At 33.4% G+C, this 136,319-nt stretch overlaps 24 protein-coding genes and 1 long non-coding RNA gene across 36 annotated transcripts in view; 9 read left to right on the top strand and 16 right to left on the bottom strand.

The window, feature by feature from the left end:
• The window catches only part of LOC105650000 (protein FANTASTIC FOUR 3), a 1,342-nt gene extending 241 nt beyond the window's left edge, over positions 1-1,101 (bottom strand). The window contains exon 1 of the mRNA XM_089721005.1: positions 1-1,101. This exon is cut by the window's left edge and continues 241 nt beyond it. Coding sequence (XP_089577131.1) covers positions 1-767 — 767 coding nt within the window. The 5' untranslated portion in view covers positions 768-1,101.
• Positions 1,102-5,956: 4,855 nt separating this feature from the next.
• Positions 5,957-13,154, bottom strand: FZL (FZO-like protein). Its single transcript, XM_012236860.4, has 11 exons — positions 12,421-13,154; positions 11,585-12,141; positions 11,400-11,468; positions 10,514-10,711; positions 9,648-9,779; positions 9,090-9,176; positions 8,495-8,935; positions 8,206-8,373; positions 7,729-7,959; positions 6,562-6,677; positions 5,957-6,430 (listed from the first exon to the last, which is right to left on the bottom strand). Exons 1-11 carry the CDS (start codon positions 12,899-12,901, stop codon positions 6,148-6,150), a joined length of 2,763 nt encoding a protein of 920 aa, XP_012092250.1. The 5' UTR covers positions 12,902-13,154; the 3' UTR covers positions 5,957-6,147.
• Positions 13,155-15,563: 2,409 nt separating this feature from the next.
• On the top strand, positions 15,564-18,315 carry LOC105649998 (uncharacterized). Its single transcript, XM_012236859.4, has 5 exons — positions 15,564-15,724; positions 16,635-17,036; positions 17,139-17,222; positions 17,322-17,393; positions 17,890-18,315. The coding sequence occupies exons 1-5, from the start codon at positions 15,677-15,679 to the stop codon at positions 18,061-18,063; spliced, it is 780 nt and encodes a 259-aa protein (XP_012092249.1). The 5' UTR covers positions 15,564-15,676; the 3' UTR covers positions 18,064-18,315.
• Positions 18,316-18,353: 38 nt separating this feature from the next.
• LOC105649997 (GRIP/coiled-coil protein) lies at positions 18,354-20,169 on the bottom strand. 2 transcript variants are annotated; one of them, XM_012236857.3, is made up of 6 exons: positions 20,033-20,169; positions 19,795-19,962; positions 19,563-19,685; positions 19,171-19,404; positions 18,912-19,076; positions 18,354-18,810 (listed from the first exon to the last, which is right to left on the bottom strand). In XM_012236857.3, the coding sequence occupies exons 1-6, from the start codon at positions 20,075-20,077 to the stop codon at positions 18,505-18,507; spliced, it is 1,041 nt and encodes a 346-aa protein (XP_012092247.1). In that variant the 5' UTR covers positions 20,078-20,169; the 3' UTR covers positions 18,354-18,504. The 2 variants fall into 2 exon arrangements, with proteins under 2 accessions (XP_012092247.1, XP_012092248.1); XM_012236858.3 differs by having other exon boundaries at positions 19,180-19,404.
• Positions 20,170-21,057: 888 nt separating this feature from the next.
• CSP41A (chloroplast stem-loop binding protein of 41 kDa) lies at positions 21,058-23,023 on the top strand. The gene is made up of 6 exons (XM_012236856.4): positions 21,058-21,516; positions 21,706-21,827; positions 21,910-22,012; positions 22,086-22,224; positions 22,319-22,596; positions 22,680-23,023. Exons 1-6 carry the CDS (start codon positions 21,127-21,129, stop codon positions 22,860-22,862), a joined length of 1,215 nt encoding a protein of 404 aa, XP_012092246.1. The 5' UTR covers positions 21,058-21,126; the 3' UTR covers positions 22,863-23,023.
• Positions 23,024-23,373: 350 nt separating this feature from the next.
• On the bottom strand, positions 23,374-27,895 carry RANGAP1 (RAN GTPase activating protein 1). The gene is made up of 2 exons (XM_012236855.4): positions 27,630-27,895; positions 23,374-25,422 (listed from the first exon to the last, which is right to left on the bottom strand). The coding sequence occupies exon 2, from the start codon at positions 25,409-25,411 to the stop codon at positions 23,786-23,788; it is 1,626 nt and encodes a 541-aa protein (XP_012092245.1). The 5' UTR covers positions 25,412-25,422; positions 27,630-27,895; the 3' UTR covers positions 23,374-23,785.
• A 2,406-nt stretch (positions 27,896-30,301) lies between these two features.
• Positions 30,302-32,908, top strand: CYCP1;1 (cyclin p1;1). Of its 2 annotated transcripts, none has more exons than XM_012236853.4 (3): positions 30,302-30,641; positions 31,580-32,008; positions 32,314-32,908. In XM_012236853.4, exons 2-3 carry the CDS (start codon positions 31,590-31,592, stop codon positions 32,570-32,572), a joined length of 678 nt encoding a protein of 225 aa, XP_012092243.1. In that variant the 5' UTR covers positions 30,302-30,641; positions 31,580-31,589; the 3' UTR covers positions 32,573-32,908. The 2 variants fall into 2 exon arrangements, with proteins under 2 accessions (XP_012092243.1, XP_012092244.1); XM_012236854.4 differs by having other exon boundaries at positions 30,306-30,641; positions 31,596-32,008.
• Positions 32,909-33,239: 331 nt separating this feature from the next.
• On the bottom strand, positions 33,240-36,234 carry EMB3129 (GTP-binding family protein). Of its 2 annotated transcripts, XM_012236851.4 has the most exons (9): positions 35,959-36,234; positions 35,665-35,808; positions 35,404-35,520; positions 34,926-35,069; positions 34,755-34,841; positions 34,553-34,668; positions 34,264-34,445; positions 34,128-34,185; positions 33,240-33,827 (listed from the first exon to the last, which is right to left on the bottom strand). In XM_012236851.4, the coding sequence occupies exons 1-9, from the start codon at positions 36,103-36,105 to the stop codon at positions 33,704-33,706; spliced, it is 1,119 nt and encodes a 372-aa protein (XP_012092241.1). In that variant the 5' UTR covers positions 36,106-36,234; the 3' UTR covers positions 33,240-33,703. The 2 variants fall into 2 exon arrangements, with proteins under 2 accessions (XP_012092241.1, XP_020541195.1); XM_020685536.3 differs by lacking the exon at positions 34,926-35,069.
• A 712-nt stretch (positions 36,235-36,946) lies between these two features.
• LOC105649992 (ARM REPEAT PROTEIN INTERACTING WITH ABF2) lies at positions 36,947-43,624 on the bottom strand. Its single transcript, XM_012236849.4, has 19 exons — positions 43,268-43,624; positions 42,844-43,001; positions 41,711-41,883; positions 41,507-41,627; positions 41,305-41,379; positions 41,125-41,219; positions 40,897-40,972; positions 40,572-40,679; positions 39,966-40,094; positions 39,795-39,863; positions 39,568-39,627; positions 39,296-39,419; positions 39,074-39,213; positions 38,713-38,776; positions 38,517-38,596; positions 37,986-38,050; positions 37,780-37,897; positions 37,572-37,696; positions 36,947-37,466 (listed from the first exon to the last, which is right to left on the bottom strand). The coding sequence occupies exons 1-19, from the start codon at positions 43,503-43,505 to the stop codon at positions 37,376-37,378; spliced, it is 2,109 nt and encodes a 702-aa protein (XP_012092239.1). The 5' UTR covers positions 43,506-43,624; the 3' UTR covers positions 36,947-37,375.
• Positions 43,625-53,067: 9,443 nt separating this feature from the next.
• Positions 53,068-55,070, bottom strand: PLP9 (PATATIN-like protein 9). The gene is made up of 2 exons (XM_012236848.4): positions 53,806-55,070; positions 53,068-53,513 (listed from the first exon to the last, which is right to left on the bottom strand). The coding sequence occupies exons 1-2, from the start codon at positions 54,739-54,741 to the stop codon at positions 53,286-53,288; spliced, it is 1,164 nt and encodes a 387-aa protein (XP_012092238.1). The 5' UTR covers positions 54,742-55,070; the 3' UTR covers positions 53,068-53,285.
• A 2,578-nt stretch (positions 55,071-57,648) lies between these two features.
• On the top strand, positions 57,649-61,940 carry RRF (ribosome recycling factor, chloroplast precursor). The gene is made up of 11 exons (XM_012236847.4): positions 57,649-57,895; positions 58,003-58,135; positions 58,223-58,292; positions 58,420-58,515; positions 59,128-59,225; positions 59,597-59,708; positions 60,071-60,112; positions 60,397-60,453; positions 60,649-60,699; positions 61,176-61,232; positions 61,668-61,940. The coding sequence occupies exons 1-11, from the start codon at positions 57,808-57,810 to the stop codon at positions 61,683-61,685; spliced, it is 822 nt and encodes a 273-aa protein (XP_012092237.1). The 5' UTR covers positions 57,649-57,807; the 3' UTR covers positions 61,686-61,940.
• A 68-nt stretch (positions 61,941-62,008) lies between these two features.
• Positions 62,009-65,025, bottom strand: FAP1 (Chalcone-flavanone isomerase family protein). Its single transcript, XM_012236845.3, has 4 exons — positions 64,597-65,025; positions 63,331-63,580; positions 62,775-62,866; positions 62,009-62,462 (listed from the first exon to the last, which is right to left on the bottom strand). The coding sequence occupies exons 1-4, from the start codon at positions 64,985-64,987 to the stop codon at positions 62,323-62,325; spliced, it is 873 nt and encodes a 290-aa protein (XP_012092235.1). The 5' UTR covers positions 64,988-65,025; the 3' UTR covers positions 62,009-62,322.
• Positions 65,026-69,345: 4,320 nt separating this feature from the next.
• GA1 (Terpenoid cyclases/Protein prenyltransferases superfamily protein) lies at positions 69,346-74,883 on the top strand. The gene is made up of 15 exons (XM_012236844.4): positions 69,346-69,646; positions 69,999-70,094; positions 70,204-70,295; positions 70,461-70,764; positions 70,866-71,049; positions 71,257-71,471; positions 71,594-71,714; positions 71,807-71,919; positions 72,014-72,240; positions 72,327-72,442; positions 72,719-72,817; positions 73,020-73,277; positions 73,664-73,784; positions 73,868-74,065; positions 74,445-74,883. The coding sequence occupies exons 1-15, from the start codon at positions 69,553-69,555 to the stop codon at positions 74,655-74,657; spliced, it is 2,451 nt and encodes an 816-aa protein (XP_012092234.1). The 5' UTR covers positions 69,346-69,552; the 3' UTR covers positions 74,658-74,883.
• A 2,525-nt stretch (positions 74,884-77,408) lies between these two features.
• On the bottom strand, positions 77,409-79,867 carry WDR5B (Transducin/WD40 repeat-like superfamily protein). Of its 3 annotated transcripts, none has more exons than XM_089721487.1 (3): positions 78,498-79,566; positions 78,111-78,403; positions 77,409-77,722 (listed from the first exon to the last, which is right to left on the bottom strand). In XM_089721487.1, the coding sequence occupies exons 1-2, from the start codon at positions 79,158-79,160 to the stop codon at positions 78,113-78,115; spliced, it is 954 nt and encodes a 317-aa protein (XP_089577613.1). In that variant the 5' UTR covers positions 79,161-79,566; the 3' UTR covers positions 77,409-77,722; positions 78,111-78,112. The 3 variants fall into 3 exon arrangements, with proteins under 3 accessions (XP_089577613.1, XP_089577612.1, XP_089577614.1); XM_089721486.1 differs by having other exon boundaries at positions 77,409-77,738; positions 78,498-79,565; XM_089721488.1 differs by having other exon boundaries at positions 77,409-78,400; positions 78,498-79,867.
• Positions 79,868-80,015: 148 nt separating this feature from the next.
• LOC105649986 (F-box protein At4g02733) lies at positions 80,016-86,629 on the bottom strand. 6 transcript variants are annotated; one of them, XR_016320897.1, is made up of 13 exons: positions 86,153-86,619; positions 85,072-85,247; positions 84,071-84,265; positions 83,875-83,985; positions 82,760-82,845; positions 82,559-82,680; positions 81,925-81,989; positions 81,757-81,829; positions 81,608-81,670; positions 81,449-81,513; positions 81,288-81,362; positions 80,901-81,160; positions 80,016-80,423 (listed from the first exon to the last, which is right to left on the bottom strand). XR_016320897.1 is itself a non-coding variant. In XM_089721483.1 (12 exons), exons 1-12 carry the CDS (start codon positions 86,573-86,575, stop codon positions 80,953-80,955), a joined length of 1,662 nt encoding a protein of 553 aa, XP_089577609.1. In that variant the 5' UTR covers positions 86,576-86,619; the 3' UTR covers positions 80,016-80,952. The 6 variants fall into 6 exon arrangements, 2 of the variants coding, with proteins under 2 accessions (XP_089577609.1, XP_089577610.1); XR_016320896.1 differs by having other exon boundaries at positions 80,016-80,426; positions 86,153-86,618; XM_089721483.1 differs by having other exon boundaries at positions 80,016-81,160.
• Positions 86,630-87,220: 591 nt separating this feature from the next.
• On the bottom strand, positions 87,221-88,064 carry PSAD-1 (photosystem I subunit D-1). The gene has a single exon (XM_012236836.4). The coding sequence runs from the start codon at positions 87,970-87,972 to the stop codon at positions 87,355-87,357; it is 618 nt and encodes a 205-aa protein (XP_012092226.1). The 5' UTR covers positions 87,973-88,064; the 3' UTR covers positions 87,221-87,354.
• Positions 88,065-88,436: 372 nt separating this feature from the next.
• Positions 88,437-91,623, bottom strand: LOC105649984 (splicing factor Prp18 family protein). The gene is made up of 2 exons (XM_012236835.4): positions 90,519-91,623; positions 88,437-89,250 (listed from the first exon to the last, which is right to left on the bottom strand). The coding sequence occupies exons 1-2, from the start codon at positions 91,350-91,352 to the stop codon at positions 88,837-88,839; spliced, it is 1,248 nt and encodes a 415-aa protein (XP_012092225.1). The 5' UTR covers positions 91,353-91,623; the 3' UTR covers positions 88,437-88,836.
• A 428-nt stretch (positions 91,624-92,051) lies between these two features.
• On the bottom strand, positions 92,052-94,753 carry LOC105649982 (spindle pole body-associated protein). Its single transcript, XM_012236834.4, has 3 exons — positions 94,396-94,753; positions 93,413-93,554; positions 92,052-92,336 (listed from the first exon to the last, which is right to left on the bottom strand). Exons 1-3 carry the CDS (start codon positions 94,689-94,691, stop codon positions 92,256-92,258), a joined length of 519 nt encoding a protein of 172 aa, XP_012092224.1. The 5' UTR covers positions 94,692-94,753; the 3' UTR covers positions 92,052-92,255.
• Positions 94,754-95,322: 569 nt separating this feature from the next.
• LOC110011091 (NAC transcription factor 29) lies at positions 95,323-96,803 on the top strand. The gene is made up of 4 exons (XM_020685659.3): positions 95,323-95,527; positions 95,675-95,810; positions 95,914-96,212; positions 96,454-96,803. The coding sequence occupies exons 2-4, from the start codon at positions 95,690-95,692 to the stop codon at positions 96,535-96,537; spliced, it is 504 nt and encodes a 167-aa protein (XP_020541318.1). The 5' UTR covers positions 95,323-95,527; positions 95,675-95,689; the 3' UTR covers positions 96,538-96,803.
• A 659-nt stretch (positions 96,804-97,462) lies between these two features.
• Positions 97,463-98,997, bottom strand: LOC105649981 (uncharacterized). The gene has a single exon (XM_012236833.4). It carries the CDS (start codon positions 98,463-98,465, stop codon positions 97,566-97,568), a length of 900 nt encoding a protein of 299 aa, XP_012092223.1. The 5' UTR covers positions 98,466-98,997; the 3' UTR covers positions 97,463-97,565.
• Positions 98,998-104,170: 5,173 nt separating this feature from the next.
• On the bottom strand, positions 104,171-108,219 carry LOC105649980 (Ras-induced vulval development antagonist protein). 2 transcript variants are annotated; one of them, XR_001047658.4, is made up of 3 exons: positions 106,256-108,219; positions 105,661-106,013; positions 104,171-104,669 (listed from the first exon to the last, which is right to left on the bottom strand). XR_001047658.4 is itself a non-coding variant. In XM_012236832.4 (2 exons), exon 1 carries the CDS (start codon positions 107,795-107,797, stop codon positions 106,262-106,264), a length of 1,536 nt encoding a protein of 511 aa, XP_012092222.1. In that variant the 5' UTR covers positions 107,798-108,218; the 3' UTR covers positions 104,171-104,669; positions 106,256-106,261. The 2 variants fall into 2 exon arrangements, 1 of the variants encoding a protein (XP_012092222.1); XM_012236832.4 differs by lacking the exon at positions 105,661-106,013 and having other exon boundaries at positions 106,256-108,218.
• A 1,792-nt stretch (positions 108,220-110,011) lies between these two features.
• On the top strand, positions 110,012-110,636 carry LOC110011085 (uncharacterized). Its single transcript, XR_002286179.2, has 2 exons — positions 110,012-110,221; positions 110,306-110,636. It is a non-coding gene; the product is annotated as an uncharacterized LOC110011085 (long non-coding RNA).
• Positions 110,637-113,190: 2,554 nt separating this feature from the next.
• LOC105649979 (uncharacterized) lies at positions 113,191-123,199 on the top strand. The gene is made up of 10 exons (XM_012236830.4): positions 113,191-113,420; positions 113,507-113,567; positions 113,660-116,223; positions 117,268-117,409; positions 117,530-117,612; positions 118,193-118,431; positions 119,185-119,271; positions 120,145-120,244; positions 120,784-120,997; positions 121,074-123,199. The coding sequence occupies exons 3-10, from the start codon at positions 113,674-113,676 to the stop codon at positions 122,789-122,791; spliced, it is 5,133 nt and encodes a 1,710-aa protein (XP_012092220.1). The 5' UTR covers positions 113,191-113,420; positions 113,507-113,567; positions 113,660-113,673; the 3' UTR covers positions 122,792-123,199.
• Positions 123,200-123,959: 760 nt separating this feature from the next.
• On the top strand, positions 123,960-125,591 carry LOC105649978 (small ribosomal subunit protein uS13z/uS13y/uS13x). The gene is made up of 4 exons (XM_012236828.4): positions 123,960-124,101; positions 124,193-124,353; positions 124,974-125,162; positions 125,257-125,591. The coding sequence occupies exons 1-4, from the start codon at positions 124,099-124,101 to the stop codon at positions 125,360-125,362; spliced, it is 459 nt and encodes a 152-aa protein (XP_012092218.1). The 5' UTR covers positions 123,960-124,098; the 3' UTR covers positions 125,363-125,591.
• A 2,559-nt stretch (positions 125,592-128,150) lies between these two features.
• Positions 128,151-129,140, bottom strand: LOC105649977 (transcription repressor OFP16). Its single transcript, XM_012236827.4, has one exon. The coding sequence runs from the start codon at positions 129,008-129,010 to the stop codon at positions 128,273-128,275; it is 738 nt and encodes a 245-aa protein (XP_012092217.1). The 5' UTR covers positions 129,011-129,140; the 3' UTR covers positions 128,151-128,272.
• Between the last annotated feature and the right edge of the window lie 7,179 nt (positions 129,141-136,319).

The raw sequence follows: 136,319 nt of genomic DNA, 5'->3' as shown, positions 1-136,319 counted from the left end.
ATTTCACCCCCACCATTTCCATTATTTTCCTCTAAACCCTCTTCTTCTTCTTCTTCTTCTTCTTCTTCTTCTTCATCTTCATTTTCCTCATCAACTAATGTTTCCTCAGTTTCTTCTTCTTCTTCGTCTTCTCCATTGGTGTCATAGTTCATTAAATGAAGCTTAAGCCTGCCGTTAATGCGCTCTGCATGGAAATAAGCCTTAGAAGAAGAAACGCTTACTGCTTTCAAAACTAGCCTACCGTCTTCTCTGTGCGGCCTCACTTGAACATTAGTGGAGCCACTAATTGAGGTCAAAGGAGGTGGAAAGCTAGCGCTACGTCTCATTCTTCTCGTTTCTTTCAATTTTGATGATTTGTTTTCATTATTATCATTTGAATAACTACAGAGTAAAGCCATTTCATCGCTACTTTCCCCGCCATCACTGCCGGTCTCACTGCCTAAGCTTTCAGTGCACATTTCTAAGCTCTTTTCACTTAGCTTACAAGCAGAGCGCTTACAATTTGGTGGAATATAAATTTTTTCAGTCCCTTTATTGCTTTCAGACGTGTTTTTGGCAAGATTTTGAAGGAAACTCCAGCCACCCATGTCCACCGTATTATTGGTGGTGTTTTTGGAGTCATAATCAAAAGAATTGCCCACTGGGGATGAACTAGTACGCGAAACAATGGATTTCGGTGGAGCCAATTTTAGCCTCAAAACACATGGTTCAACTAGGCGAGCTGGCTCCAAGCATGATTGTAGGCCTTGGAAACTTGAGCATGACATTTTGAAAAGTGACAGGAAAAAAAAAAAAAAAAACAGAGTAAATGAACAGAAAAACAGGGGAGCAACAGAGGACTTTTTGTTTGGTTTGAGACGGTTGAGTTTTTGGAGGTTTATTAGATCAAAAGGACAAAAGTAAGATCAAACAAAACCCATATTTTGGTTTTGGGTAGAATTTTTGATATTTGATGAATGGATTGTGGAAGAGGGATTTAAGAGATAGGAATCAAGGAAAGGAGGAGTGAACATGAAAGAGAATTGGAAGGGGGTGTGGATGAATTTATACTAGAGCTTTAGGCAGTAGTAGTGAGTAGGAAAGCAACTTTTAATGCCACTAGAGTCTTAGAATTTTTACTCTGCCACACATTATAAAGTGAAAAGGAAATACCAAAAAAGTGAAACTTGCAAATAAGATAAAGAGTACCGCTTTAATACTTGTAATAGTATGGTTGAATATTTATTTTATACAAGTACATTAGAACTTAAATTATTTTTATTTCTCCTTTTTTAAAAAAATTTTTGATATTTTTTAAGGTAAAAACTCATAATTGCAGTACTGGCCAGTTTAGGTTTGTAATATGTTCTTATATACAATTTCTCATAGGAAAAAAAAAAAAAAAATCCTATATTGATACAAAACATCAACCTTTTCTACCCATTTTCAATATTCTACTAAAAACAGACCAAACAGGAGCCTAAGATTACAATACAATGTGCTACCTCATATTTATCATTCACTTCACATAACTCATGTTCTCATTTCAATGAAAGTTGATATCTTAGGGTCAAAACCTAAATTGAGACTGAGATTACCTATATAATATAAAATTAAAGCAATGAATCAAACACCATTTCCAACTTAACTTTTGAAGAGCACAAAGTCATTTCTTCGGACTAATTCCTTTTAAGATATTTTTCTTTATTAAAACCATTAAATTAATAAATTGCTGCCGATTCGTTAAGGGGTGATATGAAATGTCAAGAAATATTTTTCACTTAAATTTAATTAGACATTTTTGTTTCGAAATCTAAATATGGAGTACTTTTAAAATTTAGTATTGACCATTTTACCCTCTGTGTGATGTAAATTCAGATTAGAAACACAAAAAAAAACTGCTACTGTAATTTAGTCTCACATAAGAAAAGGTTGAGAAAAAAGATTCTTCTTTCACTATCAACACTAGTCACTAGCCTAGCAGACACGATATTGGAGAGTCCATAGTTTAATTTAAGAAGGCGAAGAACAATGATCTGGCTCAACTGTGATTAACTGAAAATTAATCAAGTCATGATTAATTAATTAATTAATTATAACCGACCAAAATTAGAAGAACATTGGCTGATACCGATATAATTAAAAAGAATAAACGAGGTGCCCTTTTTAATGTCTTCCAAGCAAAGGCAAGGTAGGGCTTCAAACTTTAATTTTCAGAAATGATCGAAAAGCTAACTTAGAATCCACACCTCACCTCCAATTTCAAGAATTCATTTGCCTTTTATTTTTATTTTCCATTTATGGAGTGAAAGAAAGCAGTAGTAGCATTTTCTTCTTGTTTTTTTCTTTTTTTATCCTTATGTTCTCATTCCATTTGTCAATGCTTCATTGGTTCTTGTATAGTTCAAGAGACACTAAAACTGTACGGACATGCATGTTTTTTTTTTTTGCGTTAAAAGTTTCAAGTGACATGCTCCATCTCTCTTCCAAAAATAATACCTACATCCTCCTTATCAAAATATATGTTGTTTTACCATCAAGCTCTTGGTAAGGGATCTCAATCTTCATAAGATAGAGAACACAAGTTTGATTATTCTCGGGGAGTTCATTTTGCTGAAAAAACTAAAAATTTTTACGTTCTATGGTCAAAGGGGATTACACCTCCTGATTAAGCAAAATATATATATATATATATATATATATATATATAAAAGTCATTTTAAAGTAATTATTTTATTTCAAAATATAATGTATTTTAAAAAATAATAAATAATTTTTTTCAATTTTATTTTTATTTATATTAGATACAATAATTATCTTCACAAATTACTTGGTAATTTGATCAAATTATCCTTAATTTTATTACTATAATTTAGAAAAATTAATTATTTCCTTAATTTCTATTTACAATTTGAAACGGAGGGAATAATTTAGAGGATGTTAAGTTTTGTTCGTTCTTAATTTACTAATTCTCTAATGTATTACTATTAAATATGCTTTAGTTATCAATACTTTTTTCATTTAATTGTTTATTGAAGGTGATATGTAATATATTTTTCTTTTTTTGGGTAATAGGGGAAAGAGCAAAGCTCTACGGAACGAAAAGAGAACTAATATATTAATATAGAGGGTAATAATAGAAAAAAATAAGCAAAATAAATTCATTATTATTCAAAAAATATTAATTAATTTTTCTTAATAGTGTGAATAAAAATAAGTCTATTTTTGTGGTAATATTCCATTAATTCAGTATTATTAATTATAATTATTTACTTCCCAATAGGCTGGATATTGCAAAATGAGATTTCCCCGATCCTGTGAAGCTTGTGAAGCAGTCTACAAAGTACAAAATTGGATTGTTAAACACTACTGTTTTCACCAAAATGAAAATGCAACTATACGACACAAACAAGACCCATATACAAAATTCTTTCTTTATCAATTTGGTAGAATAGCCATAATTAGAATAAGTAAAGCATAATACAGATTCACATGCAGTAACTATTTTTGGAGTAATAGCCAGTGTAGGATCCCACTTGCACAACCAAGCCTCATTCACAGAAAAATGAAGAAGCTACTAGGGTTCATAAGTCCCACAGTTCTTCTTGCTACTGAGAATCTGAGATACAGTTAAACAAGAATGGATATTTATCATGTCATTAGCTATCTATTGTAATTAAGAAAACAAAAAGTCAAAGATTCAGATACAAGTCTTCACAATTGCATTAGCAATAGCCTGTAACTTTAAGTTTAAACAAACCGCATGGTAATAATCATTCAAAGACAAAAAGAAAATACATGGCGATTCTGTGTTGAGAAAATGAGCCTACTCTTGATTTTATATATTAAAATTCAATTTTTGGGATCAATATTTAATTTTAAAAAAAATTAAATATTCAATATTCAACTTTACTTATAAAATCAATATTCAGAATTTGAAGTCATCATTATTGAAAGAATTATATTTATATATCACCCTTAGTCTAAACATAAAAACACCTGTGGTAAAAAAAAAAAAAAAAAAAAATGAACAGAGAGAAAATGAAAATGAAAAAAATATATATAAGTAATTACTATATTGATGAGATATCGCGACATGCTTTTTCTAGCTTTAGGATTTGAAAGGGCAGAGTTACTTTTGTGTTTGGTCTTTTTAAATTTTGTCCATGAAAAGCCAAGAGTAGCTCTGTACTGTTGCAGCATTACTCATCATGCAAACAAGCCCATTGGAAGCATTCAACCACTCAGGTCTTATTGCTTACTCAAATTAAGACATCATATGAATCTATTGTATTTCTAAATGAAACGCCATTTAAGTTTGTCCATCACATGCAAATGATGCCTTAACTTAATATCCTTTAGGTCGTTCTTAAGTCCTCTATTACTTCAATTTGTATTTTTTTTTTACTTCATCAATTTAGCATGTACGTTCAGCTTTCACTTTTGCACAACGTATAATCTTATTGTGTGAAATATTAGATATGCAACCCAAGATAGATATCAAATTTTCAAATAATGAATTAAAGATATTTCGTAGAGGCAGCAAATGAAAGAGAAGCATTAACAGTTGCTGGTTTCAAAACAGTAAACTTTTTTAAGCCCTCTGAATCCAAGAAATGAAATCTTTGATTGTGCTATATAGGTATACCAACGCTAGCAAGAATCAAGAATATGTGCCTTTGGACACTCTCACTTAGCCCTAACCATCAAATCTGCTTTCATTTGCTTGCTTTTCTTTTATATTGGCCAAAGGAAAAGGAAGACTCTGATAAGCCAAGGGAAGGAAAAAAGGCTCTCTTCTTGTGTGTCACCATTGTCTCCCTTGGCCCCCAGAAAGTAAGGTCTAAACATTTATTTTTATGTGTTTATTTGTCAATTTCTGCTTTAAGAGTCTTTAAAAACAAAGACCGTGGAATCAAATTCATGGCTTAAACAAACATGCCAATATGGCGCACTCAATGCCTTTTGACCATTATAATCTATTTTGTAATTGTAGCATTTTGTCTTCCACTCATCATTCTCCTTTCACTATAAAATTATTTTCATTAACTAAAACAGAAAAAGAGAACACGTAAACATTGTAGTCATGTCACTTCCCTATTGGTTCACATTTAAAGGTTTTTCTCCCATACATAGTGTCTTCGAGACTGAACCAGAATTGGTATTAAAATAAAGACAAGAACACAAGTAAGATGTTGATTACAGTAGTAAGCAATTTCAATATCTATGAAGGTGAAAATATGAATTCGATTTCGAGAAATGTCTTTATCGATATAAGATTTTTTAGTTTAACGGCTGAATGCTAAGCTTATATATGGTCTTGCAATAAAGTAATATCACAAACTAAAAATTGAATATATTGTTATATTTTTCAATATTTTTAGATATATGGGAAGTCTAATAAATCAAAATAACGTCGACTAAAATAAATAACACTCATTAAATTAGATTATCAATTAAAAATATATTGTTGATACCGAATAAAAAATATAAAATAATATCCATCTACAAGACTACAAAATTCCAATTTATGACTAAAATAAATAGAACGAGCTAATCACTAGGATTGATTAACTTTCATTATTGGATATAAAAATTAATTATAAGAGGCCAACGACAAACTTTATGGACGGTACCAATGGATATAATTGTTGAAATGATGATAGTGGTTCCATATATTCTTTTGTTCTGAGCAGGTTGGCACTCACTCGTCATAATCGATATTTATTTAACAATTCCCAAATTAAGAAAATATGTGATCCTTAATTAACTTTTTATCAGCGGCAGATGCTGAGACTTCGCGATCTAGGCATGCAGCTATACCTTTCTGCTCGTGCACTAACCAGGTATATGATAAGAGTAAATTGATTTTAATATAAGAGGTCAAAACCTTATGTTAATTGGCCACTCAAAAGAGGTAAAATGACGTCCACTGATCAAAATAAACAAGACAAAGGGCACAAACTTAGATTTCCCATTTCGAACTTATGGATAATTAGGTAAAAATAAGGCACTATCACTGATTATCTGTTCTCCAAAATCAGGTGAAGGATAAAAATTTTACAAGCACATTGTTTGTTAATGGATGTTAACATCAATGCATTATAACGGTTCTTGTGTTACTAACACTGAGAACCAAATTGCATCCATTAACAATTTTAAAATATCTTATGATACATGAAGATTCTGTATTTCAACTTGCAGAGTTATAAGTTTTTCTGCGATATCTGATAATTCATTTTGAACAGCTAAAAGGTTGTTGAGTCTTTGTTGTGCTGCATCTTGGTAAGGCTTGCCAATGGTTATTACAAAGTTTTCCAAATTAGCAGCTGTTTCCAGGAGATCCTTCTGCATTGCTTTTTCAATTTCACGTGCCAAGCCATCTGCTATTTTGCTTACCTTATCTATCATCCCTCGCTTGCGGGATGGGAAATTTGAAACTGCTATGAACCTATTAGAGAAATAAAGAATAAATTAGATATTAAGATATACTCGTAATGCAAAACTTCTATTTTGTGGATGATACTAAAATCTCAATCCTGCAACTGACTAATGTATAGAGAAAAATGGAGGATACATTACCCTCCAGCAGAACAAAGGCCAAGAGCAAGAAGATCTTCTAAAGTGGTAGGTAGCACAGATGTCAAAAGAGAGGCAGATAAACCAGCAGCTCCTAGTCCACCAAATGTTCCCAAGTACTAGGATCAAAAAGAAAACATTCCATATCAGGATTACTGAATCATAAATCAACAAAAATGACAAATAAACTTACTGTATGATAAGACCTAATCCATCTGAAATAAAATAAACTTCTAGTACAATAAAAGTGCAGAAATTGCCAGAATATATTTGAAGAATCAGTTCCAAAACCTTTTGGGTTGATGTTATTTCTGCTGAAGTAGATAGTGTCAGCTACCGAAAAGCGGTTAACAGATTTCATCTTAAGAGTTTGAAAGTTAAATAATTTTTTCTTTTAGGAAATTTTGCTTACCTTAGCTTTATTTATTTATTTATTTGGTAGTTTATTTTATAACACCTACAGAACGCCATAAAACAATACTTGGGATATAGGTTTTTAACCATTTAAGTCACTTCCAGCTAATTCTATTTATGTCCAAAGGGTCCATCTCTGAGCAAGAAAGAAACACAGCCTTACTACACACCACATCTTGAGCTTTCAAAAAATTGAATGTTACCAGAAGACTATCCAGTTTCCAAGGCCACCAATAAAATAGAGAATCACAAGTTCAAGAAAAATAAATAATACTATGAAATGCAAATAAGCCTCTAAACAAATCCAAGAAAATTAATACTCAAAGCATAAATGGGGTAAAGCTGCATAAAACTACTTATCTACAAATTTATGCCACCATTCTACTGCAAAAATGTTACTCAAATCTTAGAGCATTTTAAAACACATTCCTACACAAGAAGCAAGTTGTCGGTAGTAACATAAGGTACAACTTTTTGCTACTAGAGATATCATCTTATACTGATAAAGACATATAGAATATGTGTGTGTGCGTGTGTGTGTGTGTGATTGCCGACCTCCATAAGCACTCAACTTTACAACACATACTTTCAGATGCTATTATTAAACTAGTTAATTGAGACATCCCATCTTTTGCTCAAGAATGTTTAAAAGTCAATTTTTACTATTCGTTCGGGTTTGATTGTGTCATAGTTCTATTTTACTTTTCCGGGCTTATCTAGTTTGAGAAATAATTAATGAGACAAATCCAGACTAACCACTTCACGTATTTCCTGTTCAAAAAGCTTTGAAGCTGCACCAGTACTGAAGTTCTGTATCACTTTCAAGCTGACATCATCAACTTTTCCCAGCAACTCATTGATCTGAAAATGCATCTGTGTGTTTGGATTGGTAAGCAAAGACCACCTTTTTTCAAAGGATTCTTTGTACAGCTTCCCTTCATGAGCACTATTTGATTTTAACCATAATGCATATTCTTCAAGTAGTTTCTGCATGCCCAGATAACATAAAAAAGAAATGGTAAATAAATTATAACCAACCAAACCAAATGAATCTAAAGATAAGTGGAACAGAAAATACTAAAGAAACACGTCAGAAGAAAATAAAGTGCAATAACTGATTTAGAAAATGAGGAAAACTGAAAGATGAGTTAAATGAATCAACCACACAATATAAAAACCAAGATTGAACATGCTTGAGTCAGTTCCTAAACAGGTCAAGAATGGTCAACTCACTTGTGCATCTGAAACTGCAGGACCAATTATATCATTTTGAACCCTGAACGCAGCAGCCGTCGTCGCAGATTTTTCCCCTTTAAATATATATGAGGCAGCAAGATCAAGATTTGATATCTGTAGAGTGGATTCTATAAGCTCCAGAAGACGGGATTTTGTTCTTTCGATCTGCAATGTCATTTCCAAATACATTTCACAACCAACTCATTGTAATTTACTTTATTTCAAAAGATTCTCAGTGTGATTGAAGGGAAGATAAGAGGGAAATGCATATTCTATGAGAACTTACCAGAGACAAAGTCTTTGTTCTCCAAGAGACGCTCTCCTTTTCTGTCCTCATTGTATACTCTTTCACACTATCAACAATTTCATTTAAAGTGATCAGATCCTGCTCGGCATTTCGGCATTCTTGTTTCACAAGAGTTTCACAAGTAGAAAGTATACGCTCAGCAATAGCAATTGGAGTTTCCAGTTTGAGCTTCATTCTTTCCATTCCTGTTTCTGTTGAGCCATCCAAAAAACTATACAGAAACTTCTCAAGTTCATAGAAGCTATTGATATGCGAATAAGATTCTAAAACTGATGATCGTTTATTATCTTGTTTTAATTCAGAAGAAGCTGAAAGTTTTGCTTCAAGAGCAGACCGAGCAGAGACTGGATACAACATCACGTTTTCAGTGTTTAGTAACTTCCCTGTATTCTCCATGATGAATGACATAGCCTCCTCAAGCTACAAAATCATGAAGAATAATTTAAAACACTTGTAACTTGCTTGACAGCTCTGGCAAATATAAATACTAACAGGCTTGATACCTTTACTACATGCCAAAAAAAAATTTTTTGAAAAAAAAAAAAGAAAAAGAAAAAGAGGTTTCAAAACAAACCTCACTGGTATTCTGATAGAGGTCAGATTTATTTAACACAAACACAACTTTCTTCTTCCACTGTTGAGTGTATTGCAGAAAAGAAACCTGAATCAGAAATGAAAACAAAAGCATCTTCAGAAATAGCAAATGCTGGACAAAATATTTCCCAATGCTTAGTGCTTATATTGTCCTTCAAACATATAAGTTAAGAGTTACCAAGAAAATATGGATAGATCATAGATTATAATCTCAATTTTCCACATAGCTACTTAAGTGCTTTTCTAGATTATACAACACTATTGCATGCACAGGAAGCCTAAGCAACTGGATTGCAAATACATAATCGTCCATGTCAAAAGTTCATATTTTTATCTTTTTGAACTGACGTACTCAGATAGCAAATACAGGAGTCCTAAAATCTTCATGTTTAAAATCAATGAAGATATCATCATAGATTCCCAATGGAATCTAATATGTGATATAAAGGAGTCATAAACAGAGTGCCTTAGCAATGAGTTATCTGAATAATATTTTCCTACAATGGTAAGCTATATGTATAAGAGTACTGATTTATACCTCACTTTCAGTTAATGGGCGATCAGCAGAAATAACAAAAAGAAGCAAATCAGCACGAGGCACAAATTCCTCAGTGAGGCGTTGCTGCCTTTGGAGAATGACATTAGTCCCTGGCGTATCAACAATGTTCATCTGTTTGAAACGTAGATAATTAAATAAATCAGTCACATCGAACAAAATGTAATGCAGGAAATCATAGAATGAGCTTAAAAGCCTCAATAAGCTTAAACCATTGGTTGCAGAAAATGTTCATGTGAAGAAGAGTCCAGGAGGCTTTGTTGCTAGGTTTCAAATGCTAAAATATTTTTGCTTTATGCTTAATTGCGTACAAATACTTTAACTGTTCTCTTTTTTTGATGCATTATTCCATTCACTTTTTGGCCTATTAAATGGTGATACAGAAGTGAATGATTAGTGTCTTTGGTTAAGATGGCATATACAGTAGGATTGAGGATGTTAAATTTTATTGCACTATCCAAGAAATAAGGGCCGGGCAGCTCAATAATCCATTTTGAAACAGAAAGAAACTTGCGGTGCTAAGAGACAACACTGACATGAGCACATTTAAAGTTTACAGCACAAACTTGCTAAAGTTGCAGCTATTACCAGTAACTTTGATCAAACAACAGCAAAGATGCAAAGAGAAAAAGGTCACACTGAACAGGATTATTGAGTTTGAGAGCTGATTAAGCTGACTAGCAACGGATATATCACGCTTTGCAACTGAAAAGAATTGTGCACATGTATCTGTGTGCATATACATACATATATAATAGCAGAGTTCATTGGACTTAGTTATTCAAAGGATTAGAATATCTCAAAACTGAATTCAGACGTATACATGGATCAAACCATAAAATACTCACCTCCTTAAGAATTGGAGCAGGAAGATAGCATATGTATTGGCCATCTGGATGTCTTTCACAACGCTCTGGCTCTTCAGAATTATACTCAGAATATCGTAAGAAAGTGATCTCATTGGTTGTAGGAACAACACCTTCTTTAAGGTATCTTTTTCCAAGAAGCGCATTAATTACGCTAGATTTACCAGAATTAAATTCACCCTGGTGCAAAGATAAGTAAGGGGGTAAGTATCTTAGAACAGCATAATGACACAAATTACTAACTAATCTCTGTCAATTTTTTTTTTTTTTCGGTCTGATAAATTAACATTAATATCTCGCAGATGAAGTTATCTTCAAAGAGACATAGAAAAATAAGAAATCAAGGGAAGAAAAAGCGAGAAAAATAGATGATCACGTCTCTCCATATTTACAGCACAATAGCACCTATTAACACTTGGCTCAACTCAATGCTAAGAACATTAAGAAAATAGTAAAAAGAATATCCTTAAAAAGCGTAAGTCAAGGACAAGACAACTAATGAATTGAATGAACATGCATAGCAAAATAAACATAGGCCAACAGAAGACTGTTAATGCAACTTGTTTATGAAATTTCTAACCACATTGGAATTTTATATAAATACATGTTCTAATTTAAGACATTAGTATGAGAGAACAAAAAAGTCGTTGGGGACATAAGCATCAGCATATGCAACAGAAAGCGGAGGAAGACAAACTCACAATCTTTTTAATTCAAAAGTTGTTAAATGAAAAATAATGAGACTTGTTAAACACCACTTTAATTCTAGGTCTTCCAATGAAAACAAAAGGGGTTTATTGGAAATTTAGAGCTAATACCAATGAATATCCCTGGACCCAGAATTTGTTGAAGTTCAGCACACAATTACCACTATAGCCAGTAAAAATGGCTCATCAATTTGAGAAACAGCATCAATTAGAAGTGTCACCTCCTCCATCTGTCACTCAAAACAATTACCCTGATTCAGGCATAAAAAGGCAACAAAAGAATTGATATAATGTGGACTTATCGAATAAAAATGGTTCACAACTACTAAATTTCTATAATGAGCACCTGAGGAGCAGCTTTCTGAATAACGTTAATAGCTTCAAGCAATACTGATCTTTCTGTTTCTATGAGCTGTTTTTCTCTGTCCTGCAACTTAACAAAGCCTCCTATCTGCTTTTTCCCATGAAAATCATTTTCTACCTCCAATGATTTAACATTATTGAGGCTTTCAAGCTCATTCTCTAAGCTTTCCTCCGTTGCACTTACAGTGTTGAACAATTGACTCAAAGACTCGTCATTAAACGACCTCAAATCCTCCAATGACATAACTAAACCAGCAAGACCAGATTTTAGCAATTTTGATGCCTCTATAACTGACATTGGCACACTACGTGACGCGTAGATGAAAAAAATTGGTATTTTCACATCCGCAAATCCAGAGCACATTTTTAGATCAAAATGTCTCTCTTGACCAATCCCGTATATAAGAAAATCAGCACCTTCAGAATTAGATGCGTTTAAGGCAGCGCTAGAAGTCTGCACATTTCTGGCTACTAAAGGGAGAACTACAGATTCAGATTTCGAATCCATCATCATATTTCTTGCCACAATGGCAGGAAGACCTGTAAGAGAAGGAGGAATCCATTATTCTTCGTGTCCAAGGATTAATGACAGAAAACAAAACCTCATTGAAACCAAATAAAGCACCATCTACTAACTAATCCAAATACGATATACGTACACACCAAATTTTGATAAAATACTATCTCCATGCACGTGTATATACCAACTAGACTTCAGGCTAACGATTCTCATTGCATAATAATATTTCTCCATAACACTCAATATCAGATAAAACTAAATCTAATTTATAGAACTTAATTGGAATGAATTAAGCAAACCTTGATCAGAGAGAACAACCCCACTAGCATTAACAGCAGCAGCGACATCAACGCGTTCTCCAATCAACAAATAAGCACGATCCCTTATAACAGACTTCAACAAACATGCAGCTTCGTAGAGAGCCTTCCCGCTACCATCACCGCAATTAAGAACGACAATTCCTACCCACTTAACAACGGCCTTATCAATAAAATCCAAAACATCCCCGCGAGGCAAAACGTCGTCGGATTCAAGCTGGAGAACAATGTTGGGGACCTTGATTTCAGGGCGCTTATAGCCGCCAGGAAAAAGCGTTCTCGGCTGAGTTGGCGAGTCCTGATTGATTGATCGTTGAAAGGGGTCGTTAGAGAGTGAAAGAATAGGGAAACGATGGGTTCGGTGTGGTGGGGATTTGAAGCGAGGGAGAGGCGTGAAGAAGGGAAACAATGGAGATAAGTAGAGAGAAGGAGTGGAGGTACGGAAGCAGAGCAAAGGTGTCATGGAAATGAAGATTACAGAGAGAGATTATACTAGTGTGAGAAGAAGAGGAAATACAGTGTATGCAGTGAAGAAGAAGAAGAAGAAGAAGAAGAGGAAGAGGAAGAAGTGGCTTATCTGCAACTGTCTATGAGTGGGTGTTCTGTGTAAGGAAATGTTATCATCTTATCCTTTGTGGGGAAGGGAAAAAGAAAGGAGTGAATACGCAGCAGCTACAGCACCACCGATCAGACAACGGATTTTATCAAAACCTTGTCTTTAATTGAAATTAAGTTTAATTGTTGCAGTTGCAAAGTCATTAAATTGAAAGCAAAAATAGAAATTCTTCTCAGAGAAAAAAAAGAAAATAAAAATAGAAATATTCCATTATTATTCAACCCCAAATTATGGAAATGGCAGTTTGACAAAACATACTATAATTTACCACTGAAAAATAAATTTTCATTTTTATTTTTCCAAAAAAAAAAGCTTAAAATACAGTAATTTATAGGTTTGTCTTTTTCTCATGAGATCTTTTAAAGGATATGTTCAACAAAATTAGCTGTTTGAGTAGCCTTTCGTGAAAAGCTAAAAGCTAAATATTACATAAGTTAACTTTTTCACAAAATGCTACCTTAATTTTTAAAAATTAATGCGAATTCTATGTTACCGAATAACTCTTTAAGTAACATTTAGAGTTTTGAATGGTCAAAATTCTAAAAGTTACTCAAAAAAACTATTACCGAACACAGCCAAAATATTTTATCTTTATAAATAAAATCCCAAATAAAAAATATTAATTTAATTATTTTCAAAGGTTGTGTATAATTATTTTTTTGAGAATAATAGTCAATTTGTTTTTTATTGATGCAGTATTGAATCACCAAATTTTCGAAGAGAATTATATTGATAATTTAGTAAATTTGATGAATTGACCAATTAGTTCTTAAGTTTGATAATAAAATTTCTAATTCGATTTTAATTTTGATATATGGGATTTTGAATCTCTTATTTTACCTTAATAATTTATGCGTGGAAATTTTGGTATGTTTTATATTTTTTATAACCGTGTTTTTAATTTTTATACTTATTGTCACGAAAAGAAATATAATAAAAATAAATTGTAAGGGTTTATTTTGAACTTTTTTTTCTCATAAAGGGGAAAGGAAAAGGGAAAATAATTGTTTTTAAATAATTATCTAATTTATTTTGAAGTTTCTTCTTATACTTAACAATAATTAAAAAGATATTACCTTATTTGCAACATAGTTAAAATTTTAATCTATTTGCTTCAAGGATTAAGGTTATCTTAATATAAATTAAATGTATTATTTTTAGTTAAATATAATAATTGCCATATTTAGCCAAAGGTTGTTTGATCATTGAGTCAATTTTAGCATAATATATGTTCTACAAACATGGATTAATATAGATGAAAAAAAAATAATTTGCATTCCTTTTTTTTCTCAACAATAAAATTAAACGTGTATTTATTTAATTATTCAATTTTACAAAATTTTCACATTTTAATTATTCGTTAGATTATTAATTAACAATTTATTGATAAAAAAACTCAAATATTGATTTTTGTATTACTAAAAAATTATAGAAAACTATACTTTAACTGATGTATAACTTGTACATTATGTATTTTAATATTTTTCACGAACAATCTTAAAATTTAGACTTTTCATAAAATAATTATATAATTTACTCAATTAGTTCGGAATTATAATTTAATTACTATCCAATTTATACAAATCAATGCAAAAGAATTTTTAATTACTAAATTGCATTGAATTTTTTATTATTTTAAAGTTTAAGATTTGGATTTTAAAACCATAAACCAAATCAATAATTCGATTTTTATGAAAGAAAACATCCATTTTTTTTAAACTGCAGTTTTAATGAGAAAGAAAAATATGCAAAAATAAAAAAATACATAAGGCTCAGTATATGTTAATGATAGAATGTACAAAAGGTCTGCTGCTTGTAAAGCCATTAGGAACGAATAATTCATATAATTAATCCTAATTAATACAAAATCAAGACTTACGACTCATTTGGTATAAACTCAAAATGTGAAATTTATTTATAATGTATTAAAAAGATAAAATTCATTTATAAATGATTTTTCATGTTTATAATAAAGTTAAAAATTGAAAATTTATTTACTTTTATTTATAAAATATCCTTAGCGTAGTAATTTAGAGGATTGGAAGAATGAAAACTTTAATCATAAAGTTACAAATTGTTTAAATTTGTGGAATTCATTTTGAAATTTCACATTTTTGATAGAATTCAATTTACTGTATTTAAATCTATAGAATGCATTTATAGAATTTAATTATTTATTTTCTTTTCATACCAAACACAAAAATTTAAATTCATAAATGAATTTCACGAAATTTTATCTTCTCCATGATTATAAGACAAAACTTTATCGATCCAAATTACTTTTAAGTAAACCAAATTAGAAGTTGAAGGTAAAAATCAAAATTGTGAAAAAATTATACATTATATATTTTATTTATTTATTTATTTTGATGAAAAAAAAATTATACTCTATTATTTTAAGTGTGAAAAATAAAAATATATTTCAAAGGTGAAAAATTGAAATATTAGGATACTAGTTGACCAATAAAGGACCTACACGTTGTCTACAAAGGACGCAATTACCTCGTGAAACTCCACCAACTAAGATTAGTCGTCTTATTTTCACTCCACTCCCATGAATTCTCACGCTCCCCTCCCCACAACTCACTCTGTTCGGTGAACAGTTTTTGTATATTGGAAAAGATGGCCAGGAAACCTAGCGCTTCTAAGGTTGCAGAAAAGTCACAGAAGGTGAGCAACAATAAGCCTTCCTTTCTTTCTTTTCTTAATTTCTTCATTCTAATATGTTATGATGGTTTATTTTTATTACTTGTTTAATCTATGTACAAAGATCGTGGCTTTAGATGTTTTTTAATCGTTTATTTTACTTCAAGCTTTGCTTTTTTTTTTTTTTTTTCTTAATATCCGTTTGGTTGTCTCTCTTGGATTTCCTTTCATGCATGTTTAGTTGGATGGTTATGGTTTGCATGCATGTTTGATTTTATTTTAATAAGGGATTTTTTTTGCAAGAAATAACTTTTACTTGTTATTTCTACTGTGTCTGTTTATTTGGGGATTAGGGTTTTAGCCTTTAATGATAGGTGAATCATTTATCTTTGTAATCCATGTCCAATGTCCATTCTTTTAAGTTTCAATCGCTTCATATCTGTTGGTGGTCTTTTGAATTTGTTTGATCATTAATGCGAAGGGTCAGCTTTTGGGTATTACTTTCTAATGTTTAAACATTCAGTGGGTTTGCTTTGTTTTAGCTTATGAAGTATAGAAGGCATATTTTTAATGTGAAACTAAAACTACTGAAGAATGTTCTCTGTTCTGATCATCCAAGGATCAAATTCTATTTTCTTGTGAGGTAGCCTTTTACTTTTGAATGAGAAACATTATTCATTGTGGCTAACTGGTTTGAAGACTCACAAGCAGAAATGGAAGGCATTGATTGCCAAGATATGGTGAATTGGGAATAATTATCCTGTTTTCTGTTTGAATTGGTTATGGTGCTAGTTTTTCCAATTGTGAACCATAGCGATATATATACATATAATTGTTAATTGTATTATTTGATACACAAAAATATTTATAGTTTCTATAAAAGATCTTTGATAGTTTTTGAAATTAAATTTGAACTATTTTATTCTAATTGAAGCATGGCAGCACAAATCCACATGTGGAGCCTGAAAACAATAGCCCTTCTTTAGAAAAAGTAGACAAACAGCCTGAAAACACAACTCCTATCCTCGAATCACAAGAAGCAAACTCTTCCAGAACGTCTTCTAGAAAGAAAGTGAAGAACACCCCTACTAAAGTTAGGCGATCAGAGCGTCTTTCAAATGCAGTTATGGCTAGGGAAAGCCACGACATCCAGTGTATCATTCAAGAGGTAACTGTCAGTGAAAGTGATAAAGAAGATGAACCGGCAGAAGAGGAATTGCCAGAGCCTACTTTGGATGAGAAAACCTCAGATGAGAGAACCTCAGATGAAAAAGTTGACTATATAATACAACTTTTGGAGGCACAACAAAAGACTATGGATGAATTGAATTCTAAGGTATCAAAGTCTTCCATATGAATGAGCCTCTTTTCTGTAGCTTTATTGTTTAAATAACCCTGTGTAAATGAAACATCTATTGAAATTCATAGCAATTTGCAGGGAACTGGCAGAACCTTCTTTAGTGAAAGCTTTAGTACAGGGGATGTCACATACAAAACTTTGTACATCGATTCCCAAAAGAAGGTTACATGTTGTTTATCTGGTGGCATATTTAGCATTGCATATTTTGTTATTATTCATAATCAACAGCGACGCAATTTGTTCTTGGACTTGCTTTTGTAGGTTGAAGCTTTGACAGAGGAAAATGATCAGCTTTTTAAGAAGTTGGAATATGCTCTTGGAAAAATTGAAGTGGTATGTTTTCTGTTCTCATAGATCCAACATATTTGACTTTTCTAGTTTTTGTGGAACTTATTTTGCAATTGGGATTGTGTTATTATGTCCCTTAGATTGTAACAGGAGAGCATATCTGAGTATAATTTCTTGTATTAACAGCATTTTCATCTGGCGGTGACCTATTTGTTTGAACCAGCAATTTAAAAAAAAAAAACTTCAATTTTAGTCTAATGGCTAAAACCGTTATCAATAACAGGGTTATAGAATTGATAAGATTAAACGGGTGGACTAAAATTAATTTGACAAGTTTAAAATGATATGGAAGCCATCAATATCTATAAATGAATGTAACCACCATAAAGAATATAGATGTGTCACTCTATTATTGTATTCATTTTTCTTTTCATAAGGGACACAAAAATTATTGCTTTTGTTGTAACTTCTGAATGCAACAACTTTTGCAATTCTTAATGTGACAAGTTGATGTTTCTTTTCTAAATTTGCATTTTTTTAGTATGAGAAGGGGAATCATATGGTTACTGAAGTGTTGGAGAAGTTGAAAGATGTGTTAAGAGATGCATTCTGGTTCTCAATGACGAAAGCTCCTGAAGCAACTGTTGAAAGATGTCTTGAATGCAAGACTTCTGCTAAGAGAAAAAGACTCGATAAAGAAATTGAAAAGAACTAGGTGTATGATTTGCTATATCACAACTTAGTTGTGTTCTTTGCTTGTGGCTATGCCAAAATGACTTCTGTGGTGATTTATTTTTAGCTCTGCCTGGTGGGTTTTTGTCATGTCTCTTTTTGATGGAGATGAACTACTAAGGTGTATGATTTGCTATGTTAGAACTTAGTTGTGTTATTTGCTCGTCTCTATGCCTGGTGGGTATTTGTCATGTCTCCTTTGACAGAAGTTAATGGTCATATGCGTATTGGTGTCTATGCAAGAGAATACATACGGTGAATGCACGAAAGAGCTAGCAAAAATGAATTTCTTTATTTGCATAATTTCCTTGGAAGAACAATATTACATCATTCTATCGTAGGCAATTGAAAAACTTTATGGACAATATTACAGTCTGAAATCCAAAGTCATATGGACAAAACTTCCATTATTCTAGGCAAATGCCTACTGCTGTTCTTGGAAGCACTCGTCAAGGGAAGTTGAGAAACTAAAAAAAGTAGCCCCTGGTGTTTTTGGAACTTCATTATTATCTGCTGCATTTTCTGGCTCTTCCTTCGTGGATGATGATGGAGAAGAAAAGTCTAAGCACATTCCTTGAACAAGTTGCTCATAAGAAGCAGAAAGATCTAAGGAGGTGAGTTGGTGATACTCAACAAGTTGGTGAAGGCATTGGTTTTCCCTTATCAGATTGGCGTTTTCATTGGCTAATCTGGATTTTTCTGAAAGCAGGGCCTCCATTTGAAGCCTCATCTGTTAAATTTAATCAATGCAATTTCATTTTCAGCAAAATCTTCAAAGAGAAAAATAATAAATATATGTATACATATAGCCCTAAAAAACCGATGGCTTACCAAGTCATCTTCCTCTGGTCTGATCCCCTTAGAGACTCCATCTCTGAGCCTCCTGTTCTCTTCTTCAAGCAGAGTGCATCTCTCTTGCACAAAACATAAATCTGATTTTATTGACTTTATTTCTCTTGCAAGTGAAGCTGCTTTTGTAGCCATGGAAATTGCAAGCTGCAATTTTTAAAAATGAAAAATTGCCAATTAATACAACCTTAGTTGAATGCTATAAAATCAGAATTGTATTGAAAAGAAGGGAGCAACCAACATTTTTTACTTTCTTTAGCTTCTTGTCCTTCGGGCTCTGTTCATTTTCCTTGAGTGACTCATTTCTATGATCCTCTGAGCTGTCAGTTTGATCGAACTTCCTTTTTGATCCTTTACTTTCTCCTCCTTTTTCATTTTGTTCCTTTTCTAAACCCTCTTGCTTATTATCTGAATTTTTGAGATTACTGTGTAATATTTCACTCAACGTAGGTGGTTCAGATAAATATCTAGCTCCCTAAAAACAGACAAGAGTGGTTCCAAAATCGTTAAAACCCCAAAGTGTTTTAGTATATAAATCACAGATCTTTAGACAAAAAATGTCAGTCAGAAAATAAATTAATGAACTTTTGAACCTTAATTAATTAGGTTTTATCAAAAAAAAAAAACTTTTACCTGAAGAGCATTGTCCAGATTGTTGGAGAGCTGAGAGAGTGTTTGAGCAATTGAGTCAAACCCTCTTAGCAAAAGCAACGAGTCTTCCTTCGTTATCTTTGCTCGATTTGATTCTCCTGCACTCTACAACAAAAAAACAGAACCAATATACTCTGTTCAAGTTCCAACGTATAAAAAAAATTTTGAAATTCAAATCAATTAATAAAAAGTTACAACTGAAAAACTCGCTCACCAATTGGGTAGCTGAAGGTGGGTCAAGATTGAGCTGATCTTGGGCTTTTGAAACCTTGCATTGGCGATTCTCCAGAAGCGTATCAATCCGGTTACGAAGAGTGCTCCAGAAACGCTTATCAGAACTAGGGCTGAACAGAGGAGAAGAAACCATCAAGTTTGTGCTCTCCTGAAACCAACAAATTTCAAAAACAATTATAAACAATCCAACAAATTAGTGAAGAAGGAGGAGGAGGTACCTTATTGAGATGGGCAGGGGATGGCGAGTCCACTGAAGCTGCCATGGAGAGAAACAGAGAGAAAGAGATATGTAACGGCTAGTTCCTAAGGAAGTGAAGTATAATGATGGCGATTTTAAAAGAAGGGCCGACTTGGCTAACGTTCTAAAATTAATCTGACTTGACTTGTAGTACTATTTTTATTCTTTTTTATTTTTGTTTTGTCCATTCAAAAGCGGGGTTGGGTCCCACTCTTTGCCGATCATCAAAGCGACAGTGCTTTTCTCGGCGCCTAGCCTAGGTGGGGCCGTTCATGGATCCAATGGCTATGATTTATTTCACTGTAGATTGCTACCCTAGGTTTGGCCATTGCCTTTCTCTCTAATCCTTATAAGTAATTAATAAAGTTGAAAATCTAATTATGGCAAATGGACTTGTCGACTTAAATTAATTATGATCATTAACAAGAATCCATGTTTGCTAAGTTGTTAAATACACGTTAGATCCATCAAATATATTAGGCTCTATGATTTGTTTTAATTGCTGAGATTTCCTTCCATGTATTGTTTTTACTTCACTCAATGGATATTTCAATTAAAAATATTATAATATAATATAAAAATTCATATTTTTATTTATTTGAAATAGTTATTTATTCAAATAAAACCTAATACAGTAAGATATTTTAAATTTTACATAAAATAATATTCAAACTTTTTACTTAAAATTCATATTTGAAAATACACTTGAGAAATAAAACTATAGTCCATATCTTCATATAGTCCAAAGTCCAGATCAGCTATATTTCCCAACATATATATATATATATATATATATATATATATATATATATATTATTAAAAAAAAAAAAAAAGGAAATTCAAGTTCATTCTGAAGTAAATTTACTCATATCTAATCTCTACCGAGAAAACTAACGCATGGCAAATAATTAATTCACATATTATTTCTTCCCAAAAAAAAAAAATGACCAACCATCTCAACTGTAACATTTAAATTAGCCGCGAAATTATCTTTAACCGTTACCATTATCTAATAGCCAAAAGAACTGCTGGTTCTCAAAGAATCAAAGCCCAGCTCCAACAAAGTAACAGTCAATGGCTACTCTTTCTCCTTCGTCATCTTCTCTCCTCTTCTCTTCTCCACCTTACAAGCTTTCTCCACTTTCTCTTTTATCTTCTTCACGCCTCTCCTTCTCTTCCTCCTCCCAATCCTCTCATCTTTCTTCTTTTCTCTCTATCTCTCCAAATTCTTTAACATGCCCTATTTCATGTTCAATGCCCTTCTCTGCCTCTGCCTTCACTGTAAAGGCCAGTACAGCAGAGAAGAAGAAGGTCCTTATAGTTAACACAAACAGCGGTGGCCATGCAGTTATTGGATTTTACTTTGCAAAAGAGCTTCTGGGTTCTGGTCATGACGTCACTATCTTGACTGTTGGCGAGCAGAATTCTGATAAAATGAAGAAACCTCCATTCAGCAGATTCTCAGTAAGTTCAATTTGGGATTTTCTGATTCTTTTTTTAATTATTTTTAAAGGGAAACAGCTGCCGGAATCTGAATACTAATCTGGAGCATTGTGAGACATGCAATTGACAGAAGAAAAATTTATAATTTGTTTGTAATTTGAATTCAATCAATCTAGTTATTGTCATTTCTTTTCTTTGGTTTTAATGAAGGAAATTGTGAGTGCTGGAGGGAAAACAGTGTGGGGAGACCCAGCAGAAGTAGGGAAAGCTGTGGAAGGCGCAACTTTTGATGTGGTGTTAGATAACAATGGCAAGGATCTTGATACTGTCAGGTTAATTTTTTCACTCTATCATTCACCAAAAAATCAACATTTATAATTAAACTGTTACTAATTAAGGGAATTGAACACACAGGCCTGTGGTGGACTGGGCAAAGAGTAGTGGTGTGAAGCAGTTCATGTACATCAGCAGTGCCGGAATTTATGTACCTACTGATGAACCTCCTCATGTTGAAGGGGTAAGTTGTCTAATAAAGCATTAAAATAGATTGAAATTTATTTCGCTTAACCAAAGTTTCTTTACCATTAAAGGATGATGTTAAAGCTAGTGCTGGCCATGTTGGAGTAGAGAAATACATTGCAGAGATTTTTAGTAGCTGGGCTATATTCCGCCCCCAATACATGATTGGTTCAGGCAACAACAAAGATTGTGAGGAGTGGTTTTTCGATCGTAAGTAGAAAATGGTTGTATTCTTCAATTTTCTTGTCCTTTCATTCTGTCTATGAATAGTTTAGATGACGATGATGATCTCTTCTGTAAACAGGGATCGTCCGAAAAAGGCCAGTGCCAATTCCTGGCTCTGGAATGCAACTAACTAATATCGCCCATGTTAGGGACTTGTCTTCCATGCTTACTCTAGCTGTTGAGAACCCAGAAGCTGCAAATAGCAACATATTCAACTGTGTAAGTGACCGAGCTGTGACTTTGGATGGAATGGCAAAACTATGTGCTCAAGCTGCAGGTTTACCGGTCGAAATTGTGCATTATGACCCAAAAGCTGTTGGAATTGATGCAAAGAAAGCTTTTCCTTTCCGAAACATGGTAATTTAACCAGTGCAGTATCCTATACTAATTCTTTTTTCAACAGTTTGAACCAGAAAATATATAATCCATGTGCTTTGCAGCATTTCTATGCAGAACCCAGAGCTGCCAAGGACATCCTCGGATGGAATGCTACCACAAACCTTCCCGAGGACTTGAAAGAACGATTTGATGAGTATGTAAAGATCGGAAGAGACAAGAAGCCTATGCAGTTTGACATAGACGATAAAATACTTGAATCTCTTAAAGTTCCAGTAGCAGTCTGATCAAGTGCATCAGAACTGTTACGTTTCCAGATCTACCCTGGTCGCTGGGACTTACAGTTTTGTCATCCTTCCTCGTCTGTTTTAGTTTGTTAAGAATCATTGTACTTTTTTTCCACTTAATTCACAAGAAAATTAATGAATAAATAAAGCTATTGGTAACATTTTCAGACAATAGAAACAGAAATCAATTAGTTATTGGAGCCACAACAATTGTTTTATTCACTATCACTAAGTCTTATTCTAACTAAACATAAAATATGGTATTGTCATAAATCAGGAAATATAGCATTGTCATAAATCATGAAATATGGCATTTTCTATCTGCTTATTCCTAATCCTATCTATGCTAGAACAGAATCATGCATCTCTATATCTGATGGCAACTGTTGACTGGACTTAAACAGTTTGATCATTGAACACCTGTTCAAAATAAGAGGACAAACCTCTGCACATGCATTATCACTACAGCGTCTTCATCGAAATTATATTAAACAACTGCAGTAAACAAATATTTTGAGTCTCAAAAGGCCAGAACGACCAAACTCAATTTAAAAATATTGAGCATTCATATGCTACAAAAGAAAACTACGCTCTAAGAACCGAGAGCAGCTAATAAATTAAAAACAACATACTGCCTAAAGCAATACAATATTTGCCTAGCAAATCCTAGAACTAAACCCAGTTCCCAGGCAGGTTTAAGCTACATCTGCTAAACTCGGTAGTCTGATATATCAAGGCAAAAAGAAAGAAAAAAAAAACACTTTTCTCAGTTTAACCTACAGTGGACGAGTCTACTAGTACCTGGTTAATGCAACTAGACTAGATTGCATAGAAACAAGCTTTATATCCAAATAACCAGTAGTCTATGCATAAGTTTTAATTCCTGAAAAAGCTATAACAGCAAATCACTTATAATGTCATTCCTACTGATCATGTTTGATTTCAAGCCCCTTAAGTTTGAATTCCAATTCATCCTCATTATCCTCATCCTCTTCGTTTGTCTCTTCATCAAGATCTTCACCTTCTGGATCATTCTCATCCAAAAGCCCAATCACACCAGGCAAATTTTTTAATATATCCTTCACTTCATCAATCCCTTCGTCAGATATGTAATTACCATTAATATTTAGCATCTTAAACCCTGGCTTAAGCACAACAGCCTGTGCCAAGAGCCTTGCCCCAGCCCTTCTTATTGAGTTTGTGCTCAAATCAACTTCATTTAACTGGCCATGACCTTCCTCTATTGCCTTCGCAATCAAAATAGCACCTTCATCCTTCAATTCATTCTCAGAAAGGTTTAACTTGCTGAGAAATTGTTTTGCTGCAATACAAGCTGCCAAACGAGAAGCTCCTTTCACAGTAATATCATTCCCAGCCATTTCAAGAACTTCAAGTGAAGGTGCAGAATCCTTTAGAGCATTGGCAAGTGCTTCAGCCCCTTCATCCTCCAAGTTTAGATAACTAAGATAAACCTCAGTAAGATCAGCAAATGAAAATAAAGACTTACTCAAAGCAACTCCAGCTTCCACTCCAAACATATTGTCACGCAGATCAAGCTTCCGCAAATGGCTACACGTTCCAAGAGCTTCAGCCAGTATAACACCACCATCTGAACCTATCCTTGTTGAAGAACATCGAAAATCCTCCAACATGGTAGATCGTTTTACAATTTCAGCAATAGCAACTGCACCTTCATCTCCAGTCATGTTATTGTGAAACTGAAGGACCTTGAGCTTCTCAGTGGAAGGGATTAGCTCACAAACTGCACGTGCAGCTTCCTCTGAGATACCATCATTAATCAGATAAAGCTCCTCCAGATTCTTCTGTGTTTTGAGAAGTGCCCCAAAAGCCCTCAAACCCTTTTCGCCCAAGGCATTGTTTGAAAGGTTCAAATATCTCAAATTACAACCCTCCAGGGCTGTAGAAAATATATTCATGACGTCAAGAGCTTCTGATTCTGGCCTCCCTGCAACAAAGTCTGATAAGTCTACTTCTGTTAATTGATCCCTTATGGATGACAAGATAGGCGCTGCAACACCAGCTGCATCCAAACCAAAACTTCTGTTACTGAAACAGATCCTAGTATACAGGTGCCCAGGCTCCTTAAGTGGTTTTAAAAGATCTTCAGCCTCGTCTGCACTGATAAATGCCCTTCGACCACCAGATATATCAAATATATCTGTACGCACAGCAGTAGCTTTGTCAGTTGTTATCACTTCTCCATCTTCCTTCATTCTAGGTCCTCTTCTAAGAACTTCCAGCATGAGCTTACTGGATTCTTTGGCATAAACCTGCACTGCAAAACTTCCATCACCATCAGGCTCTTTCTGGTAGTGTTGGTTTGCAGCAATAAATGCTAACTCTTCAATTTGCTTGGCATCCTCCTCAGCTTCTTCTTTGCTCAACAAGCCATACTTTCTGGAAATAATGGAAGGAGTCGTAAGATTCTTGGTCATCCGCTCTACAAGCATTAGCCTGGTACTCTGACTAGGAGGCCACAATTTGACAGAAAGTGTTCGGTGCTGGAAACTTTGTGTTGTAGGATCCATGTCAAAATAACCTGAGAAGCAGGCCATAACTGCACTATAAAAGCATATCTAGAAACAAGGTCATATATATAAATCTCTGTCTGTGTGTGTGTGTGTGAAGAAGGATAAAGAAATTTGCAAGTAGCAAACAACTTAAATTGATCCAGCCAAACACGCATTTACCATAAGCCTCCTTCATCCACCATCAGAAAGTCTAAAGAAGTTGTGGCATTTTAAACAGTTAGGAGAAAGAGACCAGAAAGTTGATAAAGGAAATTGTTTATACTTTAATTGAAAGTTTGAAGAGGAAAACAAATGAGAGAAAGGAAGAAAAGATTTTAATTATTTTTTGCAATCTTGTATAAAATAAGTATTATCAGAACAAAACTGTAAGGAACCCTGATATTAAGAAATTAAGATTCAAATTGAACAAACATAGAAATTTTATCAAAGGTGCCAAGTACCATCAAGTTTCTATCATGAGGTGATATGCCTTCTCAAGCGTTAATGAGGTTCAATTTTCACTAAAATTTACTGCAATATGTCTGTAACTTTCAAATCTCTCATTTTGGAATGAAGGAGAATAGTATCCCTTCTTCAATGTTATTTGCTGAGATTCATAAACATTATCATGGAGCTGGACAATAATACTGGAAGTGGTGACAGTGGGAAGAAGAGATGAATGTTAAAGGAGGTGATCATGGATTGCAATTGTTCCAAGTCATGAATGAGAACAGCTATTAAGAGACACAAATCCAGAATCAGAAAAAAGAAAATAATCATGTCTGTGGTTGTGAGTAGTACAAAACAAAGGCAGTGGTGGCCATACAACCATCAGCAGCATATCAATTTGGCAATTAATAGGTCATCAAGCTTCCTAATGTCCATATATATTGCATGTTTAAAAATGTAAATATGGAAAAACAAGAGGTGGTTCTTCGTTCAAAACTATTCGGAGTATCAACAGTGCATTTTCAGGAACACAGCATTACTAAAACTGAAAGAGAATTTTTTAACATGTAAATTTAGATGGGCAAATTCACCCATCATGATAGCACAGAGTGACTCCCAAACAAACCAAACCAACTTCAACATACATGAAATAGAATAACTAATAAGTATTTTTACAACTCAAGACATTAAATATAATAATTGGGAGAAAAAAAATAGGTTTTTATAAGAGATCAACACCAGTGAAAAAGAGGCATCAGCACAAATTAAATGGCAAGAAATCTGGAAAAGGGTCTCCTAAATAAGAAAACAATTAACAAGTCAATCAATTCCTTACAATCATGTGCAACAAAAAAAATGCCCAAATAATTATAAATTCTGTCCAAAGCATGTAACAGTCAATTCATTACACCAAAATTACAACGTCAACCCACAAAATAACACCTAAAATTACGATTATTACTCATTATAGTTCAGCCACTAGCCCACTAGGTGAGTACAATGAAATTTCAAATAATACATGGCCCGATTGCTTTGTCTTGAATATGAAACTTCATTCCTCATGGCCCACAACATAAAACACTAAAGACTACATTTGATGAGCCATAATGGAACCAAATGTAATGTAACCACACTATGAATGGATTTGATTAAATTACATCAGATTTCATTAGACCAAACATAGCCTAAGTACAACCGCACCGCGAACTAAAATTCCAATTTAATTCCTCCCAAACAATTCACCGTAAGACTGATTGAAATATACGAGTTTGCAAAAGTCACACAGAAGGCACAAAGACACAGAGAAAACTAAAACCTTTTATTTTTAGATGCTCGGAATTTTAATCACCCAACAAAAAAAAAAAAAGAAAAAAAAAAGAGTTTTATTAGCGGTTAAGGCACAAGAAAATGTTCACCAAGAATTTAAGACACTAGAAATGAAATGTAACCCAATAAGAAGAAGAAGAAGAGGAATAAATAGAATTCGAAATAATAATAAATAAATAAACATAAATATACTACTGCAAATCCTACTAAAGGGGAAATAAATAATAATAATAATAAATAATAATAGAAAAAAAAAAAAAGATAGGGAAAGAAGAATAAGGCCAAAATGAAAAAAAAAAAAAAATCTTTGGCTTAGTAACTGAGAAACCTAAATAAATGGGAAGAGAAAGTGGCGTCTTATTACCCTGCAAATCAAATCTAATCGGCAAAGAAATTTTGAAATTTAAAATCTATTTCGTAAAATTTATTCCATAAATGAATGAGAAAGGAAAGTAAATACCTGAGAAGAAGCGAGCACTGTAGAAACCCTAGACAATCTGGAGAAACAAACAGGAATATGCAAACCCTAGAAGCAGAGTCTCCAAAAAGGAAAAATGGAGGCTATGGAAATAGAGACTTTTAAAATTGGTGGTGCAAATATCTAATCATTCAATTTGCAGATAGGGAAGCGTGCCTGCGGGAATTGGAGGGAAATCAATTTTGCTTCTTTTGCTTTAAAATAATGGAAGCAATCGCGTAGGTTTTCCGTTCCGCTTCCCTTTGAATTGACGACATTAACCCTCCATCGTCGTAATAGTTACATTATGTGCGTGTCAAGCGGACAATGTGTCGGGCCTTTATTTTGGATGCGCCTAGTCCTGGGCCTGATCCTGGGCTTTCCGAGTTCATAGATCATGCTCCTATTGTTTGCTTCTACTTGTCGGAACCGACATTTCGCCAGCTATAAACTGTATGGCATTGGTTGTGCAGGATACATGTGTGTCATAACGTTGGCATGTATGTGGCATTGACATAGACATACCAACAATTTTTATTTTATTAAATTAATTAACAATTTTGATTATCTATAATTAAGGTCTAATTATCCTTGTCAATTCAAGAACCTTATAAAGATAAGCCATTAACACATTTAGTATGCCACATTGATTACGAATTAGGAAATGATTAAGCGTTGCAGCTCATGATATAGATAGAAAATAACTATTGGTTTTTTTTTTTTTATTGTTAGATTGAAAAATGGAGGATTTGAACTTGAACTATTATCAGATTATATATGTATTTATTATTAGATCATTTGCGGAAATAATTATTATTGAAAAGCAATTTTTCAGAAAATTAACTATCATTATCCATTAACTAGAAAGTTGCATTTGTTGTTGGTTCGGACCCAATTTTCATTAGTTACAACTAGAAAAATATATATGTCAACTCACACCGAACAAGAGTCTCCTTCTTGTAACTACTCTCTGCCCTATTAGGTGCAAGAAACCTTTTGTTTAATTTTTTTTTTTCTTTTAAGATTAGCAATTATATAAATCAACTTTTTTTTGTTGAAAAATTTATTGAAGAGGAAATTATACATCGATGAGATTTGAGTTACCAAATTCAATCAAGTTGATTCTTTATTTTTTTTAGATATATAAATTTAAGCTCTGTTTTGATGATTTATGTTTTTACTAAAAGCGAAACACTAGTATTTATATTATTATTAAAGTTTGAAAAGAATATATTATAAAACGTTATTTTTTTAATATTTAATGAAATTAATAATTAAATTATTAGTAAACAATTAATTTTACTCTACACACACTTAATAGCTGTAGTTAATTTATCTTAATTGGAATATCAAAATTTATTTACAATATGAAATTATGCTGGTGGAGCTTGGAGTTTCATAATTTAGATTACATTTATAGTCATATGAGTTTTGCTCTTCTTTTTCGTCAAAAAAAAAAAAAAAAATCAAATATTACAAATCTGCGATTAATGATTTAAGAGTGAATGTCAAAATTTAAATATACTAAGATTAAAAAATTATTTCTAATAGTAAAAAAGTAAAAATAGTAATAAAGTTGCGGTTGAGTTTTTAGGGGGAGAAAGTTTTATTTTAATTTTATAAACTGTATGTGTGAAAATAATAATTAAGAAACAGAAAATGCATCTGACTATCTGAGTTTTGAGCTGTGACCGCACACGAGTGTTATAGTGCAGTCCAATCAACATCCAGAAAAGAAAGCCAACTAACATACATGACGTACGATTTGATTAATGGTGGGATTAGTAGATTCCCAACTTAAAAAAAAAATAATAATAAATGAAAAGGTTAAAAGCAAAATAGGTAACGATTAGATAAAACTGCTTGACTTCCAATGATTGTTAATGTATGTGACGCACTAGCGGTGGCGGTGGCCTCTCTCGCGCCGTGATTTATTAAATTATTTATCTCTAAATTTAACAGTGACGCGGTGGCGGTGGGACGCACACGTATCCAATCTTAAGATATATGCACTGTTCCTTCAAATAATTTTAAAAATAAATGATTAAATATTTCAATGTAATAGTAAATTTTAAATATCTTAAACATTTTTTTTAAATGCAAAGGAGGAAGTCCCTTAAAAAATAACACGAGATAAAATAAAATATTTAATTTATACGACTTAATTAATTATTTAATCATTTATAAAAATCTAAAATGCAAATAAAAATAAATAAATAGAATAAGCACTTAATGCTATCTTAATTTTAATTTGTTAAAATTACAAAAAATATATTAATTAAATAAATAAAAAGTCTACGGGATTAATAAAAACGACAAGGGTAGTTATTTTCTTAAATTGGATAGTTTAAATATTTAACTAACTTCCTAAAAAGTTAAAATTTCGTAACAAAAATTTGATTCCCTAGTCTAGAGTTTAAACAGACAAAGCATGCAAGAATAAGTCTCCAATATTAACGTATTGTTAAATTTTGAAAAATTAAAAAAAAGTAATTAAATAATATAGATAAAGCATTATATAAAAGCAAAGAAAATAAGAAAATAACCATTTAACAAAGGTGGGTCCCATTATTCACCATAGACAAGGCAGGAATCCAAGAAAAGCTTTCCCGTCCCACCCAGCAATGGTGACTTATAGCAGCACTACCGACACTATGCTCCATTTAAAGTTTATAAAGAGAGAAACTTCCCTTCTTTCCATGTGAAGAAAGAGAGAGAGTCATTTGTTTTGTATAGAATAATAACTATTATAAATAAATAGATTAGCAATTAAAAAAAGAAAAGGAAAAAAGAAAAAAGAAAAAAAAGCAAGCTCTCTGCCTCTCCCTCTGTCTGGCTTAAAGTAATGTAGAGAGGAAAAGAGACATCGCCTGAGAGAGGAGAGAAAGAGAATTTCGAGCCGTATGAAAGAATCAAAGAACTGTCTCTTTCTCTCTGTATTCAGCGTATCTTCTTCGTCTCTGATGCTGTTTTAGCAACCAAGAACAATAGTGATAAACACATATCAAGAATTATGTGAGTACTTGTGCCCTTTTGTTTCATTTTGTTTCTTTTTCTTTTTTATCTCTACTTTTACTTGGATTGGATATTCTGTTTATTGAATTGGGGATTTCATTAATGTTTGTATTTTCCCTTTTTGCTAGCTCAACTGGATTTGGGGTGCTTGGTTTAATTTGTTGATTTTGTCTGTTTATGCTTATGGGTCAGCTTGATTAACTACCGAAATGGTATATATGGTTAAAAGTTCTTATCTTTACTGCTTAAAATACAGTTAATCTTCCGTTTACTGGGAAGCAATGAAGTGGGTTTGTATGGGATCTTTGTTTATATAAAGAAGTAAGGGCAAAAGTTTATTAATTTCGCTGGAATCTATATCACTAATTGAGTTCTCAATGTGTAAGCAGGATCTTATTTTCATGAGTTTTATTATTATTATTATTTTAATTATTGAATCAAGTGTTTTTCCCCCTGTTAATACCCTTATAAAATTATGCTAACATATTAATTACTAAAAGCTTTACAGCGTCAACTATTAGTAAATAGCTAGAATTGTCATTTTTGCCTCATTCATTGAATTTTGTTTGATATTCTCATGAATTGAATAAATCTTTTGTATTTCTCATGGTTACATTCTGTATTACCCCTTTGATTTTGTTTCTCTACATTTGAGTCCTGAAGTATTTATATTGAACCGCCCTTTGTTTCCCCAAGCCGCAACCTGCTTGATAAGTTGATGGAAGGCTAATAATTATCATTTTTTTTATTTCCAAGGATGAATTTATTTCATTAATCTTCTTTGGTGGGTTTTATCATTCATTCATTCATCTGAAAACATTTCACATGAGCACCCCTGCACCACACTTGGTATCTTTCTCATTATTCTCTCCTTCAATGTCTCCTTGAAGTATAATCTAGAATGCCATTGGTGTGTTCTAATAATGATGAGCTTATAGGTGTTAATTAATGCAGTGTAGCTTAGATATGGGAACATTGACACTTGATACTGGGAATGTAGACTCGGATGTGTACCTAACTTTGGGGCTTAAGGAACTGCGGAAAGGAGTTTTGGGAACTCCCCGGGTTTTAACCCTTCTTTCTTCATTTCTTGAGAGATTGGTTCACAAAAATGAGATGCTAATGGAGACATCACAGATCAAAGATTCTATTACAGTATTTCATGGCTTAAGAGCACCAGCTGTAAGTATTCAGCAGTATATTGATCGCATCTTCAAGTACTCTGCCTGCAGCCCATCGTGCTTCGTTGTGGCACACATTTATGTGGATAGATTTATACAAAGTACACATGTTCATGTAACTTCCCTTAATGTCCACCGGCTCCTAATGACAAGTTTAATGATCGCTGCAAAGTTCATTGATGATGCGTAAGTACCAATTTTCAAATATTGATTTGTATTTATATAAGCAAATTCATGTACACTGAGTGCAACTAGCTTGATTAAAATGAGCCAATAAGCATGAAACTTACGTTGTTTTTGCAAACTTTATGCTTTAAGGGTGGTCTCACAAATGAAGTTCTTAAGGATAGGTGGATAACTCCATTATACTAGATAATGATCATGAAGCTTGATATGTCCTAATATTTTTCTGTAATCTGGTAGAAAAACCATTAGACAACCTGCAAATGTATATTTAGCTCTATAATTCTTGAAAATCTGTTATGTTTCAGATTCTTCAACAATGCATACTATGCCAAAGTGGGAGGAGTAAGCACAGCGGAGTTGAATCGGTTGGAGATGAAGTTCTTATTTAGTATAGATTTTAGACTTCATGTAAATCTCAACACATTTGGGAGATACTGTTGTCAGTTGGAAAAAGAAGCTGCTGAAGGGCTGCAGATTGAACGGCCAATCCAAGCATGCAGAATTAAAGAAAGTTGGTCAAACAAAGATGATTCAACCACTTGTGCTCCCACAATTGCGAGATGAAGACCCCAAATCAGGTCACTGTATCATTTGTAATCCTGCGTCCCTTCGCATGTTGTAGAGTTAGAAATTCTGGGTATTGGAATTATATTCCATTCACGTTAGTTTGAATATTGGACACAAGGCAAACTTACTTGTTTGCACTGCGATTGTCATTCATTGGTAAATGTTGTCCCATTTTTTCAATATTTAGCTTTAAAATTTTCTTTTAGGTCCTTTTCTCTTACAGCTTTGCCCCTCAGAGGTTTGTTTTTCCTTCACGATTCATGAAAACATTCGTATATGTATAGTAAAAAGCATTATGACTATATGATTGATTGCTTTAGTTCCTGTATTTCAGTTAAAGCTTCATTGCCTTTCCTTTAGCCCTCACTTCTTCTGCTACACACACACACACACACACACCCTCTGCAATTTTTGAAGTGTGATGGTAAAAGGGATTGTATGGTCTCAATTGAATCGTCTTGATGAGGAAATATGTTGTAATTGGGATACTTAACATCTAGCTTGAATCAAAGCCAGATGCAGCTCAACCTCGGTCGCAGGAGCCGAATTAACTTAAAAAAGGTGTGATTAAGATGCTGTGAGTACTATTCATGTAAATTTTCTTCAGTCTAATAAATTGTGATTAAAACATAATCTAAACTTGCACATTTCTGAGATATAGCCATGCTCAAATCATTGGCTTCTTTGAATTGATGTCTAAAAACAGGAAAAAAAATACATGTTTCATTGTGATGCAAGAAATAGTTGACAAGCCTTTTCATGAGGGGTAAGATTTACAACCATTTGATATACTACTTGATAATTACAAAATATTTTAACAATTTTTGCGGCAACTTCACAGGGGATAAGGAACAGAGGACCTAATATACTACCAAAACGTGGTACAAAGCTTCAATCTCATATTCACCTGATGTGTTTTCGTCCATCCAGATTTTACAGTTTTATCTCCCACGTTTCCTTCAAAAGATTACAATAGCCAACAGGCAGAAGCTTTCTCCCTCCTCTTATGGCACTGCAACATGCCAAGATCAACATATTTTGCATGAGACACCACCAGGCAATCTCGCGGCATCAGGATCCAAGGGGGGAACCTTAGAAATACAGACATTCACTTCAAAGCTATCAATATCACCTGGGAGGCCTCTCCAGTGCCACCCAACCGAACTTCCCTTTCCGAAAATCAGTCAAAATGCGGAAAGCTGCTTGATGGGTGTCCCCATTGAATAAGTGAACTGCGAGTTTCTGTACAAATCTGCATCAAAAGATTAACAGCAATGAAATCAATTAGGGATTTTTGTGAAATTGAATGTTTGATTATGCGCATAAAACATTATTGCTTATGGCAATAAAAGATAGAGGTCAATGTTTACGCCAAAACAAAACCCAAAACTTAGTTTTCCCAATAATACTACTTTCTAGAAACAATAGGGGCATTCCTGATTGTACTCCTCTATGCCTTAAAAAAAGTGGCAGAAACTTGATTTCACTTTTTGAGCGTTTGATACTGTTTTTAGTCAGTCAGTCCATATTCCAAGTAGATAGTAATACATACATTCTACCATTATGCCCATCTACATCAATCTTGTAGCGATTCTGAAGAGCTTTCACACCTGGCAAGGGTCCAAAGTTAAAATTAAATAAGCTCATGTCTGATAGGCAATGAATTGCAGAATAAACAATAGACATACCAACTGATGGGATCCTTGTCAAAATCTGTACAAGAATTGCTGCTACATCAACCACATCATAGGATCTCTCCCCAATATCATCACAGATAGCAAGCTTTATAGCTGCTGATTGATCACTAATCCGCATTGGAAGCATGCCAGGAGAGTCTAGCAACTCTAGTTCTTTCCCAAATTGAACCCATCTTGCAAACAAAGACACCCAATAAATATGCATCACTTAAATTACTGTAATTTCACTTCCCAATTTCACATCTTCCAAGACAGTGGAGAAAATTAAGTAAATGCATACTTCAGTTCTCTAGTAACTCCAGGCCTGGAGGCTGCTTCACACATTCGACGCTTCAGCAAACGGTTGATTAGAGATGATTTCCCAACATTTGGGTATCCAACTATTCCAGCTCGAACCTACGCAAAAAAGGAGATTTTATCAAACAAAGTTGTCTAAAGGTGACTTTGATGGCTTCAATTTCTGTACAGATTTTGAAACCCACTGGACGAGGAAGGAGTCCTTTGGCTCTTCTTTTGACATTTACACTTGCAGCCAATGCCTTTGCCAACCGGCTTAGCTTCATAGTACCCTGTATTTTTTCCACGTTAAAAATTATTTTACATAATGATGTTCAATATAAAGGAAGTAACAAGAGAGTCACTCCTTTAGTTACCATTCCAAGTTGTCCATTGGAAAAGACAGGCTTTATGCCCTGCCTTGCAAAATAATTTGCCCACGCATTCCTGTCTGCCTTGGATATCATATCTTCTCTATTCAAAACTAAAATTCTTTTCCTATTTCCAAGCCAGGAATCCATCTGTGTATCGATAAAGGAAGAACAAAGCAATGCCAAAAAAGGACTCTCAATCTCAAGGGTAACAGTAGCAAGTAAAATTTTAAATATCAAGAGCAAAGGAGGGAGATAAACTATCTGGCATTGCATCAGACAACATGATTTCTGCTATGAGGATTTGGTTTTTTTGGCAAGTATACGTAGAGACTGAAATTAAGAGAAAAGGGGGGGGGGGGGGGGGGGAGGGGGAGGAGGAATTGCACAATGGAAGCAGAAGCAATCACCCAGGCATGCATAAAAACACACATAAAATCTAATGGCATTTGATTTGTAAGCATTCATATAATTGGAAATTAACCTGTGGATGGGTTGTAGACAGAGGAATTCTAGCATCTCGCACTTCTATCACAACATCCATTAACTTAAGCTGCTCTTTAAGTTCTTTTTCTGTCTTTGCAATATGACCAGGATACCACTGCATGGTTTCCACCACCCAACGAGAATTTAAAGTCACTCAAATTGCAAATAATAATAATAATAATAATAATAATAATAATAAATCATCTAACGAACACCTTCAAAAAAACCAATGGAAGTGAAAAAGAAACGCAATTGAAACCTGAACAGGACGCAGTGATTTGGTCCAATAACAAAGCTCGCTATCAAGATCAATCCAATCAGTCTCGTCAGCAAAACCATCAAGGGTAGTGTTGGAATTGGCATTTCCATTTCCGTACCAAGTCGGATTTTTTCCACCAACAACCTGAAATATTTTCTTTCCGATTACAAGCTTAAATTTTATTTTTGCAGGCAATTTCCAATCAAGAATTGAAATACTAAGCAAAAGCATATAGAAGGAAAAACAGAGGAATAACTAAACATATTAGCATATTGTTTCCTCTTGTATTCTTGCCTGAATGGTGGGAGGTGAGGACGAGAGAGAAGCAGTAGTTGGAAGAGCTGTAGTTGGTAGTAAGTGAACAGGCTTGCTTCGCGTTTCAGGTAAGTGAACCCACAAGCTAGGAGTGCGCGACCAAAGCCCAAGAATCTGCACCCCCATCTTTCCTTTTCCAGCGGAGCATGCAAACAAACTGGGAGTAGAAGATGAAGAAAAAATGACTAGTTAATCTTCGATTCTTCGGTTTCTTTCGCCTTGGACACAAATGCATTCTTGACCGTATGATAACATAAAGCGTACCGGCCCGTTATATTCTATCCGGTTAGCCCAACTTAAGAGAACATGATAAAACTATTTTTCCGGCCCATTGTGTCGGTTGGGACGTGGGAGCGGGATTAGGGTAACGTTACAACTAATCTGCTTCGAGACTTCGACCTTTCTCTCACTGTAGCTTACCTTGGAAGACCGGATTAGACTTGCATGCAGTGATTTATAGTACCGTTTGAGAATCAAACTAATAAAAATATTTATTTTTTTAAAAAAATTATTACTACTTTATTTTTTTTTAGTGTCTAATTAAAAATATTATTATTTCAATAAAAATTTATTTTTCATTATTTGATTTACAAAATCGAATTATAGACGGAATGTAAATAATAAATGAGCCCCCAAAAACCTGCTTCAATCTTAGTTTGCTAGTCAAAACAACTCAACCGGCAAACTTAGTAATAATAATAAAAATTGATACAAACAAGAGCATTAATTTCTTTTCATTAAAAAAATAAAACAATAATAAAAAGTGATAATTGTCATTTAATAGGTAAATATTTTACTAATATCAAAATCCTTATTTGTTTTATTGTAATGCGCTATATTAAAAAAAAAAATTAAAAGAAAAATTAAAAGTCACTTCATCCAAATGGGTAAACAAATTTCAATTTTGCGGCAAGCTCACTTCACAGTTCACACATAAACCAGCCATCTATATAGATTTTTCACAAAATAGGCTAAATTCTTAAATATATAAATATTGCGTAATGGGTAATGTTAATCATAATTACAGATTGAATCATGGTCCTTCCATCAAATGAAAACAATTGCAACCATAATAAGAAAAAGAGTGCTTTCTAGAATTTACAGCAAGTACGTCTATTAATCCCAATATCATATCAAAATGAGACACAGGCCCAATGTGGTGATCAAGCGTCGGTCGGTTGTAAGAAAAAATTGTGCCTTTTGAATTATCTTGGCATGGCTACTCTAGCTATTTGAATTATCTTGGCATAGTTATTCTTGCCTTTTGAATTAGCTTGGCATGGTTACTCTTGCCAGTTGGATTAGCTGCCCTAGCTCAAGTCTACAATTTCTGTACATCTTTTGCTACCATCTTAGCAGTTAGTTGAAGATCAAAACCCAGGTGAATCATCTACAGCTACCTCATGTTAGCTTCATTGTTTCTGGTAAGTGCTTTTGTAAAGTAATTTGGTATCTCAGGCATAATGTGTTGGATCAATTGACAACACCTGCAAATTCTCAGTAGTAAATTTACAGTCACCGAAATCAAATTCAAGAGAAAATTAAACGGAAGGTGATAAAAGATAATTAAGAGAACTAAGGAAATAACATACCACGGCTTGGAGCTCAATTTATCGAATTGCTCAAATATAAACAGTATGCAAGCTTCCCTCAGTGATGTAGCATTAAAGCCTTCTGACAACTCGTACATAAGCGAAACATTTTCCACAGAAATATCCTTGACATGAGACAAGAATTCATCAGAGTTACTTTAATTTGTTGAAAGTGTAATTAAAAAAGAAATTATCAACCGTAGCAAACCTGTGCAATGGTATATTCGCATCGACGCTTAAGGCCCTCCAAAAGATATTGATCAGCAGCTCTAAGAAGATCCTGTGCAATATCAATATCAACGTCTACAGATCCTGTATAAATGAACCTAAAGGCACAGCACAAACCAATAGATTATCAGAAAGCAGATTGCAAATTATCTTTTATACCTAAGAAAGAAAGTCAACAGTTCGCACCTCATCATTAACTCGAAGACATCCCATCTAATATTTGGAATCTCTACATCTTTTGCATCCCTCTCCTGCAATTTCATTTTCCTTTTTTCATGAGTAATAAATCAGAGATTCTAAACCATTTTCACTTACAACAGCTAATTCCTTTTATCTGGTGTTCAAGAAAACATTAAACAAGGGTGCGAGAATTGCACCAGATCAGCTAAAGCAACATCTGTTAATAGCAATTGAGTAACTCTGATTAGAGCTCCTACTCCTCTCTATTCATTTCTTAGGGATCAGATTGCCAAAGAGCAATGATGGAAAAACCACAATGCTCCATAAAAGCTTGAATAGCTTGGCTCAAAAGTCCCATATTAGCGGGGGGAATAGAGAGAGTTACAAATATAAGTAACTTAGGCTAGCAATTTTGAGGCAAGTTTTTTGCGAAGATACTCAGGGCACTTAGGCCGAGGCTGTTACAAGAATAAACTTACAAATTCATAACAAAGCATACACCAAAAGTGAGCTTTTAAAATAATAATAAATTCTCACCCTGTAACCCCCATCAAACATTGCTCGGAAAGCATCTGAAGAAGCAAGCAGACAAATTCTATGTGCATAAAACCGTTGACCTGGCAAAAAAGCATTATGATCAAGCACTTTATAACAATGATTTCATCAATAAAAGTAACAGAACATGTCATGACATAAAGTATTACAAAATTATATATGCAACATTATTTCTTACCTTCAACTAAGAATGTAACATCTGACAGTGTAGGATTGTTAACATACTGCTCACCCAAATATACCTGCAATGAAAATAATAACTCTTTCAATTGCTGTCTTTGCCCTCACTAAATGCTTAAACACAATAGATGAATTGATGGCTGCCAAACCAAGACTATCATCATGATTAATATTCAACACTCCTTGACCAAGAGACTAATAGTTGGCCTCAATAACAATCACCTAGCAGACACTTTAATTTAGTGCACCACCATCTGACTAGAAAGGTATAACATCAAAATTCTATGGCCCAAAGATTTCTAAGAAAAAGAAAATGAAGGATTACATATGCACAAAAGGAAAAAATAAAAGGAATTCACCTGCGGGGTTGGTGATAGAGGAGCAGAATCTACAGGAGAAAATGAAGTGGTTTTGGTAGCCAACTTGTACAAAGCCACTGCGCTGTAATGTTGCTGCTTCTGATTTCCAGATTCAAGAAGCCCCAACAGCAAATCTAATCCTGCAGGAAAATCCCATATGAATGTATCTGCTGAAGAAACAAACGCAATAACAATAAGAATCAGCAGATGCAAAACTTCTACCATTATTATCAAGAAAAATGGCCTTTCGATCATCAGGAGCACATAGATGAGCAAGAGTCAAAGCAATTCGTCTCTGAATAGCTTTCTCTGCAACCCGCATCAAATATAAGAGATGGTTCAATACCTGTAGAAAAACGGTATAAGGGAATCATTATATCTTTACACCCAATAACCAATTTCTCAATCAATAATCCTAACTGACAATTCAGAAAGATACACAAAATTGATAATCAAGATACAGGATGGGCAAAGATGCCAGTTAAACAACTCACTCGCCCATGAATCTTCTCTTCTAGTCTTTTCAGTGTTTTTGCAATGCAATCCTTTGTTGGCTGCAAGTACCACATTATAACAATAAAATAAGTTATCAATTTTTACCAGAATGAACATAATCAGAGACAGGAAGACAGCAACAATCTTCCAAATCATCAATCAATTGAACAATCAGATAAGTCAGTCAAGCACCAAAAAGTAGCCACTGCAAGTCAAATAAACATACTTGAGCAATGAATTCTCCATCCTGGAGTTTCTGAACACCTCCAACCTTGACAAGCTCAGCAACATTGTCCTGTTGATAAATCCAGGAAAAATTTCGGTACATTGCATTTGAGTAAATTACTAACTGGAATACAAAAGAAAATAGGCAATGAAGCAACAAAATAAGCCATACCTCATTATCTGCAATGCCATACAGAGCAAAAGCAGCATTATGTTGCAAAGTTCCATTCTTTGACTCAAGAAGCTTAAGTAAAGGCACTATGCCACCACTATGGGCAATGCCAGCTTGGTTGTGTGTCTCCTAAATTTAGAAAGAAGCAAGGATTTAGAAAAAAAATTGTAAAGATAAAAAAGTTAATAAACAGGAGCAAAATTTTTTAAAATTTCAGAAGATGGAACCAATAATTGTGGGTGAGAAAAGGTATAGAAAACCATTTCCGTAAATGATAAATATTATGAACTTAGATGTTATAATAGTAATACCAATACAGTAGAATGGTGCACTTATTTTGTTTGTTACATGCTACATTAAATTTATGCAAGTAAAACATGTTAACATTAACCTTTTTCTTGAAACATTAAAAAATAAAAACCATGTATATGATATGCCCAACAATTTCTTTAGAATATAGAAGAACAGATAAATGCCTAGACCATATGATTCAGCTACCGATTCTATTCCAATCACTGCCCTCTCTGTCTCACAAAAGGAGAAACTCATGCACATGCGTGTGTCATGGTAAAACATGGCCAGGCAATAGGTCAAAGATATAATAACCTGTGCCAACCTCCCAAGTGCAAAGGCTGACATCTCTTTAAGCTGCACATCTTCAGACTCGAGCATATCAATTAAGGGTCGGACAGCTCCTCTTTGAACTATATGCACCTACATCATGAACCTCATTGTTGTGACAATTAAAAAGAAAAACACTGGCACAATCCGACTCCCTTCCCATCCCCAAAAAAAATAACAAGATAAATAATGCATGTTTGAATGCAATGCATTTCTAGAAGCAAGCACCAGTAACTATGTTGCACCCCTTCTGTACAAATGAGAGTTTCATGGTTTAAGCCTTAAAATCATAAATGAGGTTCGGGTTTACCTTGCAATCTGAATCAGCAGCAGCAAATTGACCCAATAGCAAAGCTGCTTCTCTTTGGCTCTCTGAACAGCAGGAGCTGTCAAACTAATTTGATTAGTGGCACATCACTACTATAAGGAAGGAAGAGATCAAAATGCTTATAATGGGCAATTACAGCATATTGAAAGGGAGAATTGTAAAACATGATTCTCTAAACATAATGGACAAGGATGAAGGGTTCGTTCCTACCTAAGCAATCCAATTACAGGTTGTAAAGCTCCAGCAAGAAGAACTTCTTTCTTTATATTTGGAGACGAGTGAACAAGATTTCCAATCACACCAACCTGAAAACCTCTTGCAAAGTCAGCTAATGGCTAATTCCACAATGCAAACAAAAGAATATCTACCAAAAATTTTAATTGAACCAACCGCTTCATAATGTATGGTAGTATCCTCTGATTGGAGCATCAGAATAAGAGTGGGTAAAGCATTGCATTCTACAATCTGCAAATTATTAATTAGCTTTTCATAACAACAGAATTGCTGACATAAGGCACAACACCCCACCCCAACCTTTCCTTTATCCCAATAGACATTTGTGAAAAAAAAAAGCCTGAAAAAACTCATCTACCTGACTTTTGTTTTCATCATTTTTGAATGCAAGGGTCCGTAAGGCCCCAGCAGCTGCTCTCTGTACCTTTACATCAACAAACTCAAGCAATTCAACAAGAGGTGGTATGCCACCTTCAATCCTGGATATATTATCCACAATATTATAAAGGAGATTATAACAGCATAAGATTAATGACAAAAAAAAAAAAAAAAGGAAGCAAACCTGACACATGTTTTAATGGCATTATTCTCATGAGCAAGGTTAGTGATTGCATCAGCTGCTCTCCTGATGACACCATTGACTGCTCGAGAATTACCACTAGTTTTATGCCTCTTCAACAAGTCCGCAAGATGGGGTAAAGCCCCTTCATCTACTATGAGTTGTTGATGCTCGGGCTATTAGAAAGAATAGAAAAGAGAGAGAGACCATAAAATTAGGGGCTAAGTAGAAAAAATTTAACGTATGCATAGCTGTAGGTTAAGTTACTATCATTAATAAGGTTCAACCATAAAATAAGTTAGTATTATTAATAAGGTTCAACCATGAAAAGTTGGAGATAGAATAGAAACTTAAGAAAGAACCAAGGCAAATTTGTGAACTAGGTCATGAGGTTAAACAAAAGAGGTGAGCCAACAAATCAGAAAAGCATGGAAACCAATTGTTGTGATAGTTACTCATGAGAGATCTAACCAATAAAATATGAAAATAGACTAAAAATGATTGGAATAATCAATCATGGAAAGATCTGACGGCAGATGCAGAGAAACAAATGGAACAAATTGCGATGAGAAACTATATTAAGTCAAAATTAAATGTGCAACAACCAAATTTCCCAGTCAACAAGCCTTAGCGTCTACCTCATCTTGCCTCTAATTCAGCCAAAGCAATCAATGCCCAAATTCAACATAAGAGTTGAAACTATTGATTGACCAGCACACTCTCAGGTATTACATATTTATCCAAGTCCAGCCATAAATATCACAGACAATTTACAAGACACCTAAAGTCCAACCCCCTGATGTCCATAACAAGCATAGAATCCCAATTATAACGTAGATATCAATACAATTCCATCCTTTTATAAATTTTGTTAAAACCACTCTAGCAATTCAAAGGATAAACTCCACAACAATTGTGGGTACAACTTTAAATAATTGATGAATTTATTAAACTAAGTTGTAAACATTTTATATTAAGCTTTATAATGCAATTAACCAACAGGATAGATGACAAGATACTCGAAAGAACCAAAAATCAACTATAGGCAAAGGTATAACAACAATTGTACAGATTATGCCGCAACCAATCAAAAGAATTAAAAGGAAATAAACGCAAAATGCAATATGTTCAATTACTTTCACTGCAAGAAGTCCAAGAGCGAAAGCACTGCCTCTTTCCACCTCATGCTCGTACGCTTTTGAACTACTTTCACCTCTTAAAGGCGGTGGCGCCTGAAGATGCATCACCAGCGCAGGCACAGCACCACAGTCCACGATCAAATTCACTATTTCCTCTGCAGAAAGGCAAGTTAAGAAGAACCTATTAAACCCTAAATCATTAAAAGAAACACAAAGACCAAAAACATAATAATCATTTAATTAAACCACTGCATAATCAATCAGGCACAACGAAAATAAATAGAAAGCAACAAGTAACACTAAGACCTTTCTTTATAGATCTCAACAGAGAATTCACACACAAATTACACGTGCAGGCATAAGCTAGTAATTAAGAATGAATTACTACATCGCAGGAACATATAAGAAACAGAACTTTTACCGTTCTTTGCGAGCTGAGAGAGGAAGTTAGCAGCGCGCTTGGCAGCTGCACGATCGGCTTCGAGAGAAGAGAAGCTTGAGTTAAGTATGTCAACTTGGGCTTGAATATCACATGCCAGATCTTGACGAGTCTCCTCAGCGTCGGTTGCTGGAACTTTGCGATGATCGCTATCTTCGTGGAATTCTGGCTCGAGCTTCCGCTTCAAGCTCCTTCTTGCGGTGATTGTTTGGTGATCCATGGAGAGAGGTGTGGATGGAGATGGAGGTAGATGGAGAGAGAGAGGGTAATTTAGGAAAGATGTCCTGTGTGAATGGAGGAAGGAGGAATGTGGGTTAATTAAATCGATAAAAATGGGGTTTTTATTTTTGTTTTTTATTTGGTTTTATGTAGGAAAGACCCGCCATTCAGTTTCCTTCCAATTTTACTATTTGTGTGCTCCCGCCTTCTCCAGTTACAAAATTCAAAAGCGTACGCGCCATTTACTCTGTGGGAAATGGAATAACATAGGGAAAATTACGGAACGAGCCCATATTATGTCAAAATTGATTATTCTGCCCCTATAGTTTTAAAATATATTATTTTATTCCTATATTTTAATTTTGTTTAATTATTCTGTTCATCTGTTAATATTTTCAATTTTTTCTGCTAAATTAATAAAAAGACTGAAATACCCTTGTCTTTTTCCTTTGTCACCAAATAATTCTCAGATTGTGGATATAACGGTGGTGAAATTGACGGCTACTGATGGAGTTTTATTTGGGTTTTTGGCAAGATAACTCTGTGTCTATAACTGTGCAAATAAAATCATTTTTTGACTCAATTGGACAATTGTGGCAAGAGCAGAAACTTACCGTACGATGAAATATATTGAAAAAAATATTTTTTAGTGATAGGAACAGATTGTTAATTTGTTTAAAACAAACCTAAGGACCGAGCAATATTAAAGTCGGAGCAATCAATTAAGTTTGAACAGTGTTTGTATCCGTTTGAATAAAATAAAGCCTAGTCAAGAGAATCATCAAGAGTCCTTAATTACCAAAATCCACATTCATAACTAAAATTCTTACCACAAATGTATATATAATCTGTTATAATTTGAAATGTATTATAAATATTCTTAAAAGTTTTATTAATTCATCCCTATCACTTAGTATGTTTTTTTCGTTAAAACGTTTATTCTGAAAAAAATATTATACATAACTCGCTGCTCTAGGTAATTAATTAATTGCAGTTTTGTTAAGATCTCTATCAGACTACTTATCAAACTATACCAGGAATTAAACAATAGTTTCTTTTTAATTTTATTCATTATATATCACGAGTGATACATATAAATTTAGTTATATTCTTATGTTTTTAAAAGCATGTTTTGGTTAATGATTTTTTTTAACTTTATTAATTTTTAGCGCTTCACTTTGAAATTTTCAACAATTTAACAATGCACCTTTCGAAAAAAAAAATTAACAATACAAATTTTTTTTTTTAAGAAAATCTTTTAAATTTATTATATATATATATATATATTGAAACAAAAATAAGACATTAAGAACGAACCAACATTACCTTGTAAAATAATATATATATGTAAAATGCTTGATAAGAAAATACATTAACAATTAAAATCAATATTTAGACTATATTAATAACAGTTAGTTTTAAGTGTTAGAACTGTTAGAATCTTGAAAACGAACCAACTACAACAGGGTCCAAAGGCCCATGAGAAGCTTTGGGCTTTGGGCCAGAATTCCTATAAAGCTGGCAAAAGAATGGATGAGCTATTTACATGGGTTAAAAACCGATTATCAAGTCTAATCCTCTACTTTAGAATTTTTGGGTACAAAACACTATCAAGTCTCATTACAAACTTCACCTGTTCAGAAATGGTATTTTATTAATTTTTTTTTATTTTTTCACTAGAGACTCAGGTGGACTACAACACCATTGTAGACTATACATTAGAGAATAACTCTCTCTTCTATTCAATATTATATCTTAAATTTCTAATACTCTAAAAGATTGTTAAATAATAGCTAATTATGTGATAATCTGGTTAGTTTTTTCACTTATCTGAAGAGTTGAAATTTTGAGTTCGACTTCTCTCGATCATATAGTTGTTTTTATTAATTTAATACCTTAAAAAAAAGGTTATTTTTACTGTATAGCCCGTTATGTTATTAAGTTGGATACAAAATTCAATGAATTTAAAAACAAAGCCCATGGGCCCAAGAAGAAAGGTAAATCTCCAAAAGTAGACTAAAAGTATTAATAATATAAATACAGTATTTGTACAAAGTAATAGTACGGGGGTTGGCTCAGTTGTCGGCGGTGAGACAAGTTGAAAAGGCAAAAGAAGGTTCCCTTGGCATTTCTTTTAGATAGATTCCTTTACCAGCGCATTTGCAGCCATTTTTAACTGCTCAAGAGTCTTGTCTTCCTCAGTCTTCACTATTCTCAGTCCAGTTTCTTGGCTGCATCTTCTTTTGTCTTTTTATTTTTTATTTTTTATTTCCTTTTTATCACACAAACACATAAACGACAAAAAAGTCAATCAAATCTACTAAAGCCAGCCAGGTGCTTGTTTGTCTTTAAATAATAATAAAGGTATCTTTTCTCAGTTTTCACGAGCTTTAAAAAATTTAACTCCCATGCAAATATATTATTTAGTAGAGCTAGCTAGCCACGTGACATTGTACTCTTGAGTGACTCACACCAGTGGTGCACTTGGATGGACACTGTGTTATGTTAGCTTGTAGGTTGTTTCCTTCGTCGTAGCCAATAAATAAAAATATCCATGTGACCCACGAGAAAGCAAATGCAAGAAATCCAATTTTATAATTTGTTTTCATTAAAACGTGATTTGATTCTTTATATGAGCAAGCTTAGCTTAATCCTAATAATTAGTTATTTTAATACAAATGTTAGGTATGTGTATCTTGTTTCAAGATGCTTTCCTATGATAAATAATAATCCTTAATTTGTTTTCTTTATATTTTGTTATGTATTGTAAAATAAAGATTTTTTTTATTTCCTTTTGTCAAGTCTAGAACAATAGTTCTCATAAAACTTGTTTTGTTATCAATGTTTTGCTAAAGTGATATTTATCTACTGATGTTAGGATGAGTAGTTTAGTACTATTCTCTTTTAGGTGAAGTGGACATATCTGAGATCAATAGACCGATGATACTTTTTTGTTTAGTAAAAAAAAAAAAGTGATATTCCATAATAAAATATTTTTTTAATAGAGATTTTTATTTTATTTTCAATTAGATATTAAATATTTCATTATAATAGTTTTTTTCTGAAAAAAAAGAAATATAATCGAATATTTTATGTGTCCAGTTTAATTACATGATAAGACAACATGAAACATGAGCATCCTAGCTAATTATTAAAATTAATGTTGAAGAAAAATAGAGAACCTTGAAAAGAAAAATTAAAGAATGTTACAAGGGCAACATTAAAAAAAAGGAAAAAAGAAAAAAATATAAAGGAAATCAGTGAATTGTTCAATTATAAAATCTGGTCATTCCATAAAGAAAAGCATTATATGTATTAAAGTTTAATTACGTGTGACATGCAAAACAATTTATAACTGGACAAATTTTGATATTTATCTTGGATAAAATTAATTAACTTATATTAATACTAATTAATACGAAATTCACTTCTTAATCTTATGATTTCTTAAAATAAATGAAAAATATCTTAAAGAAAAGGAAACAGAAATAGAAAATCATATATCTGTGATATTGCACGTGAGAAGCATAGAATTCCATATTGGCTCGCCTTGCATGTATGCCAAGTGTGTGTCTGTCTGCGATAATCTTAGGACACAGCACATACAACGTAAAACCCAAAACATGGTATTCAACACCTTAACCATCTTCTTCCTATAAATCTTCTCTTTCAGCAATTTCAAGATCCGATGAATAGAATAACATGTTGAAATGCTATTTTCGAGATAAAAATATTTTTAAATTACACACACGTAAAAATTATTTACCAATTTCTAATGGAAATTTCTACTGTATGTTATATTATCTCATAGCTTTTGCAACCTTATGTGAATGCATAGGAATTGAAAATTCGTATATCTCATTTATTTTAGCTTAAGCTTAATGCCAATATTTTAATAATTACAAATTGAATTTCTTGTTATTACTTTTACTTTACCATAATTAAAAGTTAATATTATTTCGGGATTATAACCATTTTTTGCCGTAAATATTTTCTTATGAATTAAATTTATGACTTGTACAAATAATCTATTGAATTCAAACATGTCTTAGTAAAATGTGTAATAATATTATATATGTATAGTTTGAAGAATTAAGGAAAAATAAAATCTGGCCTTCATTTGTTTTTCTTCTCGTTTTTTATACAGTACTTATCTTATTCTTATGGAATCTCGTGACCTTGCAAATTAATGCCCTCCTGCAAACTTTTATATTTAAAAAAAAAAAAAAAAAAAAAAAAAAGCATTCTGTCCCTCCCTTTCAGTGCATTAATAAGAAGAAAACAAAATACTTACTATATATTGAAATTTTTTTAATAACATTTTATATGGATTTTAGCTAGCAAGAGATTCCCCAACATAAAAAAAGGCAAAGGTCCTCTTGCTTCTTGCCAATCAATTCACCTCTTTTCTTTTTCTGGTAATTGCTTCTTTTTCAGTGCTGCTATCTTCAACTGGGTAAAACAACGAACTCTCCTACATTTTTCCTTTTAAATCACAGCTGACATGCATCTTATCTGCAATTTGCATTGCAAAAGGAACAAAAAATAGTTATCATACCATATGGTATATTCATATGTCGGTCTTAATTTTATAATTCTAAAAACGACTATTTATTAAATATATTGCCAAATAATATATTTTTCTCATGCTATTAAATAAAACATGAAATTAATACTTACTTAAATGCGTATTATAATATAAAAAAAAAAAACGGGGGGCAAAAATGAAAAAATAAGTCAAGTTGGGGAAAAGGAATCATCAGGAGACAAGATCTTATCAGAAATCTTAATGTATAAGGTGCGAGTTGCTGTTAATGCACACATAATTAAGAGAGAGAGAGAGAGAGAGAGAGAGGGAGAGGCACACGTGTGCATGGATCTGGGGACATGGCGAAATGGATGGTGTGTGAATTGGCGTTGATTTGCAGTTGGTATAGTATAGAGAGATGAACTAAGTACAAAGCGTTGACTAAATGAGTCAAGCATCCACGACTTGCACATTGCATTGGAGAAAGGCCAACAATTATTTATTAAATAAAATAATAATGATAATATTTTCTAGTAGCTAGTAGGAAATTAAAAATATTTTAGAAACCACTAAGAAATTTCGCATATGAACCTGTTGTTGCTGTAAGAATTAATTAAGCAAATAGAAAGATTATGCACTTCTAATTGATTTAATCGTGAGAAATAGACATATGGATTTGATGGACTAATGGATGATTAACTAAATATTTATCAAATAATATAAAAGATCATAAAATTATAATAATACATATAAAAATAAATTGGTCGATTAAATATTGCAAGGAGTTCAGTTACTACTACAAAACTTTTTTTTTTGTTGGTTTTAACCGTCCGATGTTTGAAACTCGTTGTCTAATTAATTCAGATTCGTGCCGGGCAAATCCACAAGGAGGCAAAGCGCTTCCTTTTGAGCGTTTAAAATGACTTCATACTCATACTCAAACTCAAGACTTCTGGTTAAGGGAGAAGGGATCATTGTTATCCCCTCTCACCTCTCGGGGTACTATAAAATTAATTTTAATTGTAAACAAAATCATATTTTCCCACAATTGGATAGATAAAAAAAAAGCTAATATTCTCTGCAAAATAAAAATAAAAAAATAGAAAAGATGATTATTTAAAAATTCAGAATTAAATTTGTGACAGTAATGTATTTATAGCAATAGATAAATCATAAATGAGTCCCACACCTATACTATATTACGATATTAATTGAAAAATGATAATAATAATAATAAGTATCGAAGAAAATTTAAATAAAACCTATTTACAACAACCCAATTCAGTGTCCTTTTTAGAGGATAACAGAGAAAGGATAGCGTAAATCTTTTATTACTGACTGTCCTCTTTGCCCATTTCGTCAGAAAGTTAAAACCCACCTCTTAATGACGTTTCCTAAACTTGTGGTTGGAAGTTTCGTAGGGTGGAGCCCTTATTCTTACGGTACTTTTGGACATATAACTAGAGGACACCCCTAGTACTTTGGGTTTGGGGTAAAAACTAGTACGTCTCGTATATAATCACAAATATCAAAATCCGTATATGCTTTTATTGATCCTAAGGTTTATTATTATTTTTAAATATGATTTATTTAGAAAATCTTAATTAATTTGTTTTGGAAATTATAAAAAAAGGTTTAAAGAAGGCTCAATGGTTGGTTTGATGGTAACGGTGACGACTGTTAAATCTTAATTAGGAGCATAACTTGGGTCTTAATCCAATGGCGGGTTATTGACTACCCCACCAAATATATGACTTCAAACTTACACCACTCCTTAAAATTCTGATGCTAACTTTAGTCCTAATCAAGAAATTTATTGTATCCTAATTAATTAGATTACGTGGTCGTTATCAAACTGCATAGTTACCTACCCGGCTTGCCCACCAGCCGCTAGGGCTCACACCCACTCAGCTCCTCTTTCTCCCCTTACTTCGTTTTTAATTTGTACTCTGTATCTTTACTAGGAAATCAATGTCTATCCATAAAAATAAGAAAAGAGAAAATTTGAAATACGGAAAATATATAGTATTGTTTAATCATATGATGTGGTAGAGGAAAACCCTAATCCTGAGGGCAAAGACAGATTCTGATGTTTGATCTTTGATGAAACCGAGAGCAAGGACCAGAGAATCTGCTTTAGGAAAAGAAACAAACAAAACTCCTAAAAATAAGAATCGATAAGAAAGCAATATGGGAGAAGAAAAGCCTAAGAAGACATTAAAAGAGATCGTAAGGCTAATAAAACAATCTGTATAATCCTTGTTAACTGCTTATTAGACATGTTAAAGATGGTAAAGCAGTAAAATACAAGAGCTTGAATAATAAAATTTGGCATCAGTTATTAATTAGTAGCATTTTATAATCTCAACTCCATGAGGTTAAATTTAACAATTCTTTGAGAAGATGAAATTTTATCAACCGTTAGATTCAAAATTACATTTATTTTTCTTTTATAAGATAAGTTTGTTTATATTTTTGCACTAAATAATATATTTTTCTTAAATTTTTTATTAATATTAGTTGTATACTTTAAATTGATTATTAAATGGAAAAGCTATTGAAAACAAAGGATATTAAACAGGGTTAATTATTTTAAATAAAAAATAAAAAATTGCGCCTAGCATAGGACAAAAAAAAAAAAAAGGTTTCTGTTTATAGGAAGAGTGGAGTAAAATAATTGCGCACGCAGAAAACTAAATAAGGAAAAGCTATATTAGTAGTGGTAACAATATTGATGGATTGGAGTGGAGACTTGACTCACCTCCCAATCTTGTCGGACTCAGGTGGTTTTGCATTGACAAAATGCACACTCTAGTCTACAGTCATCCACAACACTAGCCGGCTTCGAGGTGGAGCTGCCAAGCTCTAATATTAGGAGATCCCCACGGTCGGGTCGGTTTACGTTTACCCGTTTTAAAACTTTTTGCTGCTTTAAAAAAAAAAAAAAAGATTTATTTTCATTTATTTATACATTTACCATACCAATTTTATGTATACAACATATATCAATATTCACGCATGGTTTTAACAATATTAACTGTTTTAGTAATCGTGACTTGATAGTTCAATGTTATTAGTGATGAAAAGACCCATAAATTATATAAGTTACAGAGAGAAATCTTTTTTTTTTTTCATCATTCAAATCCGATTTGAATTAAAATTTAAAATGATTTAATAAATCAATCAAATATATAAAAAACATGCAAAATATCAATTCCAATATCAATTATTGAATGGAACAACTATATAAGGACCATATCTTATTTAATACATAATTGTAAATAAAACCCAAATTAACAAGGATTAACATCATTCAATAGCCAAGCTCAGTGTACAGGGAACATAAGGGGACATTGAAGATATCCAAATGTAAGAAAAGAATTCCACCGTTACAAAAACAATTTAAAGAGAACAACAACTACATAGTTAAAAAAGAACATGTAATTAATGGCAAGTTAAATAATGATATTATGATTGAACTACCCAGATAAATTATCGTACTGTCTTATGTATCATATAACTAAAAACACTAGATTAAACCCTTTTCATTTCTCGGATTCTCCTAATTACTGTAGCAAACAAATTGAGGAATATATAATTAACTGTATGGGAATCGGTTTGTCTCTTGTGACGTACATATGATTATGTCTAGTATCTTACCAACATGAACAAAAATGCTTTGCATTATCACTGTCCGATGCTCCCATGGGAAATAATTAAATTACACAAAGGGGAGGAATAAAGAAAAAAAGGAAATGAAGAATACGGAATTAAACTTGAATTTTTTTTTTTTTTTTAAAAAAAATTGAAATCTTCAATATGTAATTGAAAAAGGGGAGGAAATAGGTAATTGAAAGTTGAATTTTTCAAAATAAAAGACATTGATGATTAATACAAAAATCTTAAAATTATTTTAAGTAAATGTTATAACTTATGAGTCCAATTAAAAACACTAATATACGTCTTGTTGCAATGTTTAATGTATTATTTTTGTAACCTTAAAAATTTATATGCATATTAGAGATAGGTATTGAATAAGAGAATTACTAAAGAGGGTTCAGGTCCCCGTTACCCTCCCCCTTTATGTTTCATTGTCTAGGAAAGTTTACTTCCATATAAAGTCATTGCTAAAACTGGAGTTTGCGGTCCCCTAACACCTCGCATTCCCCAATTCCCTACTCTAAATTTTCCATTAAAGCCAAAGTAATTGCTGTGAGAAAAAAAAAAAAAAAAAAAAAAAAAAAGAGGAGAAACTAGTATTTTGTTAGCCCTTGTCAGGAAAACCAAGTCCACATCTACCAGGTTGTCTAATGAAGCTACCATTGGACCGTTTCCAGCAATTGAAAACAACATCTTGTTTAAGCTCTAAATCTTGTCTTTACATAATGTCATTATCAACCCTGAGTAAAGATAATTAATTAATTATACCTAACATGAGTCTAATAAATAAATAAAAAATCATAAATGTCGGAAAAAAATAAAGAAGTTGGAGAAAAGTAAAGAGTTGATTTTGAAGGATTCATTCTTACATAAACCCATTTTTACTGTTTAGAATTAGAAATTCACTAGAATTTTGATTCCTTTTCCTCGTATATGCTACTGTGTGTACTCGCAACAATAAAATCAAGAAAAGAGATACGAAAGGTTACTATAGAAAACATTTTCCGTTTCGGTGGGGTTCTAAGGGAACATTAATCAGTGCTACAAGAAACGTATTAGTATCTATAGATATCATATCAAAGAGAACATGACGAAATTACCTCCTCATAATTACTTTGTGGAAATTATTTTACCAAATTTCCCCTTAATATACAGATTGTAAGACTAAATTTCCCTTGTATGAATATGTCTACACAAGAAATCACTTTCTCCCTTTGTAACTACGGAAAAATCCATTTTAATTTTATAATTGCAAGGGCAGCAGCTTCAAAATGTCAACATAAAAGACAAACGCAATAGGGTCATAATGACGTGGTTAATAATGATGATTCATTTCCTTAATCAACTTTTTTTAATTGCCTTTGTAACTAATTAATTTGTCCTCAGTCAAAGGAACACCTAATCAATTTATTTAACCACTCTGAGAGATAGACAGTAGAAAGTTAGGAAATGGTCTGAAGTCTGAACAGGTTATTATCAGCTACTACCTGTTTAACTCGAAACACATATGGTTAAGTAAACCCGAGGTTGGTTACAAAAGGTTAAAACAGGATTAAAAAAAAAATTTATTACAAGAGGAGGGGGCAAAACTAGTTAACGGCCGTTGGCAAGAGGGCTAACGGCGGAATCCTTGCAGGGACTAGGAGGCAAGCTACTCCTTCCTGAAGCAACAAGACGTTGCACGAAGCTCTCGATTCTTTCCGCATTGGTCTCCGTCAATAACCGCTTCCCGCCAAACGGCAACGATTCAACTCCTCTCTCCTTCAACACCTCGTTTTCAACTCTCGGGCCCACAAGTCCACCGCTTGTCAATCCATTTGCCTGCACACATTTCACGCCGTCAATCAATACCAAATAAACAGAAATGTAAAACCCAGATTTGTGTTTGGCTATGGAGAAGATGTAAATTGCCGATAAAATCAATTCGTAAGTTACAATTTTATTCTGTAAAAAAATTGGAAAAGCAAATTAAAAAAAAATGTGAAATTCTTTTAAGTGGGCTAGGGAAGTGAACGTTAGCGATGAAAAATACACATTGATTTCCCACCAAAAACAATTAAATTTTCTAAGCAACCAAACAAACCTCGAAATGCAAGCAAAAAATTGCACATACCTGGATTCTGACATAGTCTGAACGGTTCCAACAAAAAGCGTTCCCCAACATTTGGTCTACAGTCTCCGAAACACCATCAAGCACAATATCAACAACCGACGAAGTCGAGCACTCGCCGTTATGGCGGAGATTTCTCTTACTTGACGATCCACTCAATGGACCGTTACCTAACGACAGAACCAGCAGATCCTCCACTCCGTTAACCGACGGAAAATCCCGTTTGTTGTGAAGAACATGAGTAACTGCCGCAGCCGTAGGGTTGTTCATAACTACACCACCGTCAATAGCACAGCAAGAGGTCTTGCCGTCGACCGACGTCAAGTTGAACGGCTTGAAGAGGCTTGGCGTCGCTAGAGTGGCGCGGCAGACTTTCCAGAGATCGAAGTTAAAACTCGGTGTCTCGGACGCATCCGCTCGGGAGAAAACAAAAGGAGCAGAGCTGTTGAGATCAAAGCAAGGAATAAGGAGAGGCTTACACGTGTCCTTCAAAGTCAAGATCGTTCCGTCATCCCGGCTTAATGCTTCCTTCAAAGCCTTGTCTATGGTCTTGCCGGAGAATCTTCTGCGTCGGTGGAGGAATCCAGAGAGCTTGACCTTGAAGAGCTCCGAGTTGTTCTCAGCTATAAATGCGACTGCATCTCTGGCAGTGAATAGAGGACGGCCAAAGCCGTCATCAGCAGCAAGCATGGCGGCCAGGAGGGCACCAATGCCAGTGCCGGCAATGATGTCAAAGAAATCAGCGATTCGAGCCTGAGGATCACCGATTTTGAGGCGGATCTGGTCCTCCAGGTGTATAAGAGCCGCCCCTGCGACAATGCCGGTTGTTCCACCTCCATCAATGCTGAGTACTCGCTTTTTCTTAGAGTTTTCACAGTGCGAAAGCCATTTTTGCTCCAGCTTGGAAAAGATCTCAAGCGTTACCTTACTAAGGTCCATTTGAACTCCTCAAGACTGCAAGTTAGGCGTCGCTCTAAGTATGTCGAAGTTTAATATCGTTAAGGAAAATGAAAGGTCGCCCTCACGCTTTTTTGCTGAGAAGCATTAATGGCTACACAACGCACACTCTTTTACTCTCTTCAATTAATAAAATCCTAATATCTCTACCTCTCAACAAAATTTAAGAAAAAAAGAACAAAGAAAATCTCTCTCTTGCTCTCTGGTATTATGAAGGTATAGAGGGTATGAGTTATGTGTTTCTCTTACTCTCTGTGGGCTCTGAGTTTTGCTGAGAGTTAAAAGCCGGAAGTGTGGGGCGTGATTGATGAGGGCGGTTATATACGCGAGTTCTTGCTGCCTGTCGCTATTTTATTTCTTAATTTTTCATAGAGAGAGATTTTACTCGGGGTTTTACTTTTCTCTAGTCAGAGTCTTACGTGCTTGGACTGTCCTTGCACGTGCCAGTGCGCGTATGTTCTTATCGGGTTACGGGTAGCGCCAACCTCGGCTATTTACTCGGCTCGGCTCTCGCTGGTCAGTGAATTCTTGTTTTCGTCTTTTTTATTTTTTTTACAGAAAAAAAACGCAAAAAAATACAAAAAAAAAAAAAAGAAAAAAGAAAAGAAAGGAGAGAGGGGAGGTTATGATGTATAAATTGGGGTGGGTAGAAAAACAAGGAACAAAACACTAAAGAAGACAAAACTAAAGAACGCTGGCTTAAAAGAAATGTAATTGAAGGCGTGTAGTCGTTATCTGTAACAATGATGAAATAGACACAGAGAAACTATTAAACACAAGTATAGAAAGGCGTAAAAATTCATTCAGGGAGACAGATCGAGTAAAAAACTTTTGCGTAGAAAGTGTTTTGTACCATACGAAGGACGGGATGAGCGAGGAAGACACCATAATGCTGGCACTTGAACAATCCATTATTACTATGACCCATAGAAGTAGAGTAGCACTTCCATGACGCTCTTGGAACTGGTTTTATGGGATACACAACTTGGATGAACTTCGGTACGATTGAATAGCTCAAAATCTAATAAATAAAAGTGAAGAGCATGCTCATTTACCCACAAAACAAAACCAATACTTCCCGAATAAAATAGAAGGTTCAAACAGTATTTTTTTAATCTTCAATCGCTTGGTAATTTTTATTACATCAGCAACTTCTATTAATTTTTTTTTTTTTTTTTGGAAAAAAAAAAGACTGCTGCTGTGGCCTCTCCAATGGCAAATTTTCTCCCTACTATTATTTATTTTTAAATGAAAGGTTTATGTGTTTGGGCCAAAGATTGTTCTGCCTGAAAAATGGACTAGGCTTATTAATTAATTGGGTCGGTATCAGTAAATCTAAGCTGGGTTAAGAAACACGGCCCGTGCGTGCTTATAGTGGGCTAATTTGGTTTGGGTTTGTCAATCAATATCCACTGATTATTTTGTCTTTATCTTTCTTCTTCTTTTTCTCTTTTTATCGATTGTTTTCTTCCCCTCAGCATCCCACACCTTGACTGCTTCCTCCGAATTCTTCCAGCCAAAGTAAATATATTACTTCTACAAGAATTACAGCAATTTGAATCGAGTAGATATATTCCAGCCATTCCTCACCATTTATGTTTTGTAAAAGACCAGTCGTTCCTAGAGAATGGTACTTCACTTTGAATCAATGTAAGACTCCATTTTCGTAAATTTGATGATTCGAGTGCTTTTAATTTTTTAGGCATACTTCATTTTCTTATTTCGCGTTAATGGTAAGGCTCTTGTTCTTAATTGCATCAAACCAAGAAATTTAACTTGTTTGATATGGTTTTAGTAAAAAACGAAGAAAACAAACATAGGGTATAAACTGACATTTTTGAGACACAGCACATTATATTGTGTACAAACTGAAACTTATTCTTACTTTCTACTAACAATATTTCTTATAGGATTTATCAATTTCCTATGAGTGTTCATGATTGGAGAAGGCTAGAAGTTGAGGCTACTATAGACAAGGATACATACTGTTGTGGGGTCCCTCCGACGTGTGGGACCCACATACATTTGAAAAAATAAATCACACGTTTTTTTTTAGAAGGAATCAAAATTGACAGCGAAAGTTATTCAAAGGTTGGCAACCAACCATGACATAAATGGAGAGCCGTGTTATCTCTCTTGTATCCTGCCTATAAATAGGTGCAAATGCACCTCAACAAAATACACAATAGAAATGAGAGAAAACAAAAGGTCAACAAAATATAGTAGAAAGTCTATATTACAATTTATAATTTATAAGTTTATTATATATTTATTATTTTCAAATCCAAAAGCTAATTCACAATTTGGAATCAATACTTCACAAGAGTTTTATCAGAAAATAATTAGAAAATATCGTGTTCAACAAATTAAAATGTGAAAAATTGTACTAGATTAATTTAACTCTTTTAAATACGTCATAAGTTAGAGATAAATAATATAATTCTTAACAATGATGTTAATGTTTTGATTTACCTGATGGTATTGAAATAGAAAATTAAGTGCTTTTCATTTTGTATACGATTTATAATAAATAATTATTTATTTATTTAAATTTTCTTATAAATTTTAATTATTTAGTGTAGCATGTTGTTATTTTATGTTTTCATATAAATCAATAGGTTATATGTATATCGTGTCATATTCCTTATTGTGTTTGTGTTTACGTATAAACAATTTAAAATAAAACTATTACTCTCTTTCAAAAAAAAAAAAAAAATCCAAAATATTTTATACACGCTAATTATTTATTTATTTATTGAAAAAACACAGTAATTTATTTGAAAGTTATTAATTATGAATATTATGGCAATATAAATATGAGTAAAATAAAAAAAAAAAAAGTAAATTATACATTCCTAATCCTAAACGAGAATAAAATGGAATGAATAAAGAAGGAAACAGCATGGACGGAGGAAGAATTACGGTCCGAGTAACCAAACAAGACTGCCAGTTGCAGGAGCGAGCTCTTATCCACAGAATAACATCCCGCTCTCCCTCTTCATTCTCTGTCTGTCTTTCTCGAATTCTTCTTCTTACTCTGTTAATTGAATGGCTTCTCCGTTTTCTTCAACTGCGCCGCTTCCTTCCACCTTCCATTCAAACCCAAGCTCTCCCAAGGCCCTCTTCTCTGTTACAGGTTTTCTAATCTTCCTATTTGTCTCTCGCTCCCCTTTTATTTCTGCAATTTAACATTTTCTTTTGTAGTGCATAAGCAAATGACTCTAAAATGAAATTGCTTTACAGGTTCTTTTTGTAGAGCGTCTCACCATGCTAAGAATAGTTCTATTGTGCGTTGCTGGAGCTCTGCTTCTAATTACACTGGTGGCGTTAAGCTTTTCACCAAGCCCATTGTTGTGAAACAGTTGTTGCAGAAGAGGCAAGTAATTAACTTTACAATAAGTTGTGTTTTTGCTATTACTTGATAATGATTGTATGTACAATGTTGTGTGTGAGAGAGATGCAGAAGAGGAGTGGTGAGATGTGCAACCCTTGAAGAAATTGAAGCTCTAAAGTCATCCGTTGAGAAAGATGTTGTAAGTGTTTCTGGTTACTGGTTTTGTTAGATTTTATTGTGTAATTAGATGGGCAAAAGTTGAATGAATTTAGAATTTTATTCATTCAGTCTAAAGAACTTTGAATTTTGAATGTTGTTATTATCAGAAAGCAAGGATGGACAGGACTATTGACACAGTTCGGACCAATTTTAATTCTGTAAGGACAGGAAGAGCAAACCCAGCAATGCTAGATAAGATTGAGGTATGGATCCATATCTAGGTTTTGTGCAAATGTGTTTGTGATTCAATTGTTGTGAAATGATTGATGTCAATGTGAATATTCCAAAAGTCTCGTGTCCTTTGATTTGAAGGAATTAAATGAAATATATCAGTTCCTCTAGATGCGTTAATCAGCACAGCAGTAAACTTTTATGTTCTATGCACAAAGGAGAATGAGTTCTAGGTACAAATGGAGAGGCACGCCATATTTGATTGTTTGTTTTGCTTTGTTTTCGAGGCGAATATTTTGCACAATATAGCTGCATTTGATATTTTCAAATGAAGAGCACCTTGATGCTTTCAAGCTCAATTTAAACTGATTCTGATTTTGGTGGATTTATGTTTTAGGAAGAAATTATTTTACTAAGTTGAAAAATGTACTCATAAGAGCTATATCTCTCTTTTTGTTAATGTTACATTCAATTTAGATTTACCTTATTCTTTGTTGAACATGCAATCTGTGTTCAACTTAGCAAACATTAGGTGGCTTGTGTATCCCTTGTTATGGAAATTTTGTTACTTATGATGTATTGTTCTGTTAAAGAGTTTTTTATTTTTTATTTTTTGGAAAAACTATGAAACTGTGCATTTACAGGTGGAGTATTATGGAACTCCAGTCAGCTTGAAAAGCATAGCTCAAATCAGTACTCCTGATGCAAGTTCTCTTTTGGTCCAGCCGTATGACAAATCCAGGTATTGCATAAACCAAAGGGTAGATCACACCATGCTCATTTATTCTTCTATAGAATAGACATAGAATAGCATATGAAAAATATAGCATTCCTGCAGTCGACTAAGTGCTAGAGTAGGGACTATTGATTAACAGTTTTCACAAAATTTTCATTTATTAAGAGCACAGGATAAGTTGTAAAAACCATCGATGGCAATCTTTATTGACTATTTGGTTATGTTTTTTGCAAGGGCTACCCAGAATAAAAATTTTTCTTCTTTTTTTTCTTCGAGCAGCACGAACTACAAATTTGCAAAAGTACCCCCAAGAACTTTTTACATTTCTTTTGTAGTCCCTGACTCTGCTGATTTATGTTTACTTCTTTACATGCCAGCTTAAAGGTCATAGAGAAGGCCATTGTCAACTCTGATCTTGGTTTGACTCCGAGTAATGATGGAGAAGTGATACGTTTATCCATTCCTCAATTGACATCAGATAGAAGGAAGGTATTTCCTCTGTTTTTTTTTTGGGATCTAGCAAGTGGTAGCTTGTCCAACAGGTCCTTGAGACCTTTAATCAACTGTTAGTTTGTAAACTGACAATAAGTTAGAATGCGAAAGGTGAATATTGCTATGATTTGTTTTAGACATTTGTTAATATCTGAAAGTTGAATATGTTAATTTGTTTTACCTTGTAGTTCTAATCATGCCATTTTTCTATAGTTTGTCATCTCTTGAAGCTCGTGATCTCCACTTTTTATAATGTGTGCTGAAAATTAATGTAGTGTACCTTTTGCGGAGTTCTTTCAAATGCTTATGGAGATTTATGTGGTTTCACTTAATTTTTCTTTATTCATTTTCAATTTCAGGAGTTATCAAAAATGGTAGCAAAACTGGCTGAAGAAGGAAAGGTACATATCGTACTCAGTTAATGGTTTAGAATTCTAATAACTCACAGTTTGTTTATATTGTTTATGTATAACGTATAACAGTCTCTTTTAGGTGAATAAGCTCAGATGGGCGAATATTATGGTATCCATAAAATGTATATATAACTTATACATGACTTTTTGTGGCATGAGTTTGTACTTAGTTTGTTCACTGCACTAGTTCATCAAGTCCATATGACTAGCAAACTACATTAATGCCATCAATCTTCTCCTTAAATTGACAATTATTGATTGGTTACTTTTAGGTGGCATTGAGGAATATCAGAAGAGATGCATTGAAAGCCTGTGAGAAACTTGAGAAGGTCTGAATTGAGGAACAGTGTTCTTCTGTCCAGTTAATTTTATTTCCTTCACGAAGAAGGGGTTGGGCGGAGGGGCTACCACCCTAGATGGATTTTCCTTTCTTTCTTTCTTTTTATTTTTTTTATTTTTATTTTATTTTTATTTTTAAGTTTTCTTTCTCATTCTATGTTCATTTTTTTATCCTTCGGCTTCAGGAAAAAAAGCTTTCAGAGGATAATGTGAAGGACTTGTCCAGTGACTTTCAGGTAACTGCATGCTTATGGTCCGTTATCTGGGATGATTTTGGATTGGCTTCTTTTCGTCACTGAAGTTAAGCATGAGTAAACTCACTACCAAATTGCTTCCACAAACTGTGGATATTTCTGGAAGATTCTAAGTCCTCCACACTCCAACTAATGGTAGATGCATTTTGGAAACACTTATCATATTCTATAGGGAAAACTAAACTATTCTATAGCATCATGGCAAGCTGCAATTGGTGTTGCTGGAAATATCTTGTGGTGTTTTAATTATGTGATATAGTTATAAAATTTTAGTAGGCTCTGCTTTCAATTTTAGGGGTTTATGAATTTTTGTTTTCTCATTTTTCTGATTTTGTTGTCCTGTTAATGTTCTCCTTAGTTCATATCCTCTTTCATTTTCTTGTGACGATGAATGAGATAGACTTTATACTCTGCTTTCTTTGATAGAACACTAAGTTAACATTGTTTGCTTCTTCCAGAAGCTGACAGATGAGTATATGAAAAAGATTGATACCATCTACAAGCAAAAGGAAAAGGTATCTCCTTCTTAACCCAACTGATAGAATGGGAAGCAATATGCTTTAGTTTCTAGACTAGAATATATCTTTCTTTCATTATTATTTTTCCACTGCATGTTTTTCTTCATTATTAGAAATCTCAACTTAAATCTTAAAGCTTCAACCAGAGGTAGAAATCTTGCTCCCTGGTTCTCTACCAATCTGAAGATCATGTTAAAAATGGATTATAACTGCTGTGACTTGATCTTAAATTTGCTTGTAAACATCAAAGCGTCAGCAAGATGAATTTTACTTGATCTTTAATTTTTCAGCACTCAAATTGCTGTACGTGTTGACTATCTCATTTTTCTAGGATTCAACTGGACAGCTTCAGAGACTATTTTCATTGAATATTGTATGTTAAAATTTTAATCTGATGGAGAGGGTATGCTGATTTTGGACTTTGTCATGCAGGAATTGCTTAAGGTTTGAAAATTTTCAGTGCACGGGTGTAAATTGATGAAGTTTATTTTGGGCTGAACTTGTGATGCTCATTGGTGGATTGTTTTTTAAATGAGACTTGAAAAAGTAGTCTTTATGAGCATTTTGCAAATCATCTGTACAGCAATTTCGAAATTTTCCTTATTATATACAGTGTCTCAATAGGAGTTGCTCAAAGTAGCGTCTACCAGAAAATACAGTGATATAGACATTCTAATGATGAGAAATATTAGCTTCATTGGTTCATCTGATTTTAAGTAGGATTTTGCCATTCTTTATCTGAGATTCGTCAAAATATAAAAAACAGAGGAAAAGAAAACAAAACGAATGTATCTGAAGCCATAATATTAATGCACTTTGAAAATCTTCTCCAGTGATAATTTGTTGAACGGTGTTCAGATTCAAGAAATTTTGAACCTGAGGCCGTTCTGCTCTTTATATATCATTTTTGACAATCAATCAAAACCAAATAGTATAGGCTTGCGAACAAAACACAAATTCAACGTGCTTGGATCACTTCCCTAAGCCTTGATCTCCAGCTCGAAAGGATATCGTACCACTTCAACAAAAAACAGGATAATAGTACTCAAAATACAGATCATAGAATGGAATTGATCAGTTCACTGACTCAATTTTGAAGGAGAGATGCCAATTTGCTTTCAATATTTTCCTTGGCCTGTCTATCAAATGGGTCCTCACCAATATATAGATCTAAAATTGATCGACAAAGGACTTTACTCTGTACGCTTCCTGCCTCCTTCCCATCAACTACAGAAATCAGAAGGAAAAGGAGTTAAACAGTTGGTTATTTCCAAAGTCCTAAAATATTTTCACTTGCTATTTTCAGGTTCCTCATTAAACATTTAACGTATTGGGTATGGGCCATGCCCAGATTTTCAATGTTTAGTAACTCCCCTCAAGTTCTAGAGAATTTCTCAAGTGTGCATAGCTTATGTTAAAGTAATAGTTTTGACAATATCAAAATCAAAAACTAAATTAAGAATCACTAATAAGATAGATAAATCAGATGTAACTTGAAACTTTCTTCAGAAAATATAACACAAGAAAAGTTGTTCTTACTGGTTGTTCGAAGCACATGGCCTTTTTCCCTAGACAGCTCAATCACAGAGCCTCGTGGTATTTTATATTCATCCTTAAACTGAGAAGTGAACCTGCACATGAATTGGCTATTAGGAGAATCCAAATGCACAAAAATACATACCAAATTCACAACAAATCAACCAAGAACAGGATCAACAACTGGTTCTTGAGGAAGTTGTAAATAAACAAAAATTCTCTTGCTCTATTGATTGATACTTTCTGAAACACTAGAAATACACCAGGAAGAAGTATAAGTATTGTTGGATTGGATGAATAACATTATTGCAAGGCCAAAATTACGATGGGCCTAAGCATTTCAAGACAGCTACGAGTAACAAGTCTGTAATTAAAGAAAATTCTACCACACATCAGCTATAAGGAAAACAGAGTGAACAGACTGCTTCAGTTGAGTCATCAAAAAATTAGATTAATTTTCAACCATTAAACTGAACAGGTTACTCGAAAAGAAAACATTAAAGAAATTATAACCACAAGGACAATGACACGAATATTAATAACAGAAAAAACATTTCACCTCTGAAGCAGTTCCTTGTTATCTGGCCCCCCGAACTTTTGCAGTCTGCTTCCAACGGATTCTTCAAAAGCACTTCGTACAGAGCGAATGCTTAGTCTACTATAGACTATTTGGAGTCTAACAGTTATGAAAATATCTAATTCCATGAGATCCTCTTTGAATTCCTTGTTCTCCTTGAGTTCAGAAATGGATAGTTTTCCATATTTCTCACCTAGAACATTTTTCACTTGATCATCATCAGCATAAACACCTGTTCACAGAGATAGTCCTGTCAAATGGAGAACTCACTGGATTTTCCCAACATTCACATTGTGATACAATGTTTTATGTGCATTGATATAATACATAGTTAACAGTCAGCACCTCAGTATCATTGGCTAGCATTATACTCATGGAATATTTAGAATAGGAATCCTACTAGTGCCGACATAGAGAACCTCAAATTACAGTACACCTATGAGTACAAGATAATGCTGAACAAAAATCATTTCCTTAAAAAAGTAGTCGAGATGGGGAATAACCTGAAGAGATTCTCAGAGGGAGGTAAAAAATTCAAGTTATTACTATAATTGATTTTCTGGAACCAAAGATAATAAGATAAGTCCTCTCCAAACGGATATACATTATGATTAATGTAAAGCTTGCATCCTATCTACAAACGACATGAATTGTTTTGTTCCGATAAAGCAAAAGGAAACAAAGACAAGCGTGCTAAAATGGTCTTGCCCTTCAGTATTACAAACAAATTAATGTTTAGTTGGTCATAAGCTCAGCGTATATTCAGTAGTTCTCCTTCATCTGTACAGTTAAACAGCCTTTTCTAATACATGATTCACCAATTTTACTGAAATCACCTAACTACATCAGAAATAGTACTGATTCACCCTACCAATTGCCATAAATTCAGAAAGATAAATAAAAATAATTCTTAAAAGTTAAAGCTGAACTCTAAACCCATTTAGAAGACAACTAAAGCAAAAATCTTCTCTCACAAACGCTGAACTGTCCTCAAATAAGGCTTACATCTTTAACAGAAAGTCACTGAATTGACACTTCCAAATTGACAAAAATAAGCCAATGAAGCAAATTCTACATATAACACTCAATTTCTCATCCACCTAAACAGTGTGCGTTATCCCACCAAAGGATTTTTAATTACTTGTTTACTTTAATTTATAGTCTTTCAAGTATTCCTCATAGTTGAACAAGCTTCTTATGCGAAAAAATTAGAAACAAAAAAAAAAAAAAAAAAAAAAGCGCAATTACCAAATGCATAGACATCAATGTTCTTCAATCCCAAAACACTCTTTCTCCTTAATCCAATCCCCAAAAGCCTCCGGGATTCAGAAACAACCGAAGGAAATGACACACCGGTCTTCGATTCCACAAGAGCAGGCGAAGCGTCTGCTAGAGAGAGTGATCCCCATGGCAGTGAGGAGTGATTAGGAAGGAGAAAATTCAGTGCTGTCTGCAGAAACGAGTCTCTTGTATTTGTGGGATTTTGAATTGCTGCTACGCCGGAAAATGCAGCAGCTCCAGCGGCGACAGTGCATACCACGACGGTGGCCGCAGAGAAGGAGCGGGAGGTGGTGGCATAGGAAATAACGCTGGGGCGTATGGGCTGAGAAAACAAGAATGGGAAGCGCAGTGAAACCATTGTTGATTTCTTTTTCTTTTTGTTGGACGTTTATCATTATATTGTATAATGGATTAATTAAATGTTGCTTTTAAAGAAACACGTGCAGTGCACGGGATGTGCCTCGTAAGTGGTGACCATCCTTTCTGGAGCGTTACTATTACTATTATAATAAAACGGGCCTTTAGAAGGGAACAGTGGGAGAACTCGGCCCAACAAATTTATCACAAGAGAGAGTAAGCGAAGCCCATACATGGGTTATTTATTTATTTTGTGTGTTCAGAAAGCCCAGCTAAAATTGAACTCCCAAGTGGAAAAGACGGAGAAATTGAATGGACTGAAATGTGTAAAATGTTTGACCATTCCGCGGGTCTGCGATCCATAGAAAGCAGAAAGTAGAGGAATAGTGCCAACGAAGAATGTTAATGGCAAAATGAGCAAAAGTCAAACGCAAAGAATTCCATATTCAGCAATTCTTTTTCAAGGATGATAGGCAAAAAACTTATCACAACAATCTCCATTTGTGTGGCCATTGTCTGCCACCTGCCAATATAATATTTAAATCGTTTTTTTCCTTTATCAAGTAATTAATTTGCAACACGTCTTTTCCTGAAGAAAAAAAAAAAAAAAACAAGTTGAAATTGCAGCACTTTCCAGCCAAATAAGTAGTTGAGTATGAAAATAAGCCATCTTTTGAGCAATTATAAGATATCAGTTGGTTTTATTACGTCATTCAGTGACAATAGGTAGTATTGTGACTATTAATTCTTTAAATGAAAATGAAAAACGAAAAATTAAATTCATTTCTTTATAATGTTTTCTATTAAATATTGGGTTATTATTGACTAATTGCATGCTTTTTTGCCTGAAAAAAAATATATTTTAAAAACCAATGGGGAGCAAAGGGATAAGTCATCCAATTAGGCAAAAGAAATTTCAGAACACCATATGTAGAAAATTCATTGCGTCGGACAAGACATGATAAAGACAACGACACTAGTAGAAATAAATTGTGAGAAAATGGTTTCTCAATTAAGATGGCAGCGAGTCAATTTCATCAACTCTGCGAAATTTACTTATAAATATAATATAGTCCAACAGTTTGATTTCCAACCAAAATTCATTCATCCGTTGATTGGAATTATCATATTTAACCACTTCATTCGTAAACTATTTTGATTAAGCAATAACAGATCTAGCCCTAATAGTTAGGGGCAAAAGAATAATTTTACTTAATTATGGAAAACTTAATTAAAATATATTTTTTTCAATAATTTTCCACACTGAATTAAATATAAGAATTTTAATAAATGAAGTTAAGATATATAGGAGTTCGTTATATTGTTTGACTGTAAAATTAAAAAAAAAAAATGCTAAAGATATTAATTATTGGTTCGATGATCTAGTAATAGAGACATTGATTTGAAATTTAAATAATTATTCGCTTATTTATTGACAATATGAAATATAAAAAAAATATTTGTATTTTGGCCGCCAAGATTTACTTGTACTCCTGAAGCAACCCGTGAAATAATACATTAGTACAAATAATCAATCTTTTCGTTTTTTTAGAAGAAATAAATAATCGAACTTAAGATATTCAAACATTGACGTAAAGACAAGACAATGTCGTTGAAGGCTTGGGCGAGTTCCCTGAAACGGACGCTACTGTTTTTTACTTGCTAAAATTCAATAGTGGCTGGACATTCATTCAAACGATGACGTTGGAATTTTGAACAATTTATTGACCCAAAAATGTTATTATTTACTGGTTTCTGGAATTCTTTTTACATGAAGAATAAAATATTATACTATTAAAAGTCTTTCTCTTAATCAAAATTTCAAAATACCGGTATTCAGAGTCTATTATTAGGAAGCACTTATTCCGGCTCCCGACCTATCGAACCCAAAAGTCTTATAGTTTTTTTCAAAATATCTATATTCAGAGTCTATTATTAAGAAGCACCTAATCCGGCCGCCGACCTATCGAACCCAAAAGTCTTATAGTCTTTTTGAAAATTCCATATTAAGGGTTTATTTACCAAATAATTATAAGTGAGATTCCTTCATGGAAAGAAACACTGAGAACCCTGTTGTTTTGGTTGAATTATTACAAAAGGTCATGAAGATAATTACCTAATTTTGTTGGCATATTATATATGTGTCTGAAGCAACATTAACTGTGGATTATAAACTGATCACGTGGTGTTGCTCTGGGTATGCTGCATTAACTTACTGTTTTTTTTTTTTAATTTTTGTTTTATTTTTTTGGATATTATTAATATATAGAACTACTTTAGTTTGACTAAAGACATATTTTATACTGTTAGATAATAATAATAATAATAATAATAATATTTGAAGTGAGCTAATTAGACTTTGAGAAGGTTGGTGAAGATATTATTTTGCTCACACTCATCTTTTCCTCGTCATGTCCATACCACAATGACTCTAACCGCTTTGGTAATTATTATTAAAAAACTAATTATTAATAACCATAAAATAATATAATAATAATAACTGAGTAGGTTTATTCAACAAGCAACACACAAGACTTTTCTTTTTTAATTTCATTATTATTCCACATGTTGACATTAATATATAAAAGGTGTTTCAAAAGTTTTTTTTTTTTTTTTTAAAGTGTATAGTTAAAAATACATTTATTTCAATAATAATTTTATAAGTATTAATTTTATCTATCTCAAATATCTTAAATATTGGGAGAGTTTCAAATATTTTTCAGTAGAATTATTTATTTAATATAATTTTTAAATAAACTATTGTTTCGTTTTGGATATATCTGACACACAGTCTCTGGATATATTTGACATACAGTCCTTTCAATTTTTGACTCACCAATAACAGAACTATATATTATGCATAAAAATAATTGTGATTATAATTTTTTAACTGAAAAAATAATCAACATTCATTTGATGTAACCTTACTTGAGAGAATAAGACAGAATTACAACAAAGAGTACAAGATACTGCAGCCCTTCTTAACCAGCTCCATTGTCATTTACATATATAGAGCAATGACAATAGTGTGAGTTTTTTAAATTTTTAAATAAAAAAATTAAATATAGAACAGTTACGTTCCCTTGTATCTATCTACGAAAAATTTCAGATTCCTTGAATCCTTACCTGTTGCATAGTATTAGTGGGTATACAATTCAATGTGACATCCTAATACATCTTATTACTATAATTATAATTATTATAGTAAACAGAAAGAAAAAAATAATTATAATTTTCCACAATACAAGACAAGTTTGACCTGTTAAATATTTTAGGTGTATATATGAATAATTAGAATTAAACGCATGACTTAAATTAAAAATATTTCAAGAGCCTGAATAGACAAAAGCTAGTCTTATTATCATATTGAAAAGTTGGGAAAATTATTTTGAAGTATATATATAAAATCACTGAGTAAACAAAGACTGCAATTTTAATAGTCCACTTGGTAACAATTGGAGCATGCTGTTATATTGAAGGCAGCAGCCATGATGACTCTATACCACTTGAAAAGCAAAAGCAGGAAAAAATAAATCAAAAAAGTTAATAAAGAAACTTAAGTCTGATAATTAAGCTTTAACTTTCTATTTTTTACCTTTTGAAAATTAATAACAACCTTTTGAAAATTAATAACAAGTTTCAATTAAGAAACTTAGATACCAAATTTATGAAAAATAATGTGATCTACATATTTATGGTATATGAACTTTTAATAAAATAAGAAAAATATGAAGAATAAAAATAAATAAATAAACAATAAAAATAAAAAATTATTTAAATAAAAAAATCCAACTAAATAGGTAAACAGAGAAAGAATAGTGATTGACGGCACAATAGGGAGGTTTAGCAAAGATAGGAAATATATGCAAATTAAGGAAGTTTAACTGCTTACTATGTATATATATACATAGAAATATGAACAACAATTTTACTATCTTATAATTTGATAATTTTCAAAAAAAAAAATAATTTGATAAAAAATAAGTCACGGTCTGCATGGCTAATGGATTAATTAAAAGAAAATTTTAAAAGACGGTTGTAGTATCCACAGATATTCAGTACCGTCCACTTCAAAACAACAAATTTAACTCAAATTTTTATCTGGATAAGACTTATCTATACATAATCTATAAAGAGATTTTTTTTTTAAATTATTTTTATTTATAATTTTTTAATACTATATTATTAGAAATATTTTTATTTTAATAAAAAAATAATTTTAATTCATTTATTTTATATGGAAGTCTTTCCTGCTGGTCAAATATAGAGAGGGAGCAGAGCAGCAGACATTAGAGAAAAACTTAAAAACCCAAAAAATAATAGAAAAGACCAAAAAGACAGATGTAGCCTCCTGGGATTTGGTGTTAGACGGGCAAAATAGGGAAGAAGAGATCCCATGCAACTATTAGCGGGAATCTCTTGGGAAGTCGATTCTGTCTGTTTGCTTCCCTCCCTTTGCTTTTAAATACCACATCAGTTTTCCCCATCCTTACAAGTTCGCTCTTCATAAGAAAACAACAACAAAATTTGTAAACCATCAGAATATTCAATATTCAATAATCAGCAATGTCTTCTCAGCCCTTCCACCTCCTCTCTTCTTCTTCTTCTTCTTCTTCTTCTTCTTTCTCTCCTATCCGTCTCCGTCCTACACTTTTCTCTGGTAAGTCCTCAATTTTCCTCTCCATCGTCTAATTCCTCTATACTATATGCTCATAAAGCGATACCGTTTCTGTTAAATTCTTTTGTGTTTTGTTCTAACTAATGCATTTCCGATTAATCTGTTTAAACGAATCTGCTGAAATTGTAATTATTATTATTTCTTTTCCTTGATTCTTCTGGAGAAGTACTGCTGATATTTTTCTGTCTGTCTTTTTCCTTTTGTTTTACACTTTAAGCCACAGTAATTCGATTTTTTACTCTCCAAAGCAGAAAAAAAAGCTAAGAAACTTTAATCATTACAACAGAAAAACCCATGTAAGTATTAACTTTCTTTTTCTGATTTGTTATCCTAGGTGGTGTTTGGTTGTACGGGGCTAAAGACAAACAAGTTAACTTCGATTTTCGCCCAAGATGCGCTGCTGTATCCCAGTCCCAGACTCATACTCAAGGTACAAATAATACCGCTATATTTCTGATTTTATTCTATATATATATATATATATTTGCTTATATAATAATCAGTGAAAAAATTAAATGATATATTTATATATACTGCAGAATACGACATTGTGTTTCAGAAAAATGGAGGAGTGCCAGTGATAAAGTGGCATGAGATTGTGGAAGATGACATAGAAGAGCAAGTACCTAAGGTGATTTGAAGGCGTCGCTTTCTTTGACATTTTCCTTTTCCTTTGTTTCTCTTTTTCTCCTCTTTCCTCCCGCCCCGCTCATCTCATGTACTTATTATGTATATATGAAATTATTAAGAAAAATGCTGAAACATGTGGTTATGGTTTGATGTTCAAATTGTTAAGGTTAAAATATCAAAGGAGATCACAGAACGTGTCGACAGCATTAAGAAAATGTTGGAATCCATGGAGGATGGAGAGATAACCATATCAGCCTATGATACGGCATGGGTTGCTCTTGTTGAAGACGTAAATGGAAGTGGAGCTCCTCAATTCCCGTCTAGTCTTCAATGGATAGCCAATAATCAGCTGCCGGATGGTTCTTGGGGTGATGCTGATATTTTCACTGCACATGATCGTATTATCAATACGCTTGCTTGTGTTATTGCTTTGAAATCATGGAATTTACATCCTGATAAGGCGGCCAAAGGTAGATGTGGACAAATAATTAATAATTTAAATTGTAATTTTCTGTTAATCAATTTCAGCTTAAAATATTATTATTTAATTTGTACCTATACATATACCCAGGAATGAAATATTTTAAAGACAACTTATGCAAGCTTGAAGATGAGAATGCTGAGCACATGCCTATAGGATTTGAAGTGGCTTTTCCTTCACTTATAGAGCTGGCAAGCAAATTAGACATTGAAGTTCCCGAGGACTCTCCAGTCTTGCAGCAGATCTATGCCAGCAGAAATCTGAAGCTCAAAAAGTAAATAAATATAATTAATTTTTGCACACTATATCCATCAAGCTTCAGCTATAATTATTATTTTAAAGTACTTTTGCTTTATTTCAGTTTTGATTATATATATATAAAGATAAATCGAAATGAAACTAATTAATAAAGTTGGATTTTTGTTATGATGATATATATCTTTCACATGTATGTAATGTAATAATTGTGTATGTGTGATAGGATACCAAAAGACATAATGCACAAAGTGCCCACCACACTACTCCATAGCTTGGAAGGAATGCCAGACCTTGAGTGGGATAAGCTTCTGAAATTGCAAAGCCAAGATGGGTCATTCTTGTTCTCTCCATCCTCCACTGCCTATGCACTCATGCAAACTAAAGACGATAATTGCTTAGCTTATTTAAACAAGATTGTCCAGAGATTTAAAGGAGGAGGTATCCTTTCCTCTCCTTTTCCTTTTCTTTTTTTCCCCTTTTTTTGTATAGATAAAAAAGTACTCTACTTTCACTTTCCACATTCCTTTTCTGTTTCTAAATTTGCATTTTTGATTGTTCAGTGCCAAACGTTTACCCGGTTGACCTTTTCGAGCACATTTGGGCTGTCGATCGGTTGCAACGCCTCGGAATATCAAGATTCTTCGAGCAAGAGCTTAAAGAATGTATTAACTATGTTGCCAGGTACAAATATAATCTATATTAATTAACTTATTTAAGGAAATTAAAATATTGTATATCTATATGTATTAATTTGAATTTTTATTTATGATCAGATATTGGAGAGAAGATGGCATTTGCTGGGCAAGAAATTCTGAGGTTCATGATATTGATGACACAGCTATGGGATTCAGAATGCTTAGATTATTTGGCCATGACGTTTCTCCTGGTAATAATTAAAATCCAGGGCGTAAATGTAATTTCTGATTTACAATTATTGTAAATACTTTTAATTAATATATGTTTGTTTTGGTATTTGATAGATGTGTTCAAGCATTTCAAGAAAGGGGATACTTTCTTCTGCTTCGCGGGGCAGTCAACACAGGCGGTCACCGGAATGTTTAACCTGTACAGAGCTTCTCAGGTTCTGTTTCCTGGGGAGAATATTCTCGAAGAAGCTAAGGAATTTTCTTCCACTTTCCTTAGAGAAAAGCAAGCTGCTAATGAAGTCTTAGATAAATGGATTATAACCAAGGACTTACCAGGAGAGGTACAGTATTAGAATTTCAATTTTTAATTCACAAGAAAATGTTATAAATTAAATAAAAATAAAAAATTAATTTACCGAATTAACAGGTTGAGTATGCATTGGATATGCCATGGTTCGCCAACTTACCTAGAGTGGAGGCCAGATTCTACATAGAACAGTATGGCGGGGAAGATGATGTATGGATTGGCAAGACTCTCTATAGGTACTTTTATTTTTATTTTCTTTTTGATACACTCCTTATTATTTTATTCATTTGTCCTAAATTGACTAGCATTTTTAACGGTGAAATATGAAATAATAATCCAAAAGAAATGATCAAACGGACGGTTTTAAATTGGGGTTCATTGTATCTTTCTAGAAAAAAATAATGCATAATAGTACTAGATTATTGCTTAATTAATTATACAATTTAGTTTCTTAATTTGTCATTAAATATGACAACGAGATCAGACTAACTAATCTGTTGTTATTATCACAGGATGCCATTCGTGAACAATAACGAGTATTTGGAGCTTGCAAAAATTGACTACAATAGTTGTCAAGCGTTGCATCGCGTCGAATGGGATAATTTTCAAAAGTAAGTTGATAAGACTTGTCTACACGAAAAGTGTGATACATATTTTTAATTGATTTAAATTTGATTTTTTAAAAGTTAATTAATTAGATATAATGAAATAAAAATTAATTGACATTTATGAAAGGTAATTGATTTAAATTTATTTTATTAAAGTTAATTAATTAGATATAATGAACTAAAAATTAATTCACATTCACGAAAGGTGGTACGAAGAATGTAACTTGGGAGCTTTTGGGGTAAGCAAAAGAGAGCTTCTGTATGCGTATTACATGGCAGCAGCCAGCATATTTGAGCCAGAAAGGTCAAAAGAAAGAGTTGCATGGGCCAAGACCACTATATTGCTACGGACCATCGACGCTTATTTCAATGACAACAGCAACAATTCCGTTGAGGAGAGGAAAGATTTTGTCCAGCAATTTAAACATGGCGTTGGCGCACCTGCAGGACTCGTAAATGGAAGGTAAACAATAAAAAATATTTGATTTATTTTATTTGTCTTATATTACATATAAAAATAAACTCAACAATGCAAGTATTGTGAAAGTACAGTTATTGAGTATTACAAAATATACTACAGAAAAAGTTGAGGGAAATTGAGCATCACAGTTTTTGTCTTTTTCTTGTGAAAAAATTATGATAAAAAGGTTCCTAAGATCAGTATTTTTATATAATATTTTTATAATAATGCTGATTTATATCATAAGTTTATGTTTATGTTTGATTAAAATACAATTTTAAATATAATTAATTAATGCTCGAATGGATAATATTGGCAAACCACCGATTTAACATTCATTAGGATATATATGGAATAAATAATTAAAATGAGATATTTGGTGTTTGCAGGAAATTGGAAACAAAGACAAGGCAGGAACTTGTCGGAATAGTGCTTGGAACCCTAAACGATGTCTCTTTGGACGCACTGGTGGCTCATGGGACAGATATTAGTCACAGTTTACGTCATGCTGTGAGTTGCAATGATCTAAACTCGACTATATTATTACCATTCCAACTTGGTGTTCTAATTATTTATTTATTTTTTTTAAATAGTGGGAAAAATGGCTGACGAATTGGGAAAAGGAAGGAGACAGACACCAGGGAGAAGCAGAACTTATTGTCAAAACAATAAATCTAACAACTGGGCGTTGGGTGTCTGAAGAGCTCTTGAACTATAGTTCTAAGTATGAAAGATTCTTTCAACTTACAAACAGAATTTGCCATCAACTTGGTCATCACAGTAAAAACAAGGTCAGTTAAAAGTTTCTCTTTTCTTGTTTTACTTCTCATAAGGCTGAAATTAGTAAAAAAAAAAAAAAAATTGATTTTTGACATCATCATCTTGTAAAAATAAAATAAATGTTTTATTATATCTCAAAAGTTGTGGTTTATTATCTTCTTCCATACATGAGATGACAAAAACTATCCTAAAATGGATTCTGATAAGGCACCAATACTTTATTTTTATGGCTCAAAGTGAATGTCGAGGGTGGGGTCTTTTCTTGCATGCACTAGTATTACTGCTGCATCAATTCTATCTTTGCAGTTAAATTATTAAATAGCCTTATTAATTATCTGTTTAATCAAATTAATTAATAAAATTCCTTTATTTCTTTTTATAAAATTTCAGGTATATGACAGGGAGAGAAGCACAACCCCAGAAATAGAATCAGATATGCAAGAACTGACGCAGTTAGTGCTCCAAAATTCCTCAGATGGAATGGATTCCAATATCAAGCAAACATTTTTTACTGTGGTCAAAAGTTTTTACTACACTGCCGTTTGCGATCCTGGGACTATCAATTACCATATTTCTAAAGTCCTCTTTGAAAAAGTGTATTAACTTTTTTTTTTTTTTTTCTTTGCAAGACATTATGCAATTATTCCTTGTGCATATGCCTGTCAATTAAATATTGGAATACTCATAAATCAATCAATGCAAAGAAATTCATTTGATTTTGGAGTAAAGAGTAATTCCAATATTGTATCGTCATATATAGTTAACTCTATTGGAAAATGCAAATAATGTAATTTTTTTTTTCAATTTAATGTGATATTATTTTTCTTAATTACATTTTCTTTAAATTTTTATTAATCGCTTTTCAAATATTCAATTTCTTTTTTAGTGCTTTGGCTAAAAACACAATAAATAAAAAATGCAAATCTAAATGTGAGAGCAAGTAGCGTCATTGCCTCCATTGTAGATACGCACCCAGATAGTACTTAAGAGTATATTAAGGAAAGATGATTATGTCTAAATTAAACAAAAACCACCTGAAGAAGATGAGACACTAGTTAGTCATTATGGCTAGCTATCAAAGTATCCAAATCCGAAGAAAGATGGATAAACAGAGGTTTGCACAAATGTAGCAATTAGTGACTTTGACCTAAATGCACTATTTAAAAATGGCAGACAGAGAAGCCGTTAGAGATTTTCCAAATCTTATGTGTTCAGATTTGGTATCACTTTGCCAAGAACCCAAGAGATTATAACTATAGTTTAATGAAACTATAACTATAAGGTCATTGTAGTGAACCCAATTACTTAATCTTTATAATTTGAAACTAATATGAAAGGTTCCCAATTCCCAATATCATGGATACATCGATTTTGTTCCTGCCGTTTTTATTTCATGGTGTTCTTGCATGAAGACTCAAACGTTGAGTCAGATTCGGAGACCCAGCATAATGTCTATGAACGACAGAAATTGTTTCCTGTGGTTTGGGAGCGATAGGAAAGATTTTTTCCTTTATTTTCTTTTTTCTGCTCTTCTTCTTAAAAACCCATGAAGCTATAAGTAAAATTCTCTAAAATTAAAGGAGAAGTAAGTGACGTTTAAGAGGATGACACTCAAATTTCCTAATTGGCTCGTGCGTGGCTGAAATAAGAAAAAATAAAATAGTTATTCTAGTTAATGAAATAAATTAATAATTAAAGTGATTATGATTAATTACAAATTTAGTGTCTCAATTTTTTAAAAATTTTTTATTTTGATATCGCAGCGGAAAACATTCGCAATTAAGTTTTTGAATCTATTAAAATTAGATAAGAAATAAAAAGCTCATTTGATATTTTAAAATATACTGATTAGACTTTAAATGAGTATCCTACGTCGGATTCCGTTTTAAAAATGTGATAAAAAGGTCTGAATACTTATTTTCCCTTTAAGTGCATCTTTGGGTGAAATGAACAATAATTGATCTATGGTCAAAGAATTAACAGCTAAAATTAGAAAGGACAAAAAAAATTTATTGGGTCAAAATGAGTATTATTTTTATTGGGTCAAAATATTTTTTGTTAGCTTCCAAGGAGCATACCCACTTTAAATGGGTCTCATATCTCTTATTTATAATTTCAGTTCGTCACGTAATCTGGCAGATACTTAATTGAAAATTTTTAATATATTGAAAAATTTAATTGTAAATATTTTCTGTTGAGATATCAAAATAAAAAAATTTTAAAAATTTTGAGACACTAAATTTATAATTAACCCAACATATATTTTCGTCATTTTGATCCGAGTTGGGGACAAGATATTAGTAACGGAGCAAATATCTCGGGCCATTAAATGTAAATTTTTGACCGAATATTATATATTTTGAAATTATTATGAAACACTCGGTATAATTATATTAATAAAATTACAAATCATTTATATAACCCAAAGTTCCTATCCTAATAATAAAGATATATTTTGCAAAGCTTGAAACATATATAATCATAATTAATTTTGTCAAAATCGATTATATACTTCACATTGTGATCAATTTTAATCATTGAGCTGCAGCACCAAACCCCTTTTATTAAAACATACCATTCCAAATCTAATTTTGTCAATGGCCTCAATGGGTTAAGGCCATGGCAACGAGAGGTGGGAAGCGAAGAAACAAGCAGAGGATGAATGTGAAAGTGAAAAGTGCATTTGGAAGGAAACCCATTTTGGTAGATAACATTCATTGAGGTCTCCATCACTTTTTTCTCTCTTATTCTTTTGGGATGAGAATAAAGGCACGTGAGTTCCCCCTTCTCTCCTTTCTTGCTTTCTTGTTCCACAAGCGGCCAACATGCAGCTGCCGTGGGACCCTGGCATGGACACACACACACTCCATAAATTTACTATTCAAGAATCTAAGTATCATCCATTTAGGCCTATTCTGAAATATTTTAATTAATTGTTGTTATAGATACACAATATATTGGTCTAGATTGACTAACAAAAAATTATTTAATACATTTTTGAAAATGTCAGCTCAAGTAAATTGGGACCGATTATAATTTTGCTCCTTGAAAGGTAAACAACAAAAATATTCTCAATAATGTAAAAATTAAACAGATTAAAATTTCTCGTTACAATTTTATGTTTCATGCTTGTGTTGTCTTATTGAAGAGCAGCTGCACCTTATTTGTTCAAATAAATTAAACCAATAAATTATATATTTGAATTTGTCAAACCTAATTGTCTGAAGAAACTTCTTTTTAGAACTGATTCAGTGAGTTATATACTTTATTAAACAATAAAAAAAAAAAAAAGTTCATTCCCGTATTATAAAATGATCCATGTATCAATCGGCTCTTAATATAAATTCTCAATCATTCAACTTAATAACTATTAATTCTTATTTATCTCCAAATGTTTATACATTCTTTCAGAAAAAAAAAAAAAAAAAAAAAAGAATCATAGTTTGCCCATTAAGAATTTTTCAATCAACAAAACAACAGGTCACTTCCACTTAAAGAGGTCATATCTCATTGGGCCAATCTCATTGGGCCAACTGGAATTCCAGAAGAAAAACTGGGCCTTTCTACTGACCTGTAACTGCAAACTCACAAACCCATTACAGAACTCCTCGTTCATCTGAAGACTCGACCAGTTTTAAGTTCTGCTATGAGGTTCATATAGGATAAATCTGCGAAACCAAATACCTGGATAAATTGAATATCAGACCATTAATTTAGACTTTGATAAAAGAAATCAGAATGGTCAAGTGTAATCCATAGCACTCGTTTATAGATTAGATACCCAAGCTGAAAGAAAAGGAAGATTGATCACCCAGTTCCTCCATCACAGTAAGGGCTGAAAATTGAATATTTCAGGGGAAGCACATTACCCAGTTGGCCAGTCACTCCATCTCAGTAAAGGCTAGAACATCACAGCCTTATGAGCACTACTACAATGCTCAAACTGACAGAGTACTCCAAGACAAGTTTAATTCTACGATTATATTAATTTTGGCATCCAACTAATCAGAATTCTGAACACAGAAAAAGAGAAAGAAACTGCTAATAATGACATACATTCAGGAACCTTGAGTCCAAATTTTAATGGTTCTATCACCGTCAAGACCGGCAGAAGCTATCTTATTCTCAGTTGGATGGCATGTTACAGAAATAACAGTATCACAGTGGCCTTCGAGTCTCTGAACCATAGTTTTCTGCTGCAAGTCCCACAAGTAAACACAATTATCTTCAGACCCACTAACTATGTATTTCCCGTTTGTGACGGAGAATGTTGCAGTTATACAGTACGCTCTGTTTGTATGGCCTGTGTAAATCTTCAAGAACTTCCCGGTTGAGTAATTCCAAAGCTTCTAAAAATAAAGAAAAGAAATTGGAAAATACATTAAACTGAGCACAATGTGCATACGAGGAAAGTAAACTGAACAAGCTACAATAACAACTTACAAGAGTGCTATCGAGTGTAGCAACAAGAATGAACTTTCCATTGGGCGAAAACTTCGCAAACGACACGGAAGGATCCTTGTCGTCAATAAGTGTCTTCAAGCACGCTCCTGTTGAAGCCTCCCAAATCTTGCAAGATCCATCATGACTCCCCGAAACAATCAAAGAACCATCTCTGTTAAAATGCACAGACGTAACAGGCATGGAGTGAGCTCTGATCACGCTAACGCATCTCCCCGTCTTCACCTCCCATATACGAATCGTTTCGTCGAACGAGCCAGACACGATGAGATTTGACTGAGGATTGAAATTTACGCAGAATACAAAGTCAGAATGGCCCTTTAGGGTTTTGAGACAGTCGAAAGGGGGCCGGGCATCCCATATGCGGAGGGTGCGATCGTCCGAGGCGGAGCAGATGTAGTGGGAATCTGAAGACCAAGCAAGATCCGAGACTCCCTCAGAGTGACCAACCAGGCGATGAAGGAGGGAGAAGTTCGATGCTGACCATAGAATTAGGGTTTTGTCGAGAGATGCTGAGGCCAAAAGGGTGCCGTCATTAGAGAATCTTACACAAGAGACGGCGAGTTCGTGGGCTTCCAAGGTTTTCAGATGGCGATATGGTTTGTATGGGGGTGGCTGTTGGTTGCCGGTTCCACCGCTGGCCATTGATTAGGTGGTAAATCGCTATTTGAGTAATTGAGCTAATTGTCACCAGAAATTCATCAGCGAACGCACAAAATACATGAATATATATACAAATATAATATTATCTTGAAAAAGAAAATATTATTAAGTTATTAAATATTTACAAAATAAACAATGAGGATGATGATTTTAAAAAAAAAAAAAAAAATTAATATGAGTTAGAGGAGTTGGGACCTGGGAGAGAATTTATGTATGAGAAATGAAAAAATAAAGCCGTGTTCAGCAACTTTATTATTTTATACTAATGTGCGGTCGTCTAACACTTTACAAAACGTTTTTGAGCCTAAATCATGGCTGAATAACAAATGGTTGATCTTCTTCTTCCAACAAAAAAAAAAGAAAAAAAAAGAAAAAAAAAACAAATGGTTGATGGTAAAAGCTTTCAAAAATATAAATTTGATCCCAAAAATAATTAATAATTTGACCAAATAATAAAAATGATTAGAAATGTACTTCGATTTTCACATAAAGTAAGTGAAAATTTAATTTAAGGAGATCTTATTGTTCAGATTTTTTTTCCCCTCTAATATAGAACAACTTCGTTACCCTTGCTATTCTTGTTTCTTAGTCTCACTTTATACGAGAAGTCAAATGCATTACAAGTCTTTCGAGAAAAACTATAAATAGAAGAAAAAACTACAACTACACGTGCCCATTCATTTCCACTTTGAACTGACCAAGCTTTCAGGAGAAAACATTCACAACACCACCACAGGTTTTGTTCTGTTCAATCTATTCAACATGAATCGATTTGAAGGAGCGAGCGTACACACACCCTAAATTTACGGCAAAAGCTTTTTAATATGAGCCGCCACAGATGCCAATATTATATTTATTGATCAATTTTATCCATATGTAAGCCCAAATTGGGATGGACGTTTAACAGATGGGAAGCCACCCAATTTCTTGGGCACAAATTACACCCGACGCAGCTACAAGCACCCTCAATCACCCTACAGATGATATGAATATATGGAAATCAAATGCAAGAGAATTTAGCGGAAGGGGCCAAAAAATCCCGAGAGGCTTTTTTTTTCCGGTCATCTAGCAAATAAGGTGAAGACATCAACCTCAATCAGCAAACCTTGAGATATCTGCAGCTTCAAGAGTGTCCATGGGCATCATATATATAGCCAATAGAGAGATGAGATGGCATGCATGAGAACATGTTCACAAATCAACTTATCCACCGTGCCTCAATTTCAGCTTGCTCTCAACAAATGTCTCCTCCATAAACATTAAGGCAGCATAAGTATGGTGTTGGAAAATACAGTTAGCACAATTTGCAAATAAAGCATTTAGCAGAGTTCAGCAAACAGGGGATAAGAAACTAACAAGCAAGAAGTGATAAAGGCAGCCATTTTCCAGCGCAATCACACAAATCTTACTATCATAATCCGCAAAAATCTACCACAAAAAAGGTTTCTGACAACTTTTAATAAACTTATCCAGCCACGGTGTATTGCCAGAACATATTGCACTGCTCAGAAGAGCTAAGATTAGTGTGGTTTTATGCATGCCTTCCTTTTTTTTCCCCCCATTAATGCAATAAAAGAGGATGGGAACATAAAAAAAAAAAATTCTTTGACAAGTAAAGGCCATGCTTACTGGATAGAACTCAAAACTCGTAAGTTAAAATCAATAGCAAAAAAATAGAGAGAGAAATTGGAGAAACACTGGTGGGAAAAGTGAGGAAGGTACCAAATTCATTGCTGGAAATTGATTCCAGAACTTGCTGGACTTCGAAGTTCACCTAGACAACCAGAAAATCAACTTCATCTGAACTTTCTTCATAAACAACATAACCAGAATCTCTACTTTCTTCATTGCCGCTACTCTGATCGCTGTTATAGCTGCTTTCCGATGTACTCATGAACAATGATGCATCTGAGCTCAGTTGAGATGGCAAGCTGACTTCACTATTTAGCTCACTATCAATCATTTGTTCAACATCAATAAAACTGCAACACCCAGAATCGCAACCAACCGTGGCAAGTTTAATTCCAAAGCCTGTCAATTTTTCTTTAACATTTTTTTACAAGAATAATGAAAGGGAGTTTTCAGTTCTCCTATCAACTATCGACTAACCTTCCCTCTGGTGGAAACTCAGCTAGCAAACACATATCAGGCCTTGCCTCTAATACCTGTTTTATAGGTATGATGCTGCAATATGCAACAAAATTTGACTTAAATATCTGTGCAGAGAAAGTTACTGTAAGCATGATTAACCCAGAAGGAATAACTATTACCTCGAACTGTAAGATCTACGATACCAGTCACCTTCAGAAGCTAGACCTTCCCTGTTCGATATGTCCTAATAAAAGGAGCCAACCAGGATTAGTGGAAAATCAAGTATCAACCTGAAGGTTTAGAATCAAGCAGAATATCAACAACATTGATATACCCACAAGATGACGAAGAGACTTAAAGTCTCCTTCAAGAACTGCTGTCAATAACTGAGCAACTTCCACCTGCACCAGACAGTAAGGCAATTTCGAGTTATTAGGTTCAAAAGAAGAAAGGGAAAAGAGAAAGAAGAAAGTTAAATTTAATCCACCTCTTTGAGATGCATACAGTCTCGTAAAATCAAAACCTCCAGAAGATTCCCACCTGTGCTACCTCCAAGGTTCCTATCAATTAAAATTTTTTTTTTTTTAAAATAATGATTATAATATTGAAAACTAAATGACTGACAGAAGCTATTAGCCAAACAAGATGCACAAACCTCAAAAAATTTCCAGTGATTGAATATGACGTTGAAAAATCAACATATTTTAATTTGCGAAATCCCTGCAAAAGTAGTAACAAAGATTAAAGTGTGCAAATTCAGTCACCAAGCTCACTTCACTCATAGCTGGATTTAATGTATTTCTGAAATGGAGATACAGATTTCGAATCACATATAATAAGATAGACAGAGACCTAACCATATTAGTATTGATATTAGATAAATTCACATAAAGAACTTTTAACTGATCACTGGTATACTATTTACTCATGTTCAACATTTTTGCCCATATACAAATGCCAATATTGTCTTAGTAAATAAATAAAGGAGAGATGGAAAAACAAAGCCTTATGCTTGAACTTGAAGAAAGACAATTTAAAGTTTCACAAGCCCTCTTACAGCTAGTGAGCACATACATCCTTTGTGGCTTTATTTACTTGCTTTGCCACATTTGACCACTGTGAAGCACCAGTCAAACATTGAAAACAATAAATTGAAGTAAAAATTAAGTCCTGCTATAGAGAGGAGAGTACTGTTTATATTTACAAGCAATATATTTTCTCAAAACAAGAATATTTAAAAACTTGAAATTAAAAAATTATAATTATAGTCAAATAAATCCTTAACATACCTTAACAAGTTTGTGAACTTTACAATCATGCAGCTTAAAGCCTCTGAGAGCCAATGAAGATAAGTTTGGACATCTATTTACTAGATCCACACACGTTGGTGATTTCAAACTCTCATCTCTTCCTGATATTAATTAAATAAATAGTGAGCAAAAAATTTAAGAAAACAGAAAAACAAAATCTTCATGAAGAACACACTGCACCTGTTTTTGAAGACTCAAAAAACAAGCGCTCTATCAATGGACAATTCATGCTCACTGACACCAATGTTTGCCTCAACTCAACGTGTCTGCTCCCCATCCCCCAAAAGAACAAATAAATTCAGCTACCAGTGGAAAGAATAAATAGATATTATTCAAGAGGAAAAGGCTCAATGGGCAATGGATAAGACACAGCACAAGCTGCTTACATCTGGTTGTCACAGACTATAAAACTAAAATTGCAAAAGTAACCACAGTGGCCGATTCAAAAGATATCATAGGACATTTTGTGATGAGGTTAGAAAGTTTAGATCAAGTATAGGAATGTTATAAACACATCATGCATACACATAAAAGGACATCCATAAATTAATTTCCTTATGAATACCATGCATCGTGAATGTCATGTAACTGGACGTCCATACCTATTACATCCAAGTCTCATGTATATCTAGTATGTACAAAAAGTTCAGTTTTAGAAGCCACAAAAATAAGACCTTGTTAGAGTCCCTAGACATGGATTGAGTAATGGGTCCGTGTAAGTGAAGGTTCGGTAGGCTGGTTAGGCTAGATGTAGGTAGTGCCGAATTTCTTTCTTTGAACTATGGTTACAAGGATAGATTGGTTAAGGGAGAACCTGTAATCTCTGATTTTAAAGCACTCAAGACTTGGTTTTCTGAATCATGTTCTTTATCTCCTTAGTTGCGCATAAATACAACTCAGTTGGCTTAACCACCCACCAAACATGGAAAAATGGGAAAACATAGGCATAACCTCCTACAACTATGGGAATTGAAATTCTAACAGTAACAGAAAAGTAGGAACAAATAACTGAAACTGAAATTGTCAACATAACAGCAATAATTCAAATTTACTGATGTCTAAGTCAAGATTTGCATGTGTGAACTCCTATATGCTGTTAAGGTGTATATTGTATGCTATCAGATCTAGTTGAGGTGTGGCATAAATCGGAAAACATTAAATCAGGGGATAGGCTGCAGATATTATTATGCATCCAAAAAATTTAGAGACAAACAATTCCTATACCTGGCATTACCAACTTATAAGTGTCCTCGAACCTATAATAATGTAGAAATATCCAAATAGGAGAAACTTACAGGCCAACAATTTCCAGATCAAGGAGAGATGCGCAAGCTTTCAGTGCCATGCAAAGTGAAGTGTTATCCATTCTTTCGATATTGTAAAGATGCAATCTTCTCAAAAGAGACCTTTACATCATTAAATAATCAAAAGTTTAAAAGAAATGAGGCACAATAAAATACCAGAATTCTTAGAATCAAAGTTTATAATTACCCTGTAGCACAGCTCTCCCCACTCAAGGGGTTTAGGCAGGATCTAGTAAGAATGGATGATTCCTTCCCTTGTCTGGTCTTTTTGTCATTCCATGAAAAGTTAGATACATCTATAGAATTCCTTATGCTATAAACTAATGGCTGACAAGATCCAGGAGACACAGTTGGGCCTGGAACTATACCAAGCTTCAGAGACCTAATCATTTGAGAATTGAGAGAGAAAGAGAGAAGGAGAAACCAAAAAAAAAAAAAAAATTAGAAAGGCAATGGCAGTTTCCGCGCACAAAATCATAAGAACAATGATGAAGACGGGCTAATTATTTATGATGCATTATTCATAAACAAAACACATCGCTATTTTATAAAATTTAAAAAAATCGGAAAACATCATCTTAACCAGCAGAGTTTTCCTCAAGTCCTTCATACAGAATGGTCTTATTATAATCTTTCTCATTCCTGAACACCGGATAATCAGAGAATTAAGTGAAGAAGAAAAAATTTTCAATTGCTGTCCCAGAATGGATAGTGCATACTCCAAATTAGGTGGTAAGCAGGTTTTAGATTAAAGGATTCTCGACATACAACTTTATTATGGAATAAATCTGTTCAAAAAACAACACTAAAAATCTGCTTTAGCAAGGATTGATTTGCGCCCTCTGCCTCACTAAAAAGAATAAAGTGAACCCAGAAAAACTAAAAAACAAACAACAAAACCTTTAAGATCTGAAATTCGGAGGATTCCAAAAATAGAAAACCAAAGCACACATAATGTCCCAACACTTGCTGTAAACACACGAAAATTTGATCCATTAGATGGGAATTTCTTACTTAATTGATTTTCCTGATAGTTGAACCATTTCAGGCACTAGTTCATTATTGATGTTTCAGAAATTGTACTCAAGTAAATTTTTCAAAGATAGAAATTCCAAGCATATACTTTGCCGACACCCGGAGAGCTACACAAAAAAAAAAAAAAGGATTCAATAGACAGGAATTTCTTACTGAAGAGCTTTTCCAGCACGTTGGATCATTGTGGACACAACTGCATTATTTACTTTAGGGACAACTGTTGTCAAGTCAATATTAGCATAGCAGAGGGGATCCATGGCACATTTGTGGAACATTGAACATGTTGCTGCAGCATAGCATAAGCTTTGTGTATCCAGCATAGAAAATACCTGTAAAAACCCAAATGAATCAGACACTTGTACCAGGGGAGCGAGAAGGATGATGTTTCATGTGCTTGCAATATAAAACAAAAGCTTAATGCAAAAGATACACTAGATAAATGGCAATAGTAATAAGTTAACAATTGAATACTTAGGCTGGAAAAAAAAGATGCACCCTGGTTCCTCCATCCCAGTAGAGGACTGAAAAATAACAGGCACACTTTTTCCAACTGATACTCCATGGTTTATAGTCAGTAAGTGACATGGTACTAAAACATGGCAGCATCATCAGAACACAATGCTCAAACTGACAGAAACATTTACAATATCAACATAACAATAAAGAAGCTTTCCAGAGTTGGGAATCATACTTGCTATTAGCCAGTATTCCTATTCACACCTACATCACACCAACACCAGTATGATAGTCCACTGAGAAAGGCGGAATCAGAAATGCTCCTTGTAATTAGCCGTCCAATTGTAATTAAATTACCATATTCTTTACATTCAATATCGTTATCCAGAAACCCCCATTTGAAACCATATACCAGGAATAAGTTACTAGCAGATGCACAATTATAATCCCCAATCACCATATTCTCTCTTAATCCTCCAAAAAAATTCACATTCCTCGCTGATTTAAGCATATTATGGTTTCCCTCAAAATAAAAATAATAACAAAAAAAAAAAAAGCATTATCTGATGGAATCCAATTTAACTCGTAAGATAACCGCCATTGGAACCTTGAATTTTTGCATTGTAATTAAGCTTCAAACTGGTGCCATAAACTAGAATCAAAGGCAACACGCGTTTCTTCATAATCGCAAATTGCAATAAAGCCGTTTTTAATCAACTAATTTAAAAAATTTACACAATCAATCAAGTAATGATCCAAGGAAAGAAATAAAACGAACCTTGATAGTGAGATCAGGAGGTAGAGCCCAGGTAACCGAATTGTGCTTAGAAGAGCGTTTTCTAGCGGAGCGTTTACCGGCTTCGAGGAGTAGAGATCCCAACTTAAGGGCGCGATCGATGAGGAGTGACTGATCGGCGTCGCAAGGGGTGGAGTCAAGGATTCGGTCCAACGAGAGGTCGACAGAGAGAGAAGGCGAGTCCGCGAGGTCTAGAAATGTTTGGAGGAGATTGTCCACTTGGTGGTTCATGTTCGGGAGCCGGCTAGAGCTTGGGGAGTTGGTGGTGGCAGTGACGGTGGAGGCGGCGGTCGTGGAGGAGGAGGAGGAGGAGAATGGACAGGGACGCTTGGCCATGGAGGTTGGGGTATGGAGGAGGGTATCCATAGTGGGTGGATACGAGAGACAGAAGGCAAGAGGAGACATGGAAGTTTGAGAGAGATGGCGTACGGACGAAGGAATTGCTGACACGTATATGTACACATGGCGCTCATATGGTTCTTGGAGATGGGTGGCTGGCCTCCTTGTGTCCCTTTGTGGGTGATTCTAACATTACCTGAAAGCACGCTTTTAATTTTGTTTAAGATTTCATTCTGAAGAGAAAAGGAAAATTTATATTTATATTTATACTCATTAGTTCTAAAATACTTCCTCCTGCTCACAGCAAGTATCCACATTACTTTTGGAAAATCTCTTAAAATTAATTTTATATATAGCAATGATATATATAATTTCTTCTTTGCTTTGATGATTTGATCAAAATTCAAACAAAATTAAATTGTCTATTTTTATTATATTATTTATCTGATCAAAGAAATTGAACTTATTAAAGTAACTGGAGTTCTCATTGTAAATTTAACAGTCAATTGATTAGATTATATTAATTACAACACATTTATCTCCAATTATTTACTATCTTCAAAGCAGATCTAAGGCTTTTGCTTCTCTGGTTCCCTGTTATGGTTGCCTGTTTAAAGGCCTTTTTAATTGAATTGAATGATCTTTAAAACAAAAAAAAAAAAAAAAAAAAAAAAAAAAAAAAAAAAAGCAAATCTCCGTGAACACATAATATAAATAAAATCTCAGATTCCCCTGTTAGATAAAAGGAATAAATGTCCATCATATGAAAATTTCGGATTTCAAGCATTTCTATGAACACATCAAAGAGATTACAAATCCAACATAACTTTATCTCTCAACATTTTTCATATATCATAAACTTGCTTGCCAGTAAATTTAACCTCAATGGGACTAACATTCTTCCCAATTGATCTAAAGTTCAGGCCTACTCCTTGCCTGCCAGGATTCACTTTCTCAGGATAAACACCATCCTTTGGGTGAAGATATTGGACCTCTCCATTAGGAAAAACCCTATAAAACTGGTATTTGATCTTGTACTTAGATCTCAATCTAGTACCAAGAGCCAAACACTGTTCCTTTCTGGCCAATTTCAGCAGATTAGGTCCTTGCCTCATGATAGCTGCTCCTCCAGTTGGCATCTCAAAGATCTGCTCTTTTGGTGAATCCCATGTAATGACATAGAACTCTTCGACCTGTGCCTTCCGCAGTAAGCCTCCAGTGCTGCCGCTGAAGATTGGAGAGGGTGTGTTTGGGTCTAGTTCAGGTGGAGTGAAGCCAACTGGAGCAGCCTCTTTCGTTGGAGCTGCTTCAGTTTTCTCTTCAGCTGCTGCTGCAATTTTGAGAGATCTTTTGGACAGAGCCACAAGCTTTGGAGTGGAGAAGGAAGAGGTGGGCTTCCATGGAAGCTTGTTGGATTTTGGGGCGGTGATGGTAGAGGTGAAGAGACCTGCTTGGGTTGCCATGGCTATGCAAATTGTTTGGAGAGGGAAAATTATGGGTATTTCTGTTTTATCAGTTTGGCTGAAAGGAGGAGAAGGTTTTTGGATAAGTGGTTGTCATTTGGATTTCGATTTCCAGATAAGTTGATATTGTTTGAACCAATAGGATTTGCTATTTCGATAACTTTGGTCCCACCATGGCTTAGTCTTTTTTTTTTGTCATACCCCATTTAATTTCAAGAAAAGAAACAGAAAGACAGTCCTACTTTTATCCCCCGACACCGCAACATAGATAAACAATTAAAATCCCGGTACGGACTATACCGTTTTTGGTTGGTAAATAAACTGCTGCATGACGAAGAAAAGCTAAGCAACACAGAATTTTGAGGTTACAATGGGGAGAAGGCTTGAAAACCATTAAACAAGAAATCATAATTCTAACCAGTAAACATAATATATAATCTAGTCATGCTCCAAAGTAAGAATGCTTCATGAAAATCATTCCAGCGTATCCCCATCATCAATCATTGAGCGCGAGCATTCACGACACATAAAAATATACATATAACATATTTTTATGAAAGGAGGGCATCAAATGAGCCAATCCCAGAATTTCCAATTATATCAGGGGATACAGAAAATGCCCTGAAAACCCAGCATCAAATTCCATAAATGGTTCCAGCTAAAATGTAGAAATTGCCCATCATGCTGCTTTCTGTGTTTTTCTCTACTTCTTGATATTCACTTCAAGCAAATGCTTTAGCCTTGCTAAACTTAAATAACAACTGAGACAAGGTTTCAGATGTGTGTAACCTCAATGCATTCCAAAGCATTAAACAACTGGTGGCATTATAATATTGTACAGGAAAATTATTATACAATTAATACCTAATTCTCTTCTGGAGCAGGCATTAATCTAAGCCTTCCATCTGAAGCCTGATTACCGCCAGAAGACCTCTCTTCTGCCAGTAAAGAATGTAAATCACTGCCATTTGCCAAGCTGTTGAATTCTACTGCTTTAGACGGAACAGTTGGATAGCGCCGTTGGCAAAAAGTCATCAGTCTCTTAACAGACTGTAAGTATTTGCGGGTGGTCTCATCATTCATAATGTGGGCAACGCTGTTGGTGTAAATCTTCTCACGGGCTGAGCGTTCATGAATACCAACCATAGTGACACCAATTGGCCACGGTGCATTACCAATTGCAAGCTTAATATAATGATCCATGGCAGCTAGGTAGTCTCTCTTCATGCAGCACTCAACCACCACTAGCAGGGCTTGGCGAATATCATCAGGAAGCACCTATTGCAAGAAGCTATAATGAGTTGCATGTATGACATTCATACAAATCTATGCAGAACAAATACTGATACCGGAAAAAAGGATAAGCCAAAGTCATCTCTAACTACATTTGGATGCCAAGAGTTACAAATGCAAAACTATACGCCTTTCACCCAAATATGCAAAAACCATGATGACAGATGAGTAGCTGCAATATAGATTAAAATAAAATTGAAAATAATACATCCAGGTCATCCATACATCAAGGACTTTAGATATTTATTCCAACAGCAGTTTACAAATAAAAAGAACATTTTCAATTTTGAAGATTCCATGTCCTGTATATGATCCTACTCTTGTGTGTAAACTGGCACTTGGTACCCTTAGGTAGTTGGATTTGATCCCAATTAATAATTTTTTATCAAGAAAGCAAAAAATAAGGCATTTCTTCCACTGTTTCAGGGGTACAATTTCTTCTTCCAAGGTTTGCAGGACTACTGGTCCAGACAGTCTTATTTCTGTTGTGAGCTATTCTCAAGTTTATGCTAACAAACTCCACATTAACGGACTTGGAAATCTTCTCAAATTGACCAAGGCAATGGTATTTATCTCTACTTTCTACAACATACTGTTTATCAAAGAGAAACTATAATCCCAACAGCAATTTCTGTATAATTCACAAAACAATAAATGTCTAATATTCTTCTAAAGTAATTAATATAAAGACTATTAATTTAAGCATCAAAAGTTAATTATCTTACCCACAACAAGTATCGTTTTTAGTGCATAAGGTCCAGGGGAAATTAATAAGGGATTAATAAACAGAAGTGCAGGTGTAGCTTACTAATTTGAAACAAAAAAAAAAAAAAGATAGACTGAGGCAATGTTAGAATAGAAGAATTAGCAGCTTAATGCTGTAGGAACAGCGAAAAAAAACCCTCTAAAATCCAATAATTTTAAGGTGCTTTACGGTCCTATTCCCAGTAAAATGTAACCAACTGCTTCTTGTATGATTCCCCAATCAACTACTTATAAGTTATAACACAATGATTAGTTAGAAACTCAATGTTAATTGCCTTGCCCCTTCCCAGTTCAAGTTTCTGAGTGAAATTGCTATTATTAGTTTGCAGGTTGTACTAATTTTCACTGCTCTACAACATAGATTCGACTTTAACCAATTATATACTCAGAAGCAATATATCAGCATTTAAATGACAAACGGTTATGGGATTGATATAGTAACAGTATTGAAATCAAAGCAGTCAATAATCAAAAGCAAAAAGGCTCACCTTCTTCCTGCAAAACTTGAACAACGGAGTCAAATACCTTGCGCACTGCTTAAACGTAGCAACCATTGACTTCCCTTTAGCCGTACGCTTCTCTGCTTCAGACATCTCATCCAATTCCTGTTTCCATTCATTCAACAACCTTTTGAAGAACACCAAAATTTTATCCTCATCACACAACTCTTCAAAATTGGCCTTCATTCGCTTCAAATCCTTATCAGCATCGACCCCACTGGACCCACCATCGGCACTCAGCTCTCCTTCTCCTTCCCCTACCTCTCCATCTTCTCCCCCTCCTTCCTCCCTATCCTTTCTCTTCCTCTCGCTCGGAATTCCAGTCTTCTGCCTCTTCCTCAGCTCCGCAATATCACGCAAAAAGTCATTGGTTTGCCCTTCAGTCATGTCGCTATCGACCTCAAAGATTCCAGCCTTCAAAACGTACTTCAACCTGTCGAGACGAGCAGCATCATCTTCTCCGAAAAGAGTGATGGGCTGTTTTAGGAATCGAAGGCGGCGGATGACCTCTTGTTTAGGGAGGACAAGGTTATCGATATTTTGCTCGTCGGTTAGGGATTTGGATGTGGTGGCGGTGGATGTGGAAGTGGTGGCTGTTGTTGTCGCGGTGGATGAAGCGGAGTTGGATGTAGTGGATGTTGTGTTTGTGGCAGCGGCTGCTGTTTGGCGTTGGGCTTTGGCTTCGAGTTCGCGTTTTTCTTGTTCGCGGAGCTTTTGAATTTCCTTCTGTTGGATTTCAGATCGCTTGAACACTCGTTTCCCGCCGGTGTCTTGAGCCAGGGATTGGCGTTTCTTGAGGAGTTCTTGTTTGAGGAGATCCATCTAGGGTTTCGTCTGGGACGTTTGATCCTGATTTCCGACGGTGAAGTCGATTTTGTTGATGGCAATCAACGAATCGGAGCGTGTGAGACTAATAATTCGGGTTTGGGTATTATCCCTCTCTCTATAAGAATAAAAAATAAATTAAATTAAGGGGCAAACCAATTCAACGACATGTCGTTTGAATCAATTCATGAGCCACGCAGCCAGAGCTAGGCGATGCCGCCATACCGGGCCGATTTAAAGCTAAATCGAACCTGAATCTGACTGAATTTTTACAAACCGAAAATCGTCCACCGGTAGAATAGAAGAGCAAACTAAAGTTTATTGACGGATAAGACGAACGACAACAAAAGGGCTTTCATAAAATTGTACATTTAAGAAAAACATTGCTCCATCCTCCTAAATTTGAAAGCAGATTTAAAGACAGCATATGCGGAACCTTTCCAGCAAAATTACAACACAGCAAGCCCACTCTTCTGTTCATCAAGCCAAGTTTTGCTTGCTTGCTCAGAAAATAAGAGAAAACCAAAGAAAATTTATTTAGTGTTGAACAGATCCATATATGAGGCGACATGTATGGGAGCTGACTACGTGAGGAAACTAAATAAACAAGCTTCCAGCATATTCTATCAAGTGGTGAATCATTTTCTTCTTAATTTAGCTTACGCTATATAAATTTACCCTATAAACAATTACAGATATTAAACATGCTTAAAAACATGTGACTTGATATCATAGAGTTAAACAGTTACAGATCTGCACATTTCCGAAAAGGATCCTATCGAACTAGCCAAATAGAGCTTGTAACATTTTCTACTTACATTTTCTCTACAAGTTAAAATTACAAATATTTATGCATATCAAGACGGAGAGAATTGACAAATCCATTTTTACTCTAAATCATTAGATCTTCCTCAAACCATATGTATCTTCAACACCATTTATCACTTTTTTTCTTCGTTCAGCAATCATTTCTGCATATGCCTGTCAAAAAAGAAAAAAAGAAAAATTTGCAATGCCTTGCGTCTTTTTCTGCTGATTTTGTATTCTAAATAGAATATCACAACAAATACAATTACTAAACATGCAAAAATGAACATTGCTCCTTTTCAGATAGAAATTCCTTGTGAGAAAGCAAACAGAATATTATACTACTTTCCTTTTGCTTTAAACAGAAAATATTATACTACTTTCAAAAAATTCAAAAAAGGTGAGCTTTATTTTTTTGCAAGTGGTGTCAAATTTTAATAAAACAAGCATATATACAAAACTAAGAGGTGCATGATGGACTTTAAAATAAAATAACTTGATAGTGGTGAATCTTCTCTTTTTAAGCGAGTCTAAGATGCAACAATGCATGACAACCTTTCTAGGATGCCTCAGTACATAGTCATGGGCATCCTAGAGATGTGGAACAACCATTTAAGGACTGGTATCCAATGCTATAAACAACTTCCACACGTATTTGTCAAGCAAATTTTGAACTTCAAAGATCATAATTTAAACATCAAATCATCTCATTCCATAAATTCCCAGCAAATTCAAATGTCATTATTGTTTATTCTGCACCTTAACGCCACAATGTCATCTGATTTTTGAAGCCCTTTAAGCACAGACAGTTTCTTCCAATATCAAACATTAAGTAAAAAAGCCTTTTTTTTTGTGATATCAGGGTGATGTCTAGCCCTTATAAGTTAGGACTGACTAGCGGACAGACATAGTTATTGCTCTAGTTTGAGAAATATATTCTATTTGCATCAAGCATCGCCTTATTACTCCAATTTTAAATTCCAAAACAGAAAGAGGGTAAGCAACAGAGACTCCTAGTTAACTGCTTGAATCAACTGTTCTGACTTGCAACAATATGTGGCCTTTAACCAAATCCAAACTTTCATAAGTTGAATACAAACAATAAAAATTATGTAACACAAGGATTTAAAAAAATGGAAATGATTTGTAACTCCCAACTTCAATAAGCATAATAAAGAATAAGAGAAGCTAATACGCAAATATTAATTGTTAGCTAATACGCAAATATTAATTGTTAGGTGATGTGATACCTTGGGATAAGAATACAGAAAAATGTACCACCAGCTACAAGTTAAGAAGAGCACAATACTAGTAACTACAACTGAGTGCAAAATCAACCAACTAAAGGCAATTGCCAATACTCCAGTGAGTGTTATTGTCCATGGTTGACACCTAATGCCAAAAAAAATGAAATCAATCAAATAGCACCCTAAAACAAGCACAAATGCATGCAAGTATGCTCAAATCGAATTTAAATAAAAACATAAAGATTATAATTTAAAGCAATTCTTACACAGACACACACACACATATATATATCAAAATGTTTAAGGGTAATATCAACATTTAAAACTACTGACTCGGTGTATGATTTTAAAAAGCATGTTCCACATCAACTATTTCATGCCAGTTTGATCCAAACTGGAAATCCCTCGTACAGGAAAAGATTAAAAATGTCTTGCATGTCTTGCATTTAATCATACTCCATCTACTCCCACCAGATTCCTCTAGGAATTACATTCCTCTAGAGAAGCAGTTCATTTTCAGCCATCAAGAATTCGCGAAAGACCTAAAGGTATGAATCCATCATCTTGAATGTGAGAATTATGGAAAATGGGATCCTTAACAATACCTAAGGCTATGGAATTTTATGATCTCATGAACAATGTTTACCAGTAAGTGATCCAATGACTTCATCTTCAAAAGTAGCCTCATTCCTAATTTCCAATTGAAGAACTTGAAACAACTTAAAAGAGAAAAACCTAATGGAAATCAAATTTTGGTGCCAGTTCCAAACATGCCTGTAAGTTTCCCTAACCAGAGATAGCTCTACGAATTATAACAACCAAGAAATTTCACCTATCCTTAAAGAAATTCAACTGAAAACATATTATGCTGTATAAAATCAAAGGAAGAAAAGCAAATTCTAATTCAAATATCACAGTTCTATATAGAAGCAAATGTCTAAATTAAGTTATTTGTATGTATTCACGAAGAGAGTATCGAGGCTTACCATGACGGCTTGGTGTCCCAAACAGAGTCATATTCGAGAGAGAGAGAGTTGAGATAGCCATCCATATCATCAACTACACCATTTTCATCGAAGAATTGAGACTCGTTTGGGTCAGTTGATGAAGAATTACCTCCAAAAACTATAGTTTTGCCTCGTATCCTGGCAGAATCGAGAGTGTTGGAGGATATGCGGGGCCATGAAGGGGATTTTGGTAAATCATTTCTTCTTGAAGAGGAGCGATTCGGTCTCAATGGAAAAGAGAGGGAGAGCGGAAGCAAGAGAGATAGAGTTCCCATTGCTCTCTGTTGCAAATTGCAAGTTAAAAGAAAAAAAAATTCGGGGGTTTTACAGTTTGGACTTTGGAGCAGTATTTAACTGATTGAAAACGAAAGGTCGTTATTTATTGTGAGCCTAACAAATGCATTGTCGTTAAACGACATCCAACATTTTCTTAAATCAACTTATTTTTTTAATTCATCAGAGGCTTTTACGTGCTGAAATAACATTACGAGCTATACAACAGGGATACTCATCACCTTGCCTCACCAAACTGGTGACAAAAACTGTGGTCAGGAGATCCAACTCGAGAACACTCACTCCTCGCATAAGTGAGAAGACCAACCAAATCACCACCTATTTGGATTCTTAAATATAATATTATCGAAACTTATAATTAATATATTGTTATAATTCTCTGATTTCATTATAAATTTAAATATATTGTTTATAATTTTAGACTTTTTTTTTTTTTTTGAATGGAAACATGTTATAGTTCTATAAGTTCAAAATTTTAATACTTTTAATTAATTTTAATATGAATCATAAAATAAAAGGAAAAAAAAAAAGAATCCTTTAGAAAATATTTCCTTGACCTATATATATATATACATGGAAGTTAACAATCCAACTCAGTCTCGCTATAAGAAGATCATCCAAACATGAAGCGTAAAATAGCAGGATTCTCGAATCTAAGAGTCCTATTCCTGTCTCGAATCCAAGAGTCCTATTGATAAAGTTTTTCCATAATATGAGCCATCAAATTCGCACAAGGTAAGTTTTTTTTTTTTTGGCTTTTATAGGTGTTTCAGATGGTATATGCAGTTGATGCCGTCAACATTTAAGAAGCTTGCAGGTAACTCTTTGCTGCCATTATCAAAAATCTACTATTATTTTTTGTTTAACGATCTTAATCTTTTGAAGTTTTCGTTTCCGCTTGCAATTAACTTGTACAACTCTTGCAGTTTAGTCTATCAGTGAATTCTTTTTTTGGTTTTTTCAGGTTAATAAAGCTAATATGGATTCTGACCAGTATATCATAAATCAACTAATCAACAAATTTATAAGTCAGCCTGTTCTCATACGTGGATTAATTGTAGCAGATATTCAACATTACAACCCACAAGATATCTTCTCATGTTTGTCTTCGGATCTTCTATGTCTTTCAACTTTCTTGCTCAAAATTATTAGATTCAAATTGACGTTTTAGAGTGAATATTTATGTGCCTGTGGGCGGTGCAGTAGCTGATATGGCAACAAATGCAAATGGGAATAAGGAATGCTACATTTTGACGCCACCAAGACGATTTGTATTTGTATTGCCATGGTTCCCAGTTCACCGAGCAAGAAATGGATACTGGAAGAAAGATGGATATACAGATCTTGAAATCTATGGCAATAATGGAATAGTAGGAGTCAAGCAAAAGTTTCATTTCTATGAAGGGGGTATAAACAATGGCCGAAAAACAAATTGGTATATGATCGAGTACAGTTTGAAGGAGCATTGTTGCTCAGTCACATGCGACCATGAGAACGGAAGGGTAAGATTCTAATGACCAAGATTACGTTTTTGGTATTCCTGTTTAAACTGCAGTTTGAATTAAGAAAAAAAAAAAAAAAAAAAAAAAAAAAAAAAAAAAAAAAAAAAAAAAAAAAAAAAAAACCGATTGAAAATGTTTAGCCCTTAGTTGAAATAATTAGCAAATAAATATACCTGTTTCAAATCCTCAAACATTTCTCTTCACTTTGTGTCTCTGATCAGTACATTTCTCTGTTTTTCAGCTGGAGAACTGGGTTGTGTGTAAAATCTATCAAGATTTTGGTCCAGATCACTTGACTTCAGAGATACAAAAATTGAATATTTAGAACAAGAGCTGAAGCATAGGTTTGCTAATGGTTGTGCTTTAAGCTGTTCATTTGTATCTTTTACTTTGTACAAGTTGCTAACATATGGGAAGAAATTATCAATTTCAAGCTCATTTCAAAACCAGCTTTAAAGAATAAGATCCATTTATGGCAAAAAAATGCGTAAATGTACTAAATAATGGAACTCTTTTTTCTTTCAAATCACCAAATTGTCAATGTATTAAAACACAAATACCAGTCGCACTTTTAGTACACCACCAGTATCAGCTACGCATCTGCCATCCTCTCTCTGAAACTAGAGCAGCAAAAAGAGTTCATCTTTTACATTTAATAACCAATGCTTGTGAATGGAGCTGTAACTCCCGCTTAGTTTGATCTGAAATCCTTGTTATACCTACCAACCGATCCTTTGAATTGGATTGGATTACCCTAAAGAAGCTTACTGCCACCAACTTCTTATTTTAATCTTTTATTGAGATTAGAAAGGTCATTCCAAACCAAATGTCCAAAATAAAAGATTTATATTTTTGTGAAACCCGGAACACTGGCATGACAAACCAGCCATCTACCACTATAGTACTACAGTACTACTGCTGGTAAACAAGAACTCACATGCAACAAGATCAAAATAGTTACAACTCACAAGTAGAGCTCCATATTCCAAGAATAAAGACATCTGCTACGAGGAGTTACTCTCATTTCCTCGAAATAAAAGCCCCTATTTCGTTCTAACAATAAAAGTGTTCACGGGAGTACAGAAAGGAAAGCTTACTGCAATACCCCAAAAAGGTGTCACATGAGTAGAACATAACTTGCATTTTGCAACCTCAGAAAATCAAAACATGAATTCTTAACTATATCACTAAAAGCAATTAAGAGAAATGGGTTAGTGCAACAATATAACAAGTTAAATTGAAAAGAGGAATGAAAAGAAACTTATAATTGCATTTACCGTATCTCTATCACATCATTCTTGAAAACATTGCAGGAAGTATCTGCTAAAAAACTCAACAATTGAACATAAACTTTTATTCATTCTTCCAAGCATACAATATAAGTGAGAAACCAAGACCTTGTAATTGGTAGTCTCTGAATCGCTGAGAGTATGACCAAGTCAATACAGAGGGGTCAAAAACAGATTGGCTAGACCATAATTTCTCAGCAGATAGGCAAGTTTGGAACATGAAAACTGCATTGCCCATTGCATTACCAAATAACCAGTTATGGACATCCCAGAAGACTTCAACAGGGAGCCCATCCACCAATATGGTATGATTGCCCCGGAACTTCCACTTTAGTCTCTTGACCTGCATTACTATCTTACTATCAATGCGGATCACAAGACATGGATCTTTAAGATCAACCGTATCACATTCGATTGTGACATCATGCATCTGCCCCTTATCACAAAACTGAGCTTTTGCACCATAAAACTTCTTCCCAAAAATATGCTCCCTTTTAGCAATAAAAATGGCAGCGGAATGTATCGAGGCATTATCAATTTTCTTGTATGCTTCTTTCTTCATATCTCCAAGAAGTAACACCATATCTTGGTTAAATGCAATAGCTAAATAAAATCCTTCCAAAGGTTCAGGTCCAGAGCCAAATTTAGCATTAGATAAATCCCAATATATATCAATTTTACAAGAATCAACCTCTAAATTCTTGCACCCTTTTCTTTTAGAGAACAACCATGGTTTTATATCAACTTTACAAAGACAATGATTAGCTGAATCATCAATTGCAACACTAAGACCTTGACCCATGAGATTCTTAGTCCAAGTAACAGTAATTAAGCAAAAACGACCGCGTAATTTACATTGATAAACACAAGTAACCAAATTCTGTGCAGCTTTTGTGGTGTTTGAAGCTGATGAATCAGCTACTTGAACTCCACTTTCACCAAAACAAGAAGGGAAGTCCCTCATTATACCAAAACAAGAAAACCCAATATCTTTCTCTACAAACCCTTAGCACTCCTTGCCAAGAAAAAAACAAAAGAATCTAACAAAACATAGAAATTTACAGTACCTCACTTGTCAAAAAAACATGAACAGGAAAACCCATAATCCAAAAGCTCCAAAATCAGCTTCTTCATGCTTTAATTTGATCTGCTATTTACGATTTTTGCTCCCGGAACTGAATATGTGAGAAAGAAAGGGAGGCAAAATAGAGGGAGGACTTAGATTTGGTTGATTTCTAAATGCGTGTGCTTGGATTATCAAAGGAATTTGTAGAGAAAATAAATAATTAATAAAAAGGAGAGAGAGAGATGGGGTAGTGAAGGGAAGGAGAGCGCTAGTCACATGGGAGAGGAACCATGAAAGAGTAAAAACTAGAAAGAAAACGGCAAGCTGGATGTTTGCTGGAAAAGGACTGGTTATTATACTACACGTTACACGAAAGAGAGAAAAGCTAAAGCTATGCCCTTTCTCTTTCCTTCTCTCTCTCACACACATAATTAAACTAAATTTTTAATTTTAATTCATTTTCCTCTGGTCTGTAATTACAGGAATCATAACGGGACTTCACCTTTAACTGACATAACACATGCATTAGAGTTAAATAAATCAAAAATTAAAGCTTTAAAACGCCAAAACTTTTGTAATTTTCTTTTTTCCTGTAATTTCATTTGATTACTTTTTCGTGTTGAATTTGTATTTTTTCTTTTTGACAATACTTAATTGCAGTGAAGAAAATTAAGAAAAGAAAAGGAGTGGAGTGAAAAGGGAAAGGTCCGAAAGGAGAATTAGAAAGGAAGGAAACAGACAAAGAGTGTAATGGTTGAAATAGAATTAATTTATCATCATTTCCTGCTACTGTTAAGTTTGCTTTGTCTATATTATTATTACAATTAATTGCACTTGCACTTATGTTTTTTCCTTTTTTTTTTTTTTTTTTTGCCCTATATGGTTGAAAGCATAATGACAATTATAGATATTAGGCCTCTATGTGTAAATTTTTGCAGTATGAGATATTATAGGTTAGGTTTTTTGGGTGTTGTGATTGGATTTGTAACTTTATAATATATTGATCGTCTTGAGTATATGAAGTAAAAGATTTAAACTTTTATTCATAGCTATATTCTCCTTTTAAAATTTATATTTGAGCAAAATTGAAAATAGTGATAAACAATTTCAATTTATTTATCCACTTTTAAATTCAGAAATTCCAAATAAATTAAATAATAAATTTATTAACTAATTCTAACCTGACTTTTAAAATTAAACAGACCTGTTTAGATCAAACCAAATCAAAATCAAAATCAGTTCAAACGTTCTTATTCGAAACCATATCAAAATTAGTTGAAGAGGACAGACCTTGTCTTGTTTCAATCTCTCTATGGTTAAGAACCGAAACCAATTGATAGAATCAATAATTTTAGATTTTTCTAAAATTAATATCGAAATTATGCTGAAACTAAAATTAATGAATTCAGATCCTAAAACAATGATTCTAACTCTAGTTTTCCAAACCTTATTGATTCATAATGAATAATAAATGAACCGACCACCGTATAAATTAAGTAATAGATATGATACACGATAAAAATATTAGGTGCACACACTCAACTAACCAAATTCAACCAAAAAAAAAAAAAAAAGTTTTATGTTGACTAGTGAAAATTTATAATCCTTTAAAAGAAAATAGTAAACATCAATTTATTTTTTTTCTGAACGTGTTTGAAAGGATTCTTAATTTGAGAGTTATATTATCATTAGGCTGTGCTTTCAAAAGCATGAAAGATCAATTCTTAATCGTAAGACCAATGTGCAAATTATGCTATCTTCTTTTCTTTTTTCTTGTTCTTTTTTTTTTTTTTTTTCTCATTTATGTGCCTGCTTTCACAAAAGTAGCATAAGTCAACTACTTTACAACTTCAGAAAATGGCAAGAAAAGAGGACAGCCTTGGAGGGGAAAAAAACACAGAGGTGAAAGGTGTATGTGTATGATAAATAAAATAAATTACTATAAATTATTAAGTGGAACGTATATATTCTTGAAATTTTGATTTTTTTTTCAATATTATTCCTGATTTTTTGAAAATATACAACTAAATGATTTTATTATTATCACAAAAAAAGAGAAAATAAATTTGAATTTGGGAACCGTTATGCTTTACCATGCAAAAAAGAGTTACACCTCTGATAAATGTAATAAAATACATAATGCTGCTGTTGACTTCAATTTAAAAAGAAAAAATAAAGAGAAAGTAAATTAGATTAAAGTAATTTAATTTGTGAATGTTAAATTCACAGCTCAAATAGATTATATCCAGAACATAAAGAATAAAAATTTGGATTCCATGAAAATGCCAAAGAGAAAGAGGGATATGGAGAATCACGTGCACATGTAGGTGCTTGGTTGGCATGTCTCATGGGTGATCAGGAATCCAAATAAATGGTCTCCAATGAAAGTGATAGCCTGTATATATATATATATATATATATATATGATTGACTATCAAATTTCATAAAATATCACTTTATAAAAATTAGTGTGTTGTAAATTCTCTTCATGGATAATAAATTTTAAAAGTATTAAACATCTCAATAAAATCTTTAAAATTTTGAATCTTACAGTGGTTTGGAACAAATGAATAATGGTTGTAAAATTCATTTGTAAATGAATATGTCATGTTTGGTATGCTACAATTTAAAATAAAGAATTCAATTTTATTTCACAAAATTATGTTTGTAATAAATACTTAAATGAAAAGTCATTTATTTTTATTTCCTATAAGTAACACCGTTGATATAATACTTTAATAAAAATAAATAATAAACACTAATTTTATTTATTGCGTACAATATAATAACTCGTCTTTTTTATAATATAAATAATAAGTTCCATATAAATAAGTATACTAATATTCCACACTAATTAATTAATTATATAGGCAATAATATTCACCATAATAATTATTTTTAATTGATGTTGTTGATTTAAGTAATTAATTTGAAAACAAAAAATATTAAGAATGTTACTATTGTTTATAATTGCATTCGAAAACAATTGTTGAATTTTGTTAACAAACATTTTAATGGTCAATTTTGTGGAATTCATTTACAAATTCCATCAATTTTAGTAGAATTTGAGTTAGCTATACCCAATTTCATAGAATTCAATTCGCAGAATTCAAATATATTTTTTCATTTCAAACATAACATTTTGGATTTTCAAATGAATTCCACAAAATTTTATGAAATTCATTTGTTTCAAACGGACTCTTAATCATTTTTCTTTAACAAGAAACATTTAGGTTAATATCTTTCAATTAATTTAATTTGAAAACATAATTCAAACTCAAAACCCCTTTTAAAAAATAATTTATATGCCATTAGGTTATATAAATTTGTGGATATTTAACATTTTCTTCATCATTAACTATTGAGGCGTTGAATTTGATTTTTTTTTTTCTCTTGGATAAGATTTATCTACACACGGTTTATGAATGTGGTCCAATACATTAAACCGGTATATAAATATTTAAAAATTTATTATTGTTTTATCTTTTTTTTACATGAGTGATCAGAAATATTCTCATTACAATAAAAGCTTTAATTGATTTGATGTATTAAATGGATCCGTATATCTAAAATAGAAGAAAAACTAATAATGAGTGTAGGTTTTAAAAAATTGTGTTAGTATCAATCGCATGCCTTAAATTTGGATAATGAGATTAATAATTTTAACTCCATGAATTAACAAAAATTAGAGATTAATAATATAAATTGTTTCTGAAATAAAAAAAAAAAATCAAAATATTTGTTTGATGTCAACGTAGTTGAAGAAAATGGATTGGAGATTAGGTGCCCCGCACCACCTAGCAACAACTAATTTTGTTGAAGGTTGGACCGCCTCTTTGGAGTTGTAATCAATGACTTTTGTCCGAGTAATAAACATTTCACTCTCACAAACTTATCGCTAAAGCATTATTTGATCACCAATTATGACACTTAACCAGAAAAAAAAAAAAAGAATATATAATTAGTTATTATCATTCTTTTCTTTAATATTTAACCTACAATGTCAGTATTCAGTCAAATCATAAAAGTTCAAAGATAGAAAAATGATTTTTGTCCCAGACCATGATAAGTTAAATATTAGGGTATATTAATACATATGTATTACGTCAGAAAATATATATATATATATATATATGGGGATTGAAATTAGGGTTCCCAAATTGGACCTGGACCGATTAATAGCTTCAAAAGTGCCTTTTTTTTTTTTTATTGAAAAACTCAAAAAATATTGCATTTATAGTCATGAAATTTTCTTTTAGCAAAATAAATTAGTCTTGTATTTAAAAAGAATAGTGATATAATTGTGGCAGGAAAATTAGGTCATAAAGATAAAATTGGTGTCCAGAAAAAAAAAAAAAAAAAAGATAAGAACACAACAATGCATTTGGTTGCTAACATGTTCAAACTGGGTTGTTGAACCTGACATCAGAGGATTAGACTTTCCACTTGGCGGACCAACCCATCAACTAATGTCTCATCTCATCACAGTTATATTAATAATCGAAAATTATGGTGTTCGTGAAATTCTTAAACTGGTTTAATATTCATATTTTGGCATTAATTAATAGTTTTAAAGCACTTGTTTTTCAGATTATTGTAATTTATTTATACTATTATATAAACCATTTTTGCAATATAATATCTGCTTCGGATCGTTCGTACCATTGATCCAATGTTGATGTCCTGATTTTTTTTTTTTTTAATATGAGAATAATTTGCCAATCTAATTCTCTTAAATAGTCTCAGAGAAATAGTTAGAACAAGAATAATTCTAATTATGAATATATATATATATATATATATATATATATATATATATATATATATATATATATATATATTCTTTTATTTTTCAGTTTGCTGTCATTTCATCGAATATGGCAATCCAATTTGGCAAACTCAGACTTTTGACCTAACAACGTAGTCCGACACAATAAGGCCTTCGTTCCTAAGACTCGCCATAACGAAACACAACTGATTTAGTACATTTCAAACGTCTCCTTCAACTCTTCTAAAAATCCTGAATAATAATTGAAATCTCTAAAAAAATAAGTCAAAAACAGCTTTAACACTTCTACTCGATCATTTTCTTTTCCAAGGAATTATTAAATGGATCATCATATCTTTTTTTTTTTTTTTTTTTTTTTGGATTTAAGATTTATAGCATTAGCAAAATCCATATTTGGATGATCCCACGCAAAAATCTTCTCCTCCTTTATTTCTCCCTATCTCATCCCATCCCATGGGCTGATGACCAGGAGTGATCTGTAAGTACCCGACCATGCCTACACCTGTAAAATCAACACGTCATGTGATTACAGGTAACTCTCTCCAGAGTTACTTATCAATTATCAGCAATCACTGCAGAATGCTCATATAACAAACAGGTAGTTACCGCAAAATGCTCATTTAACAAATGAAGTGCCTTCAGTAACAGACGTAGAATACCCCATACGCCCGCACGAGAGATTTCTTTATGCATAATTGCAATCCAGAATAAAATGTTGGCAGCTCAGCTGCCATTAGATCATAAATTTTACTGAAATCATTTCCAATAACAGCAATAATTAATCAATTAACAGAGAGAGAGAGAGCAAAAGCCATTTAGCAGCAGCAGCAATAAAAGCATTTGGTACGGCAAAGGAGAACTGTCTGTACAGATAACGGACGCAAGAAACAGGATGAATGGTCCATCCAAAAAGCGAATCAATTTATCCTGCAATGCCCTTTTGTTTAACAGTAACAGAGACCTTGCCTTCAAATAATTGTCATGGTCCGAGGTGAATATCATTGTGAAAGCAGAAATCACCATAAGATACATGTACTCCAACAATATCAGAACAAAAGTAAAAAATGTTGAATACCATATTAAAAAGCAATCATCTAGAAGGGAAAAAAAGGGAAATCAAAATGCTCCCCAATAAAATGTGAGATCCCTTGTTATGGCATGCTTAAGCAAGATCGGGACATCATCGCATGCCTACTTCTGCCTGAAGCAATTATACATCAATGTTTTCAGCAGGTTTCTGTGTCTCTGCCCATGAGTGGTCTCCAGCATTCCCTTGGTCTAGTCTTCAAAATGTCTGTGGGATGCCTATGATCCTATAAATGTGAAATAAAAATATTAAACATTTCAAAACACATTCATACACTTCAAAAATCAAAAATTAATTTTAAACACACTTCCAATACAGAACCAGTGGCATTAAAAACTCAAAAATTAAAAACACATGACACTCTGCTTTTTACCACAATTAATGAGTTTTACATTTTAAGAAAAACCATTCGGGCTGTATATAACGGGACAGTAACAAGAAACAAAGGGACTATCTAATCAAAAAAAGTCCAGTCCACTGGTTCCTAATGGAATCTTTCTCCAGCTGCTGCAAGAGGTTTATCATGCATTTGCAAACAGAACAAGATTTAGCATCTACTTCTCCCCCAACATAACAATTTTTTTGTCTCGCCACGGAAACATGATTACAACGATTTGAGCATGCAAGAAACTGAGGACAACTCATAAACCTCCTATTAGGACATACAAGTCTCATCTAGGACTTACGCAAACTCCATGCACCATTACTGCACCATTTCATTCACTTGACAAATCTCTGTCAATACCACTTTTCTTTGTTAATATATTGTATTTTCATAGACTTCAGCCATACTGTATCATAGGCCTAACAGTTCAAAGTTCGAATAATGGGATTCCCCGGGTTTACTTGCTCAGTATGTCTCCAAAATTTGGAGAGCAAAAACTAATTATCAAATGCACATGCCATGAAATTTCCCAACTATGGTCCTATTTATAGTATGTTACCAATAAATGGTTCAATTTAATCATTAATTAACTTAACCATCAGATCATTTTTCCAGTTAAATCATCAAAGAAAGCTGGCAAGTCAACCAGACAAGAAGTGATCAGGACATTTCCTAACACATAAAAACAAATCAAGAGACAAAAGGATTTTATAACAAGAAACCAAGTCATAGGGAGTTGTATTAATTACAAGACATTTCCGAACACATAACCAATCGATTACAAGAAATTTTCACACCATAAAAGCAAGCATAGGGAGCTTCTTCAACCTACCCTAGATCATTTGGATTCACAGATTTTGTACGTTGCATTCCTACTATGGAAACCTCGCCCCAAGTTCTTGCTTGAAAAACATGAAACCATGAATTTCAGATAACTGCATGATACCCAATAGAAAAATGCTCTCCCTTGACATATAAGGTATCAAGGTACTTAGCACAAATCACTCTTATCTGCACCACTTTGAAGATTCACATTTCAACTTCATCAAGCACTCCTAAAATACTCACACTTCTATACTGTGGTTTTGGCCTACCAAATAACAAATTTTGCTTTCTCAAGCTTCAAGTCAGAGAACCTCTTTATTTGAAGTTGATGATAATTGAAATAATCTTAGATTGGCACAGCTGTAAATAGAGGATACAAACATCAAACTGTCAGGTTGATTAAAAGTAGAACAAAAGTGATTTGGGGTTTTAGATTGATGAAGGCGTAATCATCATTCCAAAAAGATATGTATCATTCCAATAGAACCAAGCAATTCAAAGGCATGCTAACAACAGGTATGTATCATTCCATTAAACAGCAATTAAAATACATAGGTTTAAAAAGATTTAAAGAAGATACGACACAAATAACAGTTCCGCACCTAATATCAAGCATCCGCACCATCAGACGCCTTTGCTGCAAAAGGATCATGACTAGGACCAACGTCCTGCCCAATATGACGCTGCACCAGCCTCTGCAAATCAGCCATAACCTTGTGCTCACGTTTTGCTTTCTCTTCATAGTTAAACATGGCCAACGCACGCTTATCCTCAGCACTGTATACCTGGTTTTCTTTCCTAATACGAATGGCATTCATCCTTTGATGTCTACTGCCACTCATCACATACCCAAGACTTTCAAACTTTTGAATCTCTTCAGCAGAAAGACCCACTTCACCTCTACGTGGAATACGCTTTCCTTGCTGTACATACTGTGCTATGGCATCACCTTCACCAGGCCTTAGTGCCCCACCATAACTAATATGTCCCTCAGCTCTGGGCATCGGCATTGGACCAACCACAGGCTCATTATCGAAAGCCGGTTTCTTTTGTGACTCGATCATTTCTTTAAACTTGAGTGCCTCGGCATTAATTTCAGCCTTCGTGATCTCATCTGTCATTAGTTTTCCATTCGCATCGGTTTCAGAACCTGAACTCTTATCAGAATATGACTTGTCAATCTCTGTTTCAGACCTCCTCTTTTTCTTGCTGCGTTTAGACCCTGAACCTGAAGAGCGTCTCCGCTTCTTAGACTCGGATGCTTCACTCTCACTATCATCCGAATCACTGTACCTATTTTTCTTCCTACTACTTCTTCTTCCTTTTCTGCTACTTCTTTTGCTACTCTTCTTTCGACTACTGCTGCTGCTCTTTTTACGTGAATTCTTTCTGCGTTTTCTATACCCTTCAGAATCTGAATCAGAGTCAGTTCCAGTACTCTCGCTGTTATCATCATCTGATTCGCTGTACTCGTCCACTGATGATTTCCTATGCCTGTGCTTAGAATACGAAATCTTCCTCTTCTTTGACTGAGAATAAGAATCGTCTGACTCCGGGTCAGATTCAGCCTTGGACTGGCTCTTTGAATCACTGCTCCCTGACCTCCCAGACTCAGAGTCTGATCTAACCTTTCCACCACCCAACTTTCCTTTCTCTTCCTTCTCGCTGCAATTGCTTTTCTCTTCATCTCCCCCATACTTTTCCGAAATCTCATCAGCTTTGTCTTCCCAATCATCTTCTTCGTTGTCAGCCCTTGGCGGACTAGGGGTAAGAGTCCAAATACAATATTTCAGAATGTTCTTTCTCATCTTCTGCCTCTTCAGTCTCCTCCGCTCTTCAAAGCTCAATCCCCTCAATTCCTCGTCAGATTCTGATTCCGAGTTCCTTCCGTCGCGATAACCGCCACGGTCAAGGTAAGCGCGCCCCCTGCCGAAATTCTTTGGCAGAGAGTCTAGGGATTTTCTAGGCCTAGGGCTTGGGCTTCTTCTTCTAGGGCTTGGATAATCAGGTGAGCTTGAGCGATAGCGTCCACGATCGATTTCTCGGTGACGTTCATCGTACCTATGGTAGGAGGGACTGCGGCGGTCCCTACGGCGGTTTTGTTCGGTCCACGATCGATTTTTTGGTGATACTGGCCTGCCCATTATTGGGTGATTGCACAGAAGGTATCCTCGAATATCCTTCCCGTCGATTTTACCAAAACAAGAAACCCAATATCTTTCTCTATAAACCCTTAGCACTCCTTGCCGAGAAAAAAACAAAAGAATCTAATAAAGCATAAAAATTTTCAGTACCTCACTTGTCAAAAAAACATGAACAGAAAACCCATAATCCAAAAGCTCCAAAATCAGCTTCTTGATGCTTAAATTTTATCAGGGTATTTACGAATTTTGCTTACCGGAACTGAATATGTGAGAGAGAAAGGGAGGCGAAAATAGAGGGACGACTTGGATTTGGTCGATTTCTAAATGCGTGTCCTTGGATTATCAAAGGACTTTTTTTTTCGTTTTTTGCTTATATGGTTGAAAGTATAATGACAATTATAAAGATTTAAACTTTATAATACATGGATTGTATCCAGCATACGGAGTAAAAGATTTAAACTTCTATTTATAGCTATACTCTCCTCTTAAAATTTATATTCTAGCAAAATTGAAAATAGTGTTAAGCATTTGCACCCCTAAAACCGTGTCTAAGGCCCTAAATGGACCCAAAATATAGATGGGCTGAAATTAGGGTTCTACTATTTTGAGAGGAACAAAAGATAGCTTACTTGTAAGACGGTTGTTCGAAATAGTCCAAGTTAGCAACAATTTCCGATCAAGGCCCATTAAGAACTGGATTCCCATTTTTTTCACTTGCTTTTTGGAATTGCATTCGGCCCACTCCTAAAATTTTATAAGTAACCATGCGGATTAGGGTCGTCATTCAACTGATTTAAACCAAAAATTGAATCAAACTCATTTAATTTGATTTTTCAATTTGGTCATTAGGGTGACTGATTTTAACTTAGTTCATGACTTTAGGTAATTTTAGATTTCAATTTTTTAATTTGTGTAGGAAGTAACCATAAATTTGCCTAAAAATTAAAAAATAAAAACAACACAAATCGAATTGAATTTGGAGATAGACATTGGTAGCAAAAGTTAAGAAATATCAAAAATTGAATTCCTAGCTTCTTGTTTTTGGAGATAAACTATCCATTCACTCAACTTAATACAATAGTTGATTTTATATTAAGCGGTCCAAGAAAAATTAAAATAATCATCTTAGGATTTTTTTTTCTTATTTTTTTCAGAAAAAATTACAAAATAACGCATACCTAATCAAGAAAAAGAGGAAAGTGAACTGGGGAAATGAATAAGAAATTATTAGATGGAATATGATTTTCAAATAATACAATTCTTTAGAAGTATATATATATATATGTGCGCGCACGCGCGCGTGCAGATTATCAGTACCACTAGATGAGTCAGATTGAGTAGTATCATTTACCGAATCTAATTAGTTCAAAGCACAGTAATTAAGTTCGAGTATTAGAACCTAATTAATGGTTACATCAGTATAAGTAAAATTAATTGACAAACACACGTTTTGCAATACCCACGTAGATTTCCTTGTCTCAAATTATTTGAACAACTGTATACTATAAGCCAGTGAGTGATTGGGATTGATTTGCTAATAAATCACTTTATCAATTTGTTTAACTTGCTTTTTACTCGAAACCCTTCAAGCTGAAGCTATTAATTAGTTCTTTTTTCTTGTGGGACTTGAAATAAGTAAACATAAAATATGTTGTAATTATTGAAATTTCCAGAGAAGCTTCGTCTAGTGCTAGTTCAGTTGACACATACAAGATATAAGAGGTGCAATGACAAAAGACATATTAAACGACACAAATGACATTTGATAAAATTGAAAATTTACTATTAATAATCTACCAGTTGAATAATATAGGTACTAAAATATTTAAATTGGCCGAACCAAATACCCACCTCTAGTTTTAAGTGATGTGTAAATGAATACGAGTAAACAATTTAAAAATTAACAAAATCTCTTTTTTTTTTTTTTTTGTTATTATCATAATTAAATTTGAATTTAAGAGTTATTAAGCATTTCCTCGTATAAAAGCAAGAATTTTCTAAACTTATTGAGATGAAGTACGGAAAGATCATAGTGTGAAAATAGGAATAATTAAGAAAAAGATAGAACTTTTAATTACTTGGCCTTAATTTGGGTTAAGCTCCTTCAACAAGGGACAAAGTGAGTGACAAAGACATAGCAACAAGTGAACATAATCTGAAATATATACAATGGAAATAGAATCATATAGATATGAAAGAACAGTAGCATTCAAGTCACCTTAGTCTAGAGAAAAAGAAAAAAAAGAAAAAGAACAAGAACAGTATCAAACCACCGTGATTTTTACTCTCTATAATTCCTTCCAAACTTTCACCTACCATAATAACTGAAGAACACCCACATCTTCAAAATGGGGTGGCTTCACTCCTTCCTCGTCTCTCCCTTAAAGAAGTTCTGGGATCGTCTACATGTTGGCCGTAGAAAGCGTAATGTTTTGCTTATTTAATTATTTCATTTCTTCTTAAGTATCGTCTTTGCTGTGTATTATGTTATTGAAGTTAATTTTACAGGGAGAGGGATATACATTTTGTACAAGGATGTCGAAACTTGCTCGTGTGAAGATGTGCAAATTCTGTGGTCAATGGTGGTTGAGTCTCATAACCATTGACGCAGCTGCTTCTTTGCGAGCCAAATGATCATATATAGATTGGTGTGTGGTGCGGAAGTTTTTTCTGTTGTATATACACTGCCTGATATGTGAAGCAGGTGATGACTGCGTTATATATACTGGTGTATAGAAAATCAAATCAACTTTTCTTTTTTGTATAAATTGAATAAATGTGAGTATATCATTGTAACATTACGTTTTTTAAAACTAATATATTATACTTTTCATTACAATTTCTTTTTTCTCAGGTGGGATATATACTCTGTTCTAACTTCTTAACCATCTATATTCTGAAGTTGCTTATTTGTATTGTTCTTGAAAGAACGGCAAGAACAAGTTTGTTTTTTCTTTTCTTGTTCTTGAAAAAACGACAAGAACCACCTGTGTTTTTTTTTCTTTCCTTTTTTATCTTTCAAGATCAACATTTGCATCACTGTCAGCTACTCAACTGTAATTGTAACTACCAAGATTCTAGAATCTAGAATATGGGCCCATAGTAATTTTTTTTCATCCATAGGTTTGTTGAGTTGGTGCATCTGTTATATTTATTTGCAGACTAATTTTATTAATTTGCATAATTTGTGCAATGATATTTAAAGATGGAAAAAAAATTTTCCGATCGGCTGTTAATAATATAAAAAATAAAATCAATTTTTTTTAGCTGGTTTCTAAGTGCTGATTAATTGGCTTTTGACACCCACTTTGAAACATTTAGCCAACTGATTTGATTATTTTGTGATTTGATAGATTTAAACATCGTGATATGAAAAGTATTTCAGAAAACAATATCGATTTTCAATTAATAAATACATAAATGCATGGCCTTCCACAATTTCCTGCCACCTTTGGTTTTCTCTTCGTCTCTGAGTCTAGTAACGGAACTCACGCACCATGCTTTAAGAAATAGTTAAAATTGAATATATGATATGCTGATCGCACTATAGGCATCAAATCTGCTGAAAGGATATTTTTGTAAGCTCAAATTTTTTTAATGTAATAGGTTTATAGCATAGGAACTAAAATAATACTCTTTCCGGACCCATAATATTTATCCATGTTTCTATTTTTTGATGTCCCAAAATATTTGTCTACTTGACTAAAGAGATACTTACTTTTCTTTTATACCCTTCATTATAAATGTTTTTAAATTTTAAGGATATTCTTTTTTTTAAATGAGGATAATTTTGAAAAAATATGGATAACTTTGAATAAAAGCTAGGAAGTAGGGACAATAACGTAGTTAAATTACCAGAAGAAACGTAACGGCATTTACCTGAACACGTTACATGTATGTGGATTGTTTCTGGGCCAAGCAAAATGCTAATTCAGCCCAAATATGAAATAAACCCACATACGCCTCTCGCTTTCGTCATGGGCATCAACAAGCCCATACAACAGAGAGCAGGAAGCTCAAGGAAGGAGGCGCACAGGGTAGATGCGTAATTATGCCTATTTGACTATTTGCCACAACAGGTTGCAGTTTTTTTAATTAGCATGGAATATTTGATCATTCTCTCTCTCTCTCTTTTTTTCTTTTTTTTTTTTTTTTAAATAAAAACGAAACGAAAAGGCAAAGCATTTTCTTGTAAAGCCTCTAATTATTGGCAAGGGACGTGTCGGTTATTAGTTTTTCACCAAAATTCATTTTTTCCTTATGGATATTAATGAATGAAAATTTATTGTATAGACTCATTTACTTTTTTTTTTGGTTTTATATCCAAATTATGGCTTTATTTTCATTTTAAAGGAAGGAAATTTTTAAAGTTTATTATTCTATCCATATTTAATATGCATCTTCATCAATACTGTGTATAATGTTGTTACTATTAATTACATATTAAATTGAAAAAGTGATTATTGTTGCCACCTATATGAGCTAATTTCATGACTTTGATTGTTTTAATTTTTAAATAAAAAAATACAATATATTGATTAGTTTCGGTAATAATTTGATATGAATTAGTGAATTTAAAAAAGTAATATGGAACATTCAATATTAATACGAGGTTATATTAGAAAAAGGAAATAATAGAAATGAAAAATAATGTTAAAGTATAATGGAAATCCAAAAAGAACCGATTATGAGTTGGTTGTATTTGATATTTTAAAAATCAATTATGATTTGGGTTTGACAAAAAAAAAACATTTAATTTTTAGTTGGATGTTTTGTTTCGCATACCACCTAAAGTCAATTTTATTTTATTCTCAATGTAGTTAAAAGCAAATTGAAATAATCAAACTAAAATTAAATTGATTTGATTATAATTTTAATTTTCATCTTCCAAGTATTTAGTTACTTAAAATCAAATTAATTTGGTTCATTTAAATTGGAGGCTCACCTTAAAAACTAAACTATTATTATGGTTTAACCATATTAATAATATTTTCTTGATATATATAAAAAAGTCAAAAGTAAATATATTTTTATGGAAATAAATGAATATTATTTTTTAGATTAGTATATTACTGGAAGGTTATTTATATTTATAAAATTCACATTGTTTTCTGAAATGTTTAAAAATTAAAGAGTAATTACGTGTATGAAGGTAGCCCAAGAGTTTGATCCTCAACTTCCATCAACTAATAACCTAACGATATGATGGGTTATGAGCACAATTTGATTATTGGTTATTTAAAATTATTATATTTTTAAAATGGATAGGCAAAAAAGTTTTGTTGATTAATTCTGGAGGGAAATTGAAAATCCTAGTCAAAAGAAAATGACAATCCCGCCCATGGCAGTGCCCCTGCCCCTGCCCCTTCTACTCTAACCAGCACAAACAAGCTTCCGATAAAAACGTAATAATATTGTAAAGCCCCCCAAAAATCCCCCAATACCTGTCTCTGTCTTCTTTCGCTCTCGCTTCTTCACCCTGTAAACCCTTCCATTTCTCCTTTTCTTTATACGAGCCTAACTCTGGTTCAGCCTCCGAGTCGCCATGATCGTACCGGCGAAGCCTAGGATGTACATGTACGACGTCGTAGGATCATAGAATTTTCTTCTCTCTGCTACATTGGTAAAGTTCTCTATTTATCCTTTTTCCTTCGTTACTTTCGGTTTTGTTTCTTACTTCTAAATTTTTCGGCTGTTTTTGGGTGCAAGGTTTTGATTCAAAACGCCTATTCAGATCCAGCTCGAATACTTGTATCACTGTAATCATTTAGTAAGATCAACGGAGGTTATTTATTTTTTTTTTTTGGCTTTAATTTGTGGTGAAGTTGCATTGAAATCAAAATGCTACACTTTTGAAATTAGGGATTTTGTTAGAGATGAGAGAGGGCTTGCGATCTGGGTTCAAATTGTTGGCGAAAACTGAGAAAGGGGAGGTTTGGCCTAGCCAAGAAACAGTTACAATGGAAGTAGGCAGTAATGAAGAAGAAGTCTGCGGTTTGACTGATGAGAACGTCGCAGAATTGGTTGCTTCTGGGACTGAAGAAGAGAAGTTAGTTTCTGCACCAAAAGAAGGAACAGAGACAGATGAGGTAGGAGGGTTAAAATATGAGGACTTTGGTGCGGATGATGATATCGGTGAGGATGAGCTTGTGGAGTTAACTCATAATAGGAAGGAAAGCAGCAGATTAGAGGGGTTGGTAGAAAATGGAGTTGGTAGTGTTAGTGTCAAAAAACAGAAGGTGAAGGGTGAGGTTGCAGGCGGTAAGCTGCAGGTTGTTGGTAGGGTTCTGCGGTCAGGGTCTACTGTGAAACCTGAGGGTGAGGACAAAGTTGTAACGGGACAAAGTAATGGTGTTTTTATTGGGGAAAAGACTGGTGGCAAAGATGGGTCCGAGGAGAAGAGAGTTACGATGAAAGAGGAAGAAGGTGATCATTTAAATGGTGAAGACACTTTTCAATCTGGTAATATTGTTAGTGGAGAGCTAGTGCGCAAGCGTGGGAGGCCTCCTAAGACTCTGCAGAGGGAATTTCAGAAACAGTGTGATGATGTGGAGAAGGGAGAGATTGATCAGTCTGCAGCACGAAAAACAAAACGAAAGCGTGGGAGACCTCCTAAGGCTCGGGAAAATGATGAGTCACAGAAAAAACAGGGCGATCACATTGAGGAGTCAGAGGATAAACAAGGTGATGACAGACATAATAAACAAAATGAAGAGATTAAAAAATTAAATCGTAAGCGTGGGAGGCCTCCTAAGGCTCAGAAGAATGATGAGTCTCAGAAAAAATTGGGTGAAATGGTGAAAGAAGAGATTAAATTATCTGTTTGTCAAGAGAACCATCAGCCAAATGATGAAGAGTTTAAAAAATTGAAGCCTAGGCGTGGGAGGCCCCCAAAGGCTCAGAAGAGTAGTCTGTTTGAGAAGAAAAAGGCTAAAAGGGAAGAAGAAGAGGGTGCTGAATGTGCTGTTGAAGATAGTGATCAGCCAAATACTCAAGCTAAGGAAACATTAAGGCATAAACTTGGGAGACCACCAAAGGCTCAGAAATGTGATGGATCTTTGAAGAAAATGGTTCAAGTGGCAAATGAAGTGATTGATCAATCTGCTGATAATGACTCTGAGGAATCTTATGGAAAAGTGAGGAAGAAACTGGAGCCTAATTATGGGAACAAGTTGAATAACAGTGGAAAGGTGGGCTTGTTAAGGAAATACAGAAAGGGAGCAACTTCAAAACATAAAGTCCAGGTTATGAATCAAAATGCAGGGAATAGGAGTTCATTATCAGGAAAGAGATTTCTTGGAAAAGAATGTAATGTGAACATACTGCCAGCTAAGAAGATGAAATGCAACAATTATGAGGACGGAGGGAAACCAAAAATGAATGCAGGGGAAATGGGACATGGTAGATCAGCAAGGCAGGCAGTGAGAGATAAAATTGTGGAATTGCTTTTGGATGCTGGCTGGGAAATTCAACATAGGCCTAGGCATGGTAGAGAATACATGGATGCAGTGTATGTTAATCCTGAAGGAAGAACTCACTGGTCAGTCACCTTGGCCTATCGGGTGCTTAAGAAGCATTATGAAGACAGTAGTGACAATTTAAAACCTGGCTTCAAATTTACCCCAATTCCAGATGAGGAACTTAAAGTGCTAACCAAAGTAATGCATAAAGTACGGTCGGATAAAAATAAAAAGAAAAAGAAATGGAACCAAGAGGAGAAGGATGAGAAAATGATTGAAGTTACTAAAAAGAAAAAGTGGAAAAAAATGCACAAAAGAAAACTGGGCGTTGCAGCTGGCGTTGGCTATAAGATGATGAAGGGGAGAAAACCTAAACCTTTACTTCGCAAACAGGATGAGTCAGCCGTTACATCAGGCCAGGGAAATGCAGTGTCAGTCAGGAGTCGTAAACGACTTGAAATGCATGGCAGAACGCGATGTGCTTTGATGGTTCGCAACTCTCAGGAGGGCACGGAGTCTGACAGTGATGGCTATGTGCTGTATAGTGGAAAGCGAACTGTGCTTGGTTGGATGCTTGGTCTGGGCATTGTGCCATTAGATGAGAAAGTGCAGTACTTGAAACGCAGGAAAACACGAGGTGCACTGAAGGGTAGGATAACAACAGATGGCATTCAGTGTGATTGCTGCAATAAAACTTTTACAATTGCAGAATTTGAGATTCATGCAGGTGGAAAATCCAGTCAGCCATTCAAAAATATATGTTTAGACACTGGATCTTCGCTCTTGCAGTGCCAGCTAGATTCATGGCATAAACAAGATGAGTCTGCTCTTAAAGGGTTCCATTTCATCGATATTGCTGGTGAAGATCCTAATGATGATACATGTGGGATTTGTGGAGATGGAGGGGACCTGATTTGTTGTGACAGTTGCCCATCAACGTTCCACCAAAGCTGCCTTGAGATAAAGGTAGCAATTTCACTGTTTTTCTATTATTGTTTTTCTTTTTCTCATAGAAGGTATGAGAGAGAAAGGGAGTTAGAGAGAAGCTTTTATTGACCATTTTATGTGGGCGCTCTAAGTCATAAGCCTCTAAGGGCTTTTTCTCATATCTTGAGCTCTTGATGTGTTGAATGGTCTCGATTTGAAAAGTGACCTTTGCAGTCCAGTGACAGAGAGTGAGGGTAGGGTGGTATTACTACCTCTGGCCAGTTTTTAGGTGGGTTTTCTGTAGGTCACTGAGCACATTCCAGCCTGGCCAGTGTTTTGGAGTTTGATCATGGATTGTAGTTACCAAACAAGGGTCTTCACAACTTGGGGTCATGTTTAGTACATGGAATAGGAATGGAAATGGGATTTCTATTCCCAATTACCTTGTTCAGTAGCAGTTAAGGCTTAATGAATTATGGAATAAGTTAAGGAATTCAGATTCTTAGTCACCCCTCAGAATCCTAATTCCATCTGAATATATTTTGAAATACTGTGTATGCCCTTTTATCTTTTATCATTTGAGTATTCCCTTTTTCACTTTATTTAATGTATGTTAGTCTTTTACTAATTTTTCATTCCATCCCCTTCTTTTCCTTACTATATACTAAACACATGAATAAGAATTCTGTTACATTACATTCCCTTTTTCGTTGTCTTTTCCGTTCTTTGTTTTGTACTAAACATGAAGAGCTTTAGAAACTAAAAATTGACTGCCACTTAGTGACGGCAAAAAGAGTAGCTTCTCTCCTTGTAATCTCCAAATAACAGAAATCTCAATGTCTCTATATGATCAGGCCAGGCCAGGCTGATTGGGCAACCCACTTTGGGTAAGATTTGCTTGGGTCCTCTTGTCATCCACATGCTACATTTGCTGCAGTAAAGTTTCCTTTTCAACAGGAGCTTTAACTGATTTGCTTAAGTTTGAGATTATCTTGCCTGCTGACTGTTGGTACTTGCGGAAATAGGTTTGGACATTAATATCCTTAGAACATCATTAATCTTTTATTTTTCTTTTTGTGACAGATGTTTCCTTCAGGGAGCTGGCACTGCGTATTTTGTTTGTGTAAATTTTGTGGGGAGACTGGTGGGAATACTTGTCAGATAGATGATAATAATGCTACCCTCTTATGTGCATTACTTACATGCCATTTGTGCGAGGAAAAATGTATTTTCTCTTTCTTCTTAGAGTTTTTCTTTTTCTGTTTCTTTCTTTTTTTACTACACCAGAATTTGTTATGAAAAATGTTGTTAACTGATCTGTATTAATAGATTTCTTTTGCTGTAGATCACAAATCTTGTGTTCAGGTGAAGGAAGGCGTGAGTGATGATCCTGTTAGTTCATCGTTCTGTGGAAAGAAGTGCCAAGAGGTATTGTCACCTATTATTGACATATTGCAGCCTGGAACTAAGGATGTGGGTTTGGTATCTGGAATGATAGTTTAATTATTACCAGTTATGAAAACATGTTATTTGTGGGCATTATTATAAAAAACATTAATATACACACAAGTTTTTCTAGTTTTTGTTATTGGGAAATGATTAAGTTAATTATTTAATATTATTCATAATTCTTTAAAAGTAATTAACGTTCTGTTATTTTATATGATAAATTTGTTAGGGAGTCAATTATTAACTGTTAAGTATATTAAATGAGTGTATTCCGAATGTGCTCAGTGGCACAGTTTTAAACTTTTATTACCTGAAGCATTTATAAGGGTATGCTTGAGCTTCTATATACAGTAATTTTTTGTGTTCTATCTAATTTTCATAGTTGACAAAATTCAGTATGGTCATGCATATCTGGATATTGTTCCTCAAGTCCTCGCTGATATTCAGAGTGTTATTTGGTAATTATTTTTATGAAAAAATGTGAATATTCTTTATAAGAAAGTTTTGAACTCTGCTCGTGTCTTATATGCAAGGGTATTTATCTAGATTTTTTTGTCAGTTATATGAGAGGCTGCAGATGCTTTTTGGGGTTAAACATGAACTGGAAGAAGGTTTTTCATGGACTTTTGTTCGCCGATTTGATGTTGGCTCAGATATTTCTCTCAGTGGAATGCCTCGGAAAGTGGAATGCAATTCAAAGGTGGCTGTCGCATTGCATATAATGGATGAGTGCTTTTTGCCCATGGTTGACCACAGAAGTGGGGTCAATCTAATACGTAATATTGTCTATAATTTTGGGTAAGCATATGCCTGAACTGTGCACTTTTGGGAATTCACAACCGGTTTATAGTAGTTAACATATTAAGCTGCACATTGTAAATGTCTTCAATTTTGTTGTGTATATGTTTCTATGTACTTTTTATTTTTGTTGGGGTGTGATATGGATCTGTATGAGATAGAAGAGTTTTTTGTCAGTCAGTTTTTAACCTTTTGGACAGTTCCATTTTAACTTTCTTTGCAATGAATGTCAGTTTAGTACAAGTATATAGAGTAAGAAAATGAAGAATAACTAATTGTCATCTTGAAAGTATATTTAAGAACAAATTGGGGAAGAATGATGCATAAATTTTATCATGGACTTGGTTCAGATGTTATACAGTAAAATAGAGAAGAAAGAATTGCCATTACATGCAATCTTTCTATAAACTAGGGTTTTTTGGCTGTTAAGATATCGCTACATGCTATTTGCAGTTAATCTACTGGAAAAGGACCTTCATATACTTGTTATACCTGCCCACAATAGCATCTTATTCTGCTGTATTCTTTCTGTGTAAGAGGTTATGGATTTTCTAATTTTCTATTGGTGGTAATAATTAATTTACAGCAAGTCTAACAGTAAGTTACTGGAGCATTGTGTTTAAAATATGATTATGTTCTCATCTTTCCAGATGTATGGTAATGGATCATTTATCTTGGTTTTTACTATTGTGAGTGGCATTTGGATTTTTGTGCAACCATTTTATTTATCAATAAATTTTTAATTTGGTTCAGGTCCAACTTTAACCGATTGAACTATAGTGGTTTCTTCACTGCCATTCTGGAGAGGGGAGATGAAATGATTGCTGCTGCATCAATTAGGTATTATTTGCTTGATGCCTGTGCCATTTTATGGCAGTTTATGATGCTAATTCCTGTTTGCATGGATGGAAACATTGTAAAAGATGACATTTGGAAAGAATGATTGTGGTCATAGAAGCATTCCTAGGTAGAACAATCTTCTGGATCTTAACAGTCAAAAGTATTTTACTTCTCTTTATTCCTGTCTGAAAACTTTGAATAGATGCTTGGATGTGTTGTAATATGAGGTATCAAACATCCCAAATGGACCCACATGAGGAGATCCCATTTGTGCTACAGTGGGTTTTTTTGTAATGTACATGAATGATTTGTTTTGAATTGGTTTCGTAAGTGATATTGCTGATCTCTATGAAAGTCAGTCATTAAGATAGGACCATTCAATTTAGTTCCTGAATAATAGAAATACATGGCGTAACAAAATGTTTGATGACTTTGTTGAAATTAAGTGTACAAGAATTTGTGCTTGCACTTTCCATTGCTATTTCTACTTCTACTGTACCTCTCATTGTTATCAACACCCGACTCCTCCTCCCTTTCCTCGCTCTTCTCTTTAGGTCATTGCTTGGTATGTATTTCATGTGTTCAATGGGTGGGTATGGTCCACATTTATCTAAGCATACTGCTTTACGGTTCCTTTCTAGTGTGGTGTGGCAACCTTCCATCTTTATGACAAATTTGATCCTACTTGCATCTTATAGTATTTCATTGCAGTTCTTGATTAATTTTGTGGCTGTGTGTTTGTGTGCGTCAAAGCTGTTTTCTTTTTTTCTATTCTTGTTTTCTATCTCGAGTCAGAATATATTGATTTGTATCTAGCATGTTATGAAAATTAAAATAATCACACTATACGGTAATTAATACCTGGTCAAATAGGATCCATGGGAATCATTTAGCAGAGATGCCATTCATTGGGACCCGATATGCGTATAGGCGTCAAGGAATGTGTCGGCGGCTTCTGTCTGCAATTGAAACAGTAAGTATGATACTAAATGCCTCTCCCCCCCTCCTTACCCACATCTTTTTTCCCTATCTGCATTCTCCTATGTCTGAAATTCAGATGTAGATATTGAACTATAATGTTGGTTCTCTGGAATTTATCTTTTCGACTCTTCTCAGAACTGTTTTCTTCTTTTCCAATTTGTTGAGATCATACTAAGGAATGACGGAATTTTGATCTCATTTATGCACAAGAAAACTAGCTAACTTGCTAAACAAAGGGGCATAGTGTAATTTGTTTGAATTACTCCTGAGCAGTTTACAAATTTCTCCACAGTGGACTTGATTTTACTGTAAATAATTAGACCATGAATTCTGAACCGTTTGTCCATTGGAGAGACCATTTATAATGCTTTAGTGAAGCAAGAACATGGTGAAGTGCGTTAAATGGAAGGACATAGTGCATGATTTAGATTTACAAAGAAAAATGACTAGATTGCACTGAGTTATACATTATTCATTGCAAGTGAAATTTCTCCCTCTTTATTTTTTATTTGTTTCTGAATCTGTTATCAGGCTTTGTGCTCTTTGAATGTTGAGAAATTGGTGATACCTGCTATCTCTGAGCTGAGGAAAACATGGACTTCTGTGTTTGGTTTCAAGCCTCTTGAAGGATCAAGCAAGCAGAAGCTGAGTAACATGAATATGATGGTGTTCCCTGGTGTTGATATGTTACAGAAACCATTGTTGAAGCATCAGTTTGCTGGAAAAAAAATGAATCTTATAGAAGGTATTTGATACTGAGCACTCACTTGATTGCAACTTTATCTTAATGTCAACTGTTTTATGCCATGTATGTTCTGTAGGATCAGAGTCCACTGAGCTTGGAGAACTTCATACCAAGGAAGATTTGGAAAATAAGTTTGATGAAAGATGTTCAGCGGGATCTGACTTAAAAGGTTCTCTCGGGGCTGGTTTACCTTGTTCGGGCAACATAATTAAGGAACTTGCTGCAGTTGACGCTGGTTCACTTGTTCCTGGTGAGAGAAATGAAAGTATTTCAAGCCCCTTTGATTTGTCGTGCAATGCTTGTGAAAAAACTGGAGATGAATCGATGAAGAATATTAATGAGAAATGTTCTGCTGGATTTGAATTCAAAGCTTCTAGTGATACTGGTGTAGCTCATGCCAGTACCATAATTTGTGAACCTGCTGAAGTTGAATCTGGTTCACTACCTCCTGATGGCTGCTTGAATGATAGATCTGACATGACAATTCAGGATATGAATAGTACAAAATGCCACGTCCATTCTGGTGGGACTTTTGATAGTATTGATGGGAGAAATGAAAATACAGTGAATACTCTTGATTCTCTATGTGATTCTCATGAACAAACAGAAAATGAGATGATAAAAAATTATGAAGAGGGAGATTCAGCTGGAGTTGATTTTAAAGATTACTGTACAACTAAAGTATCCAATACTGGTAAGATAAGTCAAGAATCTTCTGCAGCTGAATTAGATTCGATCTCTGATGGGTACTTGAATGACACATCTGACACAACTCCTCATGATGCGAATGATATACAATCTCATTATCAGTGTGATGGAATTTCTAATGGTGTGGATGGGAAAACCGAAAATATTGTGAATCCTCTTGATTCTTCATGTGGTGCTTTTGGACAAGCTGCAAGGAGGAATGGACAGCAGAAAGCTCTTTCTGCTGCCACTGGTTTACCCACTGATAATGCAGTGCCACAATTGCATGTGCAGTTGAACCAGCATAATGTATCAGCAGTGGATATTAAGTTGTGTGCTATATCTCACACTGTATCTGGAGCTGCTATTTGCGGTGGAGAATTGACATGTGGTTCAAATGACAGTACTGAAGCAATTTCTTTTGAAGTGAAAACAAAAGATAACAATGTTAAACACAATGCCAATACTCTTGGGAAGGATCATATGCATATCACTGCTGAAATCATTGGTACCCAATCCCAGGACTTGATTTTTGAGAGAGTAAAAGGTTCAGATAAGGATGCTGTTTTCCTTGAGTCTAATAAGTCTAATAATGGTAATATTTCCTCTGATGTAGTTCAGTCAACATCTCCTGCAGCTTGCCAGAGAGAAGGTGATTTTGCTGCATTGCCTTCTGAACAAAACTTCAGACCTTGTAAAAGCAATGGGCCTACTTGTGATGATCTTTGTCATGCAGTGGCCTCTGATATCACCACGGGATCTAATTTGCAAGCGAGTACGAGTAATGTTCCTTGCATGACCATAAATGTTGCACCAGGCTCTTGCGTAGGTGGTGTCTGTGACCCCAAAATAGTGTCCGCTGCAGCTCAAAGTAATAGCATTTCGCTTGATGAAGGTTTAATTTCTGATGGGGCTCATGTAAATGCTGAATTATCAAAGCTACCACTTCCTCATTCTGATGTTGATCATGCTAGTATGATGCCAAACAATTCTGAATCCTTGTGTAGTGCATGCTCTACACCTGGTGTTGTCCTTTACTGTGCATCTGGTGCTGGTAACTCGAGTAATGCCCCTGAGGTGATGATTTTATCGAACCAGGCTAATTGATTTCCATTGAAATGTTTTTTGCTGTAGATATCGGGTGTTTTGACAGCAGCTATCAATAGATTATGTGGACTACATAAAGCATAGGTTGACTGTTTTGTCATGGGTTAGGATGCAGGTGACGATGGTGATCACTGCGTCCGCAGGTGTTCATTGACAAAGTTGTCATTTTGGTAATTGCTTGGTTGGGGTTTAGGGGATTTTTACTTCTTTTTTCTTTTTCTACTTTTAGTATCCCTTTTTTGCATGTATAGTTTTTAGAGATTAGCTTTAGTCAGTAGTTGTCTAGTTTAGCATGATATCAGATCCTGAGGCAATCAAGAGATCTGAATTTTGGACTTCCCTAATGACGCTTATTGTAAATGAAACAAACAATTCATTGCTGAATTATGAAAATAGCCATTTCTCCAAGTTCTGTATGTTAAGTTACATGTTTCTAATAGTTAAAGGCTGAATACAATATTTTTGTTATGACATTTTAAATTTTAAAATTGACATTGTGACATTTTAATTTCACTATTTATAATAATTTCAGTATTCATCGCTCTAGTAACAATAAGTTTTAAGGTTTTAGCTTTTATACTTGAGATGTTAATTTAAATATATGGTTAGTATTATTTTTGAAATTATAATTTTTACATTTTTTTTCAATTATTCAATAAGTATATGGACTAAAATAAAAATTAAGAGTATCATAAAATTTTTAAATGAAAAGTATATGGTAATTTATATATTAAATTAATAAAATAAAAGAGTGAATTTATATATTAAATCAATAACTAAAGGTGGATATTGTCACTTTTATTTTCGAGAGTTAATATCAAGTGTCATTTAAGTCCAATTTCTGTTTTTCGGTTAACTCGGTGAAGAAACAAAATTATCATATCAGCTCCTTGGTGAATCGAAGGCCTTTGCTTTCATTAAATCAATTAAAACTTAATTATATATGTTTTAAAACATATAGATGAATTTTGATTTGATAAAAAAAATTATTTTTAAAATGCAAAATTTCTCTTTATAATACTTGATAAATTTAGTAATTTTTTTGAGAACATGCCCTAAACAAATTTGGACATAAATAAAATTTTTTCCCAAGGAAAAAATCTAAAAGAATAAAAAGAATAGTTTATAATGGTAGTGGAAAAAAAAAAAAAAAATTGGTCGTGGCAATATCATTTTGTGACAAGCTATATAAAGAGCTCATACACTTCTGCGCTCCGCATCTAGGGTTTTAGCACTTCCTTTCACTCGCTCTGAACTTTGCCGCCGCATAGAGAAGAGAACTTCTCTCCGCATCTGAAACCCTAGCCATGGTGAGTTACTAAACCCCTCTCTCTCTCTCTCTCTCTCTCTCTCTCTCTGTAGATTTGGCATTTCATTTTAACGATTGTGAAATTTTTACAGTCGCTGGTTGCCAATGAAGAGTTTCAACATATTCTTCGTGTCTTGAACACGAACGTCGATGGGAAACAGAAGATTATGTTTGCACTGACCTCCATCAAAGGTATCGGTCGCCGTTTTGCCAACATCGTCTGCAAGAAAGCCGATGTCGACATGAACAAGAGGTCCTTCTCTCTCTTTTTTAATCGTTGGCATTTCCTCTCATCTATATATTTTTATCAAATATACTGTAGTGTTCTATATTCATTCTTCTATTTTTAATGCTAAGTAGCAAGAAAATATAGTTGTAGAAAAATTAATTCGATTTCCGTTTGTTTTGATTTATTGTTTAGGATATATTTCGTGTTAATCTGCTGAGCATAATTTCACGATAGAAGAAACTAGTTTGAGAATAAGACTATCTACAATAACAGTATGATTAATGTAGTCGAGGTGCTATGATTTAGGGATCAACTATCCAATAGTCTCGATTTTATTTGTCCTTTGAACATTACACAGCGTTTAATTTTTGGGTAAAATGGGCTGCTTGCAATCACCTGCTTTAGAGACCTTTATCATTGTAATAAGTTGTGTTTTTGGTGATCTGCGTCTTTGCTCTGGATTTGTTTTTTTATATATATGTCTCTCCATGAATTGAAGAGGGGATTTTATTTTTTTTTAATGAGCTTTCTTTTCCTTTGTTTTTCTAGCAAGTGTATTGTATTTTCACATATTTAAATTAGATTTAGTGCTTGAGTTCTGTTTTCTCTAATCTGTTATGTTTTGATATTTGATTTGATTGTAGAGCTGGTGAACTATCAGCTGAAGAGCTAGATAAACTTATGGTGATTGTTGCTAATCCTCGCCAATTCAAGATTCCAGACTGGTTCCTTAACAGGCAGAAGGATTACAAGGATGGGAAGTACTCTCAGGTTGTATCCAATGCATTGGACATGAAACTCAGAGATGATCTTGAGAGGTTGAAGAAGATCAGGTTTGCTTCATTGATTCCTTTCCTATTGTAATAAATATCATTCTTTCTGTATGCTTGATTAGCATTTTTAACAGTGGTTGATCTTCTTTGGCAGAAACCACCGTGGTCTTCGTCACTACTGGGGTCTTCGAGTACGCGGACAGCACACCAAGACGACTGGACGCAGGGGGAAGACTGTTGGTGTCTCCAAAAAGCGATGATCTGGTTCTACTTTTTTTGTGTTCTCATATTCTGGATCTTTTGAGTGTTCGCCGTCTTTTCTTTTCTTTAAAAGAACTTAGCATGTTTAGAATTTTCTTTTTGTAATGCGGATATTACTTGTTTTGTTTACTCATTTGGATTCAAGATTCTCTTAGAAAAGTATTATTGTGGCCTCTTGAATGATAATTTGATGAAAAGAAATGCATATGGGGAGTGCTGGTTTGTATCCTTGATCCTGAATGCAGCTGCTCTCTATATGATAGAGAACCAATTTCATTTTGCAGTTTGCAGTTGTGCAAAGGCATAGTTTTTGAGTGATGAGACATTTTAATATATATCATTCCATTCGGTGTATTTTGACTTAAAAATCTGAGAATGAAATCCTACAAAAATATTTAGGATTTGTAACGGCCCTATTTAATTCCATGTCTGAGTGAATGATTTTTTATTTGAGTTCATCATTTAATCTTGGTAAGTTTTCGCTTTTACTCGTGGGAGTAAATTAAAAAAAAACGTAAAAGTAACTCGCTCATGAGTGAAAACTCACTTGGTTGTTCCTGCGCTATTGTTGAGGCTTAAAGAAATTAAAAGAAGTTTGTGTTCGCTTTGCAATGTTTTTCCTTTCGTATCTGAGATTGATTGTTCTATCATGTTTTTTTTTTTTTTTTTTTTTTTTTGTAAAATTTTAAGTAAATATCAAATATTAAAATTAATTTTCTTACCAAAAAAATAAGAAATCTAGGACATATTTATCCACATGAAACTAGAATTTGGATATACAAAAATAAAATGAATTACATTAAACCATTGAAGTATAAGACTACGTAGGTTTAATACTTTCATTGATCTAAATTATTTCAATTAAATTAATTACAATTATAATAGCACGAATGTTTGGCAACAAAGGGAAGGAAATGGTAGGTTTATAGCCACTAATATTGCTGGTGTTTGTTTCCTGGACTTTTAAATTATAATAATCTTAAATTTTTATTAAGCTCAAAATTTGGGAATCCACATGCAGTAAACGATCCATTTGTCCAATCTTTATATATTGGGTGAGGCCCAGACCAAGATGCAACATGAACGTCAACTTAGTAACCATTAAATAACCAATTAAAAAAAAAAAAAAAAAAGTTTCCAATCACCATTCTGTTGGTGCTGGACTTCCATTCTTGGGGCCTAGTCACATAAAATCACCCATGTCTACAGCTGGATTGCAGGCAAACTGCTTTCTTTTCTTTTATTTGTGTTTTCTTTGCCTTCAATTACTTTTTTTTTTTTTTTTCTCGATGCAAAGAAGAAAAACCCCCAATTTAGACAGCCAACGCATCAAACGCGTTCAGACTACTTCATGTACATCCCATCCAAGGATGTCGATAACCTTAACAGGAGGATGATGAACAATTTGTCCGATCAAATTGCTTATTAATTAGATGCAATAAGTCTTCCATAAATATAAGTTGTTTTACTTTGAACTTACACCTTGGAGACTATTCATGTATCATTCAAAAAAGCATCGTCTATCGCTGACTTGTTGACTATATATGGGCTCTAAGGTCCGGCTGTAAGACCCCACAAACTGAATCATCTTGCGATGAGCAGGTGCTAAGCAAGACCATCGGAGACAAACTCACATGCACATTTTTTTTTTTTCCCTTCTAAGCAACTGCTATGATAGTATTATATATATGCTAATCACACGTATATATTGTTTGGCATCAAGTTGTGTAACTATAAAATTAATAAGATCTATGCAGAAATTAACAAATTTAAGGTTATCATCTCTTGGCATCTTTACACATCCATTGAATCTTTTCTGGCTTATCCTCTTTGTCCCCAAATATAAATATTTAAAACAAAAGACAAATCCAAGATTCCTCTGGTGTTGTCTGTGTTAAGCAGTACTTATTATTATATTGGTTCAAATTTGGCCACTTGTTTATCTATTAGTTGTCTTCATCCACAGATTCTTTCCCAATCAAAGAAATGATAAAACAGTAAGTTTTTGTTTTTATTACACATACAGACTTTCTTTGACCTCAGGTTATTGCTCCTCTACAAGACAATGACTTTGCCTTCAACATTATCATTAATTCCTAATTGTCTTCTTCTGCTAACAATTGATTACTGAGCAATTTCTATGTTTTGATTTTTGAAATACACAAAGACTTCACGGAGTTTGAGGATCCTTAATTCTATCTTTTACAAAACAATGGGCGCAGATGAATTGTTTACGTTATGAAAAATAAAATTTTGTTACCGTAGCTATGTTGAATTTGTCACTCGACTTCAATTGAATTATTTTGACTTCTAATAAGATAAAACAAAATTTTTCTAATTCAATATAAAATATTTAATCATCGGATAAAAATTGGTAATAAATCAGCATATTGTGTCTCTCATTGAAATAAAACAAATTAAATGATAAAAATGAAATTAGAAAATAGAAAGTTAATAAAAGAAAACCATACCATATAATTTATATGAATTTATTGAAAGGGATAGGTAGCCACCAATCCTTAAATGAGATCTATATCATCGAGATATTTATAGAAAAAAAAAAGAAAAATATAAATAATCAAGTATGAAAAACTTAAAATTCATTTATTTCTAAATTTTGTCTATAGAGTAAAGAATGTACTTCCTAATTTTAACAAAGATTTTTTTGTTTTTTCGAAAAATTTATTGCCTTAATTTCCATAAGGATAAAATATTCAATAAAAAATTGATACTGAAAAATTAAAAAGAAAAAGAAACTAACATAAATCCAGAAGATGAAAAGCAAAATAATGTAAGAGATAAGGCAATACCATAAAAGACAAAAAGAGAAGGGCCATCTTTTTAAATATTTTGCCAAATCAAATGCAAAAACATTACCCAATCATTGTCCGACACACCCACATTACATGTTACGTGCATTGCCGCGAAATTTCGCAACCACCGGCGTCCGAATCATTCTCCTCTGCCGGTAACTGAGGCGGCGAGGCCAACAGACTGACAAGAAGGTCAGCAAAAGCTCGAACAATAAATTTATGTGTATTCTTAGGATTTAGCGCAAGATAACACAAGAGAAGCTCATGCAAGTAGTCCCAATTGGCTTTCACGTCCTCCAATCGCCGCGCCTCCACCATCTCCTGCATGGATCGCCTAAAGTCCAAGTACGGGTCCGGCGAGTATGTGGGGACCGCTACACTATCTTTAACTGTCGATGAGTTCCAAGACTCTAAAGACGAGGAACAGTTCGATTGGTTCATCGTATTACTACTGTCTGAAAGCGGCGCATCCGCCGCACTACTAACTAGCGAGTCAGATGATTCTGTAGGAGTAGCAATGGATGGTGTAGATTCGATTATGGAGTTGGAGCTGCCTGGGGAAGAGAAGAAAAACCGTTGGGAGGCATATACGGTAGCGAAATCAGGTTCAGAGGAGGAAACGGCGGCAGCGGAAGCAGAGGAGAAGGAGGAGGAAGACGGGGATTTGAAAGCGGAGGAGTCTAAGGTGTCATCATAAAGAGAGTTATAGCTTTTTATGATAAGTGGATCGCTATGATCGTGGGAAGATAGAGGAGTAGAGGGAGATTGGGAGTCTAAAGGCCGTTTGATCTTGGTAAAGCAGAGATGGAGATTTCTCCCTATTGTGCCTGCCATTTCTGTTTCTTTCTAAAGATTGTATATTGTATTGATAATCAGAGAAAAAGAAAAGAAAGTGGAAGATGGAGGAGTATCTATTTCCCTTCGTCTAGAAAGACAAACCCTAAAATCTCCATCCACTTTAAAATATTTTTGGATCAAGAAAAAGGCTGTAAGAGACTGGTGTACGTGTAGTATGGACCATACAAACCAAACTCAGTTCCATTCTCTAGTTAGACGTTTGTTGATCACACACTTTTGATCGAATGGCCATTATTAATCTAAGAGCCCTTGCAAGTTTGGTGTTGTCGTAAAATATTGATAGGAGTAGTTAATTTGATTTGTACGTTGATGGAAAGCGCGTAACGAGTTAAAAAGTCTGGTTTTTGTGTTCTAAGAAAACAGCACATGCATAACTGGTAGGGATCGCAGTATCAACAAAGGCATTTTTGTGGTTTTTTAATTTTTTTTTGCATATTAAACATGTTTTATATATTTTAATATAAATTCCTAGAATTATAAATTTATAAATACTTTTTATGTTATACTATATTTTTCTATCAAAATTGATATTTCGAGTATAAAAATTAGAAAATTCTCATTTTCTTTTAGCGATGAAATTAAATTTTCGATTCAAATTTAGATTATAAGACTTAAATAATCTTTTTTTTTCTCTTAAGTCAACTTTTAGGTATGGAGTTAGGTACAGTTGGATTCCATTCGTTGTATGTTTTATTTTGCATACGGATACATAAACCATATGTATGGTCTGTTGGACACCAATGTTTGTGGTGAGTCCAACATTAGAAGAACGACGTCACGTTTTATGGTTTCACTTTCAGTTATTTAAAGGCCATTTATTTGATGCAACCAAAACCGTTGATTGAAATAGTATGGTGAAACCATTGGATTGGCAATGGAAGTTTCAGAAGTGATGAAATAGACTAGTCAGACAGGAGAGGAGCCAATCAACTTTGACATTCAGGAATCCCTCACTATGGACCATCGCAAAAGTGGCGGGGTGGTTCGGGGAGGGTTTCGCGCCCTCGGTCCCGCCACGTTAATAATCTGTACAAGAACAGAGCAAAACGTGTTACCGATTATACCCAATTTAATTTTTTAAAAAAAATTTTAAATATTTAGGTAAAATTTATACATTCATATCACATAAATATTGTCAGTAATCGGACAGTGACGTGGAGCAGGTAACTTGAAAGTTAAAACTAATTAAAATAAAAAAATAAAAAGAGTTCTAATATATAGTGTTGGTTGGATGGAATGGTTTAGGATTATCCTATAATCAAAACATTAAAAAGTGACTAACAACATTTGGTTTTTCGATTGTTAGACATTTTATCACATCTAACTGTTAACTGAATACATGGCATCAACCAAACAGGCCCTTATAAGTTGTCTTTGAATAAAGACTTTGATAATGATAACTACTTATAGAATCGTTAATCTCTCACTCATGGCCTGGCTGGCTACCTAGTAGCTACAAATATTGTTGCAGCTTCCATGCAAAATTTAGATGGGTTATTTATATTTCGTTAGTTAAATTTTTCTGTACAAGGAAATCTTCGGAACAAAGCCAAGATTGAAAAATTAAGACGAGGGTAGCAATGGTGATCAAGTCAGGTACGCTACAAGGATTGTCCAACCAACCATGAAACAGCCATAGCAAATTGCACATGGTGGGGATGCTTCGTGCCCGACACATCCAACTAAATGTCCTACTTTCGTTTTGCTCAGAATAATATTAATATTTGTAACTGCAATTAAACGTCAAAGTAACAATAACAATAATAATTTGAACAGAATTCCTTTCAAGATTCTGTGCCAAGAAACATGAAGTCTAATTTCCAGGAAATGGGAAAATTTGTACTAATATAGTTGCTATAAGTACAAATTGTTGGGGAAGCAAGAACAATGAAATTAAAACAAAGAGGACTGTCTCTGTTTGCTTTTTTATCTCAAGGAGAAGGACATAGCACTGTGTGAACCACTGCCACAAAACAAAAGTGCTCTGATGAAAAATCAACATCAGTCTTACAAAACAACGATAATAATATTAGGATTTTATCATTGCCCCTTCAGATGGGTATGGCTTCTTCACGAGAATGACTTCAATGGTCCCCCAAGAATAACATTTAAAAGGGGAATTCTGATATTTTTAATCTCAATTTAATTTTTCAAACCCTAGCCTCAAACAAAAATTGATCATAGGAACAAAGTTGTAACCAATTATTATGTTTCTAAGATGTTATAATTATTTTGTACATTTTCTATTCTTGTTATTGAATCGCTTTCAACAACCATTGAAACAATCACTTTCATAACTATTACTTTTGTGTTCATATGATATAATTAAATTACCTTGTATGAGCTTCTGTTATTTTTCACTTTGATCGATTTACTTACAACCCATATTTATTTTCAATTACTATGAAAGTAAGTTTGTAATTGTACATCTAATCATGGGATAGATACCCTAATGAAATTATAAAACGGAAAAGCACACGTGGTTACAGAAGCTGTGATGGTCATGTGAAATTATTTGTTCATTAATGGAGCTAACAAGGAGTACAAATGTGCAGTCCAGTACATCTTTTGATTTATTAATAGCTTACAATTCAGACTTAAACCCACCATTTGATTTATTAGATAAGCAACTAAAAGCCGATTTTTGAAGGAGGGCACAGAAAATATGACTACACAGAACATATTAATTATTAGTTTCTTATTATTATTTTTAATGTAGATTATCGAACATTTACGTAGTGTTATGAGTATGATGATTATGAAAGAAAGAAACAAGGAGGAAGCACAAAAGATCATGACGCCACTGCCAAGTCAGGGCATCTTCAGTATCAGATCTTGGAGATGAGCTGTACCGAAATTTATATTTTCTTTGGTGGATACCGTGTCCTTGAGCCAGCCAAGCTTTAACCTACAATCGACAGTCACTGAAACTTCCTTTCTCATTTCTGTACTGTACTACCAATATCAAGTGTGTGCATGCTATTCTACTGTATTGTCACCAACCAAATTATATTTTCACGGATACCAAATTAAACGTAGATCCATAAACAATCCTATGTGTGTGTGTGTGTGTGTATATATATATATTTGTATAGACCGTTGTGTTTTGACTCGGTACTCCAAATCCATACATATACGAGTCATTGGCACAAAAATAATATATAGCACTGATCTTGTGGGCGTAATTTGTACATAGAAAGAACAGTCGAACAGTAGCTGATAACAAATAGTTTTAACAATTACTTGCTTTTCTCTGCATGTGCTCACAGCAGACCTGCTGTAGCAGGTAAGTTTCGTGGCGTCAAGAGGCCTGTTCTTTCAAAGGTGAGTACATCTGAAATTGGAGTGATATACTTTCGACATTCAGATATGCTGGGTGATTATAATTCATATGTGCAGAATGATAAGTCGTTTTCTTTATAAATTGTACAGTTTGGCATGTTCTATTTCGTACTCGAACACTTGAAAGAATGAAGAGACCGCTGGCTGGACTCCTCCTGTCTTATCTTATAAATGATTGTTTATTTATCTGAAATATTAATATATTATTTATTTAGTGTAGTGTATTCTAAACATGTGTATGTTCTACTTTTAAAAATTACCGTATTTGTACGTTCTCATATATCGTGTCCTGTGTTCATGCAACCTAACTTCTGGTATATGAGACTATTATATACACCAAGCTAACCAAGATTTTTTTTTCTATTACCAACAAAAATGATGTGTTTTTTTAATTTATTTTTGTGTTATTCAAATAAAAAATTAAGTTTATTTTTTATTTTATGTTTATAATTCATTATAAATGATTATTTATTTATTTAAAATATCAATATATTACTTATTTAATATACTATGACCTAAAGGTATGGATGTCCTACCTTTTTAAAAATTATCGTATCTTGCACGTTCTTGTATCTCATGTCCCGTGTCCGGACAACTTAGCTCCTGTTATATAAGACTACTCAATACATCAAGTTGATTAACCAAGATTTTTTTTATTACAACAAAAAATGAAATGTTTTTTTAATTTGTTTTTGCGTCATTGAAATAAGAAATTAACTTTTTTTTTTTTATTTTTGTTTATAATATATTATAAATGATTGTTTATTTATTTGAAATATTAATATGTTATTTATTTAGTGTAGTGTGTCCTAAGTATGTGATTGTTCTAATTTTCTAAAAATTATCATACTACGTCCGTTTCCGTATATTGTGTCTTGTATTCGTGCAACTTAGCTCCTGATATATGAAACTACTTCGTACACCAAGCTAATCAACCAATTTTTTTTTTTATTATCAATAAAAATGAAGTGTTTTTTAAATTTATTTTTGTGTCATTGAAAGAAGAAATTTAGTGTTTTTTTATTTTATGTTTATGATTTATTATAAATGATTGTTTATTTATTTAAAATATTAATATATTACTTATTTAATGTATCGTGTCCTAAGCATGTGGATGTCCTACCTTTTTAAAAAATTGTCGTATTCGTACGTTCCTATATCATGTGTTCCATGTCCGTGCAACATGGCTCCTGGCATATGAGACTACTCAATACACCAAGCTAATCAACAAAGGTTTTTTCTTATTACCAATAAAAATGAAGTGTTTTTTTTAAAATTTATTTTGGTGTCACTGAAATAAAAAAATTTAGTTTTTTTTTTTATTTTATGTTTATGATTTATTATAAATTATTATTTATTTATTTGAAATATTAATATATTACTTATTTAGTGTATTGCGTTCTAAACGTGTGGATATTCTACTTTTTTAAAAAACTTATTGTATTCGTACATTCCTGTGCCTTATGTCCCGTGTCCGTGTAACCTAACTCCTGGTATATTAGACTACTTAATACACCAAGCTAATTAACCCAGATTTTTTTTATTACCAATAAAATATGAAGTTTTTTTTTTAATTTGTTTTTGTGTCATTGAAATAAGAAATTAACTCTTTTTATTTTATGTTTGTAATTGTAAATGATTGTTTATTAATTTAAAATATTTATATATTACTTATTTACTATAGTGTGTCCTAAGCGTGTAATTGTCCTATTTTTTTAAAAATAGTCGTATCACGTGCGTTCCTATATCTCATGTTTCGTGTTCATATAATTTACTTCTTGGTATATGAGACTACATCATATACCAAGCTAATCAACCTATATTTTTTTATTACCAATAAAAATGAAGTGTTTTTTAATTTATTTTTGTGTTATTGAAATAAGAAATTTAGTATTTTTTATTTTATGTTTATGATTTATTATAAATGATTGTTTATTTATTTAAACTATTAATGTATTACTTATTTAGCGTATTGTGTTTTAAGCATGTGGATGTCCTGCCTTTTTAAAAAATTATTGTATTCGTACGTTCCTGTATCTCGTGTCTCTTTTTCGTGCAATATGACTCATTGTATATGAGACTACTCAATACACTAAACTAATTAACTAAGAATTTTTTATTAGCAATAAAAATGAGTGTTTTTTAATTTATTTTTGTATCACTAATTAACTCAGTGTTTTTTTTATTCTATGTTTGTGATTTATTATAAATGATTGTTTATTTATTTGAAATATTAATGTATTACTTATTTAGTGTATTGTGTTCTAAGCGTGTGGATATCCTATCTTTTTTAAAAATTATCGTATTGGTATGTCCCTTTATCTCGTGTCCCATGTCCGTGTAACCTAGCTCCTGGTATATGAGACTACCCAATGCATCAAGCTAATCAACCAATATTTTTTTTATTACCAATAAAAAATAATTTTTTAATTTGTTTTTTATCATTGAAATAAGAAATTAACATTTTTCTTATTTCATGTTTACAAGTTATTATAATGATTGTTTATTTATTTTAAATATTGATATATTACTTATTTAGTGTAGTGTATCCTAAGCGTGTTAATGTCCTACTTTCTTAAAACTTAACGTATCACGTACGGTCGCGTATCTCGTGTCATGTGTTCGTGCGACCTAGCTCCTGATATATAAGACTGCTCCATACACCAAGCTAATCTACCTAGATTTTCTTTATTACCAATAAATATGAAGTATTTTTTTTAATTTGTTTTTGTGTCATTGAAATAAGAAATTTTAGTGTTTTTTTTTTTTTTTATGTTTATGATTTATTATAAATTATTATTTATTTATTTGAAATATTAATAATATATTACTTATTTAATGTATTGTGTACTAAACGTGTGAATATCCTACCTTTTAAAAAAATTATTGTATTATACGTTCATGTATCTCGTGTCCCGTATGCATGTAATATGGCTCTTGGTATATGAGACAACTCAATACACCAAACTAATCAATCAAAGTTTTTCTTATTACCAATAAAAATGAAATGTCTCGTGTCTCATGTCCATAATTGTTTGTTGCTTGGAGCATTCAAGAAAATAAATCAACAGAAAATATTTTATCACTTAAAAAAAAATTTAAAAAAAAATAATTTACTATTTTCAAAAGAGTAAAATATTTTTTAATATTTTTAAATTTATTAATATTCGTGGCCACTGTTTCCATCAGTATTCACTACCGATCACACTGCCACCAAAAAGAATGCTTAATAATGTTGACATGAAGAAATCTAAAAGTTTGGTTGTGACTAACAACAATTTAGAAACAATTGCGTATAGTATTATTTGACAAAATAATTTGTAAATACAAATTACTATTTGACTAAAACTATTATTTGAAAACTAAATAATTTCTTTTTAAAACTATTATTTGACTAAATACAATCAAGACTGTATTGTCGTAATAAGATTTGAAAATATTAACACTACCCTTATTTTTAATTAACTCTTGAATTAATATCATTTTTTAGTAATTTTGATAGATTAAATTATTTTTAAGTAACTATTGAAAGTAAAATTTAAGTAATTTTACCAAACACTCAACTATTTAATTTTCATATATATATATCTATTTATTGTTTTTCTTTTGCACTAAAACTATTTATATATCTATTATATTTATTGGATCATTTTATCATGTTTATTATAATTATAATTAATAATTTAAATGATTAAGTTTCTGCGTGATTTTTAGTGATATTGAAAAATTAAATTTTAAGATTTTAAAGCTGAATTTCAAGCATTGAATAATAATGATCTGGAAGTGTTAATATTTTAAGATTATAAAATTTATCATGTTTGGTGCAAATCCTAAGTTAAAAACTTTTACTTATTCTTTTAAATAATTTAGAAAACACCACCATAAAGCATAATTGTAAACAAGCTAATTTCAATTCTTTTGAGTTTGTACTTGACTCATTAAA

The sequence above is a fragment of the Jatropha curcas genome, chromosome 5 (genome assembly GCF_041381405.1).
Source record: "Jatropha curcas cultivar XTBG-Jc1 chromosome 5, XTBG_Jcur_1.0, whole genome shotgun sequence".
NCBI lineage: Eukaryota > Viridiplantae > Streptophyta > Magnoliopsida > Malpighiales > Euphorbiaceae > Jatropha > Jatropha curcas.
This window is presented reverse-complemented; position numbering and strand designations above follow the sequence as displayed.

Bases quoted from the DNA above. Each gene is read 5' to 3' on its own strand.
- FZL (XM_012236860.4), bottom strand. From the start codon at position 12,901: ATGACACCTTTGCTCTGCTTCCGTACCTCCACTCCTTCTCTCTACTTA. The intron at 10,712-11,399 runs GTAATTGTGTGC...TCTTTGCACCAG, and splicing joins CATTTTTACTGGCTATAGTG to GGTGAATTTAATTCTGGTAA. The intron at 8,936-9,089 runs GTTTGTTTTGAA...ATGATTTTGTAG, and splicing joins TCTATCAGAATACCAGTGAG to CTTGAGGAGGCTATGTCATT.
- LOC105649998 (XM_012236859.4), top strand. From the start codon at position 15,677: ATGGCCAGGAAACCTAGCGCTTCTAAGGTTGCAGAAAAGTCACAGAAG. The intron at 15,725-16,634 runs GTGAGCAACAAT...TTCTAATTGAAG, and splicing joins TTGCAGAAAAGTCACAGAAG to CATGGCAGCACAAATCCACA. The intron at 17,037-17,138 runs GTATCAAAGTCT...AGCAATTTGCAG, and splicing joins TGGATGAATTGAATTCTAAG to GGAACTGGCAGAACCTTCTT.
- LOC105649997 (XM_012236857.3), bottom strand. From the start codon at position 20,077: ATGGCAGCTTCAGTGGACTCGCCATCCCCTGCCCATCTCAATAAG. The intron at 19,405-19,562 runs GTAAAAGTTTTT...GTCTGTTTTTAG, and splicing joins ATCTGGACAATGCTCTTCAG to GGAGCTAGATATTTATCTGA. The intron at 18,811-18,911 runs GTAAGCCATCGG...TAAATTTAACAG, and splicing joins GACCAGAGGAAGATGACTTG to ATGAGGCTTCAAATGGAGGC.
- CSP41A (XM_012236856.4), top strand. From the start codon at position 21,127: ATGGCTACTCTTTCTCCTTCGTCATCTTCTCTCCTCTTCTCTTCTCCA. The intron at 21,828-21,909 runs GTTAATTTTTTC...TTGAACACACAG, and splicing joins AAGGATCTTGATACTGTCAG to GCCTGTGGTGGACTGGGCAA. The intron at 22,013-22,085 runs GTAAGTTGTCTA...TTACCATTAAAG, and splicing joins AACCTCCTCATGTTGAAGGG to GATGATGTTAAAGCTAGTGC.
- RANGAP1 (XM_012236855.4), bottom strand. From the start codon at position 25,411: ATGGATCCTACAACACAAAGTTTCCAGCACCGAACACTTTCTGTCAAA.
- EMB3129 (XM_012236851.4), bottom strand. From the start codon at position 36,105: ATGGGGGTGCAGATTCTTGGGCTTTGGTCGCGCACTCCTAGCTTGTGG. The intron at 35,070-35,403 runs GTTAATTTCCAA...ATCGATACACAG, and splicing joins TGTCTACAACCCATCCACAG to ATGGATTCCTGGCTTGGAAA. The intron at 34,186-34,263 runs GTATGTCTATTG...GACCCTTGCCAG, and splicing joins GACAAGGATCCCATCAGTTG to GTGTGAAAGCTCTTCAGAAT.
- LOC105649992 (XM_012236849.4), bottom strand. From the start codon at position 43,505: ATGGATCACCAAACAATCACCGCAAGAAGGAGCTTGAAGCGGAAGCTC. The intron at 41,884-42,843 runs GTAATTGAACAT...TCTTTCTAATAG, and splicing joins TTGGACTTCTTGCAGTGAAA to CCCGAGCATCAACAACTCAT. The intron at 39,628-39,794 runs GTATGTTTATTT...TGGTACTTGCAG, and splicing joins ATGGAGAATTCATTGCTCAA to CCAACAAAGGATTGCATTGC.
- PLP9 (XM_012236848.4), bottom strand. From the start codon at position 54,741: ATGGACCTTAGTAAGGTAACGCTTGAGATCTTTTCCAAGCTGGAGCAA. The intron at 53,514-53,805 runs GTATGTGCAATT...AAATGTGTGCAG, and splicing joins CAGACTATGTCAGAATCCAG to GCAAATGGATTGACAAGCGG.
- RRF (XM_012236847.4), top strand. From the start codon at position 57,808: ATGGCTTCTCCGTTTTCTTCAACTGCGCCGCTTCCTTCCACCTTCCAT. The intron at 59,226-59,596 runs GTATTGCATAAA...TTTACATGCCAG, and splicing joins CAGCCGTATGACAAATCCAG to CTTAAAGGTCATAGAGAAGG. The intron at 59,709-60,070 runs GTATTTCCTCTG...TTTCAATTTCAG, and splicing joins TGACATCAGATAGAAGGAAG to GAGTTATCAAAAATGGTAGC.
- FAP1 (XM_012236845.3), bottom strand. From the start codon at position 64,987: ATGGTTTCACTGCGCTTCCCATTCTTGTTTTCTCAGCCCATACGCCCC. The intron at 62,867-63,330 runs GTGAAATGTTTT...ATTCATGTGCAG, and splicing joins AACAAGGAACTGCTTCAGAG to GTTCACTTCTCAGTTTAAGG. The intron at 62,463-62,774 runs GTAAGAACAACT...TGATTTCTGTAG, and splicing joins CCATGTGCTTCGAACAACCA to TTGATGGGAAGGAGGCAGGA.
- GA1 (XM_012236844.4), top strand. From the start codon at position 69,553: ATGTCTTCTCAGCCCTTCCACCTCCTCTCTTCTTCTTCTTCTTCTTCT. The intron at 70,765-70,865 runs GTAGATGTGGAC...ACATATACCCAG, and splicing joins TCCTGATAAGGCGGCCAAAG to GAATGAAATATTTTAAAGAC. The intron at 72,241-72,326 runs GTACAGTATTAG...CCGAATTAACAG, and splicing joins CCAAGGACTTACCAGGAGAG to GTTGAGTATGCATTGGATAT.
- WDR5B (XM_089721487.1), bottom strand. From the start codon at position 79,160: ATGGCCAGCGGTGGAACCGGCAACCAACAGCCACCCCCATACAAACCA. The intron at 78,404-78,497 runs GTAAGTTGTTAT...CTTTATTTTTAG, and splicing joins CTACACTCGATAGCACTCTT to AAGCTTTGGAATTACTCAAC.
- LOC105649986 (XM_089721483.1), bottom strand. From the start codon at position 86,575: ATGTCTCCTCTTGCCTTCTGTCTCTCGTATCCACCCACTATGGATACC. The intron at 85,248-86,152 runs GTTCGTTTTATT...GGGTTTTTACAG, and splicing joins CTCCTGATCTCACTATCAAG to GTATTTTCTATGCTGGATAC. The intron at 83,986-84,070 runs GTAATTATAAAC...AATGATGTAAAG, and splicing joins GGGGAGAGCTGTGCTACAGG to GTCTCTTTTGAGAAGATTGC.
- PSAD-1 (XM_012236836.4), bottom strand. From the start codon at position 87,972: ATGGCAACCCAAGCAGGTCTCTTCACCTCTACCATCACCGCCCCAAAA.
- LOC105649984 (XM_012236835.4), bottom strand. From the start codon at position 91,352: ATGGATCTCCTCAAACAAGAACTCCTCAAGAAACGCCAATCCCTGGCT. The intron at 89,251-90,518 runs GTGAGCCTTTTT...TTCTTGCAATAG, and splicing joins TCAAGTTTTGCAGGAAGAAG to GTGCTTCCTGATGATATTCG.
- LOC105649982 (XM_012236834.4), bottom strand. From the start codon at position 94,691: ATGGGAACTCTATCTCTCTTGCTTCCGCTCTCCCTCTCTTTTCCATTG. The intron at 93,555-94,395 runs GTAAGCCTCGAT...TTTTGGCATTAG, and splicing joins TGGGACACCAAGCCGTCATG to GTGTCAACCATGGACAATAA. The intron at 92,337-93,412 runs GTATCACATCAC...CTTTTTTGACAG, and splicing joins TTCTGTATTCTTATCCCAAG to GCATATGCAGAAATGATTGC.
- LOC110011091 (XM_020685659.3), top strand. From the start codon at position 95,690: ATGGATTCTGACCAGTATATCATAAATCAACTAATCAACAAATTTATA. The intron at 95,811-95,913 runs GTTTGTCTTCGG...TGGGCGGTGCAG, and splicing joins CCCACAAGATATCTTCTCAT to TAGCTGATATGGCAACAAAT. The intron at 96,213-96,453 runs GTAAGATTCTAA...TCTGTTTTTCAG, and splicing joins GCGACCATGAGAACGGAAGG to CTGGAGAACTGGGTTGTGTG.
- LOC105649981 (XM_012236833.4), bottom strand. From the start codon at position 98,465: ATGAGGGACTTCCCTTCTTGTTTTGGTGAAAGTGGAGTTCAAGTAGCT.
- LOC105649980 (XM_012236832.4), bottom strand. From the start codon at position 107,797: ATGGGCAGGCCAGTATCACCAAAAAATCGATCGTGGACCGAACAAAAC.
- LOC105649979 (XM_012236830.4), top strand. From the start codon at position 113,674: ATGAGAGAGGGCTTGCGATCTGGGTTCAAATTGTTGGCGAAAACTGAG. The intron at 116,224-117,267 runs GTAGCAATTTCA...TTTTTGTGACAG, and splicing joins AAAGCTGCCTTGAGATAAAG to ATGTTTCCTTCAGGGAGCTG. The intron at 117,613-118,192 runs GTATTGTCACCT...TTTTTTTGTCAG, and splicing joins GTGGAAAGAAGTGCCAAGAG to TTATATGAGAGGCTGCAGAT.
- LOC105649978 (XM_012236828.4), top strand. The intron at 124,354-124,973 runs GTCCTTCTCTCT...ATTTGATTGTAG, and splicing joins GATGTCGACATGAACAAGAG to AGCTGGTGAACTATCAGCTG. The intron at 125,163-125,256 runs GTTTGCTTCATT...CTTCTTTGGCAG, and splicing joins GAGAGGTTGAAGAAGATCAG to AAACCACCGTGGTCTTCGTC.
- LOC105649977 (XM_012236827.4), bottom strand. From the start codon at position 129,010: ATGGCAGGCACAATAGGGAGAAATCTCCATCTCTGCTTTACCAAGATC.